Source organism: Hemiscyllium ocellatum, chromosome 28 (assembly GCF_020745735.1).
Source record: "Hemiscyllium ocellatum isolate sHemOce1 chromosome 28, sHemOce1.pat.X.cur, whole genome shotgun sequence".
Lineage (NCBI taxonomy): Eukaryota > Metazoa > Chordata > Chondrichthyes > Orectolobiformes > Hemiscylliidae > Hemiscyllium > Hemiscyllium ocellatum.
In genome coordinates, this window is record NC_083428.1 from 19,704,376 (window position 1) to 19,848,554 (window position 144,179).

General features: G+C 39.3%; 2 protein-coding genes across 3 annotated transcripts in view; both read right to left on the reverse strand.

The window, feature by feature from the left end:
* Positions 1 to 12,181: 12,181 nt before the first annotated feature.
* LOC132828912 (alpha/beta hydrolase domain-containing protein 17B-like) lies at positions 12,182 to 86,700 on the reverse strand. Its single transcript, XM_060846108.1, has 4 exons — positions 86,178 to 86,700; positions 45,505 to 45,699; positions 27,817 to 27,996; positions 12,182 to 15,599 (listed from the first exon to the last, which is right to left on the reverse strand). Exons 1-4 carry the CDS (start codon positions 86,447 to 86,449, stop codon positions 15,371 to 15,373), a joined length of 876 nt encoding a protein of 291 aa, XP_060702091.1. The 5' UTR covers positions 86,450 to 86,700; the 3' UTR covers positions 12,182 to 15,370.
* A 24,281-nt stretch (positions 86,701 to 110,981) lies between these two features.
* The window catches only part of LOC132828822 (AN1-type zinc finger protein 5-like), a 33,919-nt gene continuing 721 nt past the window's right edge, over positions 110,982 to 144,179 (reverse strand). For both annotated transcript variants that reach the window (XM_060845970.1, XM_060845971.1), the window contains exons 2-6: positions 129,251 to 129,429; positions 122,501 to 122,621; positions 120,525 to 120,625; positions 119,485 to 119,601; positions 110,982 to 117,565 (exon numbers count right to left, since the gene is read on the reverse strand). In XM_060845970.1, coding sequence (XP_060701953.1) covers positions 117,417 to 117,565; positions 119,485 to 119,601; positions 120,525 to 120,625; positions 122,501 to 122,621; positions 129,251 to 129,401 — 639 coding nt within the window. In that variant the 5' untranslated portion in view covers positions 129,402 to 129,429 and the 3' untranslated portion in view covers positions 110,982 to 117,416. The remainder of the gene's footprint in view (positions 117,566 to 119,484; positions 119,602 to 120,524; positions 120,626 to 122,500; positions 122,622 to 129,250; positions 129,430 to 144,179) is intronic.

Below are 144,179 nucleotides of genomic sequence, written 5' to 3' on the forward strand. Positions count from 1 at the left end.
TAAAGTGTCATGGATATTGTTGGAACATTAACAAGGCTTTGCCTCATCAGTTAATTAGTCTTGTTCTTTACATGTCACACAACAAACCTCTTCAAATAGTTTCGATAGTCATGAAGCATACCATTAAAGGAAATGGATTTTGGTAACTTAAAACCTTGAAATAGGTTCCTTCTACTTCCCCTACTTCAGAGGCCCCTGAAATTCCAAGAAAGTAGAAATCTGTGGTAAAGATTTTAAATTCCATGGCAAGAAATATCTAAACCCTGTGGCAATTTGGAACAACTGCTCTCAAGAACTGACAGAAAAAAAAAGCACTGTTGGCCTGCAGAATAGGGTGTACATCCAAAATAACAGTCTGAGGGTTCTGTAAGTGAAAGGTGACCAGAAGTGCAAAATTATTGTAATTCCAATACTGTTAACAGTGGACTATAACTTCCAGTTCATACTTTCTGACAGATGCTGAGGTACAGTTCAACCAAATGAAGAACATTAATAGAAATCAGGCATAGCTCTTGTATAAAGAGGGACCGTGAGAACTCCTCAGTCAGCTGCCTTTTTCCTGATTGAGTACAGAGAGGAGGCTCTCTTGATGACAGTTGGCCATCAAGCACCACCTCACCTGCCCCAATCCCTAATAATTACAATATACACATTATTCTGATGAACACATTTTTGTAACTATCTCAAATCTATGTATGCTGATCATCCAGAAGATTCAGGGATCTTTCAAAACCTAAGCTGCACTTTTTTGCACGGGCAGACATACACTTGTTCATTTCCCTTTTTACCAGAGACTGAACATGGTTACGGAAAATGGAAATGAGGGGAACGCTGTCTCTATTGTTTTCCAATACTCGCATTATTCTAAAGCTTTGGTTAGCATACAAGTCCAATATTCAACAGTCAGCTTGCAAATACAGGACTATTTAAGTACTCAGGGTATTTTCCTGTACGTAGATTTGGCAGTTGCAATACAGAATTCTTTTTTTAAAAAATGTGGCAGAGTGTTTGGAGGCTGTATCAATCCCAATGTTAGAGAAGGTTGCTGTGCCTTACTGCATTTAAACACCTGCCCTTGGACTATTTGGCAGAAGGTGAGGTGTATGGCTCAATATAATAATTGCCTCGTTCAAAAATGGGAAGGTCAGAATGTGGCTCCACAGTGCACAGTGCTTTCCTCCCATCTGGAAATGTTCATCAACAAAAGGCTTGGTTTGAATGTAACTGGGTGATTTAACTTCGGAGCCATTTGGGGGTTCTGAAATGGAATATGGACCAATCAACCTCTTATTTAGTGATGACAGCAACACCAACCACGCAAAACTAACATAATAAAACAAAAGGTTCAATGGAGTGTTCAGCATTAAAAAGATGTAGCTCCTGTATAAAGGCTAATTGTGACAAAGGCTCAGGCAGCTGTGAAGGAGATAATGTGAAGAATTATTTGACGAGAGCTGTTCATCTACTTTTGTAGGGTCCAAGGAGGCTACTGAAACAGTAACTGAGGCTATGCAGAGATTTGAACACCAGGGTGAGAGTTTTGAGTCTAAGATATTGATGGAACTTGAATTATAGTACGATAAAGAACAGAATTTGGTGGGAGTTTAGAATACAGTTAGTGTATGATGACCAAATTCCTGAAGAAGGGCTTATGCCTGAAACGTCGAATTTCCTGCAACTTGGATGCTGCCTGACCTGCTGCGCTTTTCCAGCAACACATTTTCAGCTCTGATCTCCAGCAACTGCAGACCTCACTTTCTCCTCTATGATGACCGTAAACTACTTTTAAAAGGTGCAGGCAGATTAGGCTAATGGGAAATAGATGAAAATTTAATCTGGTTAGATGTGAGGTAATACGTTACAGGAAGGGCTTGATAGTCATCATATTACAGAAAGGATGAGATTGCACGAGAGAACACAGGAGAGTTACAAAGATGTTGCCAGGAATAAAGCATTTTTACTACTAGGAATTGGGGTTGCCCTTTTTGGAAGGCAGGAGGCAGGAAATTCAACTGAGGGAAATACAATTATGATGGGTATTGATACAGTATATTGGAACAATATTCCCTCAGCAGAGGTACCAATGCAGTAAAAAGTAGAGGACATTGTTTCAAATAATTAGCAGAACAATTAGAGGGGTTGAGAAGTGCTTTGTTTCAACCAATATGCAGTGAGTTTCTGCTTCTTACTGCCAAAGAAAATGCAGGCAGGAACCCTCACGCTGTTTAAAAAACACAAAATTCACATCCCACTTTTTACCTCTTGGTTATGAGACTGGAACATATTTGCAGCCAACATTGACACATTCATCTGAATGGTCTCTTCTGAACTGAAAATGTTAATACAAATCAATCCCTGTAAGAGCAAATTTGATCCAAATGGCAGAGAATCCTGTAAATAATTAAGTTTATTTTGTAATGTGGAAACATATAGATAGATATTTATGTATCACCTTATAATATTTCTGGAATAACTCAAAGCATTTCAAATACAATGATTATTTTTCATAAGTGATTATTAACATTTCTAAAGGATAAACAAAAATATTTTTAGTGTTGCTAATTGATCATTTCTTGAGAAAATGTTTGTTTTGAATTTTTTTTTAGAAAGTCTGTGTGAAATTGCAATGTGACTTGTACATCATAGGAAGGATGTGGAGGCATTGGAACGAGTGCAGAGGAGGTTTACCAGGATGTTGCCTGGCATGGTAGGAAGATCGTATGAGGAAAGGCTGAGGCACTTGGGGCTGTTCTCATTGGAGAAAAGAAGGTTTAGGGGAGATTTGATAGAGGTGTACAAGATGATTAGGGGTTTAGATAGGGTAGACACTGAGAACCTTTTTCTGTTAATGGAGTCAGCTGTTACTAGGGGACACAGCTTTAAATTAAGGGGTGGTAGGTATAGGACAGATGTTAGGGGTAGATTCTTTACTCAGCGGGTTGAGTGTTCACAGAATGCCCTGCCAGTAGCAGTGGTGAACTCTCCCTCTTTATGGTCATTTAAGCGGGCATTGGATAAGCAAATGGAGGTTATTGGGCTAGTGTAGGTAGCGTAGGTAGTGTGGGTTAGGTAGACTTTGGTCGGCGCAACATCGAGGGCCGAAGGGCCTGTACTGCGCTGTATTTTTCTATGTTCTATCATTTTATACATTCATTGGTGACAGTAGAAAAGCTCTACTCACCCCATTGCAAGAGCAACTCACTCCAATTTTTTCCCTGTAGCTCTGCAAATTCACATAATTTACTAAATCTTATGAAGTCCTCAGTCAACATAATCTCACCAGCTTAGTTGGCTGTGACCTGATAGCAGTCTTTAAGATTATGAAAGAGTTTGATATGGTAGACGAGATGATGTTTCTGCTCATGGGGGAGGGGATGGAGGAATCAAAACCAGGGTCAAAATTGATTACCAATATTCCCAATGGGGGTCAGGACAAATATCTTTAACTCGGAGTGATGTGAATGTGAATATCACTTGAGTAGTTGAAACATGGACACATTTAAGGGGAAGCTAATCATTTATAGGAGAAAGGAGAAGACAGTTATGCTTGTGGGATGGGAGGGACACCTTCTTTCCCCACTATGCATATTTGCAAAACATAAAATAGATGCAGCAAAACATTCATAGCTGCTTTACAGATGGGTTGACAAACAGAGGCCAAATTTGAAGAAAATTTGAAGCTAAATAAGGAGAAATTAGGAGTCACAACCAAAAGGTTTTCAAAGAGACACAGGCTTTCAGGTGTATCTTAAATGAGGAAAGAGAACCAGCAAAGCAGAGAGATATCAAAAGATTCAGGAGCCCAGGACCTACACAACTGAATTTCTCACAACCGGTGGTGGAAAGGTGAAAACTGCTCAAGAGGCCAAGATTAGAGGAGTGTAGAGATCTTGGAATGCTATGCTCTACTTTCATGTCTCAGGGCCTGATTAAATAATAAATATCTATTTTGTAAGCAAACATTCGGACCTTCCTGCATGTCCCTCTACTAAACCATTTACTTTTGAATCTCAGGGAAGGTGCCAACTTTAACTTCAGTTAATCTTTCAAGCCCAACAAAAATACAAATGAGTAGGAAGCCTTGGTGATTGCTAATAATTCTTTTCTTAAATCACAGAATCCCCACATAGAATCAGGCCATTTAGCCCATCGAGTCTACAACGACCTTCTGAAGAGCAGCTCACCTAGATCCACCCCCCCACCCCCACCAATGCCCTGTAAACTTTTATTTCCATGGCCAATCCAATCCAATGCATCCTGGGAAACTACAGGCAATTTTGCATGGCCAATCCAACTAACCTTCACATCTTTGCTCTGTGGGAGGAAACCAAAGCACCTGGAGGAAACCCAGACACCAACAGGCAGAATGTGCAAACTCCACAGTTACCCTAGGGTTGAATTGAACCTGGGTCCCTGGCACTGAGGCAGCAGTGCTAACCACTGAGCCACTGGGAATGAAGCTTTTAATTGATTCACCCTTCAAATTAAAAAATTTATTAGATAACCTCTTTTTAAAGACCTGAGAAACACTCAGTTTCATCTTTCAAAAATAAAAATAAAAACTCAGACGGATGCGGTTTGTCATAACCAGCACACACATTTCTGTATATTAAATGAGTTACAAATTCATTTCAAAAGAATCCTGCTGACTTGTAATTTACTTTTAATCAGTTCCTGTCAGCCAAACCCCACAGACCAATCAGACCATATGTGCAATCCACAGTCAGTCTTAACTAGAACAACAGCAGGATTGCTACAATTGACCTCAATGCTCCAGTTTAGGGAAGGGAGGAAAATCATTAAGGAGTACCGAGATATGCTTCCCTGCTGGAAGTGCATGTCTACTGCTGCTGGATGAAGGCATGATCAAGTTTAGCTGGGATGCAACCCCAAACAATCAAGAAATCAGTCAGGGTTCACACTTGAACTGTACCTAATTAGTTGATTATCATAAAGTAATGGCCCACAGGACTTGGACTTCAGGAGAGGATAAGATTGTTCGGATGTATTAACAGACTGACTGTCTATAAACACGTGAATATCAAGATATGATTTGTCAATAGTATATATTTTTATTATTAATAGAATACAATTTTAGCTCTCAGAGGATTGAGCTCCTGCCCAACTATCGGAGTTAAGCATTCAGTTGAAACTTCAGTACAGAGGACGTAGCATGGTCATAAATATGTCCTTTTGTGTAAAATATTAAAGCAGGACACTCCTGGCTGTTCCAGTGGAAATGAAAAATTTTGTAGTTTCTGTAATGGTCCAGGCAGGTTAAAGGATGTTAAGCATAAACCCACTGTTTAAAAAGAGGAAAACAGGGAATTACAGACAGGCTAGCCTATCAGTAGATAAAGTGCTGGAATCTATTACACAGGATACAATAAAAGGCCAACTGAAAAATATCAATGGAATTTAACAAAGTCAAATAGATTCACCAAAAGGAAATCACTTTTGACAAATGTAGATTATCGTCTTAGGATTTTTAGAAAGCCTTTGAACAAAGTCTCATGTAAGAGGTTAGTATGCAAGATTAAAATATATGGGATTAGGAGTAATATACTGGATTGAGAACTGAGGAGCAGACAGGAAGTGGAGTAGAAATAAATGGGCCTTTTTCAGAATGGAAGGTGCTAATTAGAGGGGTATCAGAGATCGCTGCTTGCGCCCAGCATATATATGTACACGATTTGGATGAGGGAATCAGATGTTAAATTTCCAAGCTCACTAATAACAAAAGACTATGAGAATTGAGAATGATGATGGAAAATAAAGAGATTGAGGTAATGTGTACTAATTGAGTGAGTGGGCAGATACGGTATCATATGCTTCAGTGTGAAGTAATCAGTTTGTGGGAAAAACAGAATAGCAGTGCATTACGGGTAAACGATGATGGATTGGAAAATGCTGATCTACAGAGAGAACAGGGTGCCCTTGTACATCAGTCACTGATGCACAAAGATGCATTTGAGTACAGGAACAAGGAAGCCTTGCTGAACTTTTTGGGAGCTTAATACAAGAAAAATGGAGTCATGTGCTAAGTTTTGATAACGTTAAGGATATATTTGCCACTTTGAGGAAGAGAATTCCAAAGATTCCTAGCACTTCAGATAAAAATAATTCTCGTCCCTGTCTCGAATCAGTGATCCCTCATTTTTAGTTAGTGACCCCTACTTTTAAACCTTAACATATAACCTTGGCTGGCACTTTATTGAAGTAATGAAAGGGTGCTGAGTTCAACTGCAATTGAAGTCATGTTGAAATAAAACAAAAACATGCAATGCAGGAGGAGTGCCCTGTTCAATACATATACCTAAACCATCATTAACTGGTCATTGACCTCACTGCAGTTTGTGGCACCCTGCTGTGCACTTGCTATTGAGCTCTAAAGATGCTTACGGTGGATGTGAAAAGCTTCAGGGACATTATCTCTTTAATATAGCAGTTGAAATATTATATTGAAACTAGCAATATGTTGGCAATAATGAAAAGTGAGCGTGTTTCTGTTTTGGTTGTGTTGGTGAGTTTCACTTTATTCTGGATTAGTGGTGCTGGAAGAGCACAGCAGTTCAGGCAGCATCCAAGGTGCAGCGAAATCAATGTTTCGGGCAAAAGCCCTTCATCAGTTTCACTTTATGCCAAATCAAACTGCTTTTTTGCTAAAGATGAGAGTTAATACAGGCATTACTACAGGAACTATATCAGAATCAATGGAAAAGGATCATCAAGCCTTGTGAACATAGGAGGACAGGAAGAGAGGAATAATGCCCATGCTTTAGTTTTCTACAGCCAAGTCAAACATTGATGTAAACATTCTTAAAATTGCTTGTATTTAGAAATAGTTATTTTTTAAAGAAAAAAATTTTCATTTGTAGGGTTGTGAATAAGCTGGTCCAAGGTAGCTGATAGGCAAGGTTCAAGTTGTTTTTTCCCCAGCTAAATGAGGCGATTCATTTGGTCTGGAAAAGTTCAATATCAGAGCTAGTACAATTACTAGTCCCACACTACTATGTAAATAATAGGCACTTTATGACTGGTGGGTATTCTGCAAAGCTGTGTCCAACCTTGTCCTTCAAGCTTTATAATCATAATGGGGGATTGGATTAGATTAGATTACTTACAGTGTGGAAACAGGCCCTTGGGCCCAACAAGTCCACACCGACCCGCCGAAGCGCAACCCACCCATACCCCTACATATACCTCTTACCTAACACTACGGGGAATTTAGCATGGCCAATTCACCTGACCCGCACATCTTTGGACTGTGGGAGGAAACCGGAGCACCCGGTGGAAACCCACGCAGACACGGGGAGAACATGCAAACTCCACTCAGTCGCCTGAGGCGGGAATTGAACCCAGGTCCCTGGCGCTGTGAGGCAGCAGTGCTAACCACTGCGCCACCGTGCCGCCCATGAACCTCAGCTAATTTTCTTTTCTCATGATACAGGCAAAGGATTTGATCCCTGCCTAAGTACCGTTAAGATAACCTTAAAAGAAAATCATACGGACCTCAGAGTCAGTTGTTTCATTATAGATCATGATATGCCATTTCAGGTCAATCTAAAATACTGCCACATGATTCAAAGAGTAAGAAGTTCTTTTAGCATTCTATTCAAATAATTTCCCAACACTAAATGGGCTGCGTCTATTCCTTATGAACTTGGTCATTCAAAATCTTTGGCTGTGCGACCCTATTGTGTAAAGATTGGCTGCTGTATTTAACACAAGGGACTACACTTGAGAAGTAACTGATTAGCTGAAGAAAAATCAACTTGGCAGTTAGCAAATAGCAAGTTGCAAGACATTCAGAACTTAAAAGGATTAATTTATGCTATTTTATTTCAGAGGTGCGATCCAAAACACTTACTGCAGTTGGGTTTTATTTATTGTGGTTCTGTTTAGAGCTTTAAGTTGCTACATCAACACAAGCTCTCCCTCTGTGTCACAGTTTAGAATTCACTGAAAAGCTTTAACGAGGATGTAGAGGATAAACGGAAAACGTGGGCTGTTGAATATACTAAAAATATGAATAATAAATGTCAGCAGTAGGAAAATCCCTAAAGACAGCCAAGCTTGGTGATTAAAGCAATGGTAAAAACAATGACTGCAGATGCTGGAAACCAGATTCAGGAGTAGAGTGGTGCTAGAAAAGCACAGCAGTTCAGGCAGTATCCGAGGAGCAGTAAAATCGATGTTTCGGGCAAAAGCCCTTCATCAGGAATACAGGCAGAGTGCCTGAAGGGTGGAGAGATAAGTGAGAGGAGGATGGGGGTGGGGAGAAAGTAACAGAGTATAATAGGTGAGTGGGGGATGGGATGAAAGCGATAGGTCAGGGAGGAGGGTGCAGTAGATAGGTGGAAAAGAAGATAGGCAGGTAGGACAAGCCATGGGGACAGTGCTGAGCTGGAAGTTTGGAACTGGGGTGAGGTGGGGGAAGGGGAAGTGAGGAAACTGTTGAAGTCCACATTGATGCCCTGGGGTTGAAGTGTTCTGAGGCGGAAGATGAGGCGTTTTTCCTCCAGGTGTTGGGTGGTGAGGGACCGGCGGTGAAGGAGGCCCAGGGCCTCCATGTCCTCGGCAGAGTGGGAGGGGGAGTTGAAACGTTGGACCACGGGGCGGTGTGGTTGTCCCGGAGATGTTCCCTAAAGTGCTCTGCTAGGAGGCGTCCAGTCTCCCCAATGTAGAGGAGACCGCATCAGGAGCAACAGATACAATAAAATGATATTGGTGGATGTGCAGGTAAAACTTTGATGGATGTGGAAGGCTCCTATAGGGCCTTGAACGGAGGTGAGAGAGGTAGTGTGGGCACAGGTTTTGCAATTCTTGCAGTGACAGGGGAAGGTGCCAGGACGGGAGGATAGGTTATGGGGGGGGGCGTGGACCTGACCAGGTAGTCACGGAGGGAACAGTCTTTGCGGAAGGCGGAAAGGGGTGGAGAGGGAACTATATCCCTGGTGGTGGGGTCTGTATGGAGTTGGCAGAAATGTCCGTGGATGATTTAGTTTGTGTGAAGGTTGGTAGGATGGAAGGTGAGCACCAGGGCATTCTGACTTTGGTACGGTTGGAGGGGTGGGGTCTGAGGGTGGAGGTGCGGAATGAGGACGAGATGCATTGGAGGGCATCTTTAACCACGTGGGAGGGGAAATTGTGATCTCCAATGAAGGAGGTCATCTGGTGTGTTCTGTGGTGGAACTGGTCCTCCTGGGAGCAGATACGGCAGAGGTGGAGGAATTGGGAATACGGGATGGCATTTTTGCAGGAGGTAGGGTGAGAAGAGGTGTAATCCAGGTAGCTGTGGGAGTTGGTGGGTTTGTAAAAAAATGTTGGTGTCTAATCGATCGTCATTAATGGAGATGGAGAGGTCCAGGAAGGGGATGGAGTGGTCAGAGATGGTCCAGGTAAATTTACGGTCAGTGTGGAATGTGTTGGTGAAAGCAGATTAAAACAGTGGCCTGACCAGAATCTGTGGCATTTTCATTATATATTATTCAACCAGGTTTTACAGCAATAAAGGCTTTTATAACTGTCATTGTTAAGAGAAAATATCCTGAGTTAAGTAATTTACTTCATCTGCCTGGTCTTTCTCGGTGTAGTACTAATTTGAGATTTGTTATAATAGCTGTAATGCTGCAACAAATGACAGATGACAAAATATTATACAACTTTCACTCCAAAGATGTATTTTGTGTACTAAAACGTCCAAACATTCCCAGTTGTCTCATTAACCTCAAGTTCATTATAACTTTTAGATTTACTTTCAACACAAAACTTATTTTCTTTGTTCTTGAAGGCTTGTGTTCACGTCTGCAACATTAATCTTATTTATTTTCATGACAGGGCTTGCTTTATAGCAGTTGTTCTCAGTGAGAAAGCAGTTTGCACCTTATTTCTCCAATCAACTGATGCTCCTCGCCAGAAGAGTTGCTTCTCTTGTCTCTGGGTTCATTCATGGTTTCGGTTGTTGACTGACCTGACATTCAGCACATGCTTCTTTCTCTTTCTTGCAAAAAATACGCAAAGGGATTAAACCAGGAGGGCTGGGTTAACCCAACGTTCCAGAGCAACTGTAAGAGCCAAAAATTTGTTTCCCTCTTCTCATATCCTTGATGAAACATCCAAGTCGGGGTGGGAAAAATCAGATGCAGACCTCAGCATCAACAATGCTGTAGCATCATATTTTGGAATCTCCAAGCCAAACACAGAATTTCTATTTGATTGTGATTTCGCCCCTTTCAAACACATCCAAATTCAAAAATCTTAGCAATAGGTTATTATTTACTTACCAATTGTAGTAAATCTCAAATTCCGAGTGCAAGCAATGGTACTGCTGACATTTAACCCAACTTACCAGTTCCTTTTATTGGTAGGTTTCATGCTTTGTTCAAACTAGGATCAGCCAAGGTATTAATGGAACTTGCAACATTAAGTTTTTGTAGTACTGTGTGCAGTCTAGCCACCTTGCTGTAGGAAGGATATTAAATTGGAGAGGATGCAGGATTTACAAGAATGTCACCAGGATTGGGGTATGAGAGTTATCAGGAGAGGTTGGATAGGCTAGGACTTTTTCCTTGGAGCGAAGGCGGCTAAGGGGTGACATTATAGAGGTTTATAAGATGATGAGGGACATAGGTAAAGATGAATAGCAAAGGTTTCTTCCCTAGGGCGGGGAAGTTCAAAACTACAGGGCATATTTTTAAGGTGAAAGGAGGAAGATTTGTAAGGGACTTGAGGGGTAACCTTTTCGGACAGGGTATGGTTCCTTCATGGAATGAACTGCCAGAGAAAGTGGCAGATGTAGATACAGTTATAGCATTTAAAAGGCATTCTGACAGGTATATAAATAAGGGTCTAGGGGATATGGGCCAAATGCAGGTAAATAGGACTAGTTTAGTTTGGAGAAACTTTGTTGGCATGGATGGGTTAGACCAAATGGTCTGTTTCCATGCTGTACAACTCTGTTCAAAAGGATAAATCACAGCCTACAGTGACGGGGCTACCCTCTAGGTTCCAAGCATGAACTAACAATTGGTTATTCATAGGTAGTATCATGTAGTGATCCTGCTCTGCCTGATTCAGGATGACTAGAAAGAAAATTCTTTTGCTACTCATGTTAACTTAAAGCCAGATTCCCACTTCCCAGGAGAATAATTATTAGTTGGTCCTGAACTCAAAAGGTCAGAAAGGATTAAGAATTAGAATGAGAATTAGATTTTGTGGTCACATGTACTCGAGTACAGGGATACATGAGTACAGTGAAAAGTGTATGAAGTGCTATTTCCAGAACAATCTTAGGTACAAAAGGTGCCTTAGTACAAAACCTTAGGTACAAATTTGAAAAAAAAAATAAAGTTAAAAGTTCAGCATTATAGACCTTCTAAAAGGAGAGACAGAGACAAGCAGACAGAGCAGATGAGTCTGCATGGGCTTCAAATCAGGTCCACACTGGGATTTGCTGAGATAGACAGTGGGAAACAGGAGGTCTTCACAAGAACAATAACCAGCACAATTCAGCAGAAGCTATGAGAGTGCAATGCCACATTCTTCTGACCAAAAGCATGAAATATCACACTGGGGATTCTCCAATTAAGATGCATAGAGCTTCAGCTATAGTTTCTTGTTGCTCTTATAGGTGTTTGTTTTCCTTTGTACTGCTATCTGTTAATCCAGATAGATTAACATACATTCATATGTAGCTGGGCTTCCTTCAGCACCCCTCAGGGAATTTGCTGTCGGTGCAAATTGACAGCTGTGGTGAAAGGACTACACACAAAAAATCTTACACTGTGACAGTTACCTTGATGTTAGAAGGTATTACACCCTTTAGTGATTTGCCCAATAGCTCAAGACATGTGGACACCACTGTTCAGAGTATTTTTCAAGATAATGAGTACAGCAATTAGGTATGTAGATGCACCTGGCAAGAATACATTGCCACTGGCCAAAGATAGGAGTAGAATGGCTCTTCGAGAAATGCCTGAATAACCCCAATCCCTTATGCCATCCAATATATCATTGGCTGAAGAATGGTCCTTCATAAAGAATAAGCTTAACTTGATAATAAGGTATTTGACTCACAAATTAAAGCCATTTCATCCAAACAAGTTTTTTGTTTGTGCTAAGTGCACTTCACAATATCAGTGACCCCATAATAAAACAATATAAAAACTTTGTCAAAATGTTTTAAATTTTCAGTTAAATACGTTTAATATAATGTTGCAATAAAGTTTTTTTTGTCATTGTTGCAAACAATAATTGTTTCAAAATAGAGAACAATCCAGTGGCAAGGCTGCTTACAGCAGCCTTAAAGGGATAAGGACATGTAGTGACCAAAAGTACTTTAACACAGCTGGCTAACATTTACAGTACATTCAATCTTTTCTGTTTGGCTCCCATTTTACCACTCTTGATGATTACACCATTTTACCTTTACACATCTGTTATCCATTCACCATTAAAAGTGTGTTATTTAGGGGTGAAACGTCAAAATTGCACCACTCCTGGGAACATTCTGGGAATGCATACAGCAAAGCTGCATCGTCTCAATCTGTGACTGTCCCAATTTTGACACACATCCCCAGTTCTCAACACGGAGGGAGGCATTAGGATCCTTAGCCCTTCTCTTCTCCATCACCTCTTAACTACCAACTTAATGTAAAGATTTAGAGATGTGCAATAAAAAAATTAAAAATTGCATCTTTACTTTAGAACCAATGTTCTATTTAAATGATTTCTATCATTTGATACTGGGCACATCCACATTCATATTCATCATGCACATATTATGGAGCCTTTGAAAATATGAACACCCACAGGGTACAAAGAGCATTACAGCCCAGAATCAAGAAATTAATTAATGACCCTTAGTTTAGCATAGAAAGTAGTTTGTGATATTAGTATGCAAAAACGTAATGTGTTTACAATGATTCTCTGCCTGCTATTTTAACATAGATGTTAACTTGTTTAAAACAAACTAATTAGTTAAACAGACTAGGGAATACCCCTTATGCATTATGTGCTTGTTTACTAATATCACAAATTCTAGACAGTATACACTTATTAAATTCAACAAAATTGCCCACCCAATTATCCAATTGTTCCCTCCTTTCCTGGTGCCAAACATGCATTCTATATCATCGGCACCAATTGGTTATTTCAATCAATGGTTATTCTTCATTTGTGAACCAAAAGTGGGAACATTATCAGGCTATTCAACAGTGAGGAGCATCACAACCTAGTCTGATCCTGCCCTCACTCAATATCCATACATTTAAGCAAGTTATTGGGCTAATGGCAAGACAACTGATTTTGTCCTTCTGCTATACCATTGGCATGATAAAAGCCACAACTACACGGAGTGGGGATCAAATCTAGCTCATTTCCTGGATTGTATAGATACTGGGCTCAGTATTATTTTGGGGTATTCAACCTCTTTCCTAAATTTCTTAAGTGTCAGATATTTATGAGCATTCAATCCTAATTGCTGATACTTAGAGAATTAGTGGAATATCAGCTTTATTCTGTTCCTCCAAGTTCTAGTGTTTGTTGATCACAAAAATAAAAAGCTCATTTAGCACACTGGGAAAAGTGGTAGTGTGGAATTGAAATTGTGACTTACTGCACACCCTTGCAGATTATCACTACGTTGACTAGATTATGACCATGTTTACCATTCTGGTGACCCTGAAGAATAATGTATTGACATCAATCTTGTTGGGTGTCAGTAAGTGAGATGGATTTTTGTTTTTGCCTCTCCAGTTTTCTGCTTTCTTCTCCTGAAAGCATGTACCTCATGCTGGATCAGTTCCACATGCGCTAGCTGCCCTCACGTCATCTAACAGAATACTCATCACTTGTGAGCTTAGAATGCAAGTGATAACCTTGTTTTTTTGGAACTCACAGTCAAGTCTGATCCGGTTTTCACCCAACACCAACATGACCACAATAAGTAGCAGCAATCACTGTATAGCAATCAGGAGTGGAAGCCCTCGCTGATTTTATTTTGTCTTACTTTTTCTAGGAACAAAGATTTCTAGCTCCTCTACCACATTTTAGCTGAGATCAACTAACTCAGCACAAACTCAGATCTAGGGTCCTCCTAGTCTATATGGCTCAGTTTCACACTGTGCAGTATACTTATCCACACTGAACCATCAAAGGAAGTTTCTTTAGAGATGAATCTCAGAATCCATTTAACCTTGATTACTTTGGACAGCTTACAGTACAAAATACAGGCCACAAGCAGCTACACAAACTTCCATGGATCTACCAGTTTGCTGTGATACAACAGGAATAATTCAGTGCCCTTAACGATCTCAAAGCACCAGATCTGTGCTGCAGAAGGCTCATTGTAAATTGGTCAGATTCTGATACTCCAAACACTTGTAAATATAGCCCAATGGACACTGAAAAGTCCTGTCCTAAAGGCTGCAGGAATGGCAGAAGTAACGCGCAAACACCAAATTTAAGATTTTGGTACATGGAGCTGGCTACTCAACTCACATTACATTCACAGCCTTAACCTGAACCACGTTTATAAAACAAATTTCAGCATTTTTTTTTCTTTACATAAAACATCTTTCCCATGTTGATACTTTTTCAATCGTGTTCTCATTGATTATTGTCTCAGGCATTCTTTTCCAAGAAAGATTCAACTCTATAGTGTTCGACTGAACCACGTTTTGCTCTATCAATAAGTCACAGCTCAAACAATTTAACACCCGTAACTTGCCAACAGGGTACAATGTCTCCAAATCCTCCCGCCTCTTTGATGTACATTTAAACGATGCCGTGGGTGGCAGCTCATAGGACTATGGGAAGAGCTATGATACATCACAAGCTGATATTAATATGACACATCAATATTCTCAGTATTAAAAGGGATGAGAAAACAGTATGGAGTCTTGTCTCTTAAAGAGCGGAGCCTTGTGTTGCAATTACATTGGTCTTTTTGGGAGGTTTTTTTGTTCCTTTTTTAATGAGATCATCTTTAAATTTATACTCAAGAATGATTTAGCATAATTTGAAATGAAATAGATTAAAAATTACCATTATACTGCTTTTCTTTTAGCCAAGACCACCAAGGGCATCACACCAGAAGACCCATCTCCTAAAGGGACAAGTTCGACTTTATTCTGGTTTTATCCCCACAAATTTTTATACAAATAGAAAATTAACAATTTACTATGGTTGTAAGTAATTAGCAATACTCTCCAGGCTAACTGCTGCATCACATTTGTCTTCTATATTTTACCTGCACTAGCACCCAACGTGAATTTAAAAGAAAATCATGGTTGTGTTTGCATTTCCGATGCTATCCAAAGTTCTCCTGAAAAAATAGACTTTCCAAAATGTTTGTTCTTGGTTCCATTCAATTCCGTTGCACATTTACCAGTTCGTATGAGATAAACTTTCGGAGCCGCTCCAGATACTGGCTGTACAGTTCAATGTCATTGTGACCAGCCCCCTCCACCCACAGTGGCTCCACTGCCTTCATGCAGCGTTCATACAATGCCAACCCATGGGAGAAATCGATCACTTCATCCTCAGTGCCATGGATGATCAACACAGGAGATGTGATTTTGGAGATTTTATCAATGCTGTAAGATAAAAGAAAACGAAGTCACAGCGTCAAAGTAAAATACATCTCAGTTCATGCAACGTAAATAACAATGTATTAATTCAGAAGGTGAACTTTATTTAAGATCACTTACAAAGGAGTCAATTTATTTTTCTTTCAAATTTCTCTTTTATTTTAGGTGACTCCTGGATTCCATTAGTTCAGTCCACATTTGCTTCCTCACCTAGATGAATGCTCTTTGTATGATAGTTCAGAGGGCTACTCATTCTACCTTGTACTATGTCAGTCAATTTGCATGAGCAGACATTACCAAAGGTCCCATTGATATCCTCCTGCCTCCAGTCATAGTTAGAGCCCTTGGATCACCAGCACATTAGAGAACTTTTACTCAGGCCTCAGTCAGAATTACGTGGGTAGGAGAAAGAAAATAAACTTCAGCAGCATTTTACTTTTAGTTGCAGACCTTACTTTTCTCTACTGCCTGAATAATTTAGCACAGAATGTAGGAAATGGAGAAAAACTAATATTTTGCCTTTACTTCCATCCACATAGATGTATCTGATATGGTTGGAACTGTCCTGCAGAAAACTGGGAGGGGCAGAAATGCAGCAATGCATGTTTCACAGCACACATCCAGCCCTGTCCCTGAGTTTAATGTCAGTAAAACAATTTTAAAGAATTTAATTTGCACCATTAGGTATTTAAAGGGTCAGTAGTAATACAAAGAAAATGCCTATTCTACTCCAACTTTTTGTAAAACAGAATGGAGTAGAAAAGCTAGTTCAGTAATTTAGGGACACTGTTTTCTTATATACATGCATTCTTTGTTTTAATTCACTTGTGATATGAAGGCGTCACTGTCTGGGCCAGCACTTATTGCCTGTACCTAGCTACCCTGTAGGTAGTGGCGGTAAGTTGTATTTTGAACTGCTGCTGTCCACTTATTGTAGGTAGTCTGACAAATCCATTAGGGATGGAATGCCAGGATTTTGACCCAACGACACAGAAGGAAGAGCTTTATATTTCCAAGTCAGGAGGGTGAGTAGCTTTGAAGGGAATTTTTAGGTGATAGCGTGCTTATATACCTGCTGCCCTTGTCCTTCCAGCAAGTCAGTCAAAATTCTGGAAGGTGCCAAGGATCCTTGATGAATTGCGACTGTGCATCTTTTGGTATACTTTGCTGCAGGAGAGGGTGAATATCATACCAATCAAGTGGGTTGCTTTGTACTGGATGGTGTCAAGCTTTGTGTGTTGCAGCTGCACTCATCCAGGCAAGTGGGGAGTATGCCATCTGACTTGTCAATTGTGCCTTGCTGAAAAGGGGACAAGCTTTGGGGAGTCAAGGGGTGATTTACTTACTACAGTGCTCTTAGCTTCTGATCTGCTCCTGTAGCCACTATCTATACAACTAGTCAGTTGGATTATTCAGCCAGCTATATTGGGAACATTCATCCCTTAAATTTTCGGGGATAATAAATTTCTGCTGGACTGCGAGAGCGCGCAGAGAGAAGCCCTGTCCTGGGCTATGGGCTTCTGATGAACTGGCGTGAGGACTGCTCTTGGGATTTCATTATCACCCGGTCACTTGTTCCTTTGTAACTCTCCCAACCTGCTGTCCTGATTTGCCACATTAGAATGCTAAAAGTCAATAGAATGGGTCAGTCAAGGCAAACTGGTGCTGCAATTTAAACTTGATCATCTGTGAATTTCTTTTGGCCTCTGATTTAATTTTGGGGTTCAGATTACGTGTCAACATGGGACAACAGCAGGAGACAGCATGGCCAGGGGGTCGATCAAGATAAAAGCAGCAAGTATTCAGGGAGTTGGGCAAAGTAAATGGTGGAGATAGCAGAACAACACGAGCCCCTAAAAATTATTGCTGGTGATTTTAAACGAAGGAATTGTCTATTAATTTCAAATGGGTCAATACTTAAAATAGCAAATAAAAAATGCCATTGAAGATGTTAAACTCTTGCACACTACCATCATGAACATTAATTTCAAGGATCACATCTGACCAGTTCAAAGGGTGAATTGAAGTGCCAGAATGACCAAATTATTGATGTTATTACCTAGCTTTATATGCATGCTTTTGAGCAGTACTGCTGAATTATTTTAAGAAAGCCATTCATTTATTATGGCGTATCTCAAGCAAATATTAAATCTTGGGTCCCCATCTGAACATCTGCAAAGAAAGGGTAATATTGCCGTCATTGTAGAAAATGTTTTTATTAGCATACAATAGAAATAAGATCTGAAAATGTGTTGCTGGAAAAGCGCAGCAGGTCAGGCAGCATCCAAGGAACAGGAGAATCGACGTTTCGGGCATAAGCCCTTCTTCAGGAATAGAAATAAGATGCCAGTTAGTCAACAATAAAGATAAATCTTCATTCATATAAAATAGTTATCTAATCTCTGAAAACTGTTAAGTACCTCAGGTACATTTAACCACAATTAAATTTTCATTTGCTGTCTACATAAAACCAGGGAGTGCTCAAATCTGATCAGATGGACATAACTCTGAAGACCAATTCCTGGCAGACAAAGGCACAATGCTTTAAAACCCCTTGTATCAGGTGACTGCTTTGAGTAAACCACTGCAGTATGTTTCTTTTTGCATCATCGGAGACAAACAGTCATCTTGCAGAACAAGAAACTTCTTCATATGTTCTAGACAGCATACCATGTGTGCTATGCACGGCAATATCACATGCTGATGTTTGCTTCTGCAAGAAATAGACTAGAACTAGTTAGTTCTGCAGTTCCTGGTTGTAGGTTTAGACAAATGCGTCACCCAATACGTCTACACAGCTTGCGCAGACATCGCAAAATATTGATAAAAGGAAATTTATTTTTCACCAAGTGATTTTTAGGGATGTCAGGCTAATTGGAGAGCTCTTTCAAACAGCCAGCACAGAGACACAATATCAGATGATTTCCTTCCATGCCATGCAATTCTAAAATATAAGACATCTTCCCAGTACTCAATGGTGTGCCTAAACTCAGCACTGGGATGTATGCAACAGGAATCGAGAATGTTTATTGGAATGCTTTAGTTCCTTATGGAAACTATGCAAATAACACACAAGTTCGGATTATCAGTACAGCAGCACCCCATACCCACGGGGGATACATTCCACGATCTACTGTGAAAGCCCAAAACTGCAGATAGCAGCAAACCCATTCATCTCAATGGGGAAATTGCCCTTCCCAGCAGCCCCTTGGTCCCAGAAGGTTCCCTATAATATGTTCGGACGCAGTAAACTGCGAGTGACTGAAACTGTGGAATCGAGGGTCGCCATGTATACAGGATGCGATACTGGCTGCTCTCTCTTAAATCAATGGTTACAAAGATGCTGTGATTAACAATTTTACTAAGTTGTGTGTTTATGAAAAAGGTTATGTTTGCTTATCCCAGACAAGAAGCCACTAAAAACAACTTTCATAATGAAAAGTGCCAGATTCTGTCACTGTCACTCACTCTTCCAAGAAATAATAATGCCTAATCTCAGTTACAGTGGCAGTGGAATCTTACCTTTTAAATATAAAATGGATCTTTTAACTGCTGCTATATCACTAACCCACAGTTACAGATATACAAAAGGCTTTCTGATGAAGGGCTTATGCCCAATACAGATTTTCCTGCTCCTCGGATGCTGCCTGACCAACTGTGCTTTCCCAGCACTGCACTCTTCAACTCCTTCCTCTGTACCATCCCGGTCAAAGCTGAAAAAAAACTATTTCAAGTGAAACAATAACTGCCACTTGGTAGTAGCTCCAGGTCAAACTATGAAGAGTGGGGAAACAACTATTTGGCAACTTGGGAAGATAAGTCTATGCACCACTACATATGGACATCTGCACATGTGAAATGAGATAAAGAGAGATATGCATCATCAGTAAGCTGTGCTGTTCTACATTCTGGAACAAACATGGGAGATGTGTACACAATGCAGCAGCTGGATTGAGGTAGTAGAAGGTTTAATGGAAACAGTTCACAAACCACTTCTTTCTTACTATAAATTCCAAACATGATGTTATTTCCCAATTACAATGACCCAAACTATGCAGCAAAGAATGGGAAAGGAGATACCTCTGAAATGGTATTTTAGAGATGCACAGAGTAAGGAAGGGGATGGAGTTATACAGCACAGAAACAGACTTTGGTCCAACAAGCCTGTGCTGACCAGATATCAAACTGATCTCACCCTATTTGCCAGCGTTTGGCACGTATTCCTCTTAAGTAAAAAATGAGGTCTGCAGATGCTGGAGATCACAGCTGCAAATGTGTTGCTGGTCAAAGCACAGCAGGCCAGGCAGCATCTCAGGAATAGAGAATTCGACGTTTCGAGCATAAGCCCTTCATCAGGAATAAGAGAGAGAGAGCCAAGCAGGCTGAGATAAAAGGTAGGGAGGAGGGACTAGGGGGAGGGGCGATGGAGGTGGGATAGGTGGAAGGAGGTCAAGGTGAGGGTGATAGGCCGGAGTGGGGTGGGGGCGGAGAGGTCAGGAAGAGGATTGCAGGTTAGGAGGGCGGTGCTGAGTTGAGGGAACCGACTGAGACAAGGTGGGGGGAGGGGAAATGAGGAAGCTGGAGAAATCTGAATTCATACCTTGTGGTTGGAGGGTTCCCAGGCGGAAGATGAGGCGCTCCTCCTCCAGCCGTCGTGTAGTTGTGTTCTGCCGGTGGAGGAGTCCAAGGACCTGCATGTCCTCGGTGGAGTGGGAGGGGGAGTTAAAGTGTTGAGCCACGGGGTGATTGGGTTGGTTGGTTCGGGCGGCCCAGAGGTGTTCTCTGAAGCGTTCCGCAAGTAAGCGGCCTGTCTCACCAATATAGAGGAGGCCACATCGGGTGCAGCGGATGCAATAGATGATGTGTGTGGAGGTACAGGTGAACTTGTGGCAGATATGGAAGGATCCCTTGGGGCCTTGGAGGGAAGTGAGTGTGGAGGTGTGGGCGCAAGTTTTACATTTCCTGCGGTTGCAGGGGAAGGTGCCGGGGGTGGAGGTTGGGTTGGTGGGGGGTGTGGATCTGACAAGGGAGTCACGAAGGGAGTGGTCCTTGCGGAACGCTGATAGGGGAGGGGAGGGAAATATATCCTTGGTGGTGGGGTCCGTTTGGAGGTGGCGGAAATGGCGGCGGATAATACGTTGTATGCGCAGGTTGGTGGGGTGGTAGGTGAGAACCAGTGGGGTTCTGTCTTGGTGGCGGTTGGAGGAGCGGGGCTCAAGGGCGGAGGAGCGGGAAGTGGAGGAGATGCGGTGGAGGGCATCGTCGATCACGTCTGGGGGGAATCTGCGGTCCTTGAAGAAGGAGGCCATCTGGGTTGTGCGGTGAACGTATTCCTCTTAACCCTTCCTATTCATGTACCCATCCAGATGCCTTTTAAATGTAACTATACCCATCACCACCACTTCCTCTGGCAGCTCGATCAATACACACACCATCCTCTGTGAAAATGTTACCCCTCAGGTCACTTAAATTTTTCCCCTCTCACCTTAAACCTATACCTTCTAGTTTTGGACTGGCTACTCACCCTACTCATGCCCCTTCATGCTTCTATAAACCTCTACAAAGTTACCCCTCAGCTCCTAACACTCCAGGGGAAAAAAAAAATCATATTCAGCCTCTCCCTATTGCTCATGCCTTCAAATTCCAACAAGGAGCACATCAATTGTCTTCTTCACTACAATGTCTATCTGTGACTCTACTTTCAAGGAACTATGCACTGGCAGCACAAGGTCTCTTTGTTCAGTAACACTCAAGGTCCTACCATTAACTGTATAAGCCCTGCCCTGATGTGTCCTACCAAAATGTAACATGCAACATTTATCTAAATTAAACTCCATCAGCCACTCCTTGGCCCAATGATCAAGGTCCCATTGTACTCAAACAGCTTTCTTCACTGCCCGCTGCACCGCCAATTTTGGTGTCTTCTGCAAACTTACTAAACATACCTCATATATTTACATCCACATGATTTAAATAAATGATGAAAAGTAGTGGACCCAGCATCAATCCTTGAGACACACTGATGATCACAGGCCTCCAATTCAAAAACACAACCCTACAATCACCGCTGCATTCTACCTGCAAGCCAATTTTGTATCCAATTGGGTATCTTTCCCTGGATTCCATGTGATCTAACCACGGTAACTGGATTACCATGTGGAACCTTATCAAATGCCTTGCTGAAGTCCATATTAACATACTGCTCTGCCTATATCACTCTTTTTCATCACTTCGAAGTGTCATAGAGATGTACAGCATGGAAACTGACTCTTCAGTCCAACTTGTCCATGCCGACCAGATATCCCAACCCAATTGAGTCCCACCTGCCAGCACCCAGCCCATATCCCTTCAAATGCTTCCTATTCACATACTCATCCAGATGTCTTTTAAGTGTTGCAATTCTACTAGCCTCCACCGCTTCCTCTGGCAGTTCATTCCATACACATACCACCCTCTGCGTGAAAAAGTTGCTCCTTAGGTCTCTTTTATATATTTCCTCTCTTGCCCTAAACCTATGCCCTCTTGTTCTGGACTCCACCAATCCAGGGAAAAGACCTTGTCTATTTATCCAATCTGGGCCCCTCATGATTTTAAGCCTCCATAAGGTTACCTCTCAGCCTCTGATGCTCCAGGAAAAACAGCCCTAGCCGATTCAACCTCTCCCTATAGCTCAAACCCTCCAACCCTGGCAACATCCTTCTAAATCTTTTCTGAACCTTTTCAAGTTTCACAACATCCTTCCAACAGAAAGGAGACCAGAAATGCACGCAATATTCCAACAGTGGCCTAACCAATGTCCTGTACATCTGCAACATGACCTCCCAACTCCTGTACTCAATACTCTGACCAATAAAGGAAAGCATACCAAACGTCTTCTTCACTATCCTATCTACCTTCAACTCCATTTTCAAGGGGCTATGAACCTGCACTCCAAGGTCGCTTTGTTCAGCAACACTGCCCAGGACATTACCATTAAGTGTATACGTCCTGTTAGGATTTGCTTTTTCAAAATGCAGCATCTCATATGTATCTAAATTAAACTCCATCTGCCACTTCTCAGCTCATTGGCCCATCTGATCAAGATCCCATTGGAATCAGAGGCAACCTTCTTCACTGTCCACTACACCTCCAATTTCAGTGTCATCTGCAAACTTAACTATACCTCTTAAGCTCACATACAAATCATTATGGACCGAGCACCAATCCTTGTAGCACTTCACTGGTCACAGGCCTGCAATCTGAAAAATAACCCTCCACCATCACCCTCTGTCTTCTATCTTTGAGCCAGTTCTGTATCCAAATGGCTAGTTCTCCCTGTATTCGCTAGCAAGGTTAGATCTCAACCAGTCTCCCATGCGGCTTACTGAAGTCCATATAGATCACATCTACTGCTCTGCCCTCAATCTTCTTTGTTACTTCTTCAAAAAACTCAATCCAGTTTGTGAGACATGATTTCCCATGCATAAAGCTATGTTGACTATCCCTAATCAGTCCTTGCCTTTCCAAATACATGTACATCCTGTTCCTCAGGATTCCCTCCAACAACTTGCCCACCACTGACATCCGGCTCACTGGTCTATAGTGCCTGGCTTGTCCTTACCACCTGTCTTAAACAGTGGCACGTTAGCCAACCTCCAGTCTTTCGTCACCTCACCTGTAACTATCGATGATACAAATATCTCAGCAAGATGTCCAGCTTGCTTCCTACACAGAGCTCTAAGGTACACCTGATCATGTCCTGGGGATTTATCCCTTTTTATGCATTTCAAGACATTCAACACTTCCTCCTCCGTAATATGGACATTTTTCAACATGTCACCATCTCTTTCCCTAAATTCTATATCTTCCGTGTCCTTTTCCACAGTAAACACTGACGCAAAATACTTGTTTAATATCTCCCCCCATCTCCTGCGGTTTCATACAAAGGCCACCTTGCTGATCTTGGAGGGGTCCTATTCTCTCTCTAGTTACCCTTGATCTATTTGTGAAAACCTTTTGGATTCTCCTTAATTCAATTTGCCAAAGCTATGTCCCCTTTTTGCCCTCCTGATTTCTCTCAGTATACTCCTACTGCCTTTATACTCTAAGGATTCACCTGATCTATCCTGTCTTTTTTTTTAAGCAAACCCTCAATTTCTTTAGTCATTCAGCATTCCCTATACCTACCAGCCTTCCTTCCACCCTGATAGAAATATACTTTCTCTGGATTCTCGTTATCTCATTTCTGAAGGCTTCCCAATTTCCAGCTGACTCTTCACCTGCGAACATCTGCCCCCAATCAGCTTTTGAAAGTTCTTGCCTAATCCCATCAAAATTAGCCTTTCTCCAATTTAGAACTTCAACTTTTCAATCTGGTCTATCTTTTACCGTCACTATTTTAAATTTAATAGAATTATGGTTGCTGGCCCCAAAGTGCTCCCCCACTGACACCTCAGTCACCCGTGCTGCCTAATTTCACAAGAGTAGGTCACATTTTGCACCTTCTCTACGAGATATATTCCCTGGCTTTTCCTTACCACCTTTAAGTAATGGTACCATATTAGCCAATCCTCATGGCTGTTGATGATACAAATATCTCAGCAAGGAGCCCAGCAATCTCTTCTCTAGGTTCCCACAAAGTTCTAAGATGCACTTGATCAGGTCCCAGGGATTTATCCACCGTTATGCATTTTAAGACCCCCAGCACCTCCTCTTCTGTAATTTGGAAATGGAATAATAGGTATATACTGGTTACTTGAGAGAATGGGACAACGTGACAGATTCAAAATAATGAAAAGTATACTCAAGGTTTAGCTATCTTAAAACGCTCTTGAACTACTTAAGCAAGCAACTGGGTGCAACAATGACTTCAGGATTCCTCTAGATAGATGAATTAAATTGGACCTTCCTCATCTATTAATACTTTGCAATCTAATGCAAACAGAAAAACATGCATCAGAATGTTAGACTATCCTGGCACTTTTCCCTTAAGATTTGACAAAGGACTATTGGACGATGACTGATCCAAAACAAACAAATTGGTCACATGGAAACAAACGATTTGGTCAAATCAGTCCATGACAACACTTATCATCCATGTGGGGAGCAGTCATAATCCTACGTGCCTGTCTTGTTCCCATATCCTTTTATTCCCACTTCCTTCAACCACATGATTCAAACAGCAACAAGAGTAAGCCCTAAAAGCCAGTTCTCCATAAGTCAGATCATGACCAATTTCAACACAATTCCAAATTCCTTCACTATACCTGAGAATTTTGATAAAAAATAATTCCATGAATTTAGATCTATATAATAGATTTTGATAGTTATTAATTTTATTAAAAATACATGGATCTATTTTTTTTAAAATTAACAGCGAATTAGAATCTACAGCAATTTGGTGGGAACACTTCAGTTAGATTACCCCTCAATATACTATTCATCCCAAGGTATGCAAAGATATTTCTCCTGTCCTCTGCTAATCTTTTACCCACATTCTAGATCCCACAACCATTCAAAACAATCTGTATCAAATCTAGTATTGCCTCATCACGACAATTTTAAACAAATTATCCTTTCATTATCTAACTTCCCTCATATCAGGTAGCATCATACCAAACCACTGCTGTATGCTCTCTAAATATCTTTCCTACAGTATGCACACCAAAACTGCAATTGAGGTCTCACAAAAGGATATATCTGCAATATTATATCATAATTGTTACCGTACATGCCTTCTACCACAAAACTTTGCGCTCTTTTTACATAGTTTTAAATTAGCATTACTGCTCTGAATTATTGATTTTCAAGTATCAACAAATTAAATCTTCACACTACCATAGACTAATCTGTTTGCTCTAAACTACATTAGTTTGTAAAGATGTAATACACTTTGGCTTTGCATTCAAAATTTCACCATCTGATCAAAATTTCCTTGTACTCATTTTAGTTCTCAAAATGATCAAAGTTATCACACGTTAGCACCATCTGTACTTCATTAAAGCATTAAGTGTAAAATTTTGCAAACAGAGTTTTGGAAACAATCTTTGGTGTGGGAGGTTTGATCTTTGATTTACCATTATGATGCTTGCATGGGAAGTTGCTAAATCCTGCAGGCAGAGAAGCTCACACAATTGTGATCAATAATTAACACTGAAAATTGTGGTTGTCACCATCATTTCCACTGGTTTATACAAGAATATAATCACACTACAGCCATAACGTCAGAGAAAGTGGCTTCTGAATGAAGTCTGAATCTGGCATCAGAGTTTAACCAGCATGAAAATAAAACTACAGGTGGGTATACATGAATATGTTGAGGTGAAAATTATAGGAATGATTAAATTGGCATGGAATATCTTGTCTGATCAACTCAATTTTTTTAAAGGAAATAAAAGGAGGAAAACAGATTGGAATTCAGTATATAAAAATTTAGATTTTCAAAAGAGCATTAGTAATAAACTAATGTATAAGGTGAGTTGAATGTGAAATCAAGAAACATGTTGCAGACTGAATTGCTGGATTTCAAGACAGGAAGGGAGGGATGGAAGTAAAGGGTTATTCAGAGTAGTGGAAAGTGGTATTCCACCAGGATCAGTACTGGGACCACAGCTGTTCACGGTTTACATGAACAATTCGAACTTTGAAATCAAAAACAATTTCTAAATTCTAAATTTCTAAAAACAAACTTGGTAAGAACAATCAATGCTGAGGAGGACTGTAACAAGTTAGAGGAGGGCATTAATAAACTCGCAGAAAGGGGAAATAATTGTCAAATGAAGCTCAACAAATAAATGTTAAGCTGTATATTTCGAGGGGAAGAATAGGGAGGTAATTTATTACTTGGAAAGTGATAAACCAAGTAGGATGGATGAACAAATAGCATCAGAACACGAATGCACTAGTCAGCAAACACTGCCCCAGGTTAGCAAGGCCAATACAAACAAACAAGTATAGTCAGTTCTGAGTCGGGCCGTTAATGTAAAAATGGCAGAGAAAGTAAATGCATACACGAGGCAGTACTTCTGTCTTTCTACTGTGACACTGAGTTCACGGAAACTGACAAATGCTCTTGTGATTGTAGAAGCTGTTCGGGACATTGTTTAATGCTGGGATTTCATATTTATGATGGTTAGGGCTTAGTCCTTCTTGGTTTAACTTGCAATTTGCAGAAGGCAAAGATTAGTTTGTTTAAATAGCAGACTTATCAAAATTATAGATTTAAACAAACTCTCTGGTAGAGCACTGCGTTAGATCAGTATGGCTTCCCTTGTTTAAGGTCAAATCTGTTATCTGAATAACCAATTACCCGAATGAAATAGTACCCGCCCATCTCATTCGGATAATTGAGGTTCCTCTGTATTGGCTTTTAATGCGATTCTGACCCCATTAAATTAAATGGCAAGGCCATTGCCCTATTTTCTTATAAAGAGAGATCACACAAAAATGGAACTATCATGTTATATCAGAACTGACTGTATTTCAAAATTGTCACATATGAAGATTACACTATACCTGTACTGAACCTTGGTAAAATCACCGAGTACTATACCCAGTTCTGGTCACCACTCTAGAACAAGGATTCAGGGGCATTAGAGAATGTGTGAAGATGACTTGCAAAGGTAATACCCAGAAATCGATGGATATACATATCAAGAAAACAATTGCAAGGCTGGGTCTCTTCTCTCCGGGAAGGAAGGTTGAAAAGTGACCTAAAGGCTTTCAAAATGGATAGGCAGAGTACACAAGAGAGAAGGGAATAAAGGGTTATAACAGTACACTTCGATGAGGAAAATGAGAATTGAGAATAAATGTGGCATGGTCTGGTGGAGCTAAGTGGCCTGTTCCACTACATGTACTCAGAGGAATTACATGCAATAATGCACTACCAGATAAAATGTACTATAGCTACGGTGCAGTAATTATGCTGAAGTAGTCACACAATACCTGCAGCACACTTCATTTTGTTGGCCATATGCAATAATTTATTATTTATAACCCCACACGCATATGCTAAGATTAGGCAAAGTTAGATGCCTTGAGTCAGGTTCTTGTGCCAAAGATAGTAACTCAACTTTTGGGTCACAAGGTCTGGGTTCAAATCTCACCTGGTCTATTCAGTGTCATAATGCATCCATACAAGTTGACTAAAAATATTGAGATGCCTCGAGTCGTCACTATCAAGGGACAACGCAAGAACTGATGAGGAATCAGCTCCAATTAAACAACAGTAATGGGCACTTACTTGGGGAATGCATCAAAGCAGTATGTTTTCTTTGTGTCTGGGAATGCCACCCGCATTCCTGAGGTTAGCGGAGAATGCAGAATAACAGCAGCACACTCATACCGGGAAGCCAAGTCAACAGTTGGAACGGTACCAATACTCTGCCCATACAATATAATGTTTTCAGGACTGATGCCATATCTGCAAGGAAAAGAAAATCAAGCATGAGGGGATCATCGCTAAGCAGTTTCCACCCACTTCAAAGTAGTTCTTTCTTTTATTCTTTTTAACTTAAAGCTGTTGCTGCATCTGCCAAGAGTACCTCAGATTGTATCCGTTACAATTGACCTTGTCTGAATTCAGACATCACTCACTTAAAATAAAAATCAATATTTATATAAAACCGACTATAGTCTCAGGACATCCCAAAATGCTTTACTTGAGATAGGATCACAGTGTATTTGTTAACTTTAAAAAGTCACCATAAAGTGATGAAATGAATGGTTAATCATTTTGCTGCAATGATAAAGAATATGGAATTATAGTTGCTCAAAATACAATGAAAAAAAATAGTGCTTCTTGACATAGTTCTATGAAGGCCTTCACGTTCATCTGAACAGACAATCTTACACAAGGATCTCATCCACAAACATCTGCAATGTGGTTCTCTCTCTGCACAATGAGACAAGCTTGCAATGAACTTGTTCAACTATTGCAACACTAAGATTTACTCTTGATTGCACTCATTATTATGCATGCAAAAGGAATTGAGTTTTTTTAATTTGTGTCTTTTTTTTGTAATAACTGGTGACAGAAGGTGCAACTTCTACTTGTTACTGTGTAGTACAACAAATCTTGGACAGAGTTGAAAGACAGAATAGGTACAATACAGGAGACCATGCAGCCCAATTCTCCTGTACTTTCTCAGTCCTGTAAATTTTCTCATCAGTTGCTTACCAAATTTTCTTTGGAAAGCTACGAATGAATCTGATTTCATTATATTCTCAGGCATTACATTCTTACATTTTATTAATGGCCTTTTTTGCTGATCATCTTCATCTCAAAGAAGGGTTTCAACTTCTTAGTCATTGGAACACGTTCTCGCCACCCATGGACTAGACAACAGGATTTTGAGCATCTCAGTCAAACTGTCTCTCAATCTTCTCTTCTTCAAACAGAAGACATATCTTTTCGAATCTATCTTTGTAAGTGAAATTAACTCCTTGGAACCATGCTGGTAAATATTTCCTTGACCCTCTCCAAAGCCTTCATATCTTTCCCAAAGAGCATTGCCCAAAATAAATAAATACTGTAATTCAGTCCATGTTAGTGTTAAAACATGGTTCATTCTTAAGATTTTTTTTGTGTATTCTATGCCTATATTTATAAAACTTCAATTTTAAAAAACCTTATGCTTAATTTCATATGTCTGTTCATTCCAACAGCCAGTCTTATCTCTTTTTGAAGTTAAACTTCCACGCAGCTCACTACACTTCAAAATTTGAAACATGTTTTTGACCTAGGACACATCTATCAAATGCAGTAATCCTCGTCTGACCTATGGGGAACCCCATTGTACACCTTCCTAAAACTCAACCATTCATCACCATTGTTTACATTATTTTGCCAATTTTATACCCTTGCTGGATCTATCTTTTGACTGCACAGGCATCAATACAAGAAACATTCCAAAGTTTAAATTTAACCAGTGGCAGCAAGTGGAAGAAAAGACACTGAAAACAATATTTCTCAATTTTATATTTAAATAAAATCTACATTTTCAGGAGACACGGCAATGGATGGAATTCTTTGCTAATAATACCATATCAGAATGCATTGTCATAATTAAAAACTTTCAACCTTAATCAAAAAATACTTTTCTTCAAAATTGAAATCAAAGTGGTGCAATATATTTTTGTGAAACTGCAGACATACTTAAATTGAAATGCATATGTATATTTTATGAAGTCATTGTACTTTATGATTGCATAAAGAGAAATTCCTACATTTTTCAAAGATAAATTCTCAAAATAATCCTTCCACTCATCTCAGTTTCAGTAACATTTAAAATAATTTAGAACAACAGACATGAAAACGTGCTACAGTCTGTTTAACATTAGAGGTTCACAAATTGGACAAAACATGCATACAACTTACGAATCCACAAATGTCGCCCCACATACATCAATACATTTCATATTCGCAAGCAAATATATAGTTCATATTGTACTAACGGAGCTGGAAACTTTTATTTTCCAACAAATTCATTTCAGGATTTTGCTTCAATTTGAATGGAGTTGGTAGGGTGGAGGAGCAGGAGAGAGATTTGCAAATGGAAGAGAGGAAAATGGAGAACACTTTATGAAATAATCATCAATTGCTTACAACCTAGTTGTTTCAAATCACATCAATCCAATACACAAACTGAAGTTCCCATTCTTCTGTGTTAAACTCTATCTTAAAATGATTACATATTCAGCTCAGTTTTACAATATGGGTTACATTTGCCACCCTTGTGGTGCAATGCAGAAAAATGTAATGAACAACTGCTTTGCCTTGTAATAAGGATACTATTGCATGTTGGATTAGATATCAGCTTCTGTTCATACTGTCAACACTACTTTTCAATGGCTCATTTTGAAAAATAAACACTTTGACTTTTAACACAAAACATAATACACCTCTAACACTTCAGCACTCAGTCTTGGCCGAGATTACATGCCCACATTGTTAAAGCAGGGCTTGAAATAATAACCCTTTGACACAGATTTGCAAGTGTTATGAATAGGCCAAACATATACTTGTAAAATCTCTTGCGTTCAAGAAACAGAAAATGCAAACCAGCAGGTAACACTAAGCAATCTCTTAATCTTGAGCAATGCATGGCATTTATTATGTGTTAAAACATCTTTGAAAGTGACAGCCACCTATATTCTGTACAAGAATGCAGCTCAAATGTCACACTATGTAAAATCAAAAGAGATACAGACGAAAAAGGGTATTTGACCTCCTGTCATTCATGCAGTCAGAAAGGATCAACATGTTTTCATTATATGTTTCAGAAGTGGAAACTATTACATTTCCCTCCGTTACCCAAAAAATTCAATTTCAAATGTTGACTACTTTTGGAAGAATTTAAAACCTGCATTTCTCTTTCAACAGTTTGAACCTTGACCTACTTTAATGGTGTATTGAAGATGCAGTGCCATGCCTTCTTTATTGTTGTGTATTACATGTGGCTCTGATAGCTCCCTCTCCACCTCAATCACTTATTTTCAAAGCCAACAAAGCTAAACTTTTCTTAGACTCTTCTCATAATTCAATTCTCTGGCACTATGCATCATTCTTGTAGCTCTTGTCCTTTCCATTTCCAGAATTTTAATGATTTTTTGAAGCTTATTGAAGTTACTGAACAAACAGCTTCTGCCCTGAAATTACAACTGTTGACATGCATTTTATCACTTCTTCCCATTTCTACATTTTCCAAAGAGATTAACCTCATCAGCATTTTTGACATGTCAAAAGTGGTTTTTGGAGACTATTGAGAGCAAATGTGCAGTCTATTAGTACACACAGGCAATAAAGCTCAACCTGACCTCATCAAGAGTCAGAATTGGAAATGACAGAGTTTCCCTCCATTATCCTAAAATAAATCACATCCTTAGTTTAGGAGATTTCAGCACTAATTTGCATCACATGTAAATCATGTTCTACTCATTATCAGCTAGATCAATTAGATGCATCAAAATAAATGTGACCATGACAAAGGTCAAGTCACAGTCCAGAAAGTTGAGCATGTAATCTCGGCTGCCTTGAAGAGCAAAAGGAGTCTTACAAATGCTTGGCTAACATGCATCCCTCAATTAAACACCCCCACCAAGTTATCCAGTTATTTGACTCTCACTTTCTGCTAGACTATGCTATGGGTAAACATTTTGGCACATTTACCTACATAATGGTGACATATTTCAAGATGTCCAACTGCAAATTAACCTAACCTCAGGGCGTACCCATTTATAGCAATTAGGTTTTCAGCTTTACAAAAGAACAGGCTACATTATATTTAGGTTGACTTCTGTAACAGTGTTGTGCTAGATAGCACAATGCTGCTGCCCTTTCAAACTAGTCGTCTTCAGATGGAATATCCACAAAAGGAGAAATACGCACTCCAAATAATTTCTACAGATGAACTGTTGATTAGTTCTTATGGAGAAAATGCCAAATTTTGGGATATACACTTGCATTTGGAAAAGTGACAGACCCAACAATTATCATTAGACTAATACCAGTCAACATTCTGTTGACCGCAAATCAGCAAGAGGATTTGACAACTTTGACAGCAGAAAAAAAGACAACAAGCACTGCTTTTTAACAAATAGTCTTAACCTAACTGCTGAGATTGTAGAAAATTCTCTAATCTGCAATGAAAAGGAACTGAGGTCCTTTGTCTCTTGTTGGAATACTTCAAGAAATCAGTTGGCAAAACAGGCATCCATAGCAATGCTGTTGATACTAAAAACTCTGCAAATAGGCTCAACTTAATTTCCACTCATAATTCATGTAGTCACTTCAAGCAGAATACTGCATTGTATTTTCTTAAATATATAGCTGGGAGTCAGATTCAGGTTTGCTCCAAATGTAAAATGTTATAATCGCAGCAACTTTTATTTGTGTCAAGAACTCTAGGCAGTAAAACTGCAATGTTGTTCAAGTACTAATTTTCTCCTCAGAACAGGAAAAACTCATGTGCACCCCTGCCACACAGTGGAATAAATTTAATCTTAAGTACCTGAACTCATAAAAAATTACCATTTCAGGAGTTGGTTACAGAGGGAAGGATGGGCAGAGATAATTCATAACTGAAAGAGCAGTCTGTTGAATTTAAAGACACCAAAAGAAATGGAAATGCCTATTTCTACATAATCTACAAGGCAACACAACTGGAAACCAGAAATGAGTAGACCCCTGGAATTATGAATGCCCAGACAAAATCCAGAAGGACATGCTTCACCACCGATCTGGGTATTAATAACGCTTGAATTAAGCAGCTTTTAAGGGAGTGCAAACTTTCACGATTTAAATAGCTGGGTGGTCCTATTGCTCCACCAGGCCAAGTCATACGGCAGTACAGCATCGTCTCATCTTCAATAATTACTCACATGGTTAATACCCACAGTTGTCTGGCTCTTGGGAGAAATGAAGTAGAAAGAAAACCCATCTCCCACGCTGCAAGATTGAAGAAAAAATATAGGAACAATCATGTCCATCAGGATAAATCATCAAACCAGATCAGACCTCCATTCTATTTACTAGAGAATAGGGTGCAGCTTATAGTGAACACTTGGAAACATGGTGCTAAAAGGCCTGGGGAAAGTTGTGTTGTCATCTTGCTCATTTCCAAAATGGTACTGAATTTATGGATCAAATTGTCCTGATATAAAGTGTCTAAACAATCTGGCCCATGTCGATCTGAGCCAGATGAGCCAATAATGATTTCTGCTAATGGTACTGCCTAGGGTCAAACCAAGGAGAAAAAGTCAACTTAGATTTGCTGCCCTTAACTGCAATCGTTTAGTATAGTGTGGAAAACAATTGTGTGGATATGACAAGTATCAAGTGTCACTGGAATTATATTTCAAAGAGTCATCCATTTCAAGCAAGGAGGGGGAGATGGCGAAAACTGGTAAGAAAAGACAAAAGTTGAAGGAGAATTTGCCACTTGTTGTTGTTGTTACTGGCAGTAACAAAACTGTGCCTAAAGAGTCAACACCTCAAGAGAGAAATTAAGAGGGAAGAGAACTAAGAGTTGACTGTGCTTCTGAACTGAACAATTTAGTCCTGTTGCATGTGACAGCTGTTAGTACTGCAACAGTGCCAACAGTGTTACTGGAGCCCTGTTCTTATCCTGTGCTGTCTCGTGCTCTGTCCTCCAGCAATACATCATCTAATAGAATCACAGAATATGTTGTAACACAAGTTTTTCACACAAACTTTAACCTCAAACTAAAATGGCTGAACAATCAAAGTTCATAATTTAAATTATTCCACATTCAACAGCTCAGCATCTATAATCCTGACATTAGTTCAAATGTTGCAGTATAATCTGGAGCTGTTCTTATTCCTCCAGCTGTTGCTGATGTCACATGGAACCAAAGCGAACAATACATTCAATAACAGCCTGATGCCTTTTGAAAATCAGTTCTGCTTTTCTCTCCTGAAGGCAGTCTTTTCCTGGCATACAGCACGATCAGTACAAGTGACCCAGATGTACTTTCTAAGAACTATCATTTCCATGCACAAATTAATGTAGCAGTGGGTGGCCAAATGGCTAGAAGGTAATCATAGCTACGGCACTCCTGACCCCAGTGAGATTGCAGGCAGTACATCCAGCTAGACCTTTGTCTAAAGAGACATAAATGCAGTTTGGCATTACAGCACCCACTATAAAAGGGAAACACATCCTCCGTCAAAGTGCAACTTTTACTTTAGGCTGAGGACTCTTACAAATTTCAGCCTTTTGAGTCATGGGGTAGTGAGAAGAATGATAGGCCAGACATATAATACAAAATACCATTATAACACAGGGTCCCACAGGTAGCAGCTTTTTGCTTTGTCTTTTTATGGAAAATAAAGTCTCCATTTCAAGTGTTATGGCAGCCTGATGAGCAGCAGACTTTGGAAGACAGAAAATATTCCAGTACAGGGAAGGGCCCTCTGACATTGTAAAAAGCAAACTGGTCCCTAATGATTCAGGCTAGTCTTCATGTGCTGAACCTGACTTCTGTTTCAGCACAATAACAGTTTTAAATTTGCAATATATCTTTTTCCATTTAATTTTAAATGAAATGTCCATTTAAGATGCTTGCTATACTTTTAGGACTTCAGCCAAAAAGAACATTCAGCTTCAATCATGAAACAAACAGAATGGTTCAAAATAACGCAAGTTTCAGATTCATTATATAGAAAGGCCCAAATTCAATTATAGCATTTTTTTAGCTAATTACGTAGCCAGACATTCACCAGGGTTAAATTGCATGCCATCTAACAAATATTACTGTCTATAAAACAGACTTATTGCCATTTTACACACTATTTTAAATATGATGGTGAAAATAGTCACCTTGATTTGTTTATAGATTCTCTTGTTAATGTTAACTTCCTAATACAAATGGCAAAAAAAACTGCACTGCACATGCGTAAACAGGACAAAAGGTTCTCAAAACATCATCATCTGGTAAATATATTGTTCAGTGTGGAAGTTAATCACTGCACTGGCTGTCTGGAATTAATATTAGCACCACTTCAGAGAGTGGTGGAATGGTCTTGTCTGTAAAAGTTATGGAGCAGGTGTAAATTTGTTCACCAGGATGGTCATGTGGTGAATCCTGCTGAAAAATGCATTTTTGGTGATGAGCACATTCCCACTGTAATGTAAGAAACTATCTTCAGCGAATGGTCACTAACAGTATTAGAGATCCGCAATTTCCACAGAAAGCCAGGACATTCAAGTGAAGACAATTCCAGAGGTAATGCTACTTTCTCAAGTGAAAAAAGGATTCGGATTAACATAATGCTATCCAGAACAAGCTGCCTTTTCACACTTTTTACCTGGCATTCCTACCCCTTCATTAGTGACTATACTAAAAATTTATGCCTTTAATCTAGACTTGCAAATGAAACATGGGTTTTACTTAAACAATGGGACTGAGTGCCATATACTTAAAATTTTCATAAGTCACACACAGTCAAGAGCTAGTTTCACACTGAATGGTTTCTCAGTCATCAAGTGATATGTGGGTGGATTAATTCCTTCCTAAAAGCAGAAGCAAACTTTTTTTTCCCAGTAAGAAACATTTCTGTGGCTTCCATCATTCCTTGAGTAAATGCGAAAACGTGAATTCAAATTACAAACTTTCCACTTCGTTTCACGAATACATCTTTTACACAGGTGTATATACTTGCTATGCATTTGTAATGTTTTCTCTACCAGAGGTATAAATTACTAGCTTTGATTAACAATTGGTTAAGTATAGGTATAGTTGAACCCTAGGCCTATTTCATCAGGATCTCATCCTTTTACATGTGTTAAAACCCAAAGCAAAGCACAGCTTTCTTTGCACACCTCAATCTCACTGAAATGCTATCTTTACCACCTCTGACCCTTACTCGTACATCCCTTCAAACAAAATCAACAATCCTACAGCCAGAATGACCAACAGTTTGGATTTGTATAGCTACAAGCTAGAATTTACAGTGTGGAATAAGGGAGGGTCACCAAGACAGGTAGAGTTGGCATCTTGGAAGCATCAATGATCGTTTTGGTTGGAGGTAACCTGAGGCAGAGGTATAAATGGATATTTGGGAGGTGGATGTAGATATTACAGAGGAATCTTGATTATCTAAATGACATGGGTAGGCAGTATTTCGTTCAGATAATTGTTTGGTTAATTGATTCAAAGCCTCTCCTCTGGGGCTCAGAGTTTTCTGAAGGTTCCCCCTTCCGCAGTCAGTTCAATGGGATTGACACAGTGAGCACATGCGAAGTCTGTTTCCTGTTAAGCAGGTGAGACAGCAGCACTACCCCCAGCCTCCCTCAACTCCACTGGATCTGAGTCATAGAAACATACAGCACAAACAGATCCTTTAGTCCAACTCGCCCATGCTGACCAGATATCTTAAATTAACCTAGTCCCATTTGCCAGCACTTGGCCCATATACCTCTAAACCCTTCTTATTCATTTACCCATCCAGATGCCTTTTAAATGGTGTAATTGAACCACCCTCTACCACTTCCTCTGGCAGTTTATTCCATACATGCATCATCCTCTACGTGAAAAAAGTTGCCCCTTAGGTCTCTTTAAAAATTTTTCCTCTTTCACCCTAAACTTATGCCTTTAACACAGGGAAAAGACCTTGTCTATTTACCCTATCCATGGCTCATGACTTTATAAACCGCTATATGGTCACCACTCCACCTTTTCCTATAGCTCAATGTAGAACAGCATTTCATAAATTAATAAAGTATATGTTAGATGAGAAAGTGGCACTAAACAAGAGTTCATATGAATGCAGGACATTGCAAATACACTGTCAACATTAAAATGAAAAAATTGCACAGCAAATATTTTTAATACAACTAATATACAGAGGCTCTGATCTTAATGAGCACTTTCCTCTAGGAGCAGTCTCTTGGAACTGAGGATAATTTGTTTCCACTCAAGCTCAGTGGGTTCTGAAAAGGCTGATAAAGTCCAATATGTGATTTGCAAACATGGGAAGCTTGAATGGTCCACAGAATCAGAAATATTATAAAGTGGCCATTCACCACTGGCTCTGTGAATGAGCACCATAACTTAGTACAACTCTCCTCTCCTTCCCGCGCCCCACAACCTTTCACATAATAACTTTTTCAAAAAAAATCTGTTAATGTCCTATCCGACACCTTGATTGAAACAGCCTTCACCGCATTTCCAGCCAGTGCATTCCAGGACTGAAGGACTCATTGCATGAAATGTTTCTTCTCACATTTCTTGTACTTCTTTTGCAAATCACTTAATCTGTGCTTGCTTGGACTTGGTCCATTTATAAGCTGTAGCAGATTTCTCCCATTATCTATGTGCAGAGCCTTCATGACTTTGAAAACCTCAAATTAAGTCTCCTCAGCTTTTCCCTATAGAAAGCAATCCCAAAGTCTCCAAGCTCACTTCATAACAAAGTTTTTTTATCCCCCAGAACCTCTGCAGCACTCATACTATGGGTAGTAAAATAAGAATACAACAAGCAGGAACACGAGTGGATCATAAGCTCCATCAAGTTGTTTGGAGATGCTCAACTTTGCCTCCATAAGTTCTCAACAAAGTCTTTCTCGGTATTCGCTGTCTTCTTGACTGAACCTTCCGCATTTTGGAGAGTCACAGACCAGAGTTTTCCATACATCAACAGAGATGTATGACTTCTTCAGGGGTCCTGTAAGGACATCTCTAAAGCATTTCTGATGTCCAAGTTTGACTTTTCTGTCACAACATGATTTCAAGTAGAACAGTTGCTTTGGGATTTGTGTCAAACAAATGAATGACAGATCCCACACAGCTAAGTTGCTTTTGAGCAATTAGCAATTCAGTGCTGGCATGTTGGTTTCAGAGGGCATGCTGCTACTGGACCACGTTTCTTGCCTCCAGTTATGAATGATTTTACAAAGGCACTGCTGCTAGACTATTCATAGCTTCAAAGGTGATCATCATCTTGATGCTTCTGGAACATACAAACATAGATCACTTCCACAAGAGCCCCATTTGAGCATGATTTGGTCAATAGGCCGGAATGAAAAATTAGGATCAGCCAGGATCCACAGTTAACAAGAGCCATGAGTCAGATGACAAAGTCCCACCCCTTCCTCCCCCTGGCTTAACCTATAAAAATTACAAGCCTTACCATCTGGACCTTTGCTGAGATCCACTTGGTGGCAGGTTTGCCTTGGTAGTGAAGTAGTTCTTGCTACCATGCTCACACTTTGAACTAAAAGAGCAATCTTCTATTTATACCACTATCCTACCCTATACACTGAGCTTTCAATTTCCACAATAATCTTTAATTTGGCATATTATCAAATGCCTTCTGAAATTAAGTACAATATATCCATGAATGTAACAACACACAGCACTTGTTTTCTCAAAGTCCAATAGATTGGTCAAGATGATTTTCCTTTCAGAAAATTATGCTATTTGTTAGCTTATCTTTATTAACATATCCAAGTGTCCTGTTATAACTTATTTAAATGTAGCTTTCAACATATAACAGAAGCAAAGCTAATGCCGTGTAGTTTCCTGCTTTCTGCTCCCTCCTTTTTTGAATAAAAGAGTGCATTTGCAATCTCTTAATTTTAGTTGGACTGCTCTCAAACAAAGTGTTTTGGAAAATTAAAATCAACAACTTTCTACCTAGCCATTTCCTTTAAAATCCTTAGATGAAGTCCATCAGGACAGTCAGCCCACAGCTACAACAATTTACTTAGTCCCACTTCTCTGGTACACCCATCATTTCAACAGGTTCAATACTTGGTTTCCATCAAGCAAAGTTGGAGGACTGTTAAAATTTTAAAAACTATACACATGCACTTTCTTCACATTGATGGAAGCAATGCAAACTTGAATTCTGTCTGATTTTCCCTTTGCCTTGTTCAAGCATGCTAAAAGGCAAATATAACATTCAACTAAAGCCTCGGTTAACACGAGACCTCTTAGCACCACGGGATCAAATGGATGTCCAACCTGGGTTGCACAGTATTCCATTAGGTGGTGAACCTTTACATTAGGGTGAAACAAAAGGAAGCTACAAATTTTTATTCAGACTATCCTCTTTAATTTTACATATGGCCTCTGTTCCTCCTTTGTTAGTCATCTCACCAACTGCTTACAAAGGTGAAGGATCTTGGTTTTGATCTGATGGTACAACAAAACCAAGGATAAGGACATGGTGCTTTCCAACATGTGCAACAGCTCAAAAGTGTACTTTCCGGTGCAAGATTATCCTTCCTTCCAACAGGGATTAAGTGCATTTAAATCTTAACTGATGCAGGTAAACAGATATAACAGTTTTCAGTCTTTCTTTAGCCTAAATGTCTATTCTCACCTGCAGATCACACAAATAGCAACCAATTTGAGAGACATTTTTGTCAAGTCTCTAACATTCCAACTCTTGGAATTAGTAATCCACACTAACCAGTCTACAACATCAAGATATTGTACAGATTTGCTAGTAAATAAATTGTTACCACCAGTTGACAACTTCCTGCAAAGTGAGATGCAAAAGTCAAATAGAAAAATGAAACTTTCATGTAAGCAGCTGCATTTGAAGTGCTTGGAAACATTTAAAATGCCAGATAACACAATTCAAATAGAATTCATGGGTGGTGACTTTGGGGACAGAATGTAACAATTGCTCTTCTTGGAGCCATTAGGTTAATTTAATCATTTCATAACCTTTCACTAGATAATTAGTTACAGCTAAGGATAATACGAACAGAGAGCACTGACAGGCATGTCTTTGAACTTTGATTGCATCACTGGCTATAATTTGGTAATTATTTTCCACTTGAAGTGCAGACAGCTAGTATGTGTCCAGATGAGTGGTAATTACTTTACATAACAAGGAATCACTTTGGATTCCACACACAACCGCACGGGATTTAGCCCATTTGAAAATCAATGAGTAGAGGTAAAGGAATCTTGCTGCAGGCAAAGAAAAACAACATTTATGCTGCACAAGAGGAGATTATTGATTGGTTGACAAGTGGACTCTGCAACACACACAGTTGAGTTCAGTTTTAGTGATGTCATGTTTGCCTGCATGGGTGATGTTGCCATAGGGTTCCCTTTAGGCCCAGCTCTTTCAAACATCTTTGTTCTGTTCCATAAGAAACAAGGTTTCAATAGAATGACACCCAACCACCCACCTCTTGTATATTTCCAATATGTAGACGATATATTTTCTAAAGTTGAATCCATGCAAGATAATTTCTTTACATGTCAAGTGGACTCGAACCTGCATTCAAATTCACCTCTGAAATAGAACAGCAAAAGGAGGTTACTTTCCTTGATTTGAGAAATCGGTCAAGGGTTTTTTTTCCCAACCGGCTACTGGACTGGTCAATGTAAAATGTCACTGGCTTGTTTGTGCTGGGATAGTTTCATCTATAAGACGACTAGCCTATCAGTACTCTTGTAAATAGGACCTTGAACCATTTAATCACTGTGCAAGCGCAATGCTCAAACAGGAAGCATCAAAGGCACCCTGAGGATTAACAGGTAACTAAATCAATTGAGTTTTGACTTTATATTATGAAAAATCATGAAGGAACCTAAGGTTGTCACTTTTGGTCCTAAAAAAGGCGTACTCTGCCTGAGATTGACCGGAAGCATCATTTTCTCTAATGTTTTACCTGAATTGCAGACCATCAAGGTCTAGCATGGCAGCAGCTTCCAAGCAGAAGCCAGTGCTTCACCCTGTCGATCAGAGTGCATTGAACCTCCGAGTGACTGCATGGCCATGCAGCTTAGAGGGGAATATTGCCCATGACACTGCTACTACATAGTGGCAAATACCATTTGGGTTGCAACAACTTGATGCTGTCATCAAGCCAAAAAGCTGTGAGACCGACCTCATGAGTAACATGGTGTATGAATTTCCATGCCAATGCAATGCTGGGCACGTAAACCATAGGAGGCAAACTCCAGTGGATTGCTCCAGATTCCACCTGCCAACCAATCAGCACTCTCCTCTTATATGATGCTGTTTTCCCTTTGGTATTTTTTGCAAACTAATTGGAAGAGTGTAAATCAGAAAGTTTTGGTAAAATGTCTTTTTCAGCAGTACTCAAGTTCTGTACTATCAAAGGATTATCTAACATTGTTTAAATCAGGGCTTCCCAAAGTGGAGTCAAGAGACGACTACCATAGAACTCCAACCAAGTTATGACAATAATGTCACTGGCTCTTTCAGTTCTCACTGAGGGGCTGCAACAACTCTCAAGAATCAAAATGGAATTTAGAGTGGAAAAATGTTTGTGAAGCTCAGTCTTAAATATTATTGAATAGGTACTTACATTCTCCTTCTTATCACCAATCTAGAAAACAAAGTGACAAGATGGTCTCATTTATAGAAGTGCATTGTCAACACAAACAAAAATGACAGGACTGGGGAATTAAAGGAATCAAGTATTTCTCTCACTTTCATTTTTAAAAGGTGGATTTGAGATCCAATGATATTCAAGAATCTTCTGAAATTCTTAAAGCCATCAGACAGACCAACCAAAAATTGCCATATCATCGATACTAGAGTTTAAATGTTTGACTTGGCATCCTAATGACATCAAATTATGTAACAAAACTATAGTAGTGATCCTCAAGTGACCAGAGCTCAAGTATCAGTCACCTTGACACTTAGAGTCATAGAGATGTACAGCACAGAAACAGACCCTTTAGTCCTACTTGTCTATTTATGCTTAAGGAAGACAGAAAGTAGTTGATGAAACATTCACAGATTGTTTTCATGCATTGATTGGAGAGTTCATCAGTATCCATGAAATGTTAATGGATCAAACTGATCCATTTCTCATCCACAGTTCAAAAGCAGGGAGGAATGGTGGAAAGAATTACATTTAGGTAGCTTCTATAATATTCCAAAGAACCCCCAAAATTTAACCCGAGGAGCTGTGAGGATAGGGAACTATTTGTTCACTCAGGCATTTTGTCATGTTTTATGGAGAAAAGCAGCGTCAAAGGTGGAAGAGGTAAATGGAATTTCAGAACCTCGCATCCAGGATAGTTGGAAATACTAACACAGGTATAGTCATTTTAGGAATGTCAGAATTGGAGCAACATCTCATGAAGATCATGAGGGAGCTTACAGTAATATGAAAGGTAATGCCATGGAGGGATTTGGGTACAAGAGGATCATTTTAAAATTAAGGTGCTGCTGGATTGGCAACAAATACGTCACAGCATGCATCGGCAGTGGAAAACAAAATTATGCAACATCTACAAACTGGAAAAAAGTGCATTTTCTTTTCCCAACCAAAAATATCACAAAGGAAACCAAAAACTGCTCCCACAAGGATATCCAAATAGAACATAAAACAAAAGTGTATGAATTTTGGGCTGTTACTAATAGAGCAGCTATTAAACTGTTAGGATGAAACTTTATCTCACCTGAGAATGGAAAGGAATAAATTAAACCAATAAAGATGACACCAATCACATGACAACCAAGTCATCATATTATGTAGCACTGGTATGAGTGTCCTTTACAGCTGAATGGAAAATTGGACTTGCAATTTTACTTTGATATCCGACTTCTGGAATGGCCAAATCAGTGGAACAGCAAGATCTATAGCAAATATTCAAATTTAGGATTGGAAAAAGATGCTCAAAGCTGATAAAACAATACTTTCAAATTGGTAATTTTAAATTTCATCACTAATTGGTGATGACGTGGTCTAGCATCAACAGGTGGGAAGAGAAAGCCATGGCCCTAGCCAGCTCTGCGGTTTTACCTTTTCTTTAAAAAAATTTACTCGGGGACGTGGGTGTCACTGGCTGACCAGCATTTGTTGTCTATTTCATGCTGACCTAGAGAAAGTGGTTGTGGAGGCGAACTACTTTCTTGCAGTCCACATCTGTAGATTGATCCACAATGCCCTTGGGAGGGAATTCCAGGATTTTGACTCCGGGGATTGAAACAACAACAATATATTTTCAAGTCAAGATTGTAAGTAGCTTGGAGGGGAACTTGAAGGCAGTGATGCTCTCATGGATCTGCTGCCCTTGTCCTTCTAGATGGAAGCAGTCATGGGTTTGGAAGGTGCTGTCTAAGGATTTTTGGTGAATATCTGCAATGTGCCTTGAAGATACACTGTTGCCTCTGAGCATTGGTGGGAGGGAGTGGATGCTTGTAGATGTGGTGCCAATCAAGTGGGCTGGTTTGTCATGAATGGTGTCTGGAGCTGCATCCCATCAAAGCAAGTGGGAAGTATTCCTGGTTTCTGCCTTGTAGATGATGGACAGGCTTTGGAGAAATCAGATGGGGAGTTACTTGTTGCAGTATTTCTAACCTCTGACCTGTTCTTGCAGCCAGTGTTTATGTGGCAGGTCCAATTGAGTTTCTGATTAATGGTAACTCCAAGGATATTGATTTTGGGGATTCAATGAATGTCAAGGGATGGTAATTAGGTCATCTCTAAATCAAATGTGGTCATTGCCTGGCATTTGATTAGCATGACTGTTACTTGCTACTTGTCAGCCCTCATCTGGATATTGTCCAGATCTTGCTGCATTTGAATACAGATTGCTTCAGTATCGGAGAATTCACAAATGATGCTGAACATAGCCACATGAAACAAACTACAGAAGGGTATTTGGAAGTAAATTCTGTATTTTGAACACTCAGTCACCTCAGGGAACATTTCTTCTGTGTATGAGGCAAGACAAAGTGATCATATTTGCAAAGAACACTAACTGCTTAGCATAGTTGGTGTATAATGAAACTCTCCACATAAGTGCTCTAAATCCAAAAAAAATCTTAAATTACCAGATGACAAAATTAAATAATCTTAAGCATAATACACCCAACACTTGCTGATTCTAAACTTGTGTATTATCAGCTTAGATCATGTTATTTAATATACGGAATGAAGTGGGTACAGTTCGAATTGCCTTTGGACCGTCACAAAGTTTCCCAAAGTCAATACACACAAATTGATTGTACAACTAAAATCCACTTGCACATTATTATGGAATGGTAGGCTGACAAGAATAATCACAATGAAATTTGTCTTTGTTAAAAAGTCAACAGTTGTCATATTAATAAGAGGTTATCAGATTCACTTGGCCATTGAGATGTGATAACATCTGAAGTGCAGGTAACACCTTTGTTAGAAACAGTAGATTTACACTTTATAGGATTCATGGATGATACACAAAGAAATTCATGCAGATTGTTATTATTGTTATTACAGTAAACTTCAACGCAATTAAGTATATAAAATTAGATTAGGTTGCAAATGAGAGATAGTGGATACATTAAGCATTGCTGTTAAAACTCAATCACTGCACTGCACAGCACCATTAATGAATTTTTCTGCTCCCCAAAGGGTGCTCACGTTTCAGGTGAAATCTCGCTGCTTAATTTGTAACGCATGTTTCCTCTGCTAAATTCATATAAAAGTTAATTGCAAGTTAAGCTCAAACTCAATTCAACCAGCTTGCAACTGGGGAGAAAAATGGTTATAAAGTCAAGGCACTATAATGAATTATAAACAAGTCAATAACTCCAGAGGAATATGCATATCCTGGTATTGAATTGCAAGATTCTATATCTGACATTTGTGACTGGATAAACAGAGATTTCCTTCAAGTATTGGAAATAGGTCTCCACTCCAAATCAGCACTCAGTCACCAACATCATTCTTCTTCCCAGTTACTGTCTGAGATAAAGCCAGATCATTCTTTGATTACAAGATGAGACTCTGCTTAAATATCCATATAATTTATTGCCTACAGGGGAGGTGATTGCCTGGCAGGATTATCACTGCAGTGTTAATCCAGAGACCCAGATAATGTTCTAGGGTCCCAGGTTCAAATCCACATTAGATGGTGGTACTTGAATTCAATACAAATCTGGGATTGAGAGTATAATGATGATCATAATCACTACTGATTGTCAGAAAACTTATGTTCTTTAGGGAAGGAAACCACCACCCTCACCTGGTCTGGTCTATAAGTGATTCCATCGCAACGTGGCTGACTTTTAAGTGCCCTCGATGCATTTAGAGTTGGTCAGTAAATGCTAGTCTAGCTAGAGACACTCTCATGAGTGAATAACATGTTTCAGGCAATGTTAGTTAAATTAAGTATGTTTCTCTCCAAAGATGATCTCCTAAATATTTGCAAAATTTTCTATTTTAAATTTCAGATTTTCCAACAAGCATTTTTTTTTTGTTATAACACCATCTCTTGGGATTTTGCAGTTGGATTATATTTCTTTTGCTTAAAGTCACCTGTATTATACCTGTCAATACCCCAACACAACTTAATTATAAATTAACACTAACAAAGCAATTGGCAAAATGCACAAGCTACATCAAGATGAGAACTTTAAAAAAAAATCCTAAGTAATAAGTTCTTTCAATGCTCAGTAAAATGTGTACTAACATACCTGGTCCTTAATGCCTGCCATGCAGCGTCAATGTCAGCATACAGGTTCTTCTCAGAAGGTTTTCCATTGCTGACTCCATACCCTGAGTAATCATAGGAGAAGATGTTACAGTTGATTCTGGTGCCTAGTCCAATGTAGAAACTGCTCATCTGTCCCAAATCTACTGCATTCCCATGGGAAAAGAGAAGTGTGAACCTGAGGGTAAAGAATAACACATTTACAGATTGATATCAAAGTAATTTTATCAGAGCTATAATAGAGGCTAGAAATCCAAAAAAAAAGTCACTGTAATGCAATGGTCCTCTGGATAAAATAATATGATTTCTTCTGCTGAAAAGAACCTCAATGAAAGAGATCCTACAAACAGCTTTGAGATGATAGAATTATCCTTGTCAGTGACTCATAACATTTTACATTCTTCTGATAAAGTTGTTAACATTCCCAGAACTGAACATTAATCTTCAAGAGGATGTGCTGGGTGCAACTCAAGATGGGGGCTAAAACTATTGGATCAGTGAAAACAAAATCCTACTTATTCCTAATTTCAACTTGATCGAAGATATGAAAAAGCTATTTGACACCTAAGAATTATCAAACTGGTTAATAAGTTATAATCTTCAAATGGGGAGGCATCTTGAAAAATGTACATGTTGGGAAACCACTGGATATACCTAAGAGCAGGGCATTTACAGCGAGAGACCATGTGATGAAACTTTCAGGGTTTAGACAAACTTGTCTATAATTAGTGTATGTGTAGCCTTGGTGCTGTACCGTGGAGCTTATCTAATCATTAGGCTTAAGATGCATATAATTCAATGATATCCATCTACTTAACTAGCTTCCTTTTTGCAGCTATCAGATTTGATCACTGACAGGGCGTTCTGGTATAACACGACAGTTGCATTCCTCTGCAACTTTGCTCTATAGAAAACAGTTACAGAAAAGCCACACTGCAGAAGAACACTATAGAAAATCACTACAATCGTTTAGTAGAAAGTTTGTTATCCAAGCATCGCTCACAATTCATCAATTGCATTATAGCTAATTTGAGTTGACAAACTGCACATTATACCAGAATGACCTGTATAGCATTTTTAAAATGGATTGTGTGAATGTTACAACTTTGACATCAGCATGAAACATTAACCATTTTTTTCTTTCAATAATATACAAAATGGTAGCAATTTCTAAAGCTTATTAAATTGAAGAATGCAGCATTTTATTGCAAAACAATATCAAGTGCAAAGCATAATCACAAGGTTTTTAAAACCAGCATAGTCTCAATCAAGATCAAATGGCGATTGCAGGTACTGGTGTCATATCATAGATGATGAATACAACTGTCTTTGTAGAACCATTACAAATCACAATGGAATGCTAAAGCATTGCTTTAGTCAAGTGGTTTAAAGAGATGCAGTTTTAAAATTTGAATCGACAGTACTAGAGACCAAAGCACTTCGAACAGATGTCAGAATGAGTCACCCAAATCAAAGTAAATTTATTTTAAAAATCCTGAGTCACAAATTTGCTTGATTTGGATACAATTAGAATTGGAGCTAATCCCTAAAACATGCAAATCAACAGAAAATGAACTTGCACCAAAAGTCTCTCCAAGGAACTGCACAGCTTTAAAGTCTGGCACCAAGTCAGGTAAAGCGGTATCAACACAGATGGCAAAAGTTTGAGCAAGACATCACAAGTAGAGCAATAGTTTAGGGAGCAAGTTAGAAAGTAACAAATGCTGAGGCTTAAAGAGGGCATCCCGGAGAGAGTGGGGGGGGGGGGGAAGGAGAGAGGGAGAGAGATGCGGAGGAATGCAAAACTAAAAAAGGGATAAGAATTTTAAAACCAGGCTGTACCAGACCTGTTAAATGACCTGTTAAAGCAAATGGGCCTTTGCAAGGCAGAAAGTGGACAGAAGTCTAGATGAGCTCAGGATCATATAAAATATTGTTAAAGCCAGGCAGGAGAACTTAGGAATAGTCAAATCTAAGGCAAAGCTAAGGATTTCAGATGAACTGATTTGGGGTGGACAACGGCAAATTTATGGAGATGGGTGCGAGCAATGTGCGTGATGGAAAGGACACCGAGTCATGAACAGAGATTATCTATAGTTTTCCACTTTTAAGAAAAAGTCTTTAAAACTACCACCATGGCCATGTTTTTGGTCATCTGACCCAGTATGCTTTTCCTTATATTCACAATTCATGGAATCATATAATGCCGAAGACTCCCTTTAACCTACTGAGTCTACACCAGCAAAAATACGTGAGTATCCATATTAGTCCCACTTTCTCAAACTAGGTCCATAACTTTGAACATTATGGCACTTCAAGTGTTCATCCAAGTATATCTTAAAGGTTGTGGAGGTTTCTCATCTCGACTACCTCCCAAGGCAGGGTATTGGAGGTTCCCTACCACCCTTTGAATGAAAAAGGTTTTCTCAAACCCTCTTTAAAGTTCTTCCCTTTCATTTTAAAATTATGCCCTTTGTTAAATGACCTTGCAACAATTTCATTTTCAAATGCTCTTATAAGGATTTGTTATGCTAAAAACACATCAATATGAAAATTTATGTTGTGGGTGGCAAAGTCTGTGGCTCTTGTCGTGGCAACACAAAAATTTCTGCTCAAAAAAAGGGCTTGACAAATGAAAGACAATACAGGTTGTGGAAGGCTGTGGCAAGATAGACCAGACTTTCATCAGTACCTACGAGAGACCTTGCATTGATTTTTAATCAAGGACAGATGAGAAGAATCAGTCAGATCTTTAGAGTCGCAAGAGGCAACAGTGCCAGAACAGGAAGAGAAACCAGTGCAGGTGATAATTTTACTATAACTGGATAGACGTTTAATGTAGAGTATAGGAGGGATGTCAGAAATAACATCAAGCATATCTTAAATAGACAGCAACTGGTAAAACTTTATCTTAGAACCACATGCATACTAAACAGCAGAAGGAACATAGGAAGTCGAAGCAGTAGGCCATTTGCTTCATCCAGCCAGTGCTGCTATTTAATATACCATTGGATGATCCACCCTCTCAATGCCATAGACTTGCTCTTTGACGCTTGACACCTTGAGTTTCTGTAAATCTATTTCATTCTTAAATATATTCAGCAACGTGGCCCCATAAACTAGCGGTAGAGAATTCCACAAGTTCACCACCCTCCATAATGAAATTTTCCTTCTTTGTTCTAAATGCCTTGTCCTTTATCCCAAGACAGTGACCACTTGTTGGAGAAAATCCAAACTGGGAAAACATCATCCCTGAACCCAGTCTTTCCAGTCCTGTCAGAATTATATACTTTGAAATGAGATTTCTTCACATTGTTCTAAAGTCCAGTGAATACAGGCCAACACAAGATACAATCCCGCCACCCCAGGAATGAGTAGGCAGCATGCAATAGGTAAGGCTAAACAATCCTACAGCCAATGGATCAGAACTAAGCTCTGCAGCTTTGCCATAGCCAGTTGTAAGCCCAGTATATCAATGCAAAAGATGAAGATGAAGCATTTGCACCCACTTTCAGCCAGAAGTGCCCCTTTTAATGATTCATCTCGGCCTCGACTTGATGTCTCCAACAACACAGATGCCAATCTTACGTCCATTCGATTCACTCCGCATATCAAAAATAACTGAAGGCATTGAATATTTTAAAATGTTCTGGACTATGATATATGGCAACAGTAATGAAGTCTTGTATGCCAAAACCAGCTGCGCCATCAGCAGAGTTGTTTCAGTATAGCTGCAATACTGGCATCTACTTAGCCAAGTGTGCAGGTATGCCACGTCAAATTGCAGGGCATATCCAACCTAAATGCTATGCCAAGCAGGCCATGTTGTATTAAAATGATAGAATGGGTCAACAGTTCTATCTAGTGGTACTTGCTCAGAAATGGCCTGCTGTACTGTTTTGGCAGTGCCATGCAACTTGGGGCCTCATTTAAGCATTGGTCCAAACCAGAGGCAAGAGGAGGTGAGAGGCGCTGCCCCTGATATCAAGGCAGCATTTAACAGAATACGACATCAAGGATTCCTGGTAAAACGACAGCCACTGGGAATTGGTGAAAATCTCTCCACTAGTTAGAGTCATAACTGGCATAAAGAAAGATGGCTGTGCTTGTCGGAGGCCAAACAGGTCAGTCACAGGATCTCACTGTAAGAGTTCTAGGCCCAACGATCTTCACTGGTGTCATCAATGACCGTGCTTCCAACAAGAGTGGGCATGTTCCCTGATGATTTCACAATGTTCAGCATTAGTTGCAACTTCTCAGATACTGATGCGACCTGCATTCACATGCATGACTATTTTAAACAGAGTCTAACCACTTCCCTTTACATTCCAAAAGCATCACCATTTCTGAACTGCCCACTATTAACAACACCCCATCACTAACTTGAGGTTTATCAATTTAAAATTAAACTGGACAAGCCACATAAATACTCTGGCTATAGTGCAGGTTAGAACCTAGAACTATTGCTCCAAGTACTGTAATTCACCTCCCCAGTATCGATCCACTGACTATAAGGCACAAATCAAGAGTAGATAACTGTCTTCTTGTCTGGATGAATGTAGCTTCAACAACACTTGAAGTTTGACACCACACAGGAGAAAGCTTGTTTGGCATCTCAAGCACCACCTTCAACATAAACTCCCTTCATCACCAGTGCACAGTGACAGCATACCGTTTAAGATGCAAGAACAACTCACCAAGATTTCTTCAACAGCAACTCCTAAACGCACAACATTACTTCTTAGAATATGCTTGTCCACGTCAGACACCACCCTGCCTTGGAACTATAATTGCCATTAGTCTACTGTCACTGGATCAAAATTCAGAAAATCCCCCTTACTACACTGTGGGTGAACCTATGCCCCAAGGACTGCAGCAGCTCATGAAGACTGCTGACCCACTACCTTCAAGTACAATTAAGGATGGGAAATAAATGCTGGTCTAGTCGTAGACATGGTTAAAAATCACAACACCAGTTTATAGTCCAAAAGGTTTAATTGGAAGTACACTAGCTTTCAGAGCGTTGCTCCTTTACCGTTGATAGTGGAGAGCTCAATCCTAACAGATTTATAGCAAAAATTTACAGTGTGATGTAACTGAAATTATACATTGAAAACTTGATTGTTAAGTCTTTCATCTGTTTGAATACCATGACAGTTTCACTTCTTTCGTGTGTAAATCACAAAACCTTTTTTTAAAAGTTGCATTCTCAGATTAGCTGTTAACAATGGGTGATAACTAGACAATATGTTGAAGGTGTTAGCCCCAGATGTTCTCTGTCTATGCCATGATATTTAGATGGATTCTAATCTAAAAAGTGAGATAATGGAGTATTACTTGAATGCATGCAGCTTTTCATCAAAGTAACCCTGCAAGTACAAATTCACCCCACAAAATGTGTACGCATGTGGGTCTTTGTCTGTCTGTGTGCATCTGTCTGTCTGGGTTGGGAGCGTGAGAAAGTGTGTATGTGTAGTGAGCGTAGAGTTTCTTACGTCTGTGAGGGGGTGCATGAGTGTGTGTGGGAGTGCAGGCCCGTGACCCCGGGTCCATGCGTGTGTCCCCGTGTGTGTGTAGTGCAATGGTGATCACCTGTAATGTGACATGAACCCAAGGTCCCGGTTGAGGCCCTCTCCATGGGTACTGAACTTGGTTATCAGCCTCTGCTCGGCCACTTTTCACTGCTGCCAGTCCCGAAGTCCGCCTTGGAGGATGGTCACCTGAAGATCCGAGGTCAAATGTCCTGGACTGCTGAAGTGTTCCCCAACTGGGAGGGAACACACCTGTCTGTTAATTGTTGTGCGACGCCCATTCATCCGTTGTCGTAGCCTTTGCTCGGTTTCCCCAATGTACCATGCATCAGGACATCCTTACCTGCAACGTATAAGATAGACAACATTGGCCGAGTCACATGAGTACCTGCCATGTACAAGGTGGGAGGTGTCCCCACGCGTAATGGTGGTATCCATGTCCACTCTGACACACCTTGCAGCGCCTACCATGACAGGGTTGTATGGAGTTGTCCTGAGAGCCAGGCAGTTTGCTACGAACAATGACCTGTTTGAGGTTTGGCGGTTGTTTAAAGGCAAGTAGTGGAGGTGTGGGGAAGATCTTGGTGAGGTGCTCATCCTCATTGATAAAGTGTTGCCGGTCATGAAGAACATGGCTTGGTTTTTCAGATCCTGAGAAATACTGAACAACGAAGGGTACCCTGTTGGTTGCAGCACGTGTCTGTCTCCTGAGGTCATTACGGTTCCTTGCTGTGGCACGTCGGAACTGGCGGTCGATGAGTTGGGCATCGTACCTCATTCTTGAGGACATGCCTGAGTGCTTCCAGGTGTCCATTACGTTTCTCCTCATCTGAGCAGATCCAGTGTACGCGTAGGGCTTGCCCATAGGGGATGGCTGTTTTAATATGTTTTGGGTGGAAGCTGGAGAAGTGCAGCATTGTGAGGTTGTCTGTGGGTTTGCGGTAGAGTGTGGTGCTGAGGTGTCCATCCTTGATGGAGATGCATGGTCCAAGAATGAGACAGATAGTCAAAAGTAGTCCATGATGAGTTTGATGGTGGGATGAAACTTGATGTCACTGTGTAGTTTTCTCAGTGACTCCTCGCCATGGTTCCAGAGGAAGAAAATGTCAATGTACCGGTTGTATAATGTTGGTTGGAGATTCTACATAGAGAAGAAGCCTTGTTCGAACCTGTGCAAAAACTTTGGCATATTGGGGTGCAAATTTGGTCCTCATGGCTGTTTCATGTGTCTGGATGAAGAACTGGTGGTCAAAGGTGAAGATGTTGTGGTCCTGGATAAAGGCGATGAGTTATCGGATGGTGTTTGGAGATTGGCAGTTGTTGGTGTTGAGTACTGAGGCTGTTGCCGCGATACCATCATTGTGGGGGATGCTGGTGCAGAGTGTTGAAATGTCCATTGTGACGAGCAACGTTCCCGGTTCGACTGGTCCGTGGGTGCCGAGTTTCTGTAAGAAATCTGTAGTGTCGCGACAGAAGCTAGGGATCCCCTGTACAATAGGTTTCAAGATGCCTTCCACATAGCCGGAGAGATTCTCACATAGGGCCCCATTGCCCGACACGATGGGACATCCTGATGTGTTGGCTTTGTGCACCTTTGGACGGCAGTAGAAGTCACCTGCAACCTGGTGGTATGGAATGCATTTGCACTTTAACAAAATAGACTGCAGCTTAGTTTGTTTGCTTTTCACTCAGTAAAGTCAATTGGCTAGAAGAAAGGAGATACAGGGTGGTTGTGGAGGGTTGCTTTTCAGAGTGGGAGCCTGTGATCAGCAGTGTGCCACAGGGATTGGTGTTGGTGTCATCCCTTTTCCACCTCAGTCAAAGTAAAACGCTCAGAGACAGTGTAGTTTTACCTTCATCTTTATTCTAGCCCCTAGAGGAGGAGAGCGCGATTGCCCTTGTGCACAGGCTCATGGTTCTCGGTCTTCTCTCGAACAGCAATTTCTTAATGAATTATATAGTCATTTCACAGGGAGCAGCATCCAAATATGGCAACATACATATCGATTGAGTGACGATTACAATCAGCAAGTGTCAATAGTAAAGATTAAGCCTTCTGCTGTTATACCATGAATGCCCTTAACATTGTTAACTGGCTTCACATTATAAGTTTCCCTTTTAACTGACCTTATTATACTGAATACTTTCAATACTGTTAAATGGCTCTACATAATGAAGGCTTTTCCACCTTGTTAACTCATTACCCTTGCCTCCAACACCCCACTGTTAATTGCAAGTTCTTATCTGATCTGAATCATGCTCAGCTGAACCTCTTGTTTCACAAAACTCAGAATTTAATTCTTTACCTGCCTGCTTATACCGGATACACATTCTCATTGGGTCCACCATTCTTTGTCATTTCTATAAATAATTTGGATGTGAATACTGCAGGTACAGTTAGTCAATTTGCAGATCACACTAAAATTGATAGCACAGTGAAGAAGATCAACTCCCTAGAAGAGGACCTTGATCAAATGGAGTTTAGACAAATGTGAGGTGCTGCATTTTGGTAGAGCAAATCTGAGCAGACTTATACAGTTAATAGTAAGGTGCTGGAGAGTGCGGGTTCCAAAATCCTCTGAAAGTGGAGTCCACTGATAGACAGGGTATTAAAAGAGGCATTTGGTATGCTTGCCTTCATTGTTCAGTGCACTGAGTAGAGGAGTCGAGAGGTCATGTTACAGCTGTACAGGACATTATTAAAGGCACTTTTGGAATACTGCATTCTGGTCTCCCTGCTATAGCAAAAATGTCATTAAATTTGAAAAAGTTCAAAAAGATTTACAAGAATATTGCAAAGTTGGAGGGTTTGAGCAAGTGGGAGAGGCTTAACAGGCTGGGGCTATTTTCCCTTGGGTGTTAAGAGGCGGAGGTGTGACTTTATGCAGGTTTATATAATCAAGAGGGGCATGGATAGGGTGAATAGTCTAGGTCTTTTCCCAGGGTAGAGTAGTCCAAAACTAGAGGCATATGCTAAGATGAGAGGGGAAAGATTTAACAGGGACCCAAGGGGCAACATTTTCATGTAGAGGGTGGTGCATGTATGGAATGAACTGCCAGAGAAAGTGGTGGAGGCTGATGCAATTACAAGATTTAAGAGATAGATATATGAATTGGAAGGGTTGAGAGGCATATGGGTCAAATGTTGGCAATTGAGACTAGATTAATTTAGGATATCTGGTTGGCCTGAACAAGTTGGACTGCAGGGTCTATTGTGCTGTACATCTCTACGGCTCTATGCAAGATGCTCAACTCAGCGTGGCACATTTCTTAATCTGGATTAATTGTATTCAAACCTTTTACTAAACAATTTATGATCAGTGTGCCAATTTACAATCCTAAGCACAATGCATACGTCACTTATTAAACAAAAACATACAATAAATGCAATTGAATCCTGAGTTAACAAAAGCATAAAACTCAAGTAAAATACAGTATCGTCCAGGAGGAGAAAAACAGATTAATGTAATATGGGTTGAAACAGTAGCATTTATCGCAAATATCATTGCACCAGAGGCTACTTCCACTATTAGGCTTACGTACATTTCCAGTCTGATCTTAAATCTCCTACATTACAAAAAAAAAATTTCCCCAGACACTCCTACAAACTTCCAAAAAGAAAAGCCATTAGAGCATTTTCTTCTCCAATTGTACAAAACCCTCCTGTTACATTCATGTTCGAACAGGTAAACATGACTAAGTAGAACAGTTTGTGAGCTCATTCTGAGTACTGCTACCACCATTATTAACCTACTTCCAAGACTGCACATTTGTCTGGCAATGGCAAGAATTGAGGGCAGATCATTTGAAAAGAGGCCACATGGTGTAACTGTATGGGATTCTGTGGTTTCAGACATGACCGACCTACGGCACACAATAGTAAAATCACACTGACAAAATACAAAAATATTATCATTGCATTTTTAAAATTATCTTCAGTTTATTATTTGTTAATGGTTTATTTCAAGATTCAGCGAACAAGTAGACTTGGACAGCTGTCACATGTCCAGCCAACGTCTTTTGCCTTTTTTCTTGTGCACGGCCTAATAACGAATAATCATTCACAAACAGCATGAAGTTTATACTATATATAATTTGGTTCAATTATTATGGGGGCCATAAATTATTTTATTTGCAAACATTAATAGAATCACACTTTAACAGCCCCAATTATATGAAGGCATTCGGAATACCTGTTAGCATTAGTTCCCAATCAACAGTCCAGGTAATAGAGAGGGGTCTGCTATATTGGACTCTCAATTATTGTTTCGCCAAAATTACCATTTAGCATAGCTTTACAAATGAACATTTCAGTATACTTAAACTTAATACTCTTCCACACAAATCCAGCAAAGGTACAAAGGTAAACATTTGACAAACTCCATGCAGAAACCAGTTTGCAACTCCAGCGCTGTTCTTACCTAAAAATTCTTTACAAGCTTTTTTTGATAATATGAATGCATTTTCCAAAAATAGACACTACCTCAACATGAAGACAAGAGAAACACAGAACAGTAATATCAATCAATTAAATTTTAAGCTAACTTTTGACATCACAGATCAAAACTGTACTGTGACACTAGGCATGTGAATTTGTTTACAATCAATTTCAGTTTTCAGCTGCAAATGTGTTGCTGGTCAAAGCACAGCAGGTTAGGCAGCATCTCAGGAATAGAGAATTCGACGTTTCGAGCATAAGCCCTTCATCAGGAATAAGAGAGAGAGAGCCAAGCCGGCTGAGATAAAAGGTAGGGAGGAGGGACTAGGGGGAGGGGCGATGGAGGTGGGATAGGTGGAAGGAGGTCAAGGTGAGGGTGATAGGCCGGAGTGGGGTGGGGGCGGAGAGGTCAGGAAGAGGATTGCAGGTTAGGAGGGCGGTGCTGAGTTGAGGGAACCGACTGAGACAAGGTGGGGGGAGGGGAAATGAGGAAGCTGGAGAAATCTGAATTCATACCTTGTGGTTGGAGGGTTCCCAGGCGGAAGATGAGGCGCTCCTCCTCCAGCCGTCGTGTAGTTGTGTTCTGCCGGTGGAGGAGTCCAAGGACCTGCATGTCCTCGGTGGAGTGGGAGGGGGAGTTAAAGTGTTGAGCCACGGGGTGATTGGGTTGGTTGGTTCGGGCGGCCCAGAGGTGTTCTCTGAAGCGTTCCGCAAGTAAGCGGCCTGTCTCACCAATATAGAGGAGGCCACATCGGGTGCAGCGGATGCAATAGATGATGTGTGTGGAGGTACAGGTGAACTTGTGGCGGATATGGAAGGATCCCTTGGGGCCTTGGAGGGAAGTGAGTGTGGAGGTGTGGGCGCAAGTTTTACATTTCCTGCGGTTGCAGGGGAAGGTGCCGGGGGTGGAGGTTGGGTTGGTGGGGGGTGTGGATCTGACAAGGGAGTCACGAAGGGAGTGGTCCTTGCGGAACGCTGATAGGGGAGGGGAGGGAAATATATCCTTGGTGGTGGGGTCCGTTTGGAGGTGGCGGAAATGGCGGCGGATAATACGTTGTATGCGCAGGTTGGTGGGGTGGTAGGTGAGAACCAGTGGGGTTCTGTCTTGGTGGCGGTTGGAGGAGCGGGGCTCAAGGGCGGAGGAGCGGGAAGTGGAGGAGATGCGGTGGAGGGCATCGTCGATCACGTCTGGGGGGAATCTGCGGTCCTTGAAGAAGGAGGCCATCTGGGTTGTGCGGTGTTGGAATTGGTCCTCCTGGGAGCAGATGCGGCGGAGACGAAGGAATTGGGAATATGGGATGGCGTTTTTACAGGGGGCAGGGTGGGAGGAGGTGTAGTCCAGGTAGCTGTGGGAGTCAGTCGGTTTATAATAGATGTCTGTGTTGAGTCGGTCGCCCGAGATAGAAATGGAAAGGTCTAGGAAGGGGAGGGAGGAGTCTGAGACAGTCCAGGTGAATTTCAGGTCGGGATGGAAGGTGTTAGTAAAGTTGATGAACTGTTCAACCTCCTCGTGGGAGCACGAGGCAGCGCCGATACAGTCATCGATGTAGCGGAGGAAAAGGTGGGGGGTGGTGCCAGTGTAGTTGCGGAAGATGGACTGTTCCACATATCCTACGAAGAGGCAGGCATAGCTGGGGCCCATGCGGGTGCCCATGGCAACTCCTTTAGTTTGGAGGAAGTGGGAGGATTGAAAAGAGAAGTTATTCAGGGTGAGGACCAGTTCAGTCAGTCGAAGGAGGGTGTCAGTGGAAGGGTACTGGTTAGTGCGGCGGGAAAGGAAGAAGCGGAGGGCTTTGAGTCCTTCGTGATGGGGGATGGAGGTGTACAGGGACTGGATGTCCATAGTGAAAATAAGGCGTTGGGGACCGGGGAAGCGAAAATCCTGGAGGAGGTGGAGGGCGTGGGTGGTGTCCCGAACGTAGGTGGGGAGTTCTTGGACTAAAGGGGACAGGACCGTGTCGAGGTATTGGGAGATGAGTTCGGTGGGGCAGGAGCAGGCTGAGACAATGGGTCGGCCGGGGCAGGCAGGTTTGTGGATTTTGGGCAGGAGGTAGAAACGGGCGGTGCGGGGTTGTGGGACTATGAGGTTGGAGGCGGTGGATGGGAGATCCCCTGAGGTGATGAGGTCCTGGATGGTCTGTGAGATGATGGTTTGGTGGTGGGAGGTGGGGTCGTGGTCAAGGGGGCGATAAGAGGAGGCGTCCGCGAGCTGGCGTTTGGCTTCAGCGGTGTACAGGTCAGTGCGCCAAACTACCACCGCGCCTCCCTTGTCTGCGGGTTTGATGGTGAGGTTGGGATTGGAGCGGAGGGAGTGGAGGGCTGCACGTTCTGAGGGTGAGAGGTTGGAGTGGGTGAGAGGGGTGGACAGGTTGAGTCGGTTGATGTCACGGCGGCAGTTGGCTATAAAGAGGTCGAGGGCGGGTAGGAGGCCTGCACGGGGTGTCCAGGTGGATGGGAGATTTTAATTTCAGTTTTCAGGCAGAGATAGAGATAGAGATAGAGAACGTAAACAGAACACTCTCAGAATCTGATGGCCTATTTCTCCATGACAGTTGGTGTGCATATTGAAGAGCATAGCTGCATTTAAACAGAAAACTTAAGCAGCAATGGGACTTCACAATCATACTGGGTTAGCATCTCAAGACTGAGGTAATTTCTGATATACTTAATTTATACATAAGGAAATTAATAATACCTTGGGGGAAAAGGTCTTGTCTCAAAACCAATCTGCAGTTACTTTGTGGACTGCTTCACTTTCTATCATACAGAAAAAAAAACAAAAGCAAAATGATTTAAGGAAGCAGCTAAGCAAAGTTTCGTTTTCATATTCACAAAAATTTTTCTATCTAAAATTTAGTTTGAAATATATTAGGAAGCACAATAATGCAATTCTAGCACTATACATAGAAGCATTATTCTTTGCTACAGGCACCTATCCTGAGAAGCAACCTTATGCTATAATCCAAGATCAGCTTCCTTTACTTAGCTTTGCAATGGTCACTAAATAATGCATAACTCTTAAACAAAACTGATTACAAATGCTACCAGCAATTTATAAAATATTGCTGATGTTTTAAAAGCTGTGCTAACACTGAAGGACAGAAGTTGGTGCAGCAAGATCGCAATGACAAATGATACCTTTCCTGGTACAGCTTCAAAAGTTCTTCCTTCGGACATACTAAAAAAATTACGATCCATTTTTGAGCAGAGAACTTTCCCCCAAGAGGTGACATAAACTGTCCTGAAAAAAATAACCAGTCGACTGTAAGTTGTCCCAACCAACCAGATCCCATAGCAAATGACAATGGTACATGTGCTCACACATTGTGTGGTCACATTCCAAATTAAGCGATGTCTCAGAGATAGGCCAAATTTGAATAAATTCTTCTCATAACTTGATACGTGAAGACCCATATCATACTCGCTCCAAGTCCAATATATCCTTCCTAAGGCGTGGTGTCCAGATTAGCATAGTGCTCTAGCTGAGGTCTAATTAGGGTTTTGCAAAACAGCGCAGTAACATCAGCATCCTTCTAGTCCAGTCATTTAGATATGAAGGTCAGCATTCCATTATTTTTCTTGATTATTTTCTGCACTGTTAGTATCGTCTTAAAGATGTATGCACTTGAACTCCCAAATATCTTGTGACATCCACTGTATTTCATTTCATACAGTGTAGAAAATATCTGAATCTTTCCTTTTTCAGTCGAAAACAGATAACCTCACACTTGCTTACGTTGAACTCCATCTACCACAGTTTTGCCCATTCAGTTATCATAAAATTACAAAAGAATATTGACAGACTGTCTATAACGCTGCCTAACCTGAGTAATTGCAAAGTTGGATACACGACTTTCTATGTCATTATCCAAGTTAATTGTAATGAATGTGAATAATTACCCTAACAAATCCTTGTGGTACACCACTGGTCTCATCCTGCCAATTTGAGTACCAACCCATCATCTCTATTTTCAACTGCCTGCCACTCAACCAATTTCCCAGCCATTTCAATAATTTGCCCACAATTCCACAGGCTTTGACCTTATGAGACTTTATCAAATACCTTTGGGTAGATATAAACAATATCCATAGACATTCCTCTGCCTTCATCACATCTTCAAAAAATTCATTGAGGTTTGTCAGACTGGCTCTCTCTGATTAACCGAAAATTTTACATATTCACTTACCCCATCCTTGATTACAGCTCCAACAATTTCCCTATTACAGATATTAGGCTATTAGCCCTTCTTAAAAAGCAGAGTTACATATGGAAAGTTCCGATCCTAAGGGGCCAACTCATATTTCAGAAACTCAAAGATTATAGTTAGGACATCTACAATAAGCTACCCTACTTCCTGGAACAGTCTCGGATGGAAATTCTGAAACACAGGAGACATGTTATTCCTTAATTCAATTAATTTCCTCTGTTTACTTCTGTTAATTTTATTCAGTTCCTGGACCCCCAGATTTTCTTCAAGACTTCTGTCAAGCTATCCACTTTTCTTTTACAAATACTGAGGGAAATGTATTATTCAACATGTCTGCCACATCCCCATAGTCATTGACAATAATCCGATTTTCAATCTTTAGTGAGCCAGCATTTCTCCTGATTGCCCACTTTCCCTTTATGTAATATAAAATTCCTTTCAATGATCTTGATATCCCTGGCAACTTTCATTTCAGAATCCTTTTTAGTAGCTCTTCCAAGCTTTGTGGCTCTGTATTTTTTCCATTCAGCAAGATGTATGCTTTTCAAAAAACTTTTTGTAAGCTTTTTTAGTTTTATGAGGTCCCTTATCTCTTCAGTTGTCTGTGGATGCTTTTCTTGAATGCCCAATTTTAATCAATTTACAATGGGCAGGCATTGCCTGGGCATCTCAGGATATCATTCACTTTCACTATCTACCTCATTGTCCTTATTTTAAATATTCCTAAAAGTCTAACCTTTCAACTAAGCTTCTGATCACCTGCTCTAATATCACTTGTAAAATGTGGCTCAATAAGCTCCTATAATGTGCCGTGGGACATTTTATTAAGGACACAGCTTTTGTTGTGTTGATACAATGTCAATATTCTTGCTCTGTAACCCATGAAAACACAAAGCAAAAGCTAACAATCAGTGCCAAAAGTACAAAAGGTACGTGGATTTTGATACTCACCAAATTCATGCAGATTGCTAGATCCTTTTGCCACTGATTTGACAAACACTTTCTCCACTTGCTCCAGTGACAGTGATTCTTTCCAAACTGTGCTCAGGTTGTGCAAACTGTCAGGCTTAAATCACCTTGGTTAGGCAGGTTGGTGCTCAACTCAACTGCTTCACCATGAGCCACATAGGAAAGATTGGCTAAATAGGACACATTGGTCTCCTATAGCCAGAGTCTGGGGATAACTCCTTTTTGTTTAGTGCCGATGGTCATTAAAGGGATATATAGTTCAACATGTTGAGCTGCAGTGAAGCTCAAGGACATCAATAATGAGTCAATTCACTAATACAAAATGATCAAAGGCACATGTCAGGTATCTGTTTTGTAAAAAGATTTCCATATATGGAGACGTCATTATGGAATAAGGCATGCCAAATCCTTTTTCGGTCTGAGGTGAACAAGTGTCTGGTATACTAACCCTCAGTAGCATACACTACAATGTACTGTGTTGCACAATATGAACACACAGAAGGCCCCTCTACATAATATATTATCTTTTGTCCCTGCTGCACAAAATAATAGTTGTCAATACAGGATGAATTCACTACTTAAATGCCAGAAATTTGCTTTGGTTAAATATTTATAAAACAGAGTTTTCAAGTGCGCTTCCCTTTGGACATGCATGTTTAGTTTTCAGAAGTTTAAAAAAATGGCTAGAATAAGGTTTGCAGACACATGCAAGTCTAAGTGGTTGAAGGTATTCAAAAGGCTTTCATTAAGTTTGGTCTCTACCAGAAAAAGCTCAAGTAATATTGTTGATTCTTTGGTTAACATAACAAAGACTATCATTTGAATCCAATAAATATGCGCAAGTACGGTTATATTCACAAGTGACTACTTTAGTTAACTCAGGAGTAGGCCTTAACTGAGTAGTTACCCCCTCACTGCTACAATCAGTTTGTTGAACCAAGTAAGAGCTTTTAGCTGATGGACAAGATAGTCATACAAGATGTACAGCATGGAAACAGGCCTTTTAGTACAACTCATCTACATCAACCAGATATCCTAAACTGATATGGTCCCACTTGCCAGTATTTGGCCCATATACCTCTAAACTCTTCCTATTCATGTATCCATCCAGGTGCATTTTAAACATTCTAACTGTACTGCCTCCACCATCACCTCTGGCAGTTTGTTCTGTACACAGATCACCCTCTGCATAAAAAGGGATCCTGTAGATCCCTTTTAAATCTTTCGTCTCTCACCTTAAACCTACTCTCTCTAGGTTTGGACTTCTCTACCCTGGGAGAAAGGTCTTGGCTGCTCACCCTATCTACATCTCTCATGATTTTATAAACCTCTAAGGTTTTTCCTCACTTCCCAATGCTCTAAGGGAAAACAGCCCCAGTCTACTGAGCCTCACTCTATAATCTCATACCTTCCAATCCAATCCTTGTAAAACTTTTCTGAACCCTTTCAAGTTTCACAACATCCTTTCTACAGCAGGGAGACCAGAACTGAACACCATATTCTAAAATTGGCCTCAACAATGTCCCCAACAGCCATAACAGGACATCCCAACTCCCAGTCAATGCACTGACCAACGAAGGCAAGAGTGCCAAATACCTTCTTCACCACTTGTTTACCTATGACTCCAGTTTCAAGGAACTATGCACCTGTATTCTTAGGTCTCTTTGTTCAACAACTTTCCCCAGAGTCCAAACTTTGAAAGTTTAAGTCCTGCCCTGGTTTGTCTTACTAAAATGTAATACGTCATGTTAGTCAAAAGGTGCAATCTGCCTTAAGTGGAATGTATCACAAAGAGGAGCAAACAGTTCTCCAAGTGTCCTGGTCAGCACTTATTTCTCAACTAACGTGATTAAAACAATTACCTGGCTATTTAATTCCTATTCACTGAGACTTGCTGTACCCAAATTTTCCACACTGCAATAATGATTTCATTTCAAAACTATTTAATTGCTATGAAGTGCTTCTGTATGTCATGAAAGATGCCATTACTTTAAAGGGCTGACCATATACCAAAATCCTCAAGTGATTTGCTACACAGATTAACTGTACTTACAGCAGAAATATCACTGCAGCAAAATTTCAGAAATTGTTTAAACAGTACATTCTGCCTTCACAGATTAGGTGTCTTTAAATAAGGAGACAGTACAAGCTATTACCAGATGAAAGGACCTACCACAAGATTAAACGGTTGCAGTCTTTGTACTTCATACAGCTAGAGTTAACTTGACAGTATAATAACTTGAAGTAGTATAAGGAAATACTTATCCCCCATTCCTCTCAATGTCAATAAAGCTTTGTTTCAGAACGTAATGAGTCTATTTTCATATTCAAGGTCACTACAAAATAGTTAAAGACTCTTCAGAATGCAATGAATGTTCTGCAAAATATCTGCTGAGCCAGTTCTCAAATCATTATGTACAGCTGATTTATCCACAGCTGAAAATGCGCAGGTCAGGCAGCATCCAAGGAACAGGAGATTCGACGTTTTGGGCATAAGCCCTTCTTCAGGAATGGCCACATTTATCCACAACCAACTTGAGGAAAACATTGATTTTTAAATGATTCACTACAATTCCTATCATTCTGAAACACATTTAAAATATGAAAGAAATGAACGGACTGTAGGAGTGAGTCAGCTAACAACATTGAGCATATCTACATCAGCAATGTGCTTGGAATGAGTTTGTTTTGATAGTGCCTAATATTATCAATTTTGTATCTGTATTACATGGACAGCAGGTAAATTGCCATTATGTTGTTTGAAAAATTTTTGAATTTTTATTATGAAATACTTTAAATAAATGATTTACAAATCAATTCTCCTGATGACTGTAATATACAGATTATTGAAAACTGAATACTATAGGTAAACTGGAATCATTCAGTTTTATTTTTCATGCCTACAATAAAGCTTAATCAGTTACTAGTTATCAATTAAATTTCAAATCTGGCATGGGTAACACTTTGGACATTCTAACCTTTATTAGTTATCGCATAACGAGCAACTGTTATATAAATATATTCAACTGTACCTATTACTCTTGCAAGAGTGCTACCAATTAACCACCTAAACACTTCTGATCTAATTAAATACAAGTGTATGAAGCTACCTAGTTTCTATCATGCTGGATTTGCCAGATACTCAGCCTACTAAAATACACAGCTCCCAGAAAATAGAATTTATACCTTAATTCCAGAGACCTATACTAGTCCAAATTCTAAAAGATGATTAGTACAAGCTTGTACAGTGGAAACTGCATTTCAGGGACCAGGCAGTTACATAATATTCATTCCATCATAGATGAGCATCAAACTGCAGTCTCAACTATGCAGAAGCTTCACAGACAACCTTTGTTAATGGAATTCTTAACTTCCAGGACAGGGACCAAAACTACCTCTTAGGTGGCAGTACTGCTTGCCTCTAGGGCTGTACTCTGTCCCATTAATGCTGCAGCCTAACGATAGATAGATAGATCGATCGATCGATAGATCGATATACACACACACACAGCATTTCACACTCTTCGACATTAGCAAATAAATTTTAAAAAATGCAGTGTACAAGGCATACTTCTCAGAAATAAATATTGCCAGACAGTGTTCATTCAGGAGGGTGGTAGTAGACTGGACAAATGGTGTGGATTAGATTGGTGCCATCAGCATGGGTTTGATCCCTATTCCAGCTGGGGCGAGTTCAGGACTGTCACACTTTGTCAGTTAAGTCATGTTACTGTGGTAGTGGCACATTGGTCAGGCAGAGAATTCAGAGAAGAACAAAAGGTTTGCTCAAAGAGGTGAGTTTTAAAGAGTCTCAGAAGTAAGAGACTGGATATGCTTGGCTTTATTCCATACTCATTTTTGTAGAATACTGTAGCGCATCAATTTTTAATTGAAGCTTTTCAATGTGCGATATTCACATATGCTAGGGATCTGAAACTGGAAAAATAACATCACAATACTAGGAACACAAAACACAGTTAATTTTGGAATGTTTCAGTCACAGCCTGCTGACATGCATGTCTCCTGCAATTCCAGATATTCCCAAGAGCCTTGCTTTCTCACACTAAAAGGAGCAGAGATTCTGCATGGTAAGCTTTATTTTGCCAATACAGTACCTGAAGAAGAATGCTTCAAACTGGATAGAGCTGGTTTTACTGTCAGAGCCAATGCTGCAGTTAAAAAATAAAATCACATTATAACATTTTTCCAAGAAATTGTCAAAAATCAGTTTGCTTTATATGAATCGACTACTTTTGATTCTTTAATTTTTAAATCACGTTTTTCTCCTCTAACAAGCCATTTCATTCTCAAGGATGGATGGACAGAGGAGGCAGGCAGCAATTCTTCTGCCACTGACATCCATGATAAAGCAGGAGACACCAACTGGCTGGAATGCTCCACAATCTATCCTCATCTTGTAGCTCAGAAGCAATTGGTGAAAGACTGAAAGAATAAGATTGTCTGACAGGAATTGTCAACTCAAGAATCATAGCATTTCCACTAAATTAGCATTCAACCAACCCTTCTGCATTCAAGCATTCAGCTAGCAATTTAAACTTGACTGAAATATATTAAATTCAAAAAACTTAAGTCACCCTGACTTGAAAAATCACTGAACATTGTAAACACCTTTCTTTTTGGACAGTGGACTAAAAACAGAAGATACTGCTGTTAGGTTCTTTCCCCAAGGTTTCACACACAAGATGCGATTCACACACATCAACTTCTACACAGTTAAAAGTTTATTAAAGCTTGTACAATCTAGGTGACCCTTTGACCCTCGCAGTTGTGCAAGGTTGAGTCAAAGGTGAGGCCCTGAACAAAGAAATCACCTTTATCCAGATGTTGCAATTTTCAAAATGTTACTGAAACCCATTTTATATTGTAACTACAATGTTGCCTGATGCAAACTATAGAGAATTTTATACAACAATTGCACAGATTATCTTTGAAGCAAAATTGCCCCAAACACAAGTCATAGAGTCATAGAGATGTACAGCATGGAAACCAGACCCTTTGGTCCAACCCATCCAAGCCGACCAGATATCCCAACCCAATCTAGTCCCACCTGTCAGCACCTGGCCCATATCCCTCCAAACCCTTCCTATTCATATACCCATCCAAATGCCTCTTAAACGTTGCAATTGTACCAGCCTTCACCACTCCCTCTGGCAGCTCATTCCATACACGTACCACCCTCTGCATGTAAAGGTTGCCCCTTAGGCCTCTTTTATATCTTTCCCTTCTCACCCTTAAACCTATGCCCCTCAATTTTGTAAACCTCTATAAAGGTCACCCCTCAGCCTCTGACACTCCAGGGAAAAACAGCCCCAGCCTGTTCTGCCTAACCTATAGCTCAAATCCTCCAAACCTGGCAACATCTTTTTAAATCTTTTCTGAGTTTCAAGTTTCACACCATCTTTCTGATAGGAAGGAGACCAGAATTACACGCAATATTCCAACAGTGGCCTAACAAATGTCCTGTACAGCTGCTACATGACCTCCCAATTCCTATATTCAATATTCTGACCAATAAAGGAAAGCATACCAAATGCCTTCTTCACTATCCTATCTACCTGTGACTCCACTATCAAGGAGCTATGAACCTGCACTCCAAGGTCTCTGTTCAGCAACAGTCCCTAGGACATGACCATTAAGTCCTGCTAAGGTTTGCTTTCCCAAAATGCAACACCTCACATTTATCTGAATTAAACTCCATCTGCCAGTTCTCAGCCCATTGCCCATCTGGTCAAGATTCTGTTGAAATCGCTACACCTCCAATTTTGTGTCATCTGCAAACTTACTAACTGTATCTCTTATTCTTGCGTCCAAATAGTTTATGTAAATGATAAAAAGTAGAGGACCCAGCATCGATCCTTGTGACACTCCACTGGTCACAGGCCTCCAGTCTGAAAAACAACCCTCCACCACCACCCACTGTCTTCTACCTTTGAGCCAGTTCTGTATCCAAATGGCTAGATCTCCCTGTACCCTGTGAGATCTAACCTTGTTAATCAGTTTCCCATGGGAAACCTTGTCAAACACCTTACTGAAGTCCATATAGATCATGTCCACCGCTTTGCCCTCATCAATCCTCTTTGTTACTTGCTCAAAAAACTCACTCAAGTTTATAAGACATGAGTTCCCACACACACAGCCATGTTGACTATCCCTAATCAGTCCTTGCCTTTCCAAATACATGTACATCCTGTCCCTCAAGATTCCCTCCAACTTGTCCACCACCGACATCAGGCTCACTGCTGTATAGTTCCCTGGATTGTCCTTAACACCCTTCGTAAACAGTTGCATGACGTTAGCCAACCTCCTGTCTTCTGGCAACTCACCGGTGATATCGATGATACAAATATTTTGGCAAGAGGCCCAACAATCACTTCCCTAACCTCCCACAGAGTTCTAGGGTACATTTGATCAGGCCCTGGGGATTTATCCACCTTTACCCATTACAAGACATCCAGCACTTTCTCCTCTGTAACCTGGACATTTTGCAAGATATCACCATCTATTTCCCTACAGTCTATATCTTCCATATCCTTTTCCACAGTAAATACTGATGCAAAATACTCATTTAGTATCTCCCCCATTTTCTGCGGCTCCACACAAAAGGCCGCCTTGCTAATCTGGGAGGGGCCCTATTCTCTCCCTAGTTACCCTTTTGCATTGTGCATTTGTAAAAACTCGGAATTCCCCTTTTTGCCCTCCTGATTTCCCTCTTAAAGTATACTCCTACTTCCTTTATACTCTAAGCATTCACTCGATCTATCCTGTCTATACCTTACATATGCTTCCTTTTTCTTAATAAACCCTCAATTTCTTTAGTCATCCAGCATTCCTATACCTACCAGCCTTTCCTTTCACCCTAACAGAAATATGCTGTCTCTGGACTCTCAGTAACTAATTTCTGAAGGCTTTCCATTTTCCAGCCGTGCCTTTGCCTGCGAACATCTGCCCTCAATCAGCTATTAAAAGTTCTTGCCTAATACCTTCTAAATTAGCCTTCCTCCAATTTAGAACTTCAACTTTTAGACCTGGTTTATCCTTTCCCAACACTATTTTAAATGTAATAAAATTATGGTTGCTGGCCCCAAAGTGCTCCCCCACTGACACCTCAGTCACCTGCCCTGCCTTATTTCCCAAGAGTAGGTCAAGTTTTGCACCTTCTCTCGCAGGTACATCCATGTACTGAATCAGAAAATTGTCTTGTACACACTTAACAAATTCAACTCCATCTAAGCCTTTAACACTATGGCAGTCCCAGTCTACGTTTGGAAAGTAAAACTCCCCCTACTATAACCTCCCTATTATTCTTACAGATAACTGACCTTTTGATTAAAAAGTATTCACAACCAATTGCTGTGCATGCAGGAGGATTCAGCTCAGTAACCACTTGATTAGTTCCTGGGCAGGTGGCTACAGCCTTGGAAGTAGATGATTCAGTAGAAACATCCAGCTCTCTCATTATATGGAGAATTAAAAGAAAATTCTGAATAGCTAACTATTTTCCCTCACCTTTCTCGAGGCAATCCTGTCTGCAAATTTCCCATCAAAAGGAAAAGGGGAAAAGAAAACAGCTTCAAAAGGCGAATCCTCAAATAATAAAACTTGAGAAACCACAACCTTGTGAACTTAGTCAAGCATCACAGGAGCCAAAAGAAAACATCTAAATGATTTCTATGATCGAGATTGGTGCCAGAACTGAACCTCAGACACTTTCTTTCCCTACACAATACACAGGCTTTGTTTTGTGCACATTCGTACGCATGCGTGTGGACAATTTTATAAAAAAGGATTAACGTTAGAGTGTCATAAGTTTACAATGGCCATTGATTTTTTTGGCATTGCTTTCTCCAGTCATTTCAACCAAAGAAGAAAGTTTAGTTTGACAAGCTTGACAATGACAGCATCAGGATAAATCCATCAAGGCCAGTCAAGTTCTATTATTTTGTTCATTCATGGGATATAGGCAATACTGGCCAGCACGCACTGCATAGCCTTCACTTGAACCACTGCAATGCATTTGATGTAGAAACACACTCTTAGGGAGGGTGTTCCATAATTTTGGCCCAAAATAAGACTAAAGGAAAGGCAATACAATTCAGAGTTAGGAGTTGTGACTTGGAAGAAATGGGCAGGTGGTGCCATGTTCTCATGCATTAGCTGCCCTTGTCCTTCTAGGTAGTACAGGTCACAAGTTTGGAAGATTATGCCAAACAAGCCTTGGTAAAACGCAATATATCTTGTAGGTATGACAGTACTGCCACAAAGTCTGTGGTGAATGCTGAAGGTGATAGATGCAGTACCAACCAAATGGGCTGTTTTGTTCTGGACGGTGACAAACTTCACGTGTTGTTGGTGTTGCACACATTCAAGCAAATGGAGAGTATTCTGTCACGTTACTGATGTGTGTCCTGTGGATGGTGGACAGGCTTTAGAAAGTCAAAACGTGAATGTGTGCGCTTATACAATATTTTTGTGTTTCAAGTAGATTGTATAGGCAGGTAATACTCAACTTGTGAGCATGCTTGAAAGCCAACTGGATGAGTATCCATTTGGTTTGAACAGATTTCACAAATGCAGAGAACCTTTTAGTACAGGAAGGTACAAATCAGTTAGTCTTGCATTAATCATTAATGAGCTACCAAGGCATAGAATTTCAAATGAAATTAATAAAAAATTGGAGAAACTAAGGGTTAGAAACATTAATAGTGCAATAGCAAAAAGTTCCTAATTTTGTGGTTAAAAGGTACCTCATGCAGAATTGTTAAGTTGCATCCAATTTGCATTAGGTTTAACTGTAAATTTATTTGGTTTATTAGTAAACTTGTGGTTAATAATTTTTAGATTAAATCATTTCCATCAACAGACCTGACACTAAAGTAATAACTCCAGTGGTTTCAGAAAGGTTCCCACAGCACAAAGCAAATTTGGAACAACTGAATTTACAATCTTAAAATTTTAAGGGGACCCAAAAGCAGAAAGGTATTTAACTTCCAAACACTGGCATGCCAAAACTCATTAAAAGATAAATTTAAAAAATACTGCAAGAGGTGGCTTTAAATTCACATGTTGCTGTTCTTTTTAAAAAAACAGTTCATGGAATGTGGGTGTCACTGGTTCAGCCAGAATTTATACCATATCCCTAATTTCCCATGACAAAGTGGTGAGGAGCTGCCTTCTTGAAGTTACAGTCCTTGGGTGCAAGGATTCCCATGGCGCTGTACGAAAGGGAATTACAGGATTTGACAGCTAACTTCAACTACATCAAAATATGCAGCCCTGCACATGCACAGTGCATGAACAAAATACACAACCATTCCCAGACAATGTGGGATGTTCAATCCAGCACATAGTCCTATAAAGGCAAAACACAGTTTATTTCAGATTTCCAGCATTTGCAAAATTCTGGAGAAATTCAGGAGGTCTGGCAGCATCTGTTGAGAGAAAAACAATCCTTATGAAGCTTCTCTACAAAATCTTCCTCCAACTCAAAAAATACCTACTAACCACTAGTCTGTTTCCTATAATGCAGCCAATTTTGTATCTATGTTGCTATTGTCCTTTTTACTCCAAGAGGCATAACATTTCTAAAGTCTGTTGGGTGCCAATGTACCGAATACCTTTTCGAAGTCCATGTATATCACATCAACAGTATTATCCAGATCGACCCTTTCTGTTACCTCTCCAAAAAAACAAACTCCAGCATAAAGTTCGCCCTTGTAGAAATCCATTCTGGCTCTCCCTTATCAATCCAACTTTTTCATCTGCCTACAAATTCTATCCCAAATAATTATTCCTCGATGCTGCCCACCATCACCGTTAAACTAACTGGTCTGTACTTACTGGGATTATCTTTGAAATATTTTTTGGGTTGTTTCTCCTCACTTTTTTTTTTAAACTGCATGTGAACCATCTCCTCTTTGGAGATGGCCCAGTGGTCAGCTACAGTTTTTGCTGCCAAGCTTTTGTTCTACTCTATCTGGCCCAGTTATGTTCTTGACCCATTGAAGTCCGCTCTCTTTCAGTTAATTCTTTGTATGGATTGCTATTAACCTTTTCTATCAATATCCCAAGTCTTACGATGCAATGACACAGTCTCACCCTTTTGATATTTGATCTCCTTGGCCCATCTTAACTGTGCATCAATTCTTGCTAGACTGGACTGAAACTGCGACAGAAAATGTTCCTGAATATAATCTAGGAATATTTCCTTTTTCACCCTCACCCAACTGTACACTATCATTGACCTTGTCTAAAGGACTTCATAACTACTTCACAGAGTTATGAAGTCAGACTTGTCTCAGAACATTAACTTGCTACAAATGCTGCCAGACCTGCTGAGTTTTGACAGCATTTTCCAAACCTATTCCAGATTTCCAGCATTCCCAGTATTTTAGTTTTACTCAACAATGTTGACATCTGTGTAATTTTCACACAAGTTTGTTCCTCAACATCATTCCCATGGTAGTCTGTACTGGATTACCCGAATAAGGTAATGGTATTCTCTTTGTTTCTCAACTGTAACTAGACTGATCTGTCACTGGAATTTCCTCTTCCTCTAACATTCACAACCACCTGACGAAGGAACAGTGCTTTGAAAGCTAGTGCTTCCAAATAAACTTGTTGGACTATAACCTGGTGTTGTATGATTCCAATACTGGCTCCTCCAAATCATGTTGTCCAGCATTGCAATACTCTCCCTGTGATATTAAAGAGTTAATTTGCTCCGCTGACCTGCAAGAAATTGAATGCCCCACGGTTAGGGTGGTGTGCCCTTGTCTTATAGGTGACATGTAGGAGGTTTACATTCTTATCCCTTGCCATTCAGGGATGATTCACATTATCATCATCTACTATTTACACTTCCATTCCCTATTCAGAAATAAAAACATTAGTTAGAATTTGGACTACTCCCCGATAGTTACAAATAATTATTTGCAACAGATCTGACCATTAAGGGATGATTTGTAGTACCTTGTTTCTGAGGACGAAGTGGTCACTGCATTGCGTCTTGAGTGGTACATGACTAAGGGGGAATGGCTGGGGGTTGTCCTGTGGTCAATACTGACTGTGATGCAAAGATTTTGTATAAAAGAAGGACTGTTTCCTTTGTTCAGAGCGCTTCGCTGGACATACCTCACAAGCATGGTGAGGTGTGTTCGGGGTTTCTCCAAAGTTTATACTGTACTGTGCTTAATAAATTTAGCTTGTTCACAGATGTTGGTGTTTGCAGTTGCATCATGTGTGTAAGGATCTCAAGAAAAAAGAACTTAACATCCCGAACTAATATCGCCATCCCTCTCCCTTTCCTTGCTTTTCAAAAAAAACTTGGCACCCAGGAATATTTAACATACTTTCCTGCCCTTCTTTGAGCTATGTTATTGCCACAAATTATTTTCACGTGTAATCTGCACTTGTAACTCAAATCTGGTTTATTGTACAGTGGAATTATCGACATGCACAGTAACTCAGATTCATTACATTCTTCTTTCTTCCAAATTCACCTGACTTCAATTCTCTAATTTACTATTACATATCTCTCCAAGTATTTTGTGTACCCGCCTTTAACATTCCCTCTTGATTGTCAACCTTTGCTAAATTAGTTTAAAGTCCTCCCAACATCAGCAAAACCTAGCAAGGGATTTACTCCCAGCTCCACTCAGATGCAACACGTCTGGCTTCTACTTGCGCCATTTTTGCAGATTCAGTTCCAGTGTCAGAGGAATCTAAAGCCCTCCCCTCCTGCATCATACCATGCACGGCATTCATCTAGTTTATTCTTTGACTACTGTACAGACAAGTGCATGGTACTGGGTGAAATCTGGATATTACTTGAGTTGGAGCCCTGCTGGCTAATTTTCTACTATCCTCTAAATTCCAATCGCAGACCTACATCACCCTCCCAGCTCAAGTTATTATTACCAATGTGAACCACGATCTCTGTCCATACACTCCTTTCCAGTATTAAGTCCTGCAGTCTTTGACATCCTGAACAACAAATATTTTACAAATCTACCAGAAACCTGTTACCAATAATTTTATAAAATATACTGTTTACAGAGATTCTAAAATCAAATTTGAAGTGAATTTGCAAAACAAAAAAAATTTCAGCCCCACTAGTGCTGCCCATTTGCTGGTAGATGCGGTGTTCAGAAAAGCTGGTGCTGTGGATCCACTACAACCGTGGAGATGGGTAATAGAATTCAAACAAGTTACAAACCAAGCTTCACTGAATATTCAACAGAAAACTATCACCACGCAACGTCCAATGTCCAGAGGAATGACTGTTTAAATGGTCAGTAGTGATAAAAATATGTAGTCCTTTTCTGAGAATAACCGGAGGAGCATCTTAATCCTTCATTCTGTGTACATGCCACATCCAGTTTGTGAATAGTAGCCTAGTGGGTAAATACGCTATATATTGCATCACTAAGACATAACTGCTTAGATTGGATCATACCCTCGAACTCTTCAGAGATCACCACTTAGGACAGTGGGTGTGCTGTCCATAGACAATGTCATCGGTTTGGATAAGGAGAATCATCATTAGGGTTCGGGCTAGTTACCCATTCCTGAACACAAGACCAAAGATTTGCAAAGATATTGCCAGTATTGGATGGTTTGAGTTATAGGGGGAGCCTGAATAGGCTGGAGCTGTCTTCCCTGGAGCATCGGAGGCCCAGGGTGACTTTATAGAGGTTTATAAAATCACGAGGACATGGATAGGGTAAATAAACAAGGTATTTTCCCTGGGGTGGCTGGAGAACTGGATGGCATATGTTTAGGGTGAGAGGGGAAAAATTTTAAAAAGGGACTTATGGGACAATCTTTTCATGCAAAGGGTGGTGCGTGTATGGAATGAGTGCTGGTAGAAATGATGGAGATTGGTTCAAATACAACAGTTAAGAGGTATCTGGATGAGTATTTGAATAGGAAGGGTTTTGAGGGTATGGACAAGTTGGAGTGAAGGGTCTGTTTCAGTGTTGTACACCTCTATGACTCCAAGTATTACCTTGGCTGGAGGAAGGAGGTATGGGGACATGAAGCAGGAGCAGGATTGGAAGAAGCTGCAAGATACTCCATACTTGATCATCTTAAAGATTAGCCATGTGCACCTTCATCAGAATAGTTACCAAATGTGGTATTGGAGAGTTTCCCATACCCATGAAAGATATTTGTTACAATGTTGTCCACAGAGAGTTTGAATATTAAACCAGGACCAGTTTAGAGATCTGCATCATGTCACTCACATAGCATTAAGGGATCTTGAGGCTGTTGCGACATTCTAGCAATTCCATTACACATCCGCACCACCAAGCGATGACTCATTCCTTTAAGTGGCAGGAGAGCATAATTTGACGCTTGCTCTATTAAACATGGACCTGCATTTCCCTTGTGCATTTATTTGTATTGCTCCAAAGAACGAAGGCAATGGGTACTGCGTAGGTGCAAATTATGGAGGTGGTTTTATTAATTAAAGGGCTGAGTCATCAAGTTCGGTGTGGGGGAGGGGGGCAATTGAGGGGGTGTACTCGGTCTCACAGCAACCTGAAACTGTCTATGTAGTTACCATAGTTACAGTTTTCTGATGTGGAGATAATCACTAGGAGCAAGCACTAGTTAATTTTTTTTTGAAAAAGGTGTTTTTTTAAAAAACAATATTATAAAAGTACAAAAGACAACAAGAGAGGAGTGTGCAGCACTGGAAAAGCACAGCAGGTCAGGCAGCATTGAAGGAGCTGAAGAATTGATGTTTCGGGGTTAAGCCCTTCATCAGGAAAGGGGCTGAGAGATAAATGGGAAGGGGGTGGGTTTTCCTTGTTGCGTTGGGGCTGTACTGTGCTTATTAAATTTTCCTTGCTCACAGAAGTTGGCTTTTGCAGTTGCATCAAATGTGTAAGGATATCAAGAAAAAAAGACTTAAAGATGTCTCACTACACTTATGCAGTGGCTTGGTGAGACCACACTGGAGTAGTGTGGGCAAGTTTGGTTTCTTTATCTTTAGATCCATTTGCATAGAAGGAGGTCAAACATTCAAACTAATTCCTGACATGCTGGGATTGTCCGGTGAGGAAATACTAAATTGACTGTGCCTATATTCCCTGAAGTTCAAAACAAGGAGATGAAGTGCTACACAAGTGAGTTTTGGTAATTGAGTTCTGAACTGACATATGTAGGCAACATACTCCACAATACAGCTACTTCCTCAAAACCAAATTATAGAGATGAATTTAGTTGATCTAAGAATTGGGAAGATAACTTCCAACATAATGCTCTCTTCACAGAACATAAAGAGTTTTATTCTATACCCAGCTGAAGCCTTAAATTTGACTTGATCCATAAACTGACTTCAGGTGCTCTTCAGGAGAAAGTGAGGACTGCAGATCAGAATTGAGTGTGTGGTGCTGGAAAAGCACAGCAGGTCAGGCAGTATCTGAGGAGCAAGTGAATTGACATTTCGGGCATAAGCCCTTCATCAGTTTCCTGAGATCAAGCTCATCAGAATGTTCTTGCACAATACGTGAGAATGGTGAATAGTCTCTTTCCCATGTTCATCTAGTGAAGGCAGATTTGGCAATCCCAGAAGAAGGGATACCAGATCTGCCTTAACTTCATTTTCCAAAATCCCCTCCGACACATTCGCTACAGCACCCCAACACCTATGGATCTTATGGCACGAGCACAAGCAATGTGAGAGAGTACCGATGTTTATTTTGCATTTAAAACATTTACATTTTGCTAGCTGCTCCAGGGCCAAATGGGCTCTGTGAAGAATCTTTATTGGCCTGTGCTTTATTGCAAATAAAATCTTTTTCACATTCTCCCAGATATCCTCCCATGCTTTCAACAGGATTTCTGCTGCCAATTCCTGATTCAAGGTTCCATAAAGCCTTTCCATATCTTTTGAGGCACTCCCTTCCTGTAAATGATAGAGGGTACTGACAAAAATGGGTGCCCATACACCGAAGCACACTTGCCTTCATATCGACTAAACCAAAACCATGGTCCTTTTCTATATGTAGTCCCTGATCTGAAAGTAGCAGAAGTCGTCCCTACTGAATAACCCATAGTTACGGCTCACTGATCAGAAAACATCAAGACCTCTCCCTCAAATAGGTCTCCCAAAAGGAGACTCCCCTGACCTCCCATACCTTAAATCCAGAATCCATCGAGCCCGGCCTGAATCCAGGTGTTCCTACTAAGGAAGTGAACGGGGAGGCCTTATGTAGATGACCCTTGGTCTGCCACATCACTCTCCACAGTTTGACCGTGTTTATAACAATTGGACTTTTACGGTGCTCAGCAAGTTTTCATCCTGTCTATAAATAACAAATTCAGGAGGGGACATTTTGCCCAGGAGGCCTCAATGTCGAGCCATCATCTTAATCACTCCACCAGTTAAATCTTTGACGTGGCATCAACAGGACTTAGGACAGAATAATGTATTACATAAAACATATTGGCAAAAACTGAAATCAGCCAAACAGATCCATACCGCTCTGTTTGTAACGTGGAACACAGCAAACTTAAAGGGCTAAGTCACTCAGATTAATATCAGGGGTTTCACATTATCACTAACTTACTGGAAGCATAGAAATTGACACTGATCATTCAAGCAGCCACCTGCTCGTCACCCTGCTGCATACTGCTGAGAACTGAAAGATATCTTAGCAGCAAGCAGTTATATTTTTAGAACCTTCTGATTCAAGAGATACTGAGATATACTGCATGTATTCAGCATCTCCGAAGACAACTACACAGCTCCCGAGGAGCAGCATTTATTTAAATGAACTTGCTTGGGCAGAAAACAGTAATTACAACATTTGTCAAGCAGCAAAGGGAAAAAGGATTAAAGAGCGCAGAACTCAAAGGACATGAATGAAAAGACTAAAAGCACATGACAAATCATACCTGTCAGATTGAATCAGTCAAAGTCTTACAATGAGGGCAATGTCTATTCATTATGGCCTTCAGAAGAATATCCCAAGGAGGGCGCAAGAATTTCAGCAATTCCAACTTCACTTGCTCTCTTTTGCAGAAGGTGGTGATGGAGAACTTTCCATGCTCGTACCTTAATCAACTGGTCAAATAATGCCACAGTGGAATGACAACACAGCCATGCTATGGTGTGGGATCCATTCCGAGCTACAAAATTAATAAAATCTTAAATTTATTCACTATATTCACAATACAAACAGCTCCCTTTTTGTAATTTCAGCAACATATGATGACAATTCATACCAAAATAACACTCTGCACCATACAAATTGCCCCAATATACAGCAGTGTTTTTTAAAATCACAAGTGCATTTGCGAACAAGCTTGCATTCTATATTTCAGTTACATTCGGTCTTAATTTAATACTGCACTAGATGTAAGGAAACATCTGAAACACATTTAAAACAAAAATCAGAAAATCTTTAATTCCAGTTAAAAAGAATAGCATCTTAAAGAGTCAAAAATCACATGTCAAGGACAGGGATGCCTTCCAAAGCAATGCAGACATTGCTTGCCTCTGAGTCTTCATTCAAGTAGTTAAGCTTTCACAAGACAGACACAAAATTCTGAAGAATACTCAAAAATTCTCATTTGACTTAAATAGGAGTTCCCATATTTTTAAACGGTTCTAGACTCCCACAGGAAAACATTTTAAGCTCAACAGCATCTATGTGTCATCAAGCCTCCACAGAACAAAACAAGTTTTGTTAAGATCACTTCTTAATCGATACACCAAATGTATATAAGCTCAACATCATAGAAAGCAACCCAGAAAATCTTCCCTCAACTACCTCTATTGCAAGAACATACCTCCTTAACAAAGGAGACCTTGACTATCTCACCAATTTCCTGCTCTGCTGCAAAGCTATTTTAAACAACCAAAACGGTTTTGCACAAATCAGGCAGTACTAAACTCCAGTGACACTCAGAAACCATTAGGAATGGAAACCAAAAATAACTACCACTTAAAATTTGCTTAAAATTTTTCATAACATAAAAATGTAACATTCATCAGAACAAAAAAAAAGTCAGAAACAATTCACTCAAACCATTATTCATTTTTTTGGCTACTAGTAACCAATACATTGACTCAAATAATGTTGGTATACTTGTTATGCATAACAAAATTGCACTAATCCAGCTTTGGACAGTGTGAGCATGGAACTCTCGGACACTTAAGTGTAACAATTCCATCATTACATGTGGTCTCATAGCAAGGTAAGAGAAGGTACTGCTATATAAACGAACCACTTCTGTCAACTGGGATCTCTGCAAAGTAATTTCCATAAGATTTAATACAATTAACGTTCTACTACAACATACAAGAAACTACTGAAAATAACTGATTAGACTTCTCGAACTCAACTACTGTTGGCAGATAAAGAATGTGGGCTGGCTGTATTCAGAAGCCAAAATCAAAGAAATGTCGACCATTTCATGTCTGTTTAAGTAGTAATTCAGAGCTCAATGCAAAGATTTGAATTGCAAATTATGAGGTTTACAATTCAGCCATTCCTGCTATAAAATGTACACTAGTGTTATGAAAGGGCTGAGATTGATAGGATTGAGCTCAACTAATATACATCCCCAGACAGAACAGTCAAGATACCACAGTTCACGTGCAAACCAGAATCATGGTGGAAGCGCCAAAAGAAAATCAGTACCGGCGGAACCCCAGCTAAACGATGATTCACCATCTTCAACCAAACACAGTAACTCTATAACTGAAATAAGCAAACTTCTTTTTAAGGAACACATTGTGCAGAGATATACTAGACAAGTAAATATTACTAACATAACTCAAGGAATTTAAATACAATTAATGCAATGTTCTTAACTGTACAGCTTTGCAATCAAAAGATTTTGTCTGGTAATACAAATGTGTATAAGCACATTGGACATACTTGCCATAATCTGTTCTATACAGGCTGTGAAGTATCTCTAGCATGTTTTGGGAGGTTTTCACATATCTGTTTGTACATCTCCTCTGCAGAGTCTTATTCTCAGTCAACTTTCACAAATTATGACTCTAAGCATCATGTTAAAACAGTAGAGGTGAGATTTCAGTCAGAGCTGTCATTAGTAGCAGAGCTCCAACAACGGGTCATCCAAACACCAAGTGAACAGGTGCAGTTGAATACAGCACATAAAATATTTATTCATCTTCTGAAAGCCAAACTTGGGTGGGAGTGGAGAACCTTTACTATGATATTCTGGTATTTTTCAAAAGTCAACCTCAGAGGGCTAAAAGAAGAGTTGAGGCCTGGACAGATCAACCATGGTTGAATCTGGTTGAATGGTAGGACAGGTTTAAGGGGCCAAAACACCAATTCTTGCTCTTATGTTGTGTTATCTGGTTAGACACCATACAATACAATGTTGTTGTTCACTTGCATGCTTCTTCTAGTTCCTCAATATTAATAATTCTCCAAAAGAGTATCCTAGCTAACATCTTTGCCTTAACTGCTGCTACCAAGATAAAACTGGCTGTATTGCTGCAACAATCTTGTATCTTTAAATTTAAAGCACAGATATAATCACTAAAATGTCACATATATGTACTGATAAAAAAAAATTAAAGCATATCAAATTATAAAAATATATTTTTAGAAAAATCTAAAATTAAAAGACTTTAGATGAAACAAGTGACTGATGAGAACATTGCCCATGGTGCTCAGGGACATGTGGGTTAGCGGCATTAATTAGAGGTAAATGTAGAGTACTGTTAATGGTTCTGGGAATGGTGTGGGCGGGTTACCCTTCGGAGGGTTGATGTGGACTTGTGCCAAAGGGTCTATTTCTACACTGCAGGGATGCAATGAATATTAAAGTAACTACCTACATCATGAGGAGATCGATATAGTTCTAAAGGATTGCAGTTCAAGAATCTCACTTTTTACATTCAAAAACAACCTGCGTAATATGTGTTGCAGCAAATGACTTACTGTACACCAGTATGCAATGAACAACTCTCCATAAATAATCCTCTTAAATAACTTCTGTTTGCTTCTTCAGGCATGAATATGCAAAACCAAATCTTAATTATAAGTGTAACTACAATAAACTAACAGGAAACAAAACTACAGCAAGCAGTGTTTTTCACTTGACCGCTCATTCATTTTTTGCACAATTAATCGGTCAACTTTGCAATTTCACATTTCACAGTTTAAATGTGGGCACCGGTACATCTCATGTGTTCAATAAAAGATTACCTCATCCACTAATCGCATCCATATTTTCTGATTAAGGAATGGATGTCAACGCTAATAAATGCAGTACTAGACCATTCAATCCAACTGCTAATTCTCGCTCTGAATGAACTTACTCAAGAAATAGCAACATGTTTGAATAATAGTGTAATACATTCAGAATTTTGCTAAACACCTGTCAACTCATGAAAGACTTGAATTCCAATTGCTCAATCATGGTTCACATCTCTAAATCTGACTGCATTGACTCACTTACACAAAACTCTTAAATTTGGTCATTCCTATTGATGAAGCCATACAATTAATTGAAACGATCCTCATTCATTTGCAGTCACAGTATCAATCAAAATAAAGATAATTAGTCTATTAGATAAATGCTAATATCTGATTAGTGGTGGTCATCTCACATTCTGAAGGGCTAGCCTTATAAATAGTTAAAACTTGAAATCCCTTTTAAAGATAAATTAAATTCAATCTGTTGATTTCAATTTTTAAAAAATCAACATGGTGGACAGTATTGAAGAGAGCAATTCAATGTATTCCTGATTTTGACAATTTGAGAGCTGAGCTGAAAATGTGTTGCTGGTCAAAGCACAGCAGGCCAGGCAGCATCTCAGGAATAGAGAATTCGACGTTTCGAGCATAAGCCCTTCATCCTGATGAAGGGCTTATGCTCGAAACGTCGAATTCTCTATTCCTGAGATGCTGCCTGGCCTGCTGTGCTTTGACCAGCAACACATTTTCAGCTGTGATCTCCAGCATCTGCTGACCTCATTTTTTACTCGAAAATTTGAGAGCTGAACCTACATGACATACCTGAAAAGGGCATTACTACAATTTTTCCTATATCCATCCCCTGAGGCATTTTGGTTACCACTCTAAGCCCAAGACCATCACTTCTACTTCCACTTTTTAAAAAACTTTTACTTCTCTTTTCTACTCCTACTTTCTCATCAGGCCTTTCATTTCTCCATCTTTCTAAAACAGTCCTTGCAAATCTATAGCACTCAACTTTTCCAGTCATTTTCCCAGGAATGACTGTCCTCAGAGAAGCCTCCTTCTATGCCTTTCCTGGTATCTCCATAGGTCTATCAAGGCAATTGTCACTGTTTCCTTATGAGTGGCAACCCAAATTGTCCCAGCATACTAACCTTCCAATCCAGCTAATCTTGCCAATCTTCTTCCTATGACGACACCAAATTCATCCATTAGATCTCTTATCATGACCTTACTTCATATCTCCCACTGGACTGCCCATCAGTTGAGTGTAAGAACTTTGCATTGATTATTCAATTCTGCCTGCAATAAATCTGGTGGAATGATGATATCTTTTCCATAGATTCGCTGCCAGCTTTAGTCCCACTCTCACATTGGAGTGACACAGTGTGCCTCTCACCAACAGATAATACCTCGTTCTGTCCCCATTCAGCAGTACATTTTGTTCCACACTTCTCACTCTCCATTTAAAATGTTCTCCTTGACTGCCTACCAAGCACCACAAGATGCCGGGAACAAAGAATTTCACTACTTGCCTCCCTCAGCTTCCCCACAGACCCAGCTACTTTACATTCATGGTGAGTCTAATTTATTATGTCCTCACATTCAGAACTACAGACACACACACATAGTGCCGCAGCCTGTCACTGGACTAGCAATAAAAGAACTCCAGGCTAATGGTCTGGCATCTTTGATTTAAATCCTACCATGGTCTAATGCCAACCATGTCACAACTGTGATTGCCATAAAAAAGATCCATCTGATTCACCTTTAGAAAGGAAATCAGCCATCATTGCCATGGGTGGCCTTTGTGACACCAAACCGACAGCATTGTGCAACTCAAGGGATGAGCAATAAGTGTTGGACTGGCTAGCAACACCCACATCCAATGAATGGATCAAGAAAAAAAACACTCTTGACTTTGCCCCTTTTATGGCCTAGCAATTCCCCTCTCATCAATTCACTGAATTTCTTCCATGCACATCCTGCTCTCCCTAGTTCTTCCTTGCTATTACTGAAACAAAAATCCCTCATCCAAATGATCAAGTATACTTTCAAATTTCCAACTGAGTAGCCTGTGAATGAAAAAATGTTGTGGTGAATGGAAGACAATCTGTTAAACCTATATCATCACTACTGATGTCTGAGTTACCATGAAAACCATTGCTCACTCTCACCTGGCCAATTTCCCACACAGCACTGATCTCCAGTCCCTGCAAATCAAGAGATAGATTTGTTCAAAAAACCCAGACATGGAACGGTGCACAACTAGATTAACCTGCCATCTCCAGATCTGGCTTGGCTGCATGAAACACAAAGTCTTCCTTTCAACTGACAAAATTGCTCATTATTGCAGGATCTTTGTGGAATGTAAAGATAACTCAACTACAAGCCATCTTCATAAAAACTTTTGGCTGTCTTCTCTGCTGAGTGAGACACACTTATGGATTTTTTTTTTCAATATTGTTTCTGAAGGCTCTCAGTAATAGATTGGCCCATTGAACCTGCTCCGCCGTTCATTAAAATCATGGCTGACCTATCCATCATCTCAGCTCGTCCTATCTACCTTATCACCATAACCCTCAATTCCGCTACCATGCAAAAACTCATCCAACTGTGTCTTGCATATAATTAATGAAGCTGCCTCTCGTGCTTCCTTGGGCAGAGAATTCCATTGATTCATTACTGCCTGGGAAAAGCAGTTCCTCATCTAGCCCAAAACGACTCCCACTAATCTTAAGGCCATGTCCCCCTAGTCCTACTCTCACCCATTAGTGGAAACAATTTGCCTGCCTCTATCTTGTCTATCCCTTTCATAATTTCACGTGTTTCTATAAGATCCTCTCTCATTCTTCTAAATTCTAGAAAGTACATTCCCAGGTGGCTCAACCTCTCCTCAGAGCTTAACCACCTCATCAGCGAAATCAACCTAGTGAACATCTTCTGCACCACCTCCAAAGTCAGCATATCCTTCCTCAAATAAGGAAATCAGAACTGTTCACAATCTTTGCAGGTGCGGCCTCACCAACACCTTGCACAATTGCAACAGAACCTCCCTGCCATTAAATTCAGTTCCGATAGCAATGAAAGGCAATAATATTCTGCTTGCCTTCCTGATTACCTGTTGCACCTACAAATCAACTTTTCACAATTCATCAGAATCCTGAATTTATGTTTATGTTTATCTCCAAACCCCCTTGTTCCCTCCCAGAGCCTCCTGCACCTTCAGCCCTAGTCCCACTTCTCTTCCTGCCTGTGTTAATAAATATGGACAAAGTCTCTATATCCCTTATGTTGTTTCCTCCCAACCCCTGTACAAAACAAAAATCCATTTATGACACTTCAGTCCTTGAAAACTACTCAGCCAGCTCTGTGGACATGGAGCAAATCATGCCCATCTTTCCAGAACTTCATGTTTGAATCCATCCAATGACACTTCAGATTCCGTCTCAATACTGAAACAACTCTCACCAAAATCACAAATGAATCTTCTGTGACTGATAAACTATACGCTGCCAGAGGAACTGGTGGAGGCTGGTACATTTAAAAGGCTTTTGGGAGGGTATATGAATAGGGTGTAGAGGGATAGGGGCCAAATGCTGGCAAATGGGACTAGATTTATTTAGGATTTCTGCTCGACATGGACGAAGGATCTGTATCCGTGCTGCACATCTGACTCTAATCCTGCTTGACCTTAACATGTTTAAAGTCAGAATCGTCATTCAACATCTTTGCGTCACAATCCAGCTGAAAGGAAATGCACTCACCTGCTTCCATTCTTATCTCATCAGTTGTAGACACAGAATTGCCTGCAATAATTTTTCCACCTGCTCCAACTTTCCCTCTGGTGCCAACAATCCATTCTTGGCATCTTACTGCTCATCTACATGGTGCCTTTTGGCAAAGTCATTTAAAAAGGCGTCAGCTTTTATATGTGCGCTGACAACAAACAGCTTTACCTCACCAATATTTTTCTCATCAGTGTCTCTAAACTGTCTGACTGCTTGCCAGACAAGCAGCCAATTAGGAAAAATTCTACCCTATGAAATATTGGAAGGCTCTGATATTGAAACCTCATCTATACCTGCTATCTCAATGCACACCTGGCTGGTTTCTTAAAATTCTTCCCTCAAACTGGAAGTCAGCCAAAACTCTGCTGCCCTGTACCACAGCCTGTGTAAAGTCCAGTTTGCTTGTCACCCCTACGGTCACTGACTGACACTCTTCCTCAGTACAGTAGCATCTCAAATATAAAATGCTTATACCGGCTTTCAAATCTCTCCAAGTCTCATTCCTCTAACAAAACCCCCAAGAGGATTCTGGCCTCATGAACATTCCTGTTTTAATCACTTTATCACCAGTGGTCCATGCTTTCAGATTTCTGTATTTTTAAATCTGAAACAACCCTCGTTACAACTCAAATTCTCCCTTTTCTTCAAGATGTTTCTCGAATCTATCTTTTTGTTCACAGGTTTAGTTGACTGTCCTTATGACTCCTTATGGTAACATTAAATTCCGTTTGGTAAATCTCTTATAAAAGCACCTTGTGACATTTACACATACAAGAATGATATAAATACTTGAGAAGAGCATTAGTTAGCATTCCGAAGCAACCAAAGTTACTAGACAGCACATTGTTTCTTAGTTGCCACCAGATCGGTCAACCAAAATGAATGCAACCAAATAGTCATTTTGCAATAGATAAAATGCCAGTAATTATTTGATTAAAAAATTTTAGAAGACTAATTCTATTGTCTGGACGATTCATTTAACTTGCAGTTACTGCTTCATTGGAATGGTTGAATGGTGGAAGCTTTTTTGCTCAAGAGATGGAGGGCTTCCCTTAGGAGTTTACAACTCGATGTATTCGAATTTTAAATCCTGATAGTTCAAGAAGGCATCTCTCGCAGCTATTGACTGTATCCAACAGATTCAATGTAACCAAATTAAGAAATCTATCCCAACTGAAGTTGCATAGCAACATATTCTTTGGCAGATCACAGAAAGTAAAGTCTCAGAAATTCATTTAGTAAATTTGCAGTTTATTACGTTCTAATCAAAGCACAAAAATGTGCAATAATGTTAGCTACAAATTGATAAGATTAGATTAGATCATCCAACATTGGAGTACAACAATTTTTCAATATCTAGACAACCTCACAATGCCATTGTTTGAACAGATTTAACTGGGCTACTGAAAGTTGAGAGGGAGCTTTGCAATGTAGCAGTGGCTTGCTACCTCTGAACTAAAAACTCAGGATTTAAGTTTCCTGCCAAAACTTGCTGACCATGGAATGTTTGCTTCAAACATTGATAAACAGGTTTATCATCAGCCAGTAAAGTCTTCCAATGCATGTGATGGCAGTCAGGAAGACCTAGTGTTTCTTGGTCACCTACCCTGAAGGTGGTAATGGTGAACCACTATTACTTTGCCCATTAGTGCAAGGCAATCCATGGAATGAGGATAGAAGAAAACATACAGAGATTGGAAATGGAAGTGAACAAATCTTAAAATGGTCAATTTTTCAGGATGAGGAATTTATACAATGACTAATTCAGCTACAGACTAGAAGTGCTTCAGATTTGATTGCTGGCTGTAATAAGGTAGATGATCTCATCTAAGACAATGATCAAGAAATTACAACTGATCACAAAATCCTAGAGAGAGTGGGAAAGTTGTTTCCACTCTGAATAATATCCATTTGGGTGATATAGTATGGCTCTTTGACCATGAGTATACACAAAATCAACAATTTCAGCAGAGTTAAAAGGAAAGATGAGAAAAAATACTTCTTGCCAAAAACTTTAGGTACAAATAATTTTAAGCTTCCCAAAGATCCTTTAAATCACTTAAGTCATACACTTTTGTTAAAGAATGCATAAGCAAAAGGTAACCACAGCTAGTCAATTTGTGAAAACCTGTAGTTTAACAAGAAAACATGCTTTTAATGTTACACATTTTCAGTCACATATCAGTCCTTTGCTACACTAGAATACTAGACTATTGGTTTTCTGTATGTTCAAAATTATAATGGTTTATGCATCACATTACCAGTACCTTATATAGCCAGTTATACATTTTGATAGTCACTTTTTATCGAACCTGTACACTGATGCACACGCAACCCTCTAAACAAGTGGGCAGTCCTCAACACCTACACTCAGCCCGGGGGAATGGTACCCGATGGGAGTGTTGTGAAGCGGTGATGATGGATCACTGGGGAGGTCCTGGTTTCGGCACCATGATCATTTCGTTTTGAATGAGAGAGGTGGGGTTGTCAAACAGTTACCTGGCGCTCGGAGAGCAGCGGATGAACATGCAGGCGATCCTATTCCCTCGGCTCGTTCGGATGAGGAAGATGTCGGTGCAGTCGAGCTCCCGCTGGCCGTACTGCCACTCGGCCCGCTCGGTGAAGCGTAGGCTCCAGCGGCTCCCCGACTCGTCAGCCACCGCCGCGTAGGTGGCCTCAGGGGGCAGGAAGGCGAGCTTGGCAGCGATGCGGCTGGGGCAGGGCGGGCAACAGAAAAGGCAGCACAGCTCGCTGAGCGAGAGACCGTTCATCCTGACGGCCGGGGCCCGGGGCCCGGGGGGACGAGCGGGCTCCGGTCTGAACCAACTGCCTTGCCCCGCTCCTCAACCCAATCAGCCCCCGCGCACTCTCCCAATCCCGAACAGGAACGTCCCCGACACCCGGGAGGGGGGTGAAAAGGGTGTATTAGCGGGGCCTTCGCTTCTCGACGGCTCCTCCGTCAACTCCCATCCTTTTCCTCCATTTCTGGCGACGACCGACAGCCAGTCGCCGGATGTGACGCGATCTCCTGCCAGGGGAGGAAGTGACGCGTCGGCCACCCCGCCCCACCCCAAGATGGGTCAGAGGTCACTTACCTGGACAGGTGAGTCAGTGTTTCTTGCTCAAGTCCACCCTTCCCATCGAGCCGGCTGAACGGCCATTTCACCAATCTACATTTAAAAAAAATAAAACCGAGAATGCTGCAGATCTGACACAAAAACAGAATCTGGGGTCGGGGAGTCCAGAACTAGAGGGGCATAGGTTTAGGGTGAGAGGGGAAAGATATAAAAGAGACCTAAGGGGCAACTTTTTCATGCAGAGGGCAGTGTGTGTAAAGAATGAGCTGCCAGAGGAAGTGGTGGAGCCAGGTACAATTACAGCATTTAAAAGTCATATGAATAGGAAGGGTTTAGAGGGATATGGGCCAAGTGCTGACAAATGGGACTAGATTAGGTTGGGATATTAGGTCCCCATGGACAAGTTGGATTGAAGGGTCTGTTTCTGTACTGTATATCTCTAGGACTTTGACTCTAAAACCAGAAATTGCTGTAAAATTTCAGCAGATCTAGCAGCACTTGTGGAGAGACATCAGAGTTAACGTTGGAGTCCAATGCTCCTTCTTGACTCCAACTTTTGTTCTACCTGCTCCCCTGCAGGTATTTCCTCTAATAATGTGAGCATTCCATTGACATTTATCACTGTCCTGTTGAAACATGTTTTGACACACCTATGTAGCAGGTAGAATTTGAATGCACGCCTCCTGGCTCAGTGGAAGGACGTTATCACCGTGTCACCAGTGATGTGCTTTTACATCTCCTTTGAGGATCTCAAAATTTCCCCTCTGCCATCATCACTTCAGAAATGCACCAGCAAAACTGCACACAGCAACACCACACTATCTGCAATGTGATAACAGATCACCAGTCTTCATTATGTCAATGATGTTCTTTGATAATTATCATGCTGATAAGTATCAGGGCCAGAGTACAAGCAGGGGACATGTGTGACAGCCACTGGTCCATTTTCAATATTAAGTCTTTTCTGTGTCTACTACAGAAGGTAGACAGGGTACAATTTAATGGCTCGTTTAAAAAGTCAGTACTTGTCAGCACCTCTTCAGTACCACACTAGGTCATTAAAACCGGTTTGCATCTCTGAATTTTTCATAGTTCTTCCACTAAAATCACTTTTCAGAGATGCTGTCTGAATATTTCTAATGTTTTCTTTTTACATTTGCTACTTTACTCATCAAGCTGCAAACTATACTTGTATGTATGTGTACTATATAGGGTGATTATTTGCTGCAGGAGGGTGATTATTTGCTGCAAGTGGTCATTAAATGGTATTGTCCTTGCAGATGGCATTTTTAAAATCTTTTGCAGAGCAAGTTTTTGAAAGTGTTGTATGATAATGTCAGGGTGAGGAGAAGCATTCTAGGGCTTGAATGAACAGGGTCAATTGTACTTACTTAACTAGCAGCTTTAATTTACCTTTTTCCAGTCCAATCTTTCAATATAAAATCAGGTACATAAGACAAAATGAAGGAATCTGCAAATTCTGCTCAATACCCCTGAAGCCATTTTCCTCCTAACCTTAATCATGCAAAATAATCAGTACACCATCATGTTTTGATTCTTAAAACATGGTTAACTGCAACCTTTTACAGTGGCATTTTAGAAAATTCCAGGAAAATCTTGCTGAAAAATAGTATTTTATGACCATTTTTTCATTATTAAAAGAATGCAGATAAATGCATAACAGCAAATTTGAAGATACCCATCATATTAAAAGAGCACGTTACTTTAAGTATCACGCTAAAATAAGGTGAGATCAGCAGTAAAGGTGTCATGCATATATCAGGAAATAAATAATCCATTAACCTATGTTTACTATTATCTGTACTCCAAGTTCTAGAATTCAATATACATTCTGAATCAATCTTGTAAAATTGATAATATTTTGTTTGAAGGAGGCAATGCATGATGTAATTTATCAGAATATCTAGACATCAAGAAATAAAAATAAACTTTTAATTAAGGTTCACTACAGTTATTTAAAATATCCAAAAATAAATATGAACTATCAAATTAATAATGGGCTAAAAATGATATTTTGGGAACATTAATTTAAATGGTATGAGAGCTTTGTCATTTATTTAGTTAGCCATTATCCTCTCATAATTGATATGCTAGAGTTGGTTCAAAGAAAAGTAAATGAAGTAGTTGTAGAATGAGAGACTCAGTTGTCAGGAGTAAACGTAAGAAACTAAATGTTTCCCCAATGGAGTAAAGAAGGCTGAGGAAAAGCATAATCTAGATATGTAAAATGTTGAAAAGCTCTACACGTTGGAACTTTCTCTAACTTGCCTTATTTCACTAATTCTTTTTCCCTTTAAGTTGCCCTTTATAAACTTACCACTTCTTAAAAATTTGTTCATTCGATATAGGCATTACTGGTGAACTGGCATTTATGGCCCCTCCTTAATTTGAGTGGCTTGTTATGGCCATTTCAAAGGACATTTAGGAGTCAATCACATGGCTGTGGGTCTGGACTCATATTTAGGCCAGACTCAGTAAAGATGGCAGATTTCCTTTCCTAAAGGACATCCATGAACTAGACCAGTATTTTTGTTAATCTCACCTAATCTTTCATGGTTCCATGTTGAATTTTGTTTTATTACATTTGTAAAGCTTATTCCATTAAAGACCCTAGATAGTTCTACAGTTGTTGTTAGTGTAAAGAAAATATTTGACATGAGACATGAAGCTAAAATACAGAGATTGCAAGTGTTAAATTAAGACTGAAGCAAGGATGTCAATTAAAAGATTATTTGATGTCCTATTGGTGGTTTAGTAGCCTCTTAACTCTGAGTCAGGATATAGAGTTTAAATCCTGGAACCACGCTAGTTGAACAGCGAGGTAGTGCCACATAGTTCTCAGGATACCGTAAGTTAATTGTTTTACATTAATTTTAGTCTACCATTCAACATTTTATGCACAAACACCTCTGGATCTTTGTTTTTGCATCTCATTTAAATAGCAATTAACCTAGAATCGAACAGGGATCCTCATCAGAGGATCAGTGCAGTCTCAATGGTCCAAATGTCCCCCTTCTGCACTGTAGGGATTCCAGGATTCTTTGAATTTCCCATAATAATTTCTGATTGGCAGCAAGAGTAAGGAAGCCTGAAAAAACCTTTTTTTTTCAAATTCCTGTTAATTCTTCAGGGCAGGCTAGAGCCAATTGCCATTGACACTGAATTTCTCTCTCCAGAACAAGAGCAGGCCTGTATTTTGGGAATATTTGGCCCATGAGCAATGCATCTGAAGCTGAATAACCTGACAAGCTTTAGGACAAGTCAGGTCGTATGCAGTTCAGCCACACTCTGCATGACATGTCTCAGAAGGGAGGGGAGAATAATCAAAGCAATTGGTCATGAAATCACGGTGTGTGAATGCAGTCTAGCCTCTGAACCCCTCCTGCAGCAGTACTCCCACGGTTTGTTCCCATTTCTGTTACCATCTTTACAGTTATGAATGTGTCTATATTCATAACTTTTATGGCTGTGGCAGTTTGGGAATCTGTTACAAGTGTTTGGCCACAGCAGTTGAGATGTAAATTGCATTGCCTTTGGACCATATTTGAAAATTGAAAGCACCATTTTAACTACGTGCAGTTTTAATACATTTGAATGGATTTTAATTATATCTCACAAAGCTATTGTTGTGTTTAGTCAATTCAATTTCAAGTTGCACCTCTGGGCTCTGTACCTCTATAACCAAAGCAGCCACCAATCCCACAACCATGTATTTTGTTGTGGTTCTGTTCGCCGAGCTGGGAGTTTTTGTTGCAAACGTTTCGTCCCCTTTCTAGGTGACATCCTCTGCTTGAGAGCCTCCTGTGAAGCGCTTCTGTGCTGTTTCCTCCTGCATTTATAGTGGCTTGTCTCTGCCGCTTCCGGTTGTCAGTTGCCGTCCGCTGCAGTGGCCGGTATATTGGGTCTAGGTCGATGTGTTTGTTGATAGAACCTTAACTTTGACCAAGGTACATTTCCTTGAGTTCCCTGCAACCACCTATGCTGTCCCAAATTCCACTCTCATCCGTTGGTCACTTCATAACCAATGTCACATGAGTGAGAGATTCACTTTCAACATAACTTCCAAGTATTATTTCAAAGTCTCTCAGAATTCACATTGTACAGGATATAAACTTGCCAGTTGGCTAACTACCTTCCATCCCACTCCATATATTCAACACTTGTGCCCCAAATTTGAAGTGGGGAAATGATCTACAAACATTAAAGTGTATCACTTCTTTGGCAAAATTCACAGAAATACACTGTTCAAACAATGAGCTTTTGAGGATTTTTATTCCTTAAAATAAACCTGACAAGCCTACATTTAACAAAAGAATTGAAAGAACCAAATTCAAAGTACATTCAGATCAGACTTGAATGTAAATGTCAAGTAGTCAGATTCACATTATGTGCAAAGATAATGAAATAGAGATAGACTTTAATTATTTGACAGCGTTTACATTGTTGACAATCTTAATGGCAATTCAAGATCATTAAATCACCAATATATTTTGAAATTGAAACTTGTCAAATTTGTAATTACAATTCATTTTAGAACTGTCATAACTTGGAACTTTTCTTTATATTTTTAAACAATATAATTCTTGCAGTGGATAAGGATGTCACTGGTTAGATCCCTTACTTCCCTTGAAAAGTTAATGGTGAGTCAACTTCTTGAACCCACATGAAGTGTGTACCTGGAGTGCTATTAGGAGGGGAATTCTGGGATTGTGACCCCTAAATTATAATATATTAATTCGCTAACTGAATCTCCTCACCAATGTAATATACTATTATTCTATGTTATTCAGTTAATTACATTTAGCATTTTCTGTTGAGGGCAGGGAAAGGTGAAATCAATTTTAAAGGGCAACCTGATTGCATATAAACAGTGGGAGGATGAGAGTTTGTACTATTGATTTCAATGCACATAGATCCCAATCTTGGTTACTGTTTTGGATTGTGAAAGGTCTGAATAAAGATGGAGCAATTTTCCATAAAGGAGTGATATGGGCCGACAATGAGTGACTATGTACCACTTAGAACATAAGACATCGAAGCAGAAACTAGGCCATTCAGCCCTCTTGTCTTCTCTACCATTCAATCATGGCTAATAAGTTTCTCAACTCCATTCTCCCGCTTTTTCTCCATAATGCTTGATCCCCTTAACAATCAAGAATCTATCTCAGTCTTGAATATACTCAATGACCTGGCCTCCAAAGCCTTCTGAGGTAATTAATTCCATAAATTCACCACTCTGGCTGAAGAAGTTTCTTCTTATCTCCATTCTAAAAGGTTTTCCCTTTACTCTAAAGCTGTGCCTTCGATTCCCAGTCTCTCTTACCAATGGAAACATATTTCCAACATCTACTGTGTCCAGACCATTCAGTAAATTTAATGTTTCAATTCCCTCCTCATTACTCTGAGTTTAGAAGGTAAACCTAGAGTCCTCAAACATTCTTCATATGTTAAGCTTTTCAGTCCTGGGACCATTCTAATGAACCTCCTCTGAATGTGCTCAAGTGCTTGTACATCCTTCCGAAGATATGGGGTCCAAAATTGCACACACTTCTCCAAATGTGGTCTGACCAGAGCATTATAGAGCCTCAGAAGTACATCCCTGCTTTTTATATTCAAGTCCTCTCACAATAAATGCCATCATTGCATTTGCCTTCCTAACAAATTACTTAATCTGCAAGTTTACCTTGAGAGAATCCTGGACTAGAACTCCCAACCCTCCTGCACTTCAGATGTCTGAATTTTCACCCCATTTAGAAAACAATCCATGCCTCTTTTCTTCCTCTCAAAGTCCACAAACTCCCACTTTCTCACATTGTACTCCATCTGCCACTTCTTAGGCCACTCTCCTAAATTATCCAAATCCTTCTGCAGCCGCCCCACCTCCTCAATGCTACCTGTCCTTCCACCTATCTTTGTATCATCTGCAAACATAGCCAGGATGCCCTCAGTTCCTTCATCTAGATTGTTAAAGTACGATGTGAAAAGTTGTGGTGCCAACACTGAGCCTTGCAGAATACCATTTGTCACCAGCTGCCATCCTGAGAAAGACCCTATTATCTCCACACTCTGCTTTCTATCAGCCAGCCAGGCCTCTATCGATGCTGCAACCTTGCCTCTATCTTACTCAGTAGCCTGACGTATGCTTTTGGTAGTTGGTTTCAGCATGATATTAACAGAAAGGAACACCAATGACAAATGAAGATGTAAAAGGCCAAGGTTCAAAGTGCAAAATATCCCCAAGGCTGAAAAGAGAAGCTAGATGGGTCAAATAGATAATATCATTGCAATGAAGCAATGATGTCAGATTAGGAGCCTCGCAAATTTCCTATCCTTGGAAAGAATGAGATAAAAATTTAATTACACAATCTCCTATTTTATTTCTAAAGACTAAACTATAAATTAAAGGAGAAGTGTGTGCATGGAGATTGACTAGAACTAAGGAGGAACATTCAGAGGAACACTGACTCTGCTGATATCAAGTGAGGTTTTAAAGGTGATGGGATGCAACTGACAACCAGGAATCACAATATCTGTTAACCTTCCCTACATCTCTATCTCTGTACTTTGCTCTCCTTTAAGGTATTCCTTATAAGAAGCCATCAAATTCAAAGTCCTTTGAAACTCTGACTTCCTTATGAAACATTTCAACTCCTTTCCTTTGAGGAGCAAGCAGCTGGCAGTAGTACACATCCACAAGCGAAGTCTTCACCAAAAATGATACACACATTTCAGAACGTTCTCAACATGGTCTTGAGGCTTAGATCCATCAATATTATCTTCAATTAGCAGAAACAGCTCCAGCAATTGTTATTCACAGTTTCCACCTTCTTCAGTGCCTGCATTGCATTACTAGGCCATTTTGTGAGCTCTAATGGATCGGTCTCCTTTTGCGTGATTTCAACCTGAAGTTATGGTATCCAATTTCAGTTTCAGTCTCAGTTGTCCTAGAAACTGGAAAGGTCAGTTTCCTTTTTCAATTTTAATTTTTCAGTTCAGTTTAAATGACTTAAAAATATAAGCTCTAAAACCACAAATTGCATCACAAGTTGCAATGAATAGTTAGCAAACATGGAAGCTAATTATGTAAAGAGGGCCCAAAAATAAAAAGGAATGAAACAAGTGACCAGACAAACTATTCTGGAGATACCAGTTAAGAGGGTGAAAGTTGGCTATGGCACCAGTAGATCTTTCTGCTCTTCTTAGAATAGTAGAATGGCTCATTTATCCCATATAAGCAGTGTGACTTTGCATTGGTTTGTATCATCTTCTGAAACATAGCAACTATGACAGTGCTGTACTATCTCAACAGTCCACTGTTAGGTTCAGCTGTATAGGGGGGCATAAATTCCACATTTTTGAAGTCAGAGGCAAGAGTGTTCACTGAATCAAGATGACACAACTTCTCTACCATTACTCATTATTGTAAAAGTAAAAGTCACTGCTTTTAGTCTAATTTTATTTTACGCTTTTGTAAATTCAATGAGTGATTCAGTATTTGTAAAATTCAGATAACCCTCTCAAACAGCCCTCTATTACATCCAACAGAAAGACAGATTCTTGAAGGGAAAGCCAGAAAGTCATGTTGAGTTATGGCACTTTGCAGCTGTTAGACTTTCCAATGGTTTTGGCCCTTTTATGTCCATTAGTGGCTGACGCCTGTGCATATTGATCAACCGTTACTCATTCATCCTAAATAAACAACAAAAGGCTATTAAATGCACATTAATGGTTTTCAAGCAAGGAAATAAACTACCAATGCATTCAAGTCAGAAACTGAAAGTAACTTTACAGATAAGAGTTATATAGAGTCATACAGCATAGAAACAGACCCTTAGATCCAAACAAACCGACGAGGTACCCAAACCAAATGAGTCCCACCTGCCTGCATTTGGCCCATATCCCTCTAAACCGTTCCTATACATGAACGTGTTCAAATGTCTTTGAAACATTGTGTACCTGCACCCATCACTTTCTTTGGCTGGAGTTCATTCCACATAACAAACCACTGTGTGAACAAGGTGTCCTGATGTCCTTTTTAAACTTTCTCCTCTCACCTTAAACATACCCCTTAGATTTGAACTCCCTCATTATACGGTCCATGTTATTCACCTTATTTATGTTCCTCATGATTTTATAAACCTCCTACACACCAAAGAAAAAAAAAATCCCAGCCTATCCAGTCTATTTTTGGAAATCAAACCCTCCATTCCAACATCTTGGTAAATCCTTTCTGAACCCTCTCCAGTTTAATAACATCCTTCTTATAACTGGGCAACCAAAACTGCACACAGTATTCCAGAAAAGACCTCACCTACAACCTCAACATGACATCCCAACTTCTTTACACAAAAGCTTGAGCAATGAAGGCAAGTGTGCTGAATGCTTTCTTAACCACCCTGTCTAACTGGTGACACAAATTTCAAAGAGTTATGTACCTGAACATCTAGGTGTCTGTTCTACGCTACCCAGGTCCCTACCATTAATTGTATCACCAAAATGCAATACCACACATTTATCCAAGTTAAATTCCATCTGCCACTCAGCCCATTGACCTAATTGATCAAGATCTCATTGTAATCTTAGATAACCTTCACCATCCACTATGCCAATAATTTTGGTGCCATCTGCAAACTTATGAACCATACTTCCTATATTCTCATCCAAATCATTTACATAAATGACAAACAAAAGTGGACTCGGATACTGATTACTGCAGAACACCACCAGTCACAGGCCTTCAATCCAAAGATCGACCCTCCACCACCACCCTCTGTCTCTGACCATAAAACCAATTTTGAATCTAAGGGAAGCTGACCCTGAATGCCACATGATCTAACTTTACTACTTCGTCTCCCATGCAGAACCATGTCAAAGGCCTTACTAAAGTCCAAATAAACAACATCTACCTCTCTATCCCCATCAACCTTTTTTGTAACCTGTGAAAATTAATGTGGCACAAAAATTTGTGAGCCACTTCAGTCCAAATTTACTGATTTCTTGACTTGATGAATGATGCTTCCTCTGAACATTGAATAGAAATCGCAAGATAAACACTTTAGTTTAAAAAAAACTGTTCCATTGAATTTTATTGCTTTGTAAACAGCAATATAGAAGTTCAAATTCAATTCTTTATCAATGCAAATACATCGCTTTGAAAATGCTGGTCACATTAATAAACACTGATAAATGGTGCAGTTACTGTGAGCTAAATGTATAGCAAAGTCTCTGAGTGTTTTACTGTGTTCTCATTGCTTTTTTCTCCCAAACCTATTACCAGAACAAATGATGAACAGTATCAGAGTTGTGGACTTTCATGAATAAAATCATTGCCTTTTATATAGAGTCATAGAGACGTACAGCATGGAAACAGACCCTTCGGTCCATCCTGTCCATGCTGACCAGATATCCCAACCCAATCTAGTCCCACCTGCCAGCACCCCAGCCCATATCCCTCCAAACCCTTCTTATTCATATACCCATCCAAATGCCTCTTAAATGTTGCAATTGTACCAGCCTCCACCACATGCTCTGGCAGCTCATTCCATACACGTACCACCCTCTGCGTGAAAAAAGTTGCCCCTTAGATCTCTTTTATATCTTTCCCCTCTCACCCTAAATCTATGCCCTCTCGTTCTGGATCCCCCGACCCCAGGGAAAAGACTTTGTCTATTTATCCTATCCATGCCCCTCATAATTTAGTAAACCTCTATAAAGTCACCCCTTAGCCTCCGATGCTCCAGGGAAAACAGCCCCATCCTGTTCAGTCTCTCCCTGTAGCTCAGATCCTCCAACCCTGGCAACATCCTTGTAAACCTTTTCTGAACCCTTTCAAGTTTCGCAACATCTTTCCGATGAGAAGGAGACCAGAATTGCACGCAGTATTCCAACAGTGGCCTAACCAATGTCCTTTACAGCCACAACGTGACTTGCCAACTTCTGTACTCAATACTCTGACCAATAAAGGAAAGCATACCAAACGCCTTCTTCATCCTATCTACCTGTGATTCCACTTTCAAGGAGCTATGAACTTGCACTCCAAGGTCTCTTTGTTCAGCAACACTCCCTTGGGCCTTACCATTAAATATTTAATTCTTTCTCCGCATTAGAAAATACCGTAAATTGTTGTAAATTGTAAATAGTCCTTACAGTACTACAGTAGTGTAGTGCACCACTACAGTAGTGTACAAAATCCCATGCAAGGACTGCACAAACACTACATAGGTCAAACAGGAAGACAGCTAACAACCCGCATCCATGAACACCAACTAGCCATGAAACGACACGACTAGCTATCCCTAGTAGCCATACACTCAGATGACAAACAACACGAATTCGATTGGGACAACACCACTATTATAGGGCAGGCCAAACAGAGAGCAGCCAGGGAATTCCTAGAGGCATGGCACTCATCCATAAATTCTATCAACAGACACATCGACCTAGACCCTATATACCGGCCATTGCAGCGGACAGCAACTGACAACCGGAAGCGGCAGATTCAAACCAGTATAAATGCCGGAGGAATCAGCACAGAAGTGCTTCACAGGAGGCTCCCAAGCACTGAAGATGTCACCTAGAAAGGGGACGAAACGTTTGCGACAAAAACTCCCAGCTCGGCGAACAGAACCACAACAACGAGCACCCGAGCTACAAATCTTCTCACAAACTTTGAATACCGTAAATTGTCTAGTAATGGATAAACAGTGTGATAATTTAGCATTAATGGAGAAGTCAAGAGAAAGGGTGGAGGTAGAACTGTGTTGTCAGCTATATATGAAAATTAACATTACAATCTTCAGCCAACCTGTTGAGAGATGAGAGGAGCTGGCATTGTTCACCTTAGCCCAGAACAAGTTAAGAGGAGATTGAATGTAGCTTCAAAATAATGAGGGGTTTTCCTAGAGCAAGTAAGTTAAATGCTTTAACTGGCAGAAGGTTTGTACAAGGTTACAGATTTATAGGAACAGGAGTAGACCATTCAGCCCCTTGAGCCTCTTCCACCATTTAATGGGATCATGACTGATTGATGGCCTGACTCCATATACCTGTCTCTGGCCCATACCCCATGATACCTTTGATACATTTTTGTTCAGCAATGTCAGATTTCATTAACGTAATTGACCAAAGAACCAGAGCAGGGAAGAGAATTTTTATTTATACAGTAAGTTATTAGAATCAGAAAAGTACTGCCTCATTGTGTTGTAGAAGGAGATTCAATAGAAACCTACAACAGGGAAATAAATAAATACTTGAAGCATAATTGGAACAAGAGCAGATGAGTGAAAATAATGGGATCCTTCTTTTATGGTCTGAGTTGACTCACTATATGATGCTTACCGGAGGAGAAAGTGAGGACTGCAGATGCTGGAGATCAGAGCTGAAAATGTGTTGCTGGAAAAGCGCAGCAGGTCAGGCAGCATCCAAGGAACAGGAGATTCGACTTTTCCTGAAGAAGGGCTTATGCCCGAAACGTCGAATCTCCTGTTCCTTGGATGCTGCCTGACCTGCTGCGCTTTTCCAGCAACACATTTTCAGATATGATGCTTACCCTAATGCACAAGACATGAGGCAATGGTCAGCAGCAGAAAGGTTACAAGAAGATCTCCCCACCTCCCTAAACCTACAACTATGACAGTGGGATGAGAAGGCCATTTGCAAGTCTTCCCACCATAGAATTAATTGTGGCAGAGGTAGAAAAGGTCTCCCAGACAACTGGAAGCGGCAGATTCAAACCACTACAAATGCCGGAGGATAGATCACAGAAGCGCTTCACAGGAGGCTCCCAAGCACTGAGGACAAAACGTCTGCAACACAAATTCCCAGCTCAGTGAACAGAACCACAACAACGAGCACCCGAGCTACAAATCTTCTCCCAAACTTTGAAGATAGAACTATATACAGATCAGAGGGGTGAATGGATGGAGGCATAAATTTAGACACTAAGCAGTTGGACTAAACTGTCTATTTGTGTGCCATAAATTTAGTTGTAATTTTCTGTAATGCAGCTTGTCTAATCTCAGCTTGGCAGCATTTTGACTCAGCACTATATATGGTAGCAATTTCACACTTACACATTTCAATTGAATAGCAAGTTACAGTTTGCTTCATTTGTCACAAGTTAGTTAGCAACATTTTCAGCTTTTAGCCTTCACAGAACATTATTGCCACAGTGGAAAAAATTAGATAACAGTGCAGAAAGCAATCAATTCACAGATAAATTCAGAATCTTCTAGTGGAATTTATTAAAGATTCAGAATATCATTTTCATGAAACGCTAATTTTGCTCCAAAGCCTCAGATCAGCAAGTAACTAAAACAAACCTCAAATGAGGCAAAGTTATATTGTACATTTCTAGCATTTTAATGATTAAAATGAGAGCTTTTAAGTTTTTAGCAATAATATATTTCCACCCAATTAGAAACCAGCCCAATTAAAAACTCTTACCAATTTTTCCCAATAACTTTTGTCTATTGTAGAAGCCATTGTGTGGTTCTGAGTAAGATTGGGAATTTGTGGCTATAATCTTACAAGTGGTGTGTTCTTGATCACTCAGAAATATGTTGCAGTTGCACAAATTGCATGCATATTCAAACCCCACCGCTATCAAGGAAGGACAGAGCAGGCTAGATCCAGATAGGTCACGAAACAGAAAACACAATATTTAAATAAAATGTACCCGATGGAATTATGATATTTGAGGACATGTAGCCTGCAATAAATAAAACCAATATTGGATTTTGCTGACAATACCAATTGAGACTTGACAAACTGTGGTGAACTATAACAAACTTCAGGAAAACACAGACAGATTAGTGTGATAGGCAAATAGATGGCAGATTTAAATGTAACCATGTCAATGATATCATGCAAACACACAGTGTCTGTTTCCAATGATGACATCTAACTTTCAACTTAATCATCGCTTTGCTTGACCTTTCCCTTGAAAGCCTTATCAAAGTTAATCAATATCAGCACATAGAATCCTAACATAGGAATACTCGGAGTTTGCTATATGTTTTTGGGTTCTTGAATTAATTACAAGACCATAACATGTAAATACTTATGGAATATCTATTAGATTAAATGCTTGATTACATTATTGTAATGAGTGCAGTGTCACAGCACCTATGGTAAAGATAGTTTAAACTAGAATTGTCATGTTATAACTTAGACACAACCTTCAAATCCATCTACAGATAAAAATGGATACTTAAACAAATATGTCAAGATAATTACATTCTCAGTTCCAGTATAATTTCATGGGAAGATGAAGTGTCTTCATTGTAAGTAAAAGTCAAACCAAAAGAAGAGATTTTCAGACTTCAACTCAATGTGCAGTCAAAACATAGCTGTTCTGGTCAGTGTCGACTGATCCACAAAGGCATTAGTTTTAAATAAACTTCTCACTGCTGTCTGTGGGTCTGGAAAAGAGCTGTTATTGTTCATTATTACATGAAATGGAAAAGAATTATGATCTATTGAGAATCTATCAAGTAAGTGTAGTTTCACAGTAACCAACCCAATGTGTACAAGGCCATTCACAGCTCTCAATGTCTGCAAAACTATCAGAGATCTTGCTCCTGGCAAAATTTCCATACTGCTTAGTTCTGCTTTAAATTTAAAACTAATTGCTGGATAAATTTGGTGATTTTCTTTACATAGCCACTAAATCCTTCATTTGTCCTGTCTGATCTTAAACTAGCCTGTTTGCAATCTGTGTGTCTGTGACAGAGGTGAGCTTTGGACCACGTCTGCACCATCACAAAGAATACCCATTTTCACCACCGTATCATTGCCCTTCCTCACCTGCATCAGCTCATCTGAAACTAGGATCCCATACAAAGCTTTGTACTTTAGACTGATTATTTCAACCAATTCCTGGCTGGCCTCCCACATCCTTTCATGCTCTCTGTAAACCTGAAGTCATCCAAATCTCTTCTGCTCTTGTCCTGACTTGCACCAAGTCCTCTAAACTGACCATCTTTGCAGCTCACTAACCTAACTACCATAAGGTTACCAACTTTAAAAATAATAATAACTTTAAAATTGTTAGTTTGCAAATCCCTCCATAGCCTTAGCTCCCTCAATCTCTGCAATCTACTCCAGACTTGCAACCCCCTATTTCTAATCAACTTGTTCAAAGATGTTATCTGTCACACATCTCTGAATGTGGCACTTGAATCTGGGCAACCTGGCTCAGAGGTAGGAACACTACTGCTGCACCAAAAGAGCCCTACATTGGATTAGGAGTTTTGGATTACTAGTGACAATACCACTAACTACCCACAACTGTTTACATGCACTTCTCCCATTCTAGCCACCTGATTTTAATTGTTCTAGCACTGGTCACAATTACTTCACCCGTCAAAGCCCACAGCTCTGGAGTTCCCTATCTGAACCTCTTCCCTCCTTGAAAACATTCCTAATTTCCCTCGACTAAATTTGTGACCATTCTGTCTTAATGTCTCCTCGTGTGCTCAGTGGCATAGTTTGTGAATTGTTAGGTCGAAAATGTAATTATAAACAAGTTATTGTATGCATTCAATCCTAAATTGATGTCTCCAGTTTACAATCTATAATCTACAGTCACTGATGTTAACTACTCAAATCATAATCTCCAAGTAGTTGCTTGACAATATAGAACTTAATCATTGCTAAACAGACAAAGTCAAAACTTTTCAGCTTGCACTCAATAGGATCTATAGGGAGAGACTGAATAGGCTGAGGCTGTTTTCCCCGGAGTGTCAGAGGCTGAGGAGTGACCTTATAGAGGTTTATAAAATCACGAGGGGCATGGATAAGATAAATAGACAAAGTATTTTCCCTGGGATGGGGGAGTCCAGAACCAGAAGACGTAGGTTTAGGGTGAGAGGGGAAAAATATAAAAGGGACTTAAGGGGCAATTTTTTCACACAGAGGGTGGTGCATGTACGGAATGAGCTGCCAGAGGAAGTGGTGAAGGCTGGCACAATTACACCATTTAAAAGGCATCTGGATGGGTAGCTGAATAGGAAAGGGTTAGAGGGATATGGGCCAAGTGCTAGCAAATGGGACTAGGTTAGGTTCAGATATCTGGTCAGCGTGGATGAGTTTGACCAATGGTCTGTTTCTGTGCTGTACATCTCGATGACTTAAAATCATGATCTTTAGAAAGAAAGATGTCATACAATTTAAGATCACCATCATGTATGGTTACACTTTGGTTGACATTGATGTGCTGCTGGAACTGTTATCTATCTTACAGGACATGCTGGCGTAGTGAATAAATCATTAGAGTAGTAAATCAGAACCCCAGGCAAGTATTCTGGGGAAGGGGTTTTTGAATCCTATTGTGGGAGATGGTGAAACCTTAAAGACCTAAGGAGGATCAGAGCTCTATTGGACTTTGTGCCTGAAATTATCCAATAAATCAATGCTTTTCAACATGTAACATATTATTGATTGTAATTCGTCTGTTGATACACGTTTAGTTTATGCTGATCTTAGTTTGATTGTGGAAATAATATTTATTAAGTAGTTGAAATCTTGTCTTTTTTTAAAAAAGTCAGGGCTGTTCAGTAAATAGTCCTTTGGTTTTGATCACCATGAGGAACAAATTGCCACTCCACACAGATCAAGTAAATGCTAATATTAATCTTCAACCTTTTGTAGAACAAATCTACTAAGTGTAGAGTGGGTATTAAGCCCCCGACGCAGCAGTGAAAAGGTTAGAAACACATTAATGCCTTTGATCGATATTATGGTCAGATATTGGTTCTTGTATTCATACAGTGTAGTGTGTGAAGCAATTTACCATTCACAACTAGGACATGGATTTAAATTCAAAATCCATTTTAAAGTTTTTTTAAAAAAAAGTCAATAGGGATGCTTTATGTGCATAGTGGATGTCTTGTTAGTTTGTCCATATTAGTCCCTATAAAATATACCACAGAGTGTGCTTCATGTTGGCTCAGATTTCTAGAGGCTTATTAACTATGTACACTACATGACATTCCAGAACTATATGTGCATTCTGGGTTATATGCTACAGATTCCTATTACCTACATAGTTGGCTGGCTGACTAGCAGACTGCTTACTAACAGACTGATTATGTCTAGTGAGTAAGATTGAGATCACTTATATTTGAGCATCACACTTTCTGATGTCACATACTTGTCTTAATGATGCCAAAGATCTGTTTAGCAGATAACACATCAGAATCAATAACCTTATGAAATTCACAGGAGATGCTGCCACAATATGGAGCCCACTGGGTCATATGTTATTAAGCCTACATCTAGTGTTTCATAGAGTTAAAATGTTCAGCAAGACCAAGTGTTCACAGCTTGAATTTAAGTTTAATCATCACCTTACCAGCTCAATTAAATATCTTGTCATGTTTGTGTAGATCATGTTGCAAGATGTAATTTTCCACAGATTCTTTACACCTTGTAGATTAAATTTACTCCTTTAAGCCTGACTAAGACTAAAATAAAATTAACATATTCAGCAGTGATTCGGTGATTTCAAAAATATGAACCTCACAAATACTGCAGGGTCATGCAATATCAGAGCCCAGTGTTCACAGTTCAGATCCAACAATGTGTTAAACAACAAGACCTCACATTACATTGAATATTTTAGAATTTCAACTAAATACACGATGCTGTATATTGAAAGCATATAGGTACAACAGCACTTAGTTCTTTTATATTGCCATATTTTCCTTTAATTTTAAACTTCAAAACAAAAATCAACAATTGTCATTGTTTGACAACATTGGCTGTGGGTTTTCCCAACACAAATGTTTATCTTTTTATTCAATATCACCAACACTCATTTATTCCTGAACACACTTACTAAAGGCCTGATTAGGACGTTTAGGCTTAATATCAGATCCTTGGCATTGCTGTCAATTTAGCAATGTTTAGTGAACCTGTAAAGTGTTTACTCTGATGTTGTAAATAAGACTGCCTCAAACAGATTTTAAACAATTCCTGTACTCCTGCAACTACTGGTAACAAAACATTAAAAAGAAACATAAAACTAACCGTCTTCCATATATTTACTGTCACCTATGGGCTGCATAAAATTAACTCTTTACAATGGCAGATTGGAAAAGTGATCATCTTATGTTGCAGAGTGGACACCTGTAGATACAAAACCCTCGTCACTTCGTCATTTTGTCATTAGTTGAATACTTTTTGTTAATCATCCCTTCTAATTGAGCTTGTGTCTTAACTGAGATCAGAAAAATTCAGGAAGGACTTGAATAGAATTGAGGCAATGATGGACTGCTAAGACAAACACAGCTCTGTACAAGACACAGCTGGCTGGCTATGTGAAGTGCAGAGAACTTGCTAACATCGCAGACTAATTCTGGGGTTCGGTGGTAAAGTGGGTTTTGTCTTATAGGTAAGGATCAATTTTCAAGTAGCATTTCACACACATCATGGCAACGTTTTGTTTTCATCCTTCACTTCCTTTTAATACACCAGGCCACCCTGTTCTCACCCAAACAGTTTTGCTATTAATTCAGCACTGTCACAATTGATAGGCATTAGCTTGCCTCCTTGAGAAAGTAGCTCAATTATCTCAAGGTCAGAGGGGAAAAGAGTGACTGGTTTTCCTTGCTAATTTTGTTCTAGAAAAAAAAATTCAACCACAATTTATTGATTTCTCACAAAATTGTGACATCTGAAATGCTGTTTGGTGGTTTCGTCTTTGCACCAGGAATATTTTTCCTCTTGTTTGATGAATCCAGTTTCAATATAAAGTTTTAGCATTGACAGTCTCAATGATGAAACAGCTTTTGCAGGAGTTTGAAAGCTTGGTTTTCAGTGTTGAATTGGAATCCCTCGTAGACTTTTAACTAGAATTTTAAAAGCCATAGAATCTTGTGGCTTTATTCTCTTAAGTACAAAGTGTATTTTCTGCAATGCTGTTTGTGTTGTAAATTTTTTTATACTTCAAATCTTCAATTTTTTTATGCAAATTCAATTATGTAGTTGTGCTATTTTGCAATTTCAAAAAACTTTACAATCTTCTCACCCCAGTGTTATCAAAATCGAACAATGATGCCAGTTTCTAATATTACTCCTGAATGATAAGCAAGCTCATGTGGGAACTGAAATAGTTGAGCCCAGTATTGGCAACACATTGCAGATCAAAACAGGATTTCGTGGACTCAGCCAACCAAGCCCCAAGTCATGACTAGTGGAGCTGAGGAGAAGAATGAATGAAGCACAAAAGCCGTATTTGCTTTGTGCAGCTGAGCAAGGTTCGAGTTCAGAAGTGCAACAATAGAAGTTGGAAGTTAATTATCTGTGGAAAGTTGAATTTTTTTTCCTAAGAAGAGTGTTGGAGTACAGTTTCCAAAATACCTGGAAAGAAAAGTCCAGAGTAGGAGAGTAAACAACCCAAAAGAGAATCATTGAGATGTCAATGATGAAACAGCTTTTGAGGAAGTTTGAAAGCTCGGTCTTCGATATCAAATCCCTTGTAGAGTTTTAACCGTAATTCTAAAAGCCATAGAATCTTGTGGCTTTATTCTCTCACGTGTCTTAAATCTCACCTTGCCAACCATTTAAAAAACGTTGACTACCCCTAGCCAGATCTTAACATAGATTTATTAATCTAGTCCAGATTCAGATCACTTTCAACTACCAATTCTTTCAGACCTATATATCTATAGAAAATCAAATTTTCACATTAGAATACCCTCAGTCCTTCTCAATTTGTTTTCCAAATTAGTAGCTTTAAGCAAACCACTTGATTTAAAGAAAAAGTCAAATTTAGATTAATTTAAAAGGATGATTATGGCATGTGCTTAAAAAGGTAATGTCTTATATGCTAAAATATATAATTATGCAATTAAATATTTCTCTTATCCAGCTACAGCAAGCAAGATAATCAAACAAACATTCTTAGGACTCAGGTTGTTAAGTGAAACATGCCATGAGAATATTACAAGCAAATGGGGAGGTCTCTGGAATTACGTAAAATCTCTCAAGATAGGGAAGTGGAAAGGGGAGGTCTAGTGTGTCAGCCATGACTTTATACATGAATTCAAGACCAATTTTATGTTCTCATTAATTTATCCACTTGTCCAGTATCAAATTATTACTTAAGCAATTGTGCCAGTTAAAATACATCTCAGAGCATGCTTGCTTTTTAGGTTCAGCAAGTCTCATTTTGTTAGTATCCCCATCCCTTTCCCGTTAACCTCCTTATACTGATTTGGACATGCCAACAGGTTTAATTGGAAGCACTAGCTTTCAGAGCACCGCTCCTTCATCCGGTGGTTGTGGAGTGCACAATTATAAGACACAGCTCCTTACACTGAGGAATTGGAAAAAAAAGTGATGAGGCTGTAGTGGAAGGCATAGGTGAAAGGAAAAAAATCCACAACTCCCACAGGTTCAGAATGCTAAGAGATTCCAGACCTCATGCAAGCAGGGAGTGAGAAGTGAACAGTCTAAAAAAGGTAAATTGGGGAAAGAGAAACAAATCAGAAACAAAGTGATACAGAAGGCAGCTATTTGTACCAGATGACAAATGTGATTTGGGGCAAAAACGTCAGCAAAAATCAACTCCTAACCAAACATTTAAAAAGGACTTTAAGATACAAATCTGTGATATCAAATGGGAGCTGTTGGAAAAAGGGACAAAGAAATGCAAAGTCACAACTCTGTTCTAATAGGCAGACTTTATCCTGTGTTTTAACCTTGAGAATGAACTGACTATCACCTCTTGACTTTACTATAATCAGTCTGTTCTTTTGTTACTACCTTGTTTTCCTCATCTCCTGATCAATTCATCCAATCTACTCTGCTTCCTTTTATAAGGACATCACTCCAAGTCACTCAAAGACACTGACTTTGAACTTTCATTTAGTGCCATTTGCTAGTGCTCTTGTAGTTACTAATTTGTCCTTGCCCAGTCCAGTTTATCTACATGCTGTCCGTGTGGCATAATTGAAACATAGACTGCAAATGTAGACAAATTAAACACGTATCTACTTCAGTATCATCTCTTTCAGCCCTACACTGCAGCTGAATTATAATGATCTCATCTATTGTCCACTTTTTGGATAATCAGGGATTTCTTCCTATTATTTACTTAGAAGGATGAAACTTTCAATTTCAGTCCCGTTATCAACCTCGCTATGCTATTTGACTTTACATTGAGATTCCCATCCATCATTATCTACTTCCACTTTAAGAGCACCAGGTTCTTCCCCCACCTCAACCTAGACCTGATAAAAATTTGTAAAATAATTAAAGGTATAGAGTTACTGTCAATTGTCTTTTTCCTCAGATGGGACATTTAAAGACTAGGGAGCACATTCTTAAGGTGCAAAGAGAGCAATTTTTTTTTTAAAAAGTATTTTTTTAAAAAAAGTGGTTTGCATATGGAATGAACTTCCTGAGAAAGTGGTGGATGCAGATACAATTATAATGTTTAGAAGACATTGGACAGATACATGAATAGAGAAGATTTGAATGGATATGGGCCAGGAGCAGGCAGGTGGGACTAGTTTAGTTTAGAATAGTGTTCAGCCTGGACAAGTTGGCCCGAAGGATGTGTGTCCGTGCTGTATGACTCTATCTACTTCTGAAACCATCATCCATACTTTAGTTATGTCTGGGTGCAACTATTTCAATGATTCATTGCTGGCCTGTCATCGCTGATGTGATTGTTTAAAACTGTTGCCTGTACCCTGACTCACCAAATTCTGATTACTGTCTTATATTTGTCCAGGGTCCAACAATACCAGATTTCAAAATTCAGAACCTGGTGTTATCATTCTTACTCCCATCATGAATATCCTGTAGTCGTCAAGATAACTTCCATTCTGACCTGTTGTACATTCCCAATTTCCTTAAATCATAATAGCTGTGCATTTCACTATCTATAATTTCTAACCTGAACCTCCTTTTAAACCTACTTAGTGGTTAAGTTTTTGATCAGTGCCAACATCTTAAATTTGTCTTCAAACAAGCTTCATAACATTCATGTGAAATAGCTTTCAAATGTTTAATGATAAATTCGTTTAAAACAAAATAGCTACTCTTGTTGAATCACTAAGTCCCTACATTACTCGTACACCATGAACTCAAGTTTACTGCTAAGTTATGCAGTTATTGAAGACTGTTACTCATTTGGGAACTTGGGAGGTAGAAGTGGTATTGTATTTTTTAGCAAGCCAATTCTTGAAAGTTGATTGCAAGGTTAGAGTAGGCATGACCAATAATTGAGGAGGGATATTTGTCAGCCAGTGTGAAGTAGATAGAATTCGAAAATTACATAAATTTTTACATCAATGAAGCACTTCATTGAATCTCAGTGCAAGGTTCTCCATGATGATACTTTGGAATATGTTTAATTAACCAAGCCACTGAACATAAAGGTGAAAATCACATGAAACCAGGCTATAGTCCAACAGTTTTATTTTAAATCATGAGCCTTCATGGCATAGCCCCTTCATCAGGTGTGGTAAGAGGGAAGCACACCGAACACCATTTATGGGCAGATGGTCAAATGATCATACAAATGGTGTGAATAGAGTCTCGAATAAGTCTCCACAGGATGTTGGACAGTGAAAGTAAAATGTTAATAGCTGAACATCTGAAGGGGTGACCTATAATCAGATTAAAATGAGGCAGAGAGATGATTACAAAAATTAAAAAAAAAAGGTGGTGCTGGAGACAAACCAAATGACTGGAATAACATGGAACAAAAACAAACAGAAGCTGCTGGAAAAGCTCAGCAGAGCTGACAGCAACTGAGAAGAAAAACCTGAGGAAGGCTGACTGGACCCAAAGCATTAACTGATTTTTCGTCACAGATGCCGTCAGACCCACTGAGCACCAACCACACCCCCGATTTACAGGATCTGCAGTGGTCTAACCAAAGTAATAAGCAATCCAAAACTGTACAAACTAATTAAGGTAGAGAGAGCATAACAATTTATCAAGTGGAGTGTTAAAATAGGACAGTAAGGAAAGCTTTGATTCAGAATTGTGGTGGGGTCACATGTAGCATAACATGAACCCAAAATCATGGTTGAGGCTGTGTGCATAGATATGGAACTTAGTTATCATTTTCTGTTCAGTGATCCTACACTGTTGTGTATCTATCTCGAAGGCTGCCTTGAGGACGCTTACCTGAAGATCAGAAGCTGAATGTCCTAAAGTGTTCCCTGACTGGAAGGGAACATTCCTGTTTAGCAATTGTTGCAGTTTCCATTCATCCATTGTCATAACACCTGTGTGTTCTCACCAATATACCATGCCTTGGGGCATCCTTGCCTGCAGCATGAGAGAGACAACATTGGCCTCGTCCAGAGTACCTGCTGTGTACTTGGCTGTTCCCACTGTGATGGTAATATCCAGGTCTATGATCTGACGTTTCTTGCAGAGGTTGCTATGGTAGGGTTGTGTGGTATTGTGGCCAATGCTGTCCTGAAGGCCGAGTGGTTTGCTGCAAACGATGGTCAGTTTAAGGTTTGACAGTTATTTGAAGGCAAGAAGCGGAGGCACACGGGTGATCTTGGTGAGATGAGAGTCATCATGGAGGGCAATGCTGAAGGCTGTGAAGAATGTGGTGTAGTCTCTCTGGTCTGGAGATATATAAGCGAGACCACTGCAGGCGCTATAACAAAATATGTATGGACACTGCAACAATTGCGAGACAGGAATGTTCCATCCCAATCAGGGAACATTTCAGTGGTCAAGGACATTCAGCTTCTGACCTTTGGTTAAGCGTCAAGGCAGCCTTCAAGATACCCAATGATGCAGAATCACTGAGCAGAAACTGATAGCCAAGTTCCATACTCATGGAGAAAGCCTCAGCGTGATCTTGGCTCGATTACATGTGACCTCACCACACTTCTTTATCTGTAAAACTGTCCTTATTTGACACCATCACCTTGATGAACTATGAACTCTTAACAATTAATTTGTAGTGTTGGATCACTTATTACTTTGGTTAGACCCTCAGCACGTGAGTCATACCTATCATGTTAGTCCATTCAAATAAGAACAAAGAACTGCAGATGCTATAAATCAGGAATAGGAGCAGGAGTTGCTGGGGCAGGAGCTTGGTGGGTTTGGCAGCATTTGAGAGGAAAGATCAGAGTTAATGTTTCAAGTGTGGTAATTCCTCCTTCTGGTTTCTCTTCCCAGTTGCTGTTGGGTCTGCTGGGCTTTTCCAGCAGCTTCTGTTTTGTTCCAGGTTATTCCAGTCATTTGGTTTGCCTCCAACACCACCTTATTTTTATTTTTTTTGTAATTATCTCTCTGCCTCATTTAACCAGATTACGGGTCATCCCTTCAGTTGTTATTCAGTTATTAACACTTTGCTCACATCATCTAACACCCTTGGTCACGTGCAGAGAATCATTATTCAACACTCCACTCACACCATTTGTATGATCCTTAGATCATGCTATTCATGAAATTCCATGTTGTGTGCTTCTCTTTCACTACGTCTGACTCAGGTACTATGCTCCAAAAGCTTGGTCATTTCAAATAAGTCTGTTGGACCATCCCATGACATCAGGTTATTTCTGACTGTCCACTCAAGTCCAATAGCAGCCCTCCACATCATGTCAAGTTGGATTTATGTATGTATTTTGCCAACATCCAGAGTCTATTAGAGGAACCGTCATGATTTCAACTAAAAATAGTCGTCATCAAATCAGGTCTGCTTAAAAATCAATGAGCCAAAACAATTATGGTAAATGTATCAAGTCCTTGTACAAATAACTCCAAACATTGAAGTCACTAATTTGCTAAAATAATTTCCACAAAATCAAATGGGAAATGCAATGTCTAACGTACCAGTTTCTATGTACAGGTCAGTAAAGAGTTTGTGTTACCAAGATCACACCTGTCCAATAGCCTGTGGTTTCAGTTACACTAAAAGTAAATGTCATTCATTTTGTATAAATAATTCAAATGAACTGGGACAATTCACTCTTCCCTTAGATCACAGCCAAGGTTTTCTAAGAAGATTTGCTAATTGCATTGAGTAAATTAGATCTTATTATTTTAGCATTTTAAAATATGGCCATAAATAAAAAATAACCAGTTACAATTTCTCTTGCAATGGGGAAATAAATGAACTACACAGTACTCATCTGTACAATAGTTTATTTACACATTACAACATTTCCAAACACAAACATGTATTACTTGAATATAATAAAAGTGTGCTCTGTACAAATTCAAAATCCTAGAGTTTTAGTGATAATTAATGTACAAATGCAATATACTGTAAAATAACTAAAGTAAAGGAAGTGCATGCAGCAACTAAAACAGAAGCTTGTATTTTGCTGGGTAAAAAACTGCATGTTGAAAATAGTACTTTTAAAGAGAGAACTCATGAAATAAGTTCTTTTAAATAAGTCAACTATCCATGTTGCTTAGTTTTGAGCTGGCAAACAAAATATGTAGTGATATTTTGCCACAACCAGACATCACCAACCAGCTTTTGCTGGAGTGCCACATTTTCATCAATATACAGATCCATTTCCACCTTCAAAAGTGTCATGGAAACTTGATTCCATTTTAAACATTTATTCACATGACACATCCAAAAACCCTATTCTTCAAAAAAATCTGACTGGGGATCTCACTAGTCAGCAGGCAATGCGCCTCTACAGCATTAATATTCCTATCAATGAGTCAAGTACAGAAATCAACTTGCTTTTCACCCAAGCCCTTTTGAATAAAAACGAGTAGAGGGACAGAGTCAGGCAAGTTAAGAGCACTGAACATGTCACAACATATTTCAATTGCTAAACTCACCACATTTTATCAAAGCAAAGGGAAACGCGAGTGGACTTCAGTGCTGTCTCCAAGCCAAGTGAATACATGAATGTCCTGATTTCACTAATCAGTTTGAATTGGTCAGCATATTCAAAAAAAATCGCTTCTGGTACTGTCAATCTAAACATGAGACTCTAGTAAGACAACTTAAATTTTAGCCTTTGATGTTTAAGCATGTACTCACATCAATTCATTTTCACTACTTTTTTCTTTCCTGCCATAAAGTAGCTGCAATGAAGTTCCACTAAGAATCTAGCCCATTATAAAATCATAAACTCATCAATGTTCGAACATGAGAAATACAAGGAACTGAAATAAAAATCTGCTCAGGTGAGAATTTTAAAATGCTGCATCTCCCATTATACTACTGTCAATGTTAATATGTGCCTCAGATTATACACTAAGCAATATGGATAGCATTTTATAGGTAAAATTAACCACACTACAATTAATGCAGCAGGTATATAAATGAGGAATTTCAGAAAATTCAATTAAAGCTGAATAATGTTTCAGGAATTCATAAAACCTCAATTTTCCAAAAGTATTTTGATAACTATGCATAATACAAGTTTCAATTTACATATTATAAATTTCACATTCTGAACAGGTGTCTGATGGACAGATATGTGCTTGTATATCCCTTACTCAAAAATGATAACTAGAATTTTTTTTAATATCAGTAACTCCAACATGGTATGTGTTTAATTTTTTAAGAATCTAGGGTACTGCATTTTAAGTACTTGCACACATGCTTGGCAAAACATTACCTCTTTGAATTTCAAACTCAACAATCAGATAACCAAGTATTTCACAGTTTCAACTTATTTTGCATGAATCGGCAGTACGAACAGTTTACTAAACTGGGGTAAGACCTCACTACATTGCCTGTCTCAACCATCAACAGTTTTAGTTACTGGAAAATAAAATTTTAATCAAAGTGTCAAATTCAGCAACTGAATCATGTTTATATTCGTCAAATTCCATCTTTATTTATGTCAAGCAAAGACAGGTGGCCCGTTTTACTTGGCATTTAAATGTGAAATACTAAACAAAGCTGCAGATATCACTTTTTCTAATCAACTCCAAAAACATTTACAATATAGCTTAAGACATTGCTCAGAACTCAATTACATGCATTGAGACAAGCTCATTTCCAAATACTATCATTTAATCTAATCAGCACCAGTAAGCAAATTAATAATGCAAGTGTATGATAAGTTCAGCAACTTCAACAATTTAAAAGATGGTCAGAAACTGGCTCCATTAGTAGGCACAATTGCATAATTATGTTACTTAAGAGTGCACTGTAGGAATCTGTGTATGGCAAGACAGACAGCTATAAGAAAAGCTTTTAATTAAATACACATCATTCCATTATAAGCTCATTATTCTGAGGTCTTCACTAGCTCCAAATTAACAGCCATTCCCAGCCAGCTGAAGGGGTGATGTATTACTGAGTGTCCTGTGGTAGCAGGTGTATGGCCTGGAAAAGGGAGAGGAGTGGAGAAATCATGTTGAGATTGAGAAGAGGGGAAATAAAACATAGTAACAGACTGTTAATCGGGGGAGGGGGGGGAGGTGAAATGAATTTGAAAAAGAACAGAATAAATAATAACCAATGCCAACAGTGGAGTGACAACTTTTTTTTAAATCCTCAAGTGAATGTTGATTCTTTGAGTCTTTTAGGTGATGGTATAATTTCATTAGGTCAAAAGACTAATACACGTATTATAAAAACATCTGAAGGGAAACAACCAGTATTATATCTCTGAAAACTTCTAATTCTTCATATTTAGTAAGTGAATGCCATATCATATTCTGATATTAAAATATCCAGCATAAAGATTATACCATACGTAATTTTCAATGGGGAGAAGGCATGCATGAACATTTCAAAAAGACAAATCAACATAAATGACATTCACAATGACATATTTGCAATTTCTGATATTGCTGACGTGCTGAACTTCTATACATTGGCATATTATGTTAAATTAGTTTTATTACCAATTTAACAAGAACAAAGTCAGGAAGATAGGCCTATTCAAACAGAAATTTACAGAGCTGGCCAACATTTGTGATACCAGAGAAACTCATTCAATCCAAACCCATTCCAGACGTTCAGCACAATTTAAGCTGACACACAGCAAGGGAGTGCAGCACCGTTGGAGATGAAGTCTTTTAAAAAGAGATAATGGACTGCAACCTCAACTGCTGGTCTTCAGTTCAAATGGATGTAAAAATCCCATCCACAATTTGAAGACAACCAGGAAGCTCTTTCCATCTTCTGGTCAATATTCCACTCAAATACCACCCCTCCCTCAAAGCAAAAAAGGTTATTCATCCAGCTGCTGTTTGTGAACATCTTGCTATCTGGAAACTTGCTGGTAAGCAAGACAATCACCTGTTTTATTGCACGTAACGCACTTCAGGATGTTCGAGAGCCACAGTAAGGTGCCATGTACATTCTTAAACTCAATTAACTTATCAAGTTAATTCAAAATGTAATTGTGCTCAACAAAACCTCTGTGCAGCTTTATTAAGATGCTTTTCTTCATATTACTGGAAAACATTTTTTTGAAGAAAACAAAGTCAATAGGAGCAGACTTAAATTTAAAGTCTTTTTTCCATCACTGGTGCCACAATTAAACAAGTATCGTGAATTAACTGACTGGTACTTTGATCGGCTAAGATTCTTTTCAAAACTAATCTTGTTTGCATATGCAACATTCATTTTGTGGATGGTCAACATCTTCTGAAGTTCAGAGAGGACACAGATTACGAAGTTGCTTGATACAATAAGTCCAATTAGATATTGGAAATGAAAAAACAGTATAAGAAAAACAAGATATTCAATGTGATTAACAAATGTCTATTAATTCTGTTCACAATCACGATGTACAGAAAATACCTAAAAATAAGTGGACTCAATTTATAAATTATACAGTACAAAGAAAACTAGTTTAATCTTCTTTTAAAGCTTGTACAAAGACTAGTTCAAGATAGACAACCTCATATTAAAGCAAATTCATGGATTTAAAAAAACTTTTAATAAAATATTGTGGTTGGTTTGTATTCTTTAATTTTCTGTAGCGTTGGCTTGGTTTGATACTGTCACCATCCCAAAAAATGAATATTCTTTTGCAAAATATTACATCTTCATAATTAGTTTACAAATGCTGGATGCATTTTTAAAATCTGGAGGTACAACATACTTATATGTAATTCCCAATACAAGTATGACCCTATTGCAAGGTGCACCAGTACTAAAATGTCAACAGTAGTGCACTGGGGTTGCTTTCAAAACACAATTAGCCCCATTCCAGCCAGAAATGTGCACCACTAAATTCAGGACACAAAGTTCTGTAGAAGCATCTTGGGATTTCTGGAGACAAATCTGAAACTAGACCAAATAAAAGCTGAGAAAGAAACTGATATCCAAGGTGATCCTTTCAAGTTTATAGATCACCAGAACCTAAATTGGGATATACGCAGTGATATTTTACAGCAATTCCTTGAGACTGAAAAGTTGCAGTTTGGAAAAGGGGAGGTGCAATACTGATCTGATTTAATGCGTTCCGACAATACTGTAAATACATTTAACATCAACCAACTTTGTAAGAAGCTGCTTTTTATTGGTTGCATTTGGCAGTTTAAAATAAGTCATTTTGATTGGAGTACATATTTCAATTGCATAGGAGCTATAGTTTATTTTCAAAAATTAAGTGTTTCACCTATTTGATATTGCTGGTGTATTCGAATACAGCAGATTTAGATTTGCGTTCTTCCGTTATGCATTGAGAATCCAGCATAGAAAGGCCAATAAAATGTAAAGTCATTTTATGCATTCAATGCAATAAAATTTAAGTTAGTCGCCAGACTTGTGAAGGAGGGAATCTGACCAAACCACAAAAATCTTTTCAGTTTGCTATAACATGGATCTTGTGCAGCTTAAAACAGAAGTATATTCTATTCAATTGCCTCATAATCCTAATTTGGATGAAAAGATAGCGATACACTTACCAATGTGACCATCCATTTGGTTTAGAGGTTCTGGCCACACTATGAACTCTGGGTTGCTTGGACCTCTAGGATACCCTGCTAACCATCATGATTCCTTGAATTATAACAATTATGGCCACTTCACAAGAATGTATTTCCCTTTTAGGCAAACAACGAACATAAATCATTCTCAATGGGATTACAAGAGATCAGATTTTGATACACAATGTTGGACGATGGGTCAGCATTTCAATTAGATTTTCCCCATAATTTGTATGTACCAAGATGAGCAAGCAACAGCTGATAAAACGCTAACAGATTAGTCTCTTGGTTTGGTGCAAGATACAGTGAAAGGCTACAATTGGAGCATGTGCACAACATGTGGTCAAAACTTCAGAACTCCAGAGCTAAACTAACATAACTGAAAACACTCCAAGCAAACTACAATATATTATCATTTATATCATACTTTCATTAAAAGGAGAAAGAAAGAAAATAATGGAGGGTAAAAGCACACAACCAGCACCCAAAGCACTCAGTCATCAATATGTCTTCCACCATATCCCTTACCCATTTACAAGTTTAAACTGTACATTGTTATAAAGTGAATAACTATCAAAGCTGAAATAGCTACTAAAAGAGAAAAAAAAAAACTGGTAAAAGACTGCAACACTGCAATTTATTTGCACGTAGCTCAGCTTGAAGTGTGCAGTGAACCGGACCACACCCGAACCAGTGTCACATCTCATTAGAGACAGAATCACTTTTTCTTGCTCTGATTTTGGCTCAATTTAAAATAAATCTGGCTCTGATAGAACCAATGTTATTCATTCAAAATTCAGTAAAGGCCATTTCAATAATACTGAAAAAGTGTCATTTTCAGGCCTGAATATTTTTTCCTGTCTTTTTAAAGCCATGGTGTGGCGATTTCCACATATATGTTTATATTAAAAAGGTAGGTTGTGTTGTGTTGATATAATCCATCACAGTAAACCCAGGACACAGCAAACTAACCAAAAAGAGATACTGTCCCTCTGACTTGTCTGGGTAATGACCCCTTTGGCTAACTTCCTACTGCCCTAAATACCCATAAAAAAATACCTTTTTAGAAATTGTGTTATGAATAGCATTTCTATACTTACCTATGTGAATGCACCTTTATTTGAACTAAAAGCAGCTATGATACACAGGATAGTGTATGATATTTGCTATTTTTAGCTTTTAAAATTAACAGAGGTAAATGAAATCAGTTTACTAGACTGATTTCAGTATCATCTCTTGTGTACCATGGCTGCTTTTAAGACCATCATTCATTCTCAAACGTATTGCACAACTCCAAATGCGTGCAATATATCGACAATTACCTGAGGGGAAGAGGTACATATCACCTAGATCAAACACACAGAACAAGTTCACAGCTCATTTTAAAAAAAGGAGTATGCCAATGAGGTCATTACTCAAGTTTCTGTAAAGGGGCATAAGTACCTACAGGCACATAAATGGGTACACTGGCCTGGTTCCCTGCAGACTTGATCTCAGTAGATTATTAAGACAGAAGGCACAGTCAAAAGGCCACTGCTGAAAAAGGAATGCTCACATGGTACAGTTCACCTTGTTCCTTTGCTGGTTAAGTTTCTATTGTTGATAATATAGTTTTCTTCATTGTACCACAGAGCAAATTTCCATCAGCAGAAAGCCATTGACTAAACCATCTGCCAATCTCATGCCTAGTTGTTTGCACAAAAACAGGTTTTGTCTTAAGCCGGGCTCTTCAAGATACCATGCTGGATTTTCCCACAATGTCTTGCTACAATATAGCAGTTCATAATTTCTGAATTTTTTCAGCAACCACAATGGGATTCTCTTTCCTGATCTTCTCTGCTGCTTCGGCCTTGTAATCATAAGGACAGTTGTGTTTATCAGAGTAGCGATGAAGTCCACAGAAAAGATTTCCACAACGACAATCAAATCCTGTTGGGACAAATATAGGGTCAGTCTTCAAAAATAAAGCTCAGCTTGGTCCACAGTTTAATAATACATACTATTATCTGACAATGGAGGTGGGATATAAAAAACCCACTTGCTATAGAAAGGAGTTGAAAACTATATGATTTGTAGTTTGTAGATCTGAACTGAAAAGCTAGTGGTAGTAGCTGAGCTTACTGGTCAGGGAAATGATAGGAGTGGGAATGAGTGAAAAAAAGAAAAATGTCAAGATTTGAAATTTCTCAGGTAGATAGCGAACTTTAAAGTGTTACAATAATATTTGTGTATTTGACGTGCTCCTAGACCCTGTTAGCAAGCACGGGAGAGATTTATTTCAAATATATAAACACATAAGATACACATTCATCAGGTGGGACTAGTTTAGCTTGGAAACATAGTTGGCATGGACAGGTTGGACTGAAGGGCCTATTTCAATGCTGTATGATTATGACTCCATGTCAAATGAATACTTGGTCTGTGATTCAGGTTATAAGTTTCAATCTTCTCCAAAATTGCAAACTTTTGTGAAATATTTATTTTGAAGTTGTCAATCTACAGAAAAACAATGGTTCTTCCTTAGGATAGCAGATTGTTTTGAGAAAAGAATAGTGTGGCAAAACAAAAAGCTTTTAGTTAAAGATTAAGCTTTAAAAAGAATGGCTTCAGGTCATAGAGTTATAGAGATATATAGCATGGAAACAGACCCTTCAGTCCAACCCTTCCATGCCGACCAGATACCCCAACCCAATCTAGTCCCACCTGCCAGCACCCGACCCATATCCCTCCAAACCCTTCCTATTCATATACCCATCCATATGCCTCTTAAATATTGCAATTGTACGAGCCTCCACCACTTTCTCTGGCAGCTCATTCCATACACGTACCACCCTCTGCGTGAAAAAGTTGCCCCTTAGGTCTCTTTTATATCTTTCCCCTGTCACCCTAAACCTATGCCCTTTAGTTATGGATTCCCCGAGGGAAAAGACTTTGTCTATTTATCCTATCCATGCCCCTCAATTTTGTAAACCTCCCAAGTCAACCTGAACATAATCACTACAGAATTGATAAGGTGCAGGGGGTGACCATTTCGCCCACTGCACCTATGACTGACTGCCAATCTCCTGCCTTTTTCTCATGTACCTGCACACCATTTTTATCCAAATAATCAGCCCTGAATGCTATTTACAAACACTTTTCACTTTCTTTGAAAGCTCAATTGAACCTAGAATTCTCTCAATCCTCCAGGAGCCTTGAAATAACTAAAAAGTACTGATTTTCTGAATTCAGTACCATCTCCATTGTACTTGATGAATATCACACTTGTAGTTTTCTATTAAAGTCAAGCCTTGCAGGCAAAATGCCTATAGAGGTCCCTTAAGTACTGTGATTCTGGTTTAAAGTATTCTTAATGTTTTACAGCAGACACTTTGCACAGTGAGAAATATAAATAAATACATGCTGGTGAATCCTATGTTGATGCCTGATGCCCTAAATTAATCTGGTTCCATTTGCCAGCATTATCTTTTTGTTCTCTGAATACTGGTACAGAAAATACTCCAATGCAATGCAGGAACACACCTGCAAGTTAACTTAATGGTATCCCTATTTTATCTCTCCATCCCAAAGTCTCCTAGCCTCATTCCTGATGAAGGGCTTTTGCCTGAAACGTCAATTTTCCTGCTCATCAGATGCTTCCTGACCTGCTGTGCTTTTCTAGCACCACACGCTCTACTCCCTAATTGTGATGCCTGAGGAAACAAAGGCAACTACAGATCTTCTACAGGTTAAAAAGCTTGGTGAAGAATCTCAGCCTTTTTCTGTACAAAAATCCATTTTGCACCTATATTTAGGGTGTATGCATCTTCAGTAACTCCTACACAACTTCAAAAAGGCATTATCCTTACCAGTTAATCCAACCTTCTTCCTGCAGGTGAAGCATCTATTCTTTTTGGGTTTTGACTTTTCTAGAACCTTGTCCTCTCCTTCTGTGGAACTTTCTGCAGGTTCCACATTCACAGGAACTGGAAATACAACATCCAATAGAGTAAGTTTATTTCAGTGATGAATGCTTGCAAAATAATTAGAAGAGATTCACGAGTGTAAATTATATACAGGTTCTGACAACTATTTTATTTTCACAATTTGGTTCTTAAAAAAAAAACTCCTTTAACTTGCATACTTCTGAAATTCAGAAAAATTGGTGTGCTCAGGAAGCTCAGTGTGCAAAGTTTAGTCCCATTAATCAGGGATGCGTTTGCAGAAAAAAAAGGTCAAATAGTATGAAGTGCACACTTCCAGAATAATCTACAAAAAAAAAATTAGCTTTAGCTGCTGAAAGATCTAAAAATAAACCATTGCTTACTAGAATAATACCAGCACTAAAGGGTTAAATTTCAAGGACATGCCTCAGACTGCATTTTTCTTGTCTTGAACACAGATGATTAACAGGTGATATAATTTAGATGTTTAAGAGGATCAAAGAAGTTGATAGAGAAAAACTCTCGTCAAGATGTTAAAAATAAGGGGGCATGAACTTGAAATAAGATTTAGGCCCCTTGGGAGTGATGTCAGGGTATACCCTTTTACAGAGGAGAGAAAATATGGAACATGCTTTCTCTAAATTCAATTGGAAATTAGAAAAACTGAACTACTAATTTTTTTGTTAACCAAAGGCTATTAGGTGAAATGGAACCAAAGTGAGAAGTTGAGTTAAAATACTGATTATGATTAAATTACATTGGTTTGAACATCATAACCAAAATTAGATTACTTCCCTACATACTGAAACTTTCCCATAAATACGGATAGATAATTTTTAAGAAATCAAAGTATAACCACCCGTACTTATTCATGCTTTTCAATATGTCATTTATTCTTTCCATATTCAGTCTTCATGTGGATAGGTGTTAGACAATTCTATCTATCTTGGAGGACATAAACCAACCTGATCCTGTGACAACTTCAGCTTTTAGAGCACCCTCAGTTTCAGTGCTTGATTCATCTTGAGAGATGCTCATTGCAGTCATCTGCTGTGTTACTGGAGTACTAGAAGAGAATTATGACATTTGTTTTTACAAAAAATGTTATCAAGAGTAGGTAAATTATATATTAACATTTATAGATCATAAGTAACGAGCTTTTCTTTTACTCCTGCAACATGGACGTCACTGGCAAGGCCCCAATGGTCCTTGAACGCATCAGCTTGCTAAACCACTTTAGAGGGCAATTAAGTGTCAACCACATTACTGTGGATCTTGAGTTGCTTGTAAGGACACCAGGTCACGTGAGAATGAGATTTCATTCCTTTAAGATCATTGCTGAAGCAGATGGATCTTTAATGACAATTATAGTAACGGCAATTGCCATCGAAATTTCAAAGCATTTCCAGAGCATTAGTCTGGGCCTCTGGATTATCAGTACTAAGTTAACATCTTCCCTCATACTATCCTTCATGATTTGGAGATGCCGGTGTTGGACTGGGGTGTACAAAGTTAAAAATCACAGAATACCAGGTTATAGTCCAACAGGTTTAATTGGAAGCACAATAGCTTTCAGAGCGACGATCCTTCATCAGGTGATTGTGGAGGGCTCGATCGTAACAGAATTTATAGCAAAAATTTGCAGTGATGTAACTGAAATTATACATTGAAAAACTGATTGTCTGTTAAGCCTTTCATCTGTTAGAATACATTGATAGTTTCACTTCTTTCATGTGTAAATCACAAAACCTTCTTTTTAAAATTGCATTCTCCGGTTAGCTGCTAACAATGGTGATAGCTAGACAATATGTTGAAAGTGTTAGCCCCCTGTGTTCTCTGTCTATGACCTGATGTTTAGATTGATTCTAATCTAATAAGTGAGATAACAGTGTTTTACATAAATTCCTGCAGTTTTTAAGCTCAGAGTTCGACATGAATGTATGCAGTTTTTGAGCAAAGTGCAATGTAACTCTGCAACACAAATTCACCACACAAAATGTGTGCGTGCATGTGGGTCTTTGTCTGTCTGTGTGTGTCTGTCTGTCTGGGGTGGGGGTTGAGAGTGTGAGAAAGTGTGTGTGTAGTGGGTGCAGAGTGTTTTAAGTCAGCGAGGGGGTGCATGTGTGAGCGCGTGTGTGTGCGCGCACGCATCTGTGTCTGCATCTGTGTCTGTGTGCACGTGCGTGTAGTGCAATGGTGATCACCTGTAATGTGACATGAACCCAAGGTCCCGGTTGAGGCCCTCCCTATGGGTACCGAACTTAGCTATCAGCCTCTGCTCGGCCACTTTCCTCTGCTGCCTGTCCCGAAGTCCACCTTGGAGGATGGAGTCCAAGTGAAGGAGAATGAAGGAGCGTCGGTCCGAAAGCTAGTGTGCTTCCAATTAAACCTGTTGGACTATAAGCTGGGTGTTGTGAGATTTTAAACTATCCTTCATGGCAGTCATTTTATGAAAATCCCCAAATCTGAGATTAGGTTACTCCACTTATTTATCCTTTAGATTTTCATGTATAAAGTTTTTAAATTTTCTTTTCATAAAATACACCAGGAACAATGGAGGAACTAGAATATAAACATGAAGCACATCCAAGAAAAGATAAGTTTGAAACCTAATCCATTCATTCAATAACTGCATTAGATTAAATTTTAATCAGCACACAATTGGCCCATGCTGAGAAGAACCATGGTTTGGTTCACAGCCTGAATGCAGATACAGCCTAGAACCCTGCAGCTAGCTAAAATAAGCAGCTATAGTTCAAGCTGAGAGATAGGATATCTAAGCTAAGAGGTGCTGTAGCGTTAACTGCAAAATCATATTCCAACACCACTAACTATCTTCAGGCAGGGACTCAGAACTGGAGTGATTAAAACAAAACTTCCAGAATTGTCACATTCTTGTTCCAATCTAGTCCAACTCTATCCTCACGAACAGTAGACATACCTAGTTTTGGCCGATGTAGCATTCACAGAGGCTTCTGCAGACATTTCGGGGTTTGTTTCCGTGCACTGAACAGGGATGGACTCTGTACTTGAACTGTTGTTACTACTGACCACACTAGCTGCTGTTGGGCAAAAGAATGAATGCAAACTCATTCAAAACTCAGACGCATAGAAAATTTCCAAAATCATTCCACCACTGCATTTAGTCATTTTTAAGAATGTAATATCGTGATTTAAGTTCTAGTGGTTACATTGCAGTTAATACAATTTTTTTTTGTCAATTCTTATTTGATTTTTCTTTTTGGTGGAACTTGAACCAGCATAAGAAACATGACAAAAATGGTTAAAGAAGATTACATGTGTATCTTACCCTTGCTCATGCAGGGAGCATAAGCAACTCTACATCCTGAAGGGATACAACAAAAACAATTACTGAATTTCTATTACACTCTGGCAAACCTACACTCCAATTTGACATTTATTTCTTCCCTTCCAACATACTAACTCTAAACGTGAAAGTTACTACATCTTAACTTTTAACACTTGAAACTTTTAAAAATTATGCCCATTAATATAAAAGTCTCTTTCACTGAAATGAATTCATCCAGAGAGGGATTAGTCATACAGGCTCAAAAAATCCTGATTTGACTAAAAGCAGGTGTCAATTAATAAGTAACATTAGGGATGTGACAATTGTAATTGTTTTCCTTGTTTTGTACAGAAGGACCAAAGTAGCCATGATGATTTCTGATTAACATCTTGCTATCTCTGCTGAAAATGCCACATGCATACATGTTGGGGCAAAAACAGGACTTGATGTGGCCAAGATACTTCGCATCTTTCTTCCCTTTTCAAGCAGTCAAAAAGCTTGTTAAATACAGTCTTATCTTACCAAGTGTCACTGTCTTCAGAAAGAAATAAGGAAACTGACAAGAAAAAAAATGCATTAACAGAGAAAGCTATGGCCTTATGAAATAGCGTTCCTCAATTAATGTGCATGTCACAGCCTTCAAGTGAAACCCATTGTTATTAGGAAATGCAAAGATAGAATCAAAATCCAGTTAATTACAAGGGAGATATGGTCTAAAATGCAGAGATATAAATTCCTGATTAAACCAGTCTATTACTTGTACACTGAATGTACAATAGGGCTTGTTGTGCAGCCTGCAAAGCTAACATCAACTCTTTTCCACCACCTGTACAAATGTACTCCAACTTCATAGTCAAAAGAACAGTCTCAAGGCTGATCAAAAATGGAATTTCTTGCTCATTTAAAGAAACTGAAATAACCTTGCTGCAATCATCCAATGACAAGAATCCTTTTATCATGAATCTACACATCACAACGATTTAGGTGACAGACAAGCTTTGTAAGCATGTTGTGTGTTTTGGTGGAAGACGATAGCCTTTCAAAATAGCATTCGCTATTTCATAAAATAATTAAATACATGTTGGCTTCTGAAAATTATGAGAATTTACAGAATAGACACCAGTTCTGCTACACTTCAGACCAGCTTCACTTCCAACTATTAATTTTGAATACATGAGGATGTCATAAAGTCTCAAAATTATCTTGCTGTATTCCACAAAACAAGTGTCATATGTTGCAGAGATCTCAAAGTATATATCTACCACTTGCATAAGAAATAGGAATGTTATTCAGCCCCTTAAGCCTGTTGCACAATTCAATAGGATCATGGCTGATCAGACACTCCTCACATCTATTTTCCTGCCCTTTCCCCATGTGCTCGATTCCTCTCCTATCACGAATCAATCTCAGTCTTAAATATAAATAAGAACGTCAACTCCACAGCTCTGTGGGGCAAGGAGTTCGAAAGACACTTACCCTCAAGAAATTCATCTCTTTCTTAAATTATTGCCTTTAATTCTGAGACAATGCCCTCTGGTCCTAGATTCTCCCATGAGGGGGGAAAATCTCTTAGCATTTACTCTGTCAAACTTCTTAAGAATTCTATACATTTCAATGAGATCACCTTATTCTTCTAAACTCCAGAGAGTAGATTCCCAACTGGTTTAGCCTTTGTACATAAGACATTCCCTCCAGACCAGGGATCATCCTCGTGAACCTACACTAAATTGCTTCCAATCAAATCATATCTTTCCTTAAATAACGGAATCGAAATTGCTCTCAATACTCCAGATGTGATCTCACCAGCACCTTATTCATTAAGGCTTCCCTACTCAAACTCCAATCTCTTTGAAATAAGAGCCAAGATTCCTTAACCTTCTTGATTACCTGTTGCACTTTCAAGCTACCTTTGTTTTATGCACAAGTACTCTCAAGGCCCTTTGTGTCACTTATTTCTGCAGTTTATCTTTACTTGAATATTGTTCTTTGTTCTCCCTTCCAGAACGAAAAACTTCACATTCTGGCACATTGTACTCATTGATAGAAGGGGAAGTGACACTTTTGATTCGGGATAACATTACAGCTGTACCTAGGGAGGATATTCCAGGGAGTGCACCCAGTGAAGTTATTTGGGTGGAACTGGGAAATAAAAAAGAGATGATCACCTTAATTAGATTGACTATTGCAGGGTCTAGAGCACAATGAGAAATTGAGAAGCAAATTTGTAAGGAGATCTCATTTTTGTAAGAATGAGTGTTGTAATGGTAGGGGATTTTAATTTTCCAGACATAGACTGGGACTGTTATAATGTTGAGGGTTTGATTGCAGAGGAATTTGTTAAGTGCACAAAAGAAAATTTTCTGATTCAGTATGTGGATATAGCCACTAGAGAAGGAGCAAAACTTTACCTTCTCTTGGGAAAGAAGGCTGGACAAGTGACTCAGGTGACAAATGGGGGAGCACTTTGGGGGCAGTCATCATAATTCTATTAGCTTTAAAAGAGTTATGTAAAAGGAGACACGTGATCTGAAGTTCTAAATTTGATGAAGGCCAATTTTGACAGTATTAGGCAAGAACTTTCAAAAAATTGACTGGTGGCAGCTATTCGCAGGTAAAAAGGGACGGGCAAAAAATGGGATAGTCAAAGTTCAGAGACAGCATGTTCTTGCTGATATGAAGGGCAAGGGTGGAAGTTGTAGGGAATTGCGATGACTAGAGAAATTGAGGCTCTGGTCAAGAAAAAGGAGGCAGCATCTATCAGGTATAGACAGCTGAGATCAAATGAATCTCTCAGAGTACAAGGGCAATAGGAGTATACTCAAGAGGAATATCAAGAGAGCAAAAAGGGTACATGAGATCGTTTTGACAAATAGGGTTAAGGGGAATCCAAAGAGATTCTACAAATACATTAAGGTTAAAAGAACTAGGGACAAAATAGGGCCCCTTAAAGATCAATAAGGCCACCTATGTGCAGGACCACATGAGACAGGCAAAATACTAAATGAATATTTGTCCACATCAATATTTATGTGGACAAGGGTATGGAAGCTACAGAACTTGGAGAAATAAATAGCAAAATATTACAAGTGTCCATATAACAAAGACAATGGTGCTAGACATCTTAAAACAACAGGTGAATAACGGACCTGATCAGTTATATCCCAGAACTTTGTGGGAAGCTAGGGAAGTGATTGCTGTGCCCCTTGATGAAATATTTAGATTGTCAAGAGCGACAAGTGAGTTGCCAGAAGATCGAAGGTTGGATAACATGGTGCCATTATTTAAGAAAGGGGGTAAGAAGCCAAAGAAATAGACTGATGACCCTGACATCAATGATGGGTAGGTGGTTGGGATTCTGAGGAACAGTTTTGATTGGAGTGTTGGAGGCTGGGGGGTAACCTTATAGAGGTTTACAAAATTATGGAGGAGCACGGATAGGTGAAATAGACAGAGTCTTTTCCCTGGGGTTGGGGAGTCCAGAACTAGAGGGCAAAGGTTTAAGGGTGAGAGAGGAAAGATAGAAAAGAGACCTAAGGGGCTACCTTTTCACACAGAGGTGGTATGTGTATGGAATGAGCTGCCAGAGGAAGTGGCGGAGAATGGTACAATTGCAACATTTAAGAGGCATTTGGATGGGAATATGAAAAGGAAGGGTTTGGAGGGACATGGGACGGGTGCTGGCAGGTGGGACTAGATTGGGTTGGGATATCTGGTCGGCGTGGATGGGTTGGGCTGAAGGGTCTGTTTCCATGCTGTACATCTCTATGACTCTATGACTGGTTAGAGATAGTCAATGGGGCTTTGTGCATGGGAAATAATGTCTGACTAACTTGATTTAGTTGTTTTGAAGTAGTGACAAAGATGATTAATGAAGGCAGAACAGTGGATGTTGTTTATATGCACTTCAAGGCATTTGACAAAATTCTGCATTGTAGACTGGTTAGCAAGGTTAGATCACAGGGAGCTCTAGCTATTTGGATACAAAATTGACAAAAGCACAAGACAAAGGGTGGTGGTAAAAGTTTGCTTTTCATACCAGCAGTGTGCTGCAAAGATCAGTGCTGGGCCCACTGCTTTTTGTCATTTATATAAAAAATGATTTGGATATGAATATAGGAGGCATGGTTAGGAAGTTTGCAGAAGATACCAAAATTGGTGGTGTAGTGGACAGCAAAGGGAGTACTTTGGAGTACAAAGGGAGCTTGATCAGATGGGCAAATTGAGTTTCATTTAGATAAGTAGGAGGTGCTGCATTTTTTTGTAAAATAAATCAGATAGACAGGAGTTATTCACTTAATGTAAGCTCCAGAGAAAGTTGCCAAACAGAAAGACCTTGGGGTGCAGATTCATAGATCATTGAAAGTTATATCACAATTAGACAGGATATTGAAGGCAGCAATTGGTACGCTCGCTTATTAGTCAGCTCATCAAGTATAGGAGTTGGGAGATCATGACGGGACATTGGTTAAGCCATTTTTGGAACAATGCAATCAATTCTGGTTTCCCTGCTAAATGTACAGATCAAAATGCCATTTAAATCTTGTACTAGACTCCACCACCACTTCTGGCAGCTCATTCTATACATGCATCTGTGTGAAAAAGTTGCCCTTAGGTCACTTTTAAATCTTTCACCTCTCACCCTAAACCTATGCCGTATAGTTTTGGACTTTCCTCCCCTGGATATAAGACCTTGGCTTTTCACCCAATCTATGTCCCTCATGATTTTATAAACTTTTATAAGCCTCAGCCTCAAATGTTCCAGGGAAAATAGCCCCAGCCTAATCAACATCTCCCTATTAGCTCAAACGTTCCAACCTCGACAACATCCTCGTAAGTCTTTTCTGAACCCTTTCATGTTTCACAATATCGTTCATAGCATGGACAAGCTGGACCAAAGGGCCTGTTTCTGCGCTGTACATCTCTCAGAATCTAAACTGCTTATATCCCTGTTGCAACCTGTCTTTCTGCTTTTGTGTCATCTGCAAATTTTGTCACGTCCTTCCAAGTCATTAACATATATTGTAAACAGCTGAGGTCCCAACATTAATCCCTGTGGAACTCCATTGGTCACAGTTCACTAATCTAAAAGAACTCCTTGTGCCCATTAGCACTTTCCTACCCATTAAATGAACCCTATGTAAATATACTGTAGTCTTCTCCTTTTTCCCCAATTATTCTTGCATTTCATGTAAAATGAAATGACACGTTAAATGCTGTGAGCACTGCACTAGCTATGCTTCATCAGACTAACTTCCACCCTGGTCATTCAGATAGAGAAAGCTAGACAGTTACAGCTGAATTCCAGCACAGCTTCAAAAGCATAGCAATCAACCTCTACTGCGAAGGCAGGGAACAAGAGAGAAACAGAGTGCAGCTACATGATGAGTACTTGGCAAGTGGAAACCAAATAGAGCAAGTTCCATCCAGAAAGATAGAGTGCTAAATTTCTAACCTTAGTTCAGGCATTTAAATGTTGACAAATTGAAAGAAAGAGTAGATACAAAAATCTACTGGGAACAATAATTGTAAACCTTGTATTTTATTGCTGTATGTCTTTACTCCACCCCAAACATGACAAATTCATACCACATAAAAGCATACAGAACAAAATATTTTTGGTCAAACTATACACAGCCAATTTGAATGCTCCAAAGCAAACCTACTTATAGGTATTGCTTTAAACAATGTATTATGCCAATTACACTCAATATTCACCATATGGTTCAGGTCTTGAAATCAGTTTCAAAAAAACAGATTAATTAACTAATTTGTCCCTCCAGAAGTCAGCATCGTTTGGCTAAGTATAAATGCACATTATTTGCAGGGAAACAAATAGCACTCACTTTTTATTAGATTCACCCCATTTTGGGTGATTTTTTTTTAAAATGTGGAGAGTTGCTGAAAGTAGGCTGATATTGTAGTCACAGAAACTGGGGACCTTAAATACGAAAGGAGGATAAGCAATGGTGTGTTTATCTCCTTTAAAAAAGGAGGAGAAAAGGGAAAAAAAAACTGAACAAAAGTTGGGAGACAAAGGAAATAAGAAAGAAAAATAATTTTAAATCACAGCAACAACTTAAATTTCACACCATTCAATGCATTTCAGTGATAAAGCAGAGAAAAATACTGTTTCCACGGAGCTAGTAGCACACTGACAGATCTTGGAAAACATCTGAATTCTCATGTTTAACCTCAACTGCTCTTGCCCAATGTTTCTCTTAAAAGTGTCATCATTATTTGGCAGAAAATTATATGTCTACATATTTTTCTCCTTGGTTTACCACAAATGCATAAAGGAAAGTTACCTGAAAAAGCAGAACTTCCCCCATCCTATCTGGGGAAGTTTCTCATGGTGTTCCATGTTGAACCTTCCTGACTCACCTGGTGGGCTCATCCTTCCACTGTTCTGCTGTCTCTGTAGATACTCTTTGTAGCAAACTGAACACATCCCATTGGTTCGAGGGTTGCCATAGAAACCACAGCCAGTGGTACACAGCATGGGCACCTGTGTTTGATTTGTCTCCTGGGCCATCCTGTTTTACATATACCCCCTGTACATTCTGTAATTAGATAGAAGAGGTCAAACAAATTGCAAGAGCAGCACATGACAAAAAGCATGAGAACTACACTTCATTTTTACCATCCAATATCAGATTTCTAATATGGTGACCTCCCTTGGGATGAAACAATTCTCTCCAGAAGCGTACAGAAATTCTATTCAAGAAAGTTTGTGAAACCTACACTAAGTCATTTTACCAATATGAAAAAGAGAAATCAATCTCTTCTTTCTCATTTTGCTCAATCAGAAAGTGCCACTTGAATAATTAGGAAAGCTAATTTGGAATTACTGGCCTGAATTAATCCTAGCAATGTTGAAATTTATGGGCATGGATTTTTTGTTTTTAAAGAAAAACAGCATGTTTAATTTCAACTTGACACTTTGCCCATCTCCTTTTCAGATGAACTCAAGGACAAGCCTGTCTCATTATGACTGGAATTTTTAAAATGTTTTAACATTTTAAAAACAAGGACTGCTGGTGAAATAGTGTCAGTAAAAACTGCTCTCTTGCAACAAAACATCTTTAACAGATCAAGTCAGTCACAAAATCTTACTTGCTGTAAAAAGTTCCAAATTGAATCACCAATGTGTTCCATTTAAAATTCAAGTCTCAGTCAAAATCCAATTTAAGATGCTCACATCCAAAACCATAAAATCAAAACACTCAAAATTTATTCATTTGGTCACTGGGGAAACTAACCACAGTGCAGCACTGAGCAATAGAGATGACAAAAATTCAAGATTTAACCATTGATCTGCACCAAATCAACTTTTCTCAACTGAGGCAAATAGGATGTAAAGTTTCTGTTCACACTTGTCAACTGGTGATTCCTGTTTGTGGTCAATGTCAAAAGTCACATGGTATCAGATTACAGTCCCACAGGTTTATTTGAAATTTTAAGCTTTCAGAGCTTTGCTCCTTCTTCAGGCAGAGGGAGAGGACATATTGGACTCAAAATTTATAAGTAAAAGATCAAAGGGTCATATAACTGATGTGAATATATTGTTTGTGGTTTTGGAGAGATCAGAGCAGTACCAACACAAAGAAAACACATGGGCAAGCAGAAAGATAACCCTATAGGGGAAAAAAAAAGGAGGGAGAGAAGAGACCCCCAAGGCGAAACTAAAATGGGCAAGGAACATCTGGTAGTTGCTAAGTTTTTATCTTGTACGCAGTTTGAAAGGTTTCAGAATGAAGTGACAAAAGTGTTAAAATATGCATTAACAGTAGCTTTTTATTTAGGTGGTCTCTTGGCAATTGTTAGAACATGAGCATCTATCACAACAGCATCACGGTTGTGCAACACACAATCCACTGCGCTCTGGACAAAAATATGCGTTGGGTGATGTGTTGCCAAAATGACAGTCACACTAACTTGCATCAATTCACTTCCAAGTGTCTTATTGCAGTTGATACATTATCTTTAATATTGGAAAAGTTCTTCAAAAACATCACATGGGCTATTTACTCCTGCTAAACTTAATAGTTCTAAGTAAAACCAGTCAAACCAAGTAATAGCGTTCAGCGTAGACTGTGCCCAACCTTAATGTTGAGACAATCCCAGAATCACATATGAAATCCTTGAAACTCAAATTTACTTCCCATAGATACAGCATTTACAAAAGGCTTAAAATTTACTCCATCCCAAAGCTATGCACTAAGAGCCCTCTTTCTCCAAGGGTCAAATTGCTCCCTATTTTGACAACTAACTTTCATTTCTGTAAGATGGAAACTTGATCAATTCCATGGTGATTACCACCCTTATCTTTCCTCTCAAGAGGATGAGCTGCAACCAGTCAACAGAAATCCCAGATTCTCCATTGATCTGAAAACTCCCCATCAAAGCAGGCTAGTGTAATTTACACCTCGTGGTCAACATTTATTTCTCAACCAACACAGTTAATTATCTATTGACTTACTGTTTGTGGGGTTCTTATATTCACACTGACAAGTCACATGTCTCCTTGACCTGTGACTAAACTTTCTATTTAAATACAAGGAACTGTCATCTCTCAATTCAGAAGGTTTTCATTATTTCAATTTACCTAACACAGTCTCCTCCACTGTTCTATTAAGCTGCTTATTTGAAATGAGAGAGAATGAATTTTTTTGGCAAAAACAACTTGCTTTGAATTAATAGTTGGCTGGACCACATTAGTTGTCTATGGTCCTTTTTAATTAGATTGCAAACATCAGAAACAAAGGCGTTCATATGGCTGGTTTTGAGAAAGGTTGCACACAAATATAAGCTTAGAATAAACAACAGGCAGAGAGATTAGTTAGCAAGCTTGAGGGAGACATGCAGACAGACAATTGGTGGTGGTTTAACCAGAGGGTCACCACACCTTGGGTGAGGGGAGAGGTTGGGAAAAACAGTCCTTCATGGCAACCTTTGCAGGTGCTGGAATTGCACTACAGACCCACCAACCAGCAAACACAGTAGTTGCTGTTTGCTCAATTGGCCTAACCAGGGTTAAACAATAGTGTATGTTATCGTGGTCTGAATATTATTCCTACAGTCCTTCAATCAGATTTGGAAATAAAATACAAAACTAGATCTGTATCAACCACAAAGAATTCATTGTGTGCTAGATTTCACAGTACCAGTAAAAGAAAGCATTCAAATGTTTGCTGTTACTGGATGTTAAAACAGCCCCACAACTAAAGAATGCAAAAACCAAAAGGCTGAAAGGTGGTGGCAAACAGAAATATTAGAGGCTATTACTAAGAGTCCACTTCTTCAAATCAGCATTACGCTTAACTGTTCACTACTAATTTATACATTAAAACATTATACCTGTTACTTTCACATATAAGGAGCTTTCCCTCAGTTCAAATACATCGAGGCCCAGACAGGAAAAGATCAGTTAAACATTTAAGAGATGTTCCAAAAACATGAAAACTCTTTAAAAGTTTGACAAAGTGAAATCCAGAACTTAAAAGATTTGTGATTAAAACCTTTTAAACGTCTCACCAAAACAACCCTATACCTGTAAAAATTTCAACACTGGATAGTGTTACATCATTAAAAAATTTAAACATGTTGGAATTTTAACTTCTAGTAGCAGCCTGCTTTATGTATTTCTGTGACGCAGCGACTGCAAGCCAGCTTTGCTCATAGCTGCCTGCAGTTTCAGTCCATGTTACTGTTGCTAGTCCTTTGTTGCAGCCATTACTGGGACAGAATCTTGCAGGTTTGCGTATAAAGTCAGAGATATACAGCATGGAAACAGACCCTTTCACCCAATTCATCTACTCCCATTTCCCAGCATTTGGCCCATATCCCTGCATACCTTCTATTTCAGTGGTGAATAACATCTGGCTCAATCGCAAAATCAAAAAGGTGTAAAGAATTACTTTACTCTTAAAAGTAGACAATTGACATTGTATAAATCTGCAAGTGTTTGCTCTTCTCCTGTTGGACTGTGTGCTTTCCTATATTTCCCCTCTTCTTTCTTGACAGTATCTCTGATCTGAGCTTCCATCTAAAGGCATATTGGTACATAACCTCATGCAATGCCCTCCGTTACACCAGGCAAGAATCAATTATAGCAAATGTTGATGATGATAGCCGATGTTATTACTTGACAAGTGAGATCCCAGACTAATGTCAGCCTGATTTTTGTTTTGGCTTTAACAAGGTGAAACACAAAGACCCAGGTTTAAGAATAGGTTATTTGTTACAATGAGTTATTTTAAGATAAAATAGAATAAATTAAACTTAGTTACACTGTCATTAAGTTGAAGGTGTTTACTGTACCTTAAAGTGAGAGAGAATGCTGTTCTGAACTGAGAGTTTACAAGCACCTATGTATATGACTCGATGGCAGTCCCAGAGTGTACTGGAAAAATCAAAATATGTAACATTTGGCTGTGAAATTCATACTTGGTTGGTTGTTGTTTTGACAACAATTTTAATTTAACCAATTTAAGCTCCAGGATACTAAAACCCAATAGAGTTTGAATTTATTGTTTTGCCAACATCAAACCAATGAGATGATCAGATGTTGGAGATATAAAAATGCAGACATTTTGAAAATTCGAACACGAGCAACTGCCATCGAAAGACTCAAGAAATTAGGAAACTCTATCAAAAAGGTACCTTTCCACAGTAAAGAGAAAGACAACGACCCAGAGAGATTTTCAGCCAGAAGACGACAGATACTGTGTGGTTTTGAAATTAAGTTAATATAATTTTAATAAAGTGTTTTATTGGAACAGAATACTGCTATGGAGGTGGAGGCAGGTAATAAGCAAAGGGGGGGGAGTTAGAGTTGTGAATAGTTGTTTCAAGTTCACTTTCAGGAGTTAAAGAATAAATTGATATTTTTTAAATAGTGAAATTTGGGAGTTCTCAGTCACTCACTGAACAGACTACAAGGTGAGCTTTTCTGGGTGGTTGGTGTAATTAACAGAAGGGTGCACCACTATGTCATTACAATATTTAAAACACATTAAACGATTTCATAAACAGTATGAAAATCCAAATAATTCCAATAGCATCTCATTACAGTACTGAGAATTCCCTCTTCTATCTCACAGAACTGGGGCTTCAGTTGTCATGAGAATCTGATAGCCTCTTCCTTGATTTGACATATAACAGAGCTTCAACTTCATAGAATCCTTTAAGGTTTTAACCAAACATTTTGGATTTTGAAATTTTAAAACTAAAACACTCAGGTTACCTTGTTCTTAAATAAACTACTGCACTCTCTCAGGGGCAACTATTTTACACATTCAGCTTGTGCCAAGACTGAAAATGCTTCCTCTCCATAATCAACAACATTCAGGCAACACCTTTTCATGTGTACTATCAGTGCTCCAAGACAGCCCACTATATTCAGGTTACAACCAAAATGTCAGCTTCTCCACCTTCTGATGTTGCCTGGCTTGCTGTGTTCTTCTAGCTTCCTGCCTGTGGACTTTGGATTCCAGCATCTGCAGTTTACTGGTCACTATATTTGAAGGCAACTTGGGATTTGCCTGCAAGGCTTGTACCCAAAATTAAAGCTGCTCTCAAATAAAGGCAGTATCAAAATCAAATGAACTGCAGTTATTATCTGGTAAAACAAATTTTACTACTGCCTTTAAAATTCACTGAGAATCTGATAGCGCATGAGAAAGAAAGGGAGCTCAAGAGAGAGAAGCATAGAATCAGTGACAGCAATTTCTGAAATTCCACATTTCACTGAATGTGAAGACTCTAGAAATAGTTGTCAGCGTACTGACAAACATTGCAGCTTCCTTATTGTTACTACCACAAAAGTTGGACCAAAATGTAGAGGTAAAGTGTAGAATTCTAAAGTTAGAACTCAGCAGTTTTTGAAAATACTTCACTTGACAGATGTAGTCACTGAGACTTACAGTACCACCAAACAATCTTAAACGATCTTAAATGACACAGGCTAACAACTTCAGTCTTTGGGATATCAATTATACTCAGTCAAGAAACTTAAATGAGGTATGAACTGGGCACTATCTACAGTTCTGGAAAATAACACTTTGGCATTTCTCATGCAATTCAAAGTTGTTCTCTCTCACACATAACTGATTGTGAAATACCAAGTACCAAGCAATTGTTTTCCTTTCAAGGTTAGATTGCAGGAGAAGAGCTTAAACATGGGTGGAGAAAAAGGAATTTACTGTGCTCAAAAGGACATAGTGAACTGTGCCAACCTTTACAGAACTTGCAAATCTGCAAGAATTTCAGGACTCATTTTGAAGGCTGAAGTACCACCTTACTCCAAAAATATTAACTTGTGCATTGGCTGGTTGCCCAAAACATTTCAGTCATATTTTTGAAATGTAGGCAAATGCTGCCAATTTGTAAACAGCAGAATTCAGATATTAAACAACAGTAATTCACAAGTTATGCAATTTGAATGAACAGTGATTGTAACTGCTGTATTCTTTTAATAATGTCAAAAGATATTTTTCATAACTATACTAGCTTAGTACTGAGGGAGTGCTGCATTTTGTGTGATCAAGTCCGGAATTGGGAAATTGAGCTTTCATTGTCAAATTATGAGGCAAATGTGTTATTATCACAAATTCATCTGGAAAAAAAATTCTAATATGGTAACACATGAACAGCCAGCTTTCCAGTGGACAATTCCCACTGGTTGTGCCAAGAGATAGACTTTAAAAATCCCTGTACCTTGGCAGATGAGGAGGGGGAAGAAAAGAATGTCTAACTACACATTTATCTCTTTCCAGCACATAGTATCATAAAGTACACAAACATATTTAACTGCTTACATTGAGGACAATGAAATGTAACAATCAGTTACTGTACTTCCTACTTAAACAGATGTGAAGATTCTGGATGTAAGTTAAAAATGAGATGAATTAAACTTTCAGAGATTTGGCTGAAGTAATGTCTGGCTTTTCCCGTAAATATCATCTTAAAACCACTTTAGAGTCTATGCAAAGGTTTGAACTACCTGTTCATAACTCTTCAACCTGAAAGGTTAACCCTGTTTTTCTCTTTCCTGAGAATGCCTGATCTGCTTAATACAAATAAATTACTTTTTTCTACGTACATTAGGAAAAGAAACTAAATTAGGAAATAATAGTAAATTTTGGTCATTTTGCAGAGTTTGGTATTTGTCCCATAAATCTGAAGGTAAGGATCATGTGTCAAGACTGGCAAGAGGCCGATGATTCAACAATTCTTTTCAAATACAGAATTTAAAATTCACTCACTCATTTAAAAGCACATTTGACTGATGTAGAAAATGCAGCCCAACATTTGTATTTCTTACTCAAGATCAATAAGGACAAAATAGGGAGGATAGATACACACTTTGACAAAAAAGGAAAAGTCTTCAGTACTTCTTAAGTGGCAAGGTATTCAGAAGTGTTCAATTTCAAAAGGGCTGGGTGTCCTTGCTCACAGGTCAAGGAGTTAACATGCAGTTACATCTTGTAATTAAAAAGATAAATAGGATGGCAACTGTTATTACAAGAGGATTTGAGTACAGGAGTAAAGATGTCTCACTACACTTATGCAGTGGCTTGGTGAAACCACACTGGAGTACAGTGATCAATTTTGTTTCTTTTCTCTAAGGAAAGATATAATTGCATAGAAGAAGGTCAAAGGTTCAAACTAATTCCTAATATACAGGGATCATCCTGTGAGGAAATACTATATTGACTGTGCCTATATTCTCTAAAGTTCAAAACAATGAGATGAAGTGCTACACAAATGAGTTTTGGTAATTTTGAGTTCTGAACTGACATATGTGGGCAACATACTCCACAATACAACTACTCCCTCAAAACCAATTTAAAGAGATGAAATCAGTTGCTTTAAGAATTGAGAAAATAACTTCCAACGTATTGTTCTCTTTACAAAACAAATAGTTTTATTCTATACCCAGCTGAAGCCCTAAATTTGACTTGATCCATAAACTGACTTCAGGTGCTCTTCAGGAGAAAGCGAGGACTGCAGATGCTGGAGATCAGAGTCGAGAGTATGGTGTGGAAAAGCGCAGATCAGGCAGCATTCGAGGAGCAAGCGAATTGACGTTTCGGGCATAAGCCCCTGATGAAGGGCTTATGCCTGAAATGTCAATTCTCCTGTTCTTCAGATGCACCTGACCTGCTGTGCTTTTCCAGACCAGACTCTTGGCTCAGGTGTTCTTCGTTCAATATTAAGAAAAATTCAAAGATGAACAAAAAGCATCTTGTTATTTGGTTGTCACATCATCAGTAATAATTGCTGAATTTTTTAGATGTGCTTACACTCTGACAAGTACTCGAGATACAGATTAATTAACTGGAAGGACATGTTCTACCCTTCTCCAGTGTTGCAATTTCTTTCAGTTTATTCATATCAACAGATACAGTTTTGCAAAATGAAGCTCTTGAAAAAGTTTCATTATGACCGATCATATTTGACAATTCCTTACAGTTAAACCTCTCAATAATTAAAGGTTCAATCGAGATTATAGAAATTACAACATTTGTTGAGAGTTAGGATAAGTTGTTATTGTCTGTGGGTTTAATACCATTTTCCCAACATCCCATTTAGTTTACAGTATTCCCTATTAGCAAGATTTTACAGGGTGACCTTGGAAAACTTTCACAATTAGGGCACAAACTATAGCAATGCATTGATTGTAGTCACACATATGGAGTTTGCCTCCAGCAAGTTCACCTCAATTTTGCCAAACAAGCAAGTTCTTTGCTTTCAGGATTCAAATGTGCATAATTGCTTTAAAAGTTATATTTGCAGAGTACAGTTGTTATTGCCAATCTGTAAAATAAATAAAACATAGTAAACAGGAAAGATAGGATTACGGCTATGCTGAGGGAGAATATTCCCGGAAATACATCCGGGGAAGTTATTTGGGTGGAACTGAGAAATATCAAAGGGATGATCACCTTATTGGGATTGCATTATTGACCCCCTAATAGTCAGAGGGAAATTGAGAAACGGATTTGTAAGGAGATCTCAGTTATCTGTAAGAATAATAGGGTGGTTATGGTAGGGGATTTTAACTTACCAAACATAGACTGGGACTGCCATAGTGTTAAGAGTTTAGATGGAGGGGAATTTGTTCCGTGCGTACAAGACAATTTTCTGATTCAGTATGTGGATATACCTACTTGAGAAGGTGCAAAACTTGAACGACTCTTGGGAAATGAGGCAGGGCAGGTGACTGAGGTGTCAGTGAGGAAGCACTTTGGGGCCAGCGACCATAATTCTATTTGTTTTAAAACAGTGATGGAAAAGGATAGACCAGATCTAAAAACTGATGTTCTAAAGTGGAGGAAGGCTAATTTTGATGGTATTAGACAAAAACTTGCAAAAGCTGATTGGGGGCAGATGCTCACAGGTAAAGGGACAGCTGGAAAATGGGAAGCCTTCAGAAATTAGATATTGAGAGTCCAGAGACAGCATATTCCAGTTAGAGTGAAAGGAAAGGCTGGTAGGTGTAGGGAATGCTGGATGACTAAAGAAATTGAGTGTTTGGTCAAGAAAAAGGAAGCATATGTTAGGTATAGACAAAATAGATCAAGTGAATCCTTCAAGGAGTATAAAGGCAATAGGAGTATACTTAAGAGGGAAATCAGGAGGGCAAAATGGGGACATGAGATAGATTTGGCAAATAGAGTTAAGGGGAATCCAAAGGGTTTTTACAAATATATTAAGGACAAAAGGGTAACTAGGGAGCAAATAGGGCTCCTGAAGATCAGCAAGGCAGCCTTTGTGTGGAGCCGTAGAAAATAGGAGAGATACTAAACAAGTATTTTGCATCAGTGTTTACTGTGAAAAAGGACATGCAAGATATAGAATGTAGTGAAATAGATGGTGACATCTTGAAAAATGCCCATAACACAGAGGAGGAAGTACTGAATGCCTTGCAATGCATAAAAGTGGATAAATCCCCAGGACCTGATCAGGGTACCCCTAGACCTCTGTGGGAGGCTAGGGGAGAAATTGCTGGACCTCTTACTGAAATATCTGTATCATCGATAGTCACAGGTGAGGTGCCGGGAACACTGAAGATTGGCTAACGTGGTGCCATTATTTCAGAAAGGTGGCAAAGACAAGCCAGAGAACTATAGACCAGTGAGCCTGATGTCAGTGGTGGGCAAGTTGTTGGAGGGAATCCTGAGGGACAGGATGTACGTTTACTTGGAAAGACAAGAACTAATTAGGGATAGTCAACGTGGCTTTGTGTGTGGGAAATCATGTCTCATAAAACTTGATTGAGTATTTTGAAGAAGTAACAAAGAGGATTGATGAGGGCAGAACAGTAGATGTGGTCTATATAGATTTCAGTGTTCAACAAGGTTCCCCATGGCAGACTAGTGAGCAAAGTTAGATCTCATGGAATACAGGTAGAACTAGCTATTCGGATACAGAACTGGCTCAAAGATAGAAGAAAGAGGGTGGAGATGGAGGGTTGTTTTTCAGACTGGAGGCCTGTGACCAGTGGAGTGCCACAAGGATCAGTGCTGGGTCCACTTCTTTTCGTCATTTATATAAGTGGTTTGGATGTGAACATAAGAGGTATAGTTAGTAAGTTTGCAGATGACACCAAAATTGGAGGTCCAGTGGACAGCAAAGAAGAATACCTCAGATTACAACGGGATCTTGATCAGATGGGCCAATGGGCTAAGGGGTGGCAGATGGAGTTTAATTTAGATAAATGCAAGGTGCTGCATTTTAGCAAAGCAAATTTTAGCAGGATTTATACACTTAATGGTAAGATCCTAGGGAGTGTTACTGAACAAAGTGCAGGTTCATAGCTCCCTGAAAGTGGAGAGTCACAGGTAGATAGGATAGTGAAGCAGGCGCTTGGTATGCTTTCCTTTATTGGTCAGAATATTGAATACAGGAGTTGAGAGGTCTGATGCAGCTGTACAGGATATTGGTTAAGCCACTGTTGGAATATTGCATGCAATTCTGGTCTCCTTCCTATCAAAACGCTGTTGTGAAACTTGAAAGGGTTCAGAAAAGATTTACAAGGATGTTGCCAGGGTTGGATTTGAGCAAGAGGGAGAGGCTGAACAGGCTGGGGCTGTTTTCCCTGGAGCGTCGGAGGCTGAGGGGTGACCTTATAGAGGTTTACAAAATTAGGATACAGTCTTTTCCCTGGGGTGGGGCAGTCCAGAACTAGAGGGCATAGATTTCAGGTGAGAGGGAAAGGTATAAAAGAGACCTAAGGGGCAACTTTTTCACGAGCGAGTGGTACATGTATGGAGTGAGCTGTCAGAGGAAATGGTGCAGGCTGGTACAATTGCAACATTTAAGAGGCATTTGGATGGGTATATTGACAGAAAGGGTTTGGACGGTTACGGGCCAAAGGGTCTGTTTCCATGCTGTACACCTCTGACTCTAAAAGACCCAACTTCTATAACAGAAGTTCGGTCTTAAGAAAAAAAGGGAGTTGTGAGGCACAAACCAATTTGAAGCCAAAGATAGCTGCCCTCACCTCCCCAAAAAAAAGTTAACAAATATTACCCTCTTTTTGTTTTACTAATTACACAATGTGCTGTTCAATGTGTTCCATTTCTATTCAACAGTAGCAACTTCAGCAAAAACGTGAAGGCAAATAAAATAGAGACCGACAAGAGAAGTTGCTTTCTCCAGTCTTTAAGCAACACACCTACTTCTGCTTTTCTCCTTTACAAAACTAAAAATGCCACCCCTAGCCTCCAGGTTAGTGACTATTATGATCTTCCAGCTTACTGGAAAATTTAGTAACCATCAAGCATGAACAATTTTACATATGGATGACAAGAAAGAATAGATTTCACTAACCCAATGTAGGAACATTGTATTATTAAAAAGGGAATGACAGCAATTAATTAGTACTTAAATTTGAACTCATTTATTTCTCCCATCTCAGATTTGCACTACACAAATAACAACTAAAAATGTTGAAATACATGAAAACTGGTGGCAGAAACCCAATTGAGTACATCTTAAAAATGTGCTGCTGGAAAAGTGCAGCAGGTCAGGCAGCATCAAAGGAGCAGGAGGATTGACGTTTCGGGCATAAGCCCTTCTTCAGGAATCCTGATTCCTGAAGAAGGGCTTATGCTCGAAACGTCGATCCTCCTGCTCCTTTGATGCTGCCTGACCTGCTGCACTTTTCCAGCAGCATATTCTTAAGCTCTGATCTCCAGCATCTGCAGTACGCACTTTCTCCTGAGTACATCTTATCTTTGGATAGAGGATCTGCCAAAAATTGCATGAAAAATATCCCTGAATATCATTTCACAAAATCAAGCATTTTAAAAGGCAAATGCAAAGTAAAATTTCCAATTCAATATATTTATAGCAAACGTATTCAACATAAGGTCTGGAAAATTATTTCTAAAACCAAATAATTTAAGTGCCAAAAAACTTTGATCCAGTAACTTAGCCATTAATAACTTCAATATCAAATGAACACATCACACCATTAGTGAATGTTTGGTGGCTAGATAGTTTAGGAATCCACATTTTTAACTCCAGCAATAACCAGATATTATTCTGTGCAAAAGTCACTTGTAAAGGGCCTTAATGAAACTGAAAAGATCTCCCTTGATGCTTCTGTAATGAACATTATAATAAACGCAGATCATGGAGGCTTTTACCTTAATAGTGCTCTGTACATCAGTGCCTCAAGAAAATAAAAACAGGATTCTTGTTTCTTGACTGCTACCCAAGTAATCCTGCTGGAATGCCAAATGCAGCTAATACTCGACAGCTTAAGGTGTGCCTGCCATAGCAGAACAGGATTTCTGCTACATAAAGAACTGCACAGTACGCTTCCACACTACCAAGACGGGAATGGGAAAAAAAAAGAATGCGGCACCTTGTTCCCCACCAAACTCAAGCACAGAAATTACCAGGCAGCGAGGAAGATTGTATGCTGAATTTGTATTTGAATTGGATGTGGTCAATACAGTGAACACATGCTTGAATATTTCAGGCTCAATACAAATCTCAAACTTGCTCAGAAGTAACACTTCATTAAGAGCCAGTGTTTAGCAAAGCAATTTCTTATGTGCAAGTCGAAACTTTAGATAATTGCAAACTATGATTGTCAAAAGCCAATTTAAGCTTTGGACACTATCAAAACTATCCTTGTTTGGGATCAGTGGAACAAGACTTAATAGTTCTATTTATTGTTAGTCTTAATATTATCAGTATACATGTCATTAAACTGGTTCTATCAGGAATCTACCATTTTATATAGTTTCCATGTCAAAAAGTTCTTTACACTATAATTCTTGTACTAAAAATAATTCTCTAACTTGCTCAAAAGTTTTACTATTTTGAAGAAAATACCACTAGCTAATTTGCATAAGAGACTGATTATAAGTATCTTGCTTGCCTGTCATATTTAAAATGGTCACTGTGAAACAGACTGGTGTATTTGTCAAATTAAACAGCTCAAGACAATTTCCAGTTCAAATTTAAATGGGATTTATGAATCAGCTTAGACTTAAAATAAGCCATAATTTGCTTATTGTCAAACAGGCTAGGTTTCCTCTCAACACTGGAAAGACCATGTGATTTCATCACTGGGGTTTCAGTGAGTGTAATAACTGACAAAACATTTACATTATAGAGTATAATATACACTACTAAGTAGGACACATCAGAACTTTTATTTAAAAATCCTCACCTATGTCTTGTTTCTCCCCAGCTCTGAACTCACCCAGGTACACATCCTTCTAAAATATCTGTACTCTTTTCATTCTGTTCCCATGATTAACTCCACACACATCCCACCCAATCATCCATACAATTTTCATTACTCATTGTAGCTGCATCTTCAGCTGTCTAGGTTCTAAAACTGCGTATTTCCCTCCCTTATTCACTCCACTTGTTTAAAATGCTCTTTAAACATTTACTTCCTGGCCCAAACCTTTGCTTAACTAACACCTTGTTTTATAACATTAAGGAAGCACTTTGTATGAGTTATTAAAGATGCTATATAAATATAAGTTAATGTTTAATCAAATTTTGTTCATTCAACTGTGGATTGATTCTACTAACAAAAGTTACCATTTGTTTTAAAGTCAAAAACAGAAAATGTACACCACAGGAGCTGACTCCATCCATCTTGTGACAAGTGAAAAAGATGGAATCTAATCCCATTTTCCAGCTCAAGGTTACAGTACTTAAAGTATTACATACCACAACCGCATATCAGAGTTTTTCTTTTAAAATGCAAAAATGAATTCTGCTCAACCACTTAGTCAGGATGTGAAATATCTTCAGGGTGAGATAATTTCTAAACTCACGTATAATCCTGCAAATTACTTTTTAAATCTTTGCCTGGTTATTGAGGGAATAGATCTTTTTACTCTATTTAAATTATAATCGTATGCACCTCAAGTAAATCTTCTTAGTTCTAAAGCACACCACCCAAGCCTATTTAACCTTTCTTGGTCAACAAGACTCTCCAACGGTAGCAATTGCAAACCTCATTTGTTCCCTCTATAGTTCAATTAGACCCTTACTAATATTTAAAATAATTCTGATGACAGCAACCACTACTGGATCAGTAAGGATGTAGATGTTTGATCAACTTTGTAGTGAATTGACCACATCCCCAGTAGCCAGAATAGAGAATCATCCGCACCTATTTTCTTTCGGTGGATTAAGAAAAAGTTCAAGACATGAAATACTGTCAAATTAACACTATGAGGTGTGCTAAAGAATACACAGATATTTTAACTATTTTAACTAGTGATTTAATTAACCTCTCAGCCAGAATTATTCAGTGGTGTGGACATCAGAATTTGCATTTGGGACTGAAGAATTTGACAGTTGTGTCTACTTTTCATGACTGGCAGAAAAGGAAACCTGAAATCTTAAGTACGACATGACAATAAACTCCTTTCAGGCCCCAAAATACTGCAAGTGTTAGGTCTCGAAGTCTAATGCACAAATAATTTAATGAAACCTCTACTCAACTGTCACTTAAATATTAAATGAAGTCAACTTAATTCACATACCATTCATTTTAACACAATTATTTCAAAAACAAAAAAAAGTCAAAGATTTTTCAGTTAAAAAGTCAGTACAGTATTATGGCCAGGTTGAAGTTTCAAACTCAGATTGGCGGCCGTAAGTGAAATTGTTCGGTACCAATATGAAAGATTTGTCTTTTATCCCAAACTTTTAGTGGCTTACCAAAAAATTAAAGCAAATGCTTTCAAAGAAAGACGGACAGCAATAATCTGATCTAGTGATTGTGCTGCACCGAAACTTGAACAAAGTCGACATTTTT

Bases quoted from the DNA above. Each gene is read 5' to 3' on its own strand.
- LOC132828912 (XM_060846108.1), bottom strand. From the start codon at position 86,449: ATGAACGGTCTCTCGCTCAGCGAGCTGTGCTGCCTTTTCTGTTGCCCG. The intron at 45,700-86,177 runs GTAACTGTTTGA...CTTTACCCTCAG, and splicing joins CGCTGCTCTCCGAGCGCCAG to GTTCACACTTCTCTTTTCCC. The intron at 27,997-45,504 runs GTATGTTAGTAC...TTTTCCTTGCAG, and splicing joins TGGCAGGCATTAAGGACCAG to ATATGGCATCAGTCCTGAAA.